Genomic DNA, 144179 nt, shown 5'->3' with positions numbered 1-144179 from the left:
TAAGTGCTTTACCATTATCTCATTTGATCATCACCAATAACCCTGGAGATAGGTGCTATTATTATCTCCACTTTACAAATGAGGAAACTGAGGCAAACAGAGGTTAAGTGATTTGTCTAGGGTCACACAGTCAAAGGTCAAAGGCTGGATTTGAACTCAGGTCTTCCTGACTCCAGGTCTAATGTTCTATCCACTGGAGAACGGTTGTGAGCAATGTGGCAGCCCTGGGAGTCCTTTAGCAAGAGAAGTAGGGAAACAGACCCCAGGAAGATAAGTGGGCAGCCTACATCTCCTCCGCAAGATAGGGGAAGAAAGACGGGCAGAACTCAGTTGGGGCAGCTCCTATGCAGCAGAAGGAAAAAAGACCCAGAAACCTGGTAGTCCTGGAGCATTTGCCACTAGAGAAGAACAGCTCTGAGTAGCATGCAGGCAGCTCTGGCCCAATCCAGCCTGAAGTACAGTGGGTGGAGGACGGAGAGGGGGAGGGAAGGGAATAAATATTGATAAAGCACCTAATACCTGCCAGGAACTGCTAAGCACTTTACAAATGTTATGCCACTTGATCCTTACAACTCTGTGAGCATTTACAGTGGCAGAGGTCCAGGGACTTCCCCAGTGTCTAGTAAGCGTCTGAGGCTGCATCTGAACTCAGGTCTTCCTGACTCTAGGCCCAGAACTCTATCTACTGTACTCTATTTACTGTACTACTTAGCAGGAGACAAAGTGAAATAATAATAAGGCCTTTGCCATTTTATTAGACTTTTAGTCACTATATTCAGGACCAAGGAGGGTATAAGAGCAGAGTTTAAACCAAGCACAAGCTCCAACCCAATCAATGATCTTTTATTAAGCATTAACTATGTGTCAGGCACTGTGAATTGAAGCTGCTGACATAAGCAAACTAAAGAAAACACTAAATAATATGAAGAAATGCCTTGGACTGAGAAATGCCCAATAGGTAAACCCAAAAGAAGAGGGTATTCCACTACAAGAACAAGTAGAACCTCAGAGAAAAAACAATGTCCTGACCACAAGGATTATAAGAGTCAATGAAAGAAATAAAACAAAATTGAAAATGAAATAACTATGGAGGAAAGAATGGCAAGGAGAATTGGTACCTTAGAAGATAACAATGGGAAACCTAACCCCAAAACTGAGTGATATGAAAATTAGAATGGGACAAACAGAAAATGACTCAAAGAAACAACAAGAAATATTAAAATAAAATCAAAAGACTGAAAAGAAGGAAATGCAAATAAATTAATATTCAAAATGACAAATCTAGAAAACAGGTCAAGGAAATCTTTGGATTAGGAATGTTTGGACTATCTGAAAATCATGATAAAAAAAAACATTTTGAGAAATCACAAATGAAAACTGCCCAGATCTTTTATGTGAGAATAGGCTCTGGACTCCTCTCAAAAAGGAATAGGTTTGGGGCCGCTAAGTGGTGCAGTAGATGGAGCACCGGCCCTGGATTCAGGAGTACCTGAGTTCAAATCAGGCCTCAGACACTTAACACTTATTAGCTGTGTGACCCTGGGCAAGTCACTTAACCCCAATTGCCTTACTAAAAAAAAAAAAAGGAAAGGAAAGGAAGAAACATTAAGATGAGGCAAGTAGAAGAGAAGAGAAGCAACAGAATGAAAACAGGTCACAAATACTAGGCACCCCTCCCCCCTTTTTAACACCTTGTAAAAGGGGGTGGGAGCAAAAAGAAGAAAAGGTTCAAGAGAACAAAGTAGAGGGAAAAATATAATCAACAATCCTAACTGTGAACATGAATGGGATAAACTCAGTAATAGAAGAGGATTGTAGAATAGATTAGTTAGCAGAACCCAATAATATGTTGTTTATAAGGAATGCACTTGAAATATAAAGACTGATATGAAGTTAAAATTAGAGGCTAAAGTAAAATCTATTATGCTTCAGTTGAACTAAAAAAAAAAGCAAGGATGGCAGTCATGATTCAAATAAAGTTACAGTAAATAAAGAGCTGATAAGGGGATAAACATATTTAAAGACACCATTAGCTAATGAGTTAATATCACTACTTAACATAATAATAATGATAATAATAATGGCTAACATTTATATAGCACTTACTATGTGCCAGGCACTATGCTAAGTGTTTACAATTATTATCTCATTTGATCCTCATAACAACCCTTGAAGGTAACTGCTATCATTATTCCTATTTTACAGATAAGGAAACTGAGACAGAAGTTAAATGACCTTCCCAAGGTTCCACAGCTAGGAAGTGTCTGAAGCTGGGTTTGAACTCAGATCTTCCTAATTCCAGGATTGGTTCTCTGATCCACTAGGCTACTTAGCTATTTAAATCTGTACCAAATAGCAAAGAATCAAAATACATGAAAGAAATCTTTTTTTTTTTTTTGGAAAAGTTTGCTTAAATTCTTGTTTGTTTGTTTGTTTTTGGCGGGACAATGAGGGTTAAGTGACTTGCCCAGGGTCACACAGCTAATAAGTGTCAAGTGTTTGAGGCTGGATTTGAACTCAGGTCCTCCTGAATCCAGGGCTTGTACTTTATCCACTGTGCCACCTAGCTGTCCCTATGAAAGAAATCTTAATCAAATTTTAGGAGAAACAGACAGTAAAAGTATAATAGTGGTCACCTTGATGTGTGCCTTTCAGACCTAGACAAATTTCACCGAAGGACACACAAGAAAAAAAAAAGTTAAGGACCTGAATAAAATTTTAGAAAAACTAGAATTGATAGTTGTCTGAGAATTACTGAATGGAAACAGAAAGGAATTTATATACTTCTCAACCATTTATAGCACCTTTACAAAAAATGATCATGTATTGGTTCATAAAGATGTCAATAAAAATACTAAAAATTAGAAATACCAAAACCACAATTGACTAATCACACTTCAGTAAAAAAAAATATGCACTATATTATATATATTATTGATTTTAATCCTAATTCAATAAAGGTCATTTGAAGAATTAAAAATTAGTTGCAGATGAAGTAATTTAATTCTAAAGAACTGATGAGTAAAAGAACAAACAGAAACAATAAACAATTATATTAAAGAAAAAGAACAATTATACAATGTAACAATTGGAATGATGCCACCTGCTGGAGACCTACTGTAGGAAAGCTCTGCCATGAGGAGAAGGCCTCTGAGGGCAAGCCATGTTGCTTTTCTTTGGCGTCAGGAAGTGACGTTTGCTTGTGGGAGGAAGAGGGGGTGAGGCTGGCTCTCTCACTCTTTTTCACCAGGACTTTCTTGGAGAGCAGCAGGAGAACTGTAGCTCCCTGAGATAGATAGCTGAATCTAGGCCTCTTTCTCTCTCCACCACATTCTTATTCTTCTTAATAAATGTTTAAAAATCTAACTCTTGCTAAAGCTTATAATTTATTGGTGACCACTCATTAGATATTTTAGACAGACTAGCTAGAATTTTAGTCCCTTACAACAATATACTAAACCTTATGGAATCCAGTGAAAGCAGTCCTTAGGGGAACGTTGATGCCGCTAAACATCCTCAGCAAAAGAAAGAATAAATCAGTGATACCCATTATCAACCCTATTATTTAATATTGTACTAGAAATATTAGCTATAGCAATAAGAGAAGAAAAAGAAATTAAAGAAATTAGAATAGGTAATGAGGAAACAAAACTATCACTCTTTGCAGATGATATGATGTCATACTTAGAAGACCCTAGAGAATCAGCTAAAAAACTATTTGAAATTATTAACAACTTTAGCAAAGTTGTAGGATACAGAATAAACCCACATAAATCATCAGCATTTCTATATATTAGCAACAAAGTCCAGCAACAGCAGATGGAAAGAGAAATTCCATTTAAAATTACTGTGGACAATATAAAATGCTTGGGAGTCTACCTGCCAAGACAAACCCAGGAACTATATGACCAGAACTATAAAATACTTTTCACACAAATAAAGTCAAATCTAAATAACTGGAAAAATGTTAATTGCTCATGGGTAAGCCAAGCCAATATGATAAAAATGACAATCCTACCTAAGTTAATATATTTAGTGCAATACCAAACTATCAAAAAATATTTTATAGATCTAGAAAAAATAATAACAAAATTTGTCTGGAAAAACAAAAGCTCAAGGATATTGAGGGAATCAATGAAAACAAAAATAAAAAAGAAAGTAGTCTAGCAGTACCAGATCTCAAACTATATTATAAACCGGTAATTATCAAAACAATTTGGTACTGCCTCAGAAATAGAGAGTTGGATCAGTGGAAAAGAATAGGTAGAAATTACAATATAGTAAGTGATTATATCTAGTATATGATAAACCCAAAGATCCAAGCTTTTGGCACAAAAACTCATTATTTGACAAAAACTTCTGGGAAAACTGGAAGAGTGTGGCAGAGACTAGGTATAAACCAACATCTCACAAAACATAACTAAATGTAAAATAGTTAATTTTAATTATAAAAATTAAAACATTTTTGCACAAACACATCTAATGTAACCAATATTACAAGGGAAGCAGAAAACTGGGAAAGAATCTTTGAAACAAATATCTCTGACAAAGGCCTGATTTCTCAATTATGTATAGAACTGAGTCCAATTTATAGGAATACAAGTCATTTCTTCAATTGATAAATGGTCAAAGGATATGAACGGGCAGTTTTCAGACAAAGAAATCAAAGCTATCTATCATCATATGAAAATATGCTCTAGATCACTATTGATCAGAGAAATGCAAATTAAAACAATTCTGAGGTATCACCTCACACCTATCAGAGTGAAGTGTGCTATTTTTCACTTTCTTTCATTTTTTTCTTTTATTCAAGTTTTCTTATACAAAATAACTAATATGGATTACCATATACAAAACATTAGTTTTACATAATTGCACATGTATAACCCACATCCAATTACCACATCAGTGAGGGGGGAAGGGATGGAGGGAAGGAGAGATAAAATTTGGAACTCAAAATGATAAATAAAAATATTTATTATTTTAAAAAAGAATAAATCAATTAATTAGGCAAAAAACCCCACAAAAACAACAAGCCTACACAACTAGAAGAACAAATGAAGCCTCCCCCAACCAAAATAAAATCTGAAAATCAAAGAAGAGATTAATAAAACTGGAAGAAAAGAAAAAAAGGGAATTGATAAATAAAACTTAAAGTCTTAAAAAACACTAGTAAAATAGATAGTTAAGCTGATTTAAAAAAAAGAAGAAAACCAAATTGTTCAAATAAAAAGTGAAAAAGTACAATCTACAATTGTAGAAGAAATAAACCTTGTGGAAATTATTTTGCCCAAGTATATGCTAACAAAAATTTTAACATGGAGGAAAATGTACGCATACTTACAAAAATATAAACTATCCAGACTAACACAAGTTGAAATAATTATTTAAATAACCCAATATCAGCAAAAGAAATGGAGCAAGCAATACATGAACTTCCAAAGTAAAAAACTCCAGGACCAGAAAGATTTGCAAGTGCATTTTATCAAACATTCAAAGAATGTTAATTATAGTATTACACAAACTTTTTAAAAATAGAAAGAGATCTTTTCAGTTTCATTCTATGATACAGATATGATCTCGATACCTGGAAGAAACAAAAGAGAGGGAAAAACAAAGCAAAACTATAGACCAATACCTAATGAACATTGTTACAAAAATTTATATAAAATATTAGCAAATAGACTATAAGAATATAATTAAAAGATTAGATAATATGGCTAGGTTGGATTTATATGAGGAATATATCAGGATGGTTCAAGATAAACAAAATTAGAAACTTAATAAACCGTATTAAAAACAAATAATATAATAACAACCAGCTTTTATATACTGCTTTAAGGTTTGTAAAACACTGTACAAATATTAACTCATTCTATTTATCCTTACAACAACACTGGGAGGTAGATGCCTTCATAATTTCCACAGTCACTGAGAGATTAAGTGACTTTCTCAGGGTCACAAATCTAGTAAGTGTCTGATACAGGATTCAAATTCAGTTCTTCCTGACTCCAAGTCCTGTGGCACCACATAACTGCCCTAATAAAAAGTGTATGATTATATCAATTGATGCTGCAAAGGCTTTGGCTGAAATAAAATTCTAAAACCAATAGCAAATGTGCATGTGTATATATATTCCATATATATATATATTCCATAAATATAAATTTCACATGCACATATATGTGTGTGTATGTGTGCATATATATATATATATGAAAATTTAAAGGCTTTTCCATTGAAATTAATGGTAAAGTGAGAATGTCCATTATCATTAATATTTAACATAGTGCTAGAAATGTTCACTATAGCAATAAAATAAGAAAGAGGAATTGAGGTAAGAAAAATAGGCTTTTTTTTCTATTTTGGGGGGGCGGGGCAATGAGGGTTAAGTGACTTGCCCAGGGTCACACAGCTAGTGTTAAGTGTCTGAGGCCAGATTTGAACTCTGGTCCTCCTGAATCCAGGGCCAGTGCTTTATTCACTGTACCACCTAGCTGCCCCCCAAAACAGGCTTTTAAAAAGAAACAAAATTATCATTTTTGCCAATTGTTTTGCCATCATAGTTTAACGAGAAGAGCCTAGAAATTCAACTAAAATTAATTGAAACAATAAATTCATCAAAGTTGCAGGATATAAAATAAATCCACACCAATTCTTAGTATTCCTCCTGTATGTTATCAACAATGCCTATCAGGAAGAGATAGAAAAAGAAATTTCATTCAAAATAACTACAGAATGCATAAAATATTTGGGAGTCTCTCTACTCAAATGAATCCAAATCCAAAATACTTTTTACAGAAATATAAACCTAAATAATTGGGAAAAAATCCCATTATTTTCTCATGGGTAGATTGAGCCAATATAATTTTTAAAAATGATAACACCCCCTAAATTAACTTTCTTATTAAGGGCTGAGAAAATGATTTTATAGAGCAAAAAGGCATAAAGAAATTTCCTTTGAGGAATAAAAGGGTAAGAGTCTCTAGAGACACAATGAAAAAAAATGATTATAGGAAGGGACCTAACGGTTAGATAGATGTTAAAACGATACTACAAAGTAATAATCATCAAAATGACTTGGTACCAGTTAAAAAATAGGGAACTCAATCAGTGGAAGAGATTAGGTCGCAAGCATACAGAAGAAAAATGTAGTAACATAGGGTTCTATAAACCCAAAGACATTTGGGGGCAAGGACTTGCTATTTGACAAAAACTGCTGGGGAAACTGGAGAGCTGCCTGGCAGAAATTAGTTGTATAAATCAACATCTAATACGTACATGCCAAAGTCAACTCCAAATGGATAGAATTACTTCAACATAAAAGGTGATGTCATAAGCAAATTAGATTTAATTTTAATTTAATTTTACTGTTTTCCCCCTCTTCTGGTCACTTCAGGCATTTCTGGCTACTAGCTTTGAGAGAAGATGGAAGACATGGACCCTACATCAGGTTGCTGAAGGAGAAGACCCTAGGAAGACATGCAAAGAGCTGGCAGTCTCTATCATGGGTCTATCCCAAGTTTGCTACGCTAGAGACTGTGGGGAGTTTCCCCTTTAGTGAAATCTGGTACACTTTCTTAGTTGAGCTATTTCACTTTCAGTGGAAGAGCTCCTTCACTCTGGTAAATATTCCCATACACATGCCTTCTCTGATTTCTGTTTTGCTGTGATTTTTACTGTGGAACAGGCATTTGGTGGGAAAGGGGTTAAACCTTGGATCCTCCTTCCTCTAAAAAATGACAAAACTATCAGAAGTTAACTCAGACCTGATCATATCCCCTAGACCACAATATTTAAAGAAACAAATAAAATTCTAACCAGGTACCCCCTCTCTGTGAGGAAAACAGAGTGGTGGCGTCTGGTTCCAGTTTCTGCTTCCCCTCCTGGCAAGAGTTCTTGTTTGTCCTTCTTTCTCAAAGAGGACCATGACAGCAGGAGATGATGTCATGACTGGCACTGAATTAGATTTAAGGGCCATACAAGGTCACCAACCTCACTTTTCTCTCCAGAGCCATCAAGGTCCAGTGGCAAGATGTACATCAGGATATTTGGAGATGGCCCCAGATGTTTGAGGCAATGGAGTTAAGTGACTTATTTGCTCACGGTCACACAGCTAGTAAATGTCTGAGACTGGATTTGAACTCAGGTCCTCCCAACTTTAGGGCCAGTGTTCTATCCACTGTGCCACCTAGCTGCCCTTTGTGTTAGGAATTAATTTCTCCTTTGAAGAAGGGTCAGGGGAGAAGATGCTAGTGATGTTTATTCTGCTTCCCTTTGAGCCACAAAGAAAGACAACCCTTGCCATATGCGGGACTCTTCTTTATATCTGAGGCTCACCCTCACTACTTTGCTACAGATGTTTTTACCCAGGGTTCTAAAATACCCAAGATGACTTACCAAAATATAGAGCCATTGGGATGGTGAGATAGAGAAAAGAGGCACAACAGCTAAACTTTTTGTCTAACCACAGCCTGTATCTTGGACCTTCCCGGCAAGAAGCTGAGTTAATAAATAGGATTTTATGCATTTTAAAACATTAGAGTGGGACAGCTAGGTGGCGCTGTGGATAAAGCACGGACCCTGGATTCAGGAGGACCTGAGTTCAAATGTGACTGCAGACACTTGACACTTACTAGCTATGTGACCCTGGGCAAGTCACTTAACCCTCATTGCCCCCAAACAACAACAACAACAACAACAACAACAACAACAAAACCATTAGGCTAAGATGGGGTCCATCGATTTCACCAGACTGCCAAAGGAGTCCATGACACGAAAAAGATCAAGAACCCCTGTCCTAGACACAAAATTAGAGAGAACCCTAAGGAAAAAGCAAGCCTAGGAATGGGGTAGGGAACTGGTACCAAGGCTTCCTGGATTTTATATTGTGGAAGCTAGCCAACTAGGTTGGGTCTGGTAACTGATTTAAAAGACAACAACATTTTATTTTCTTTTTGTTGCGTTTGAATTCCAAGCTATTTCCCTCTCTCCCTCACAAGTTCACACTAGAGAATGCCAACATTTGACACACATATACATATGAAACTATATAATACATGGTTCCATATACCAGTTCTTTCTTTGGAGGTAGATAGCATCTTTCTTTATAGGTCCTTTGTAGTTGATTTGAATATTCATATAACTCTGAATAGCTTAGTCATTCACATTTACTCTTCCAACAATATTGCAAATATTGTGTACAATGTTCTCTTGGTTCTGCTCATTTCATCTTCATTTTCTCATGCAAGTCTTTCCATGTTTTCCTAAAATTAACCTGCTCATTATTTCTTTTTCTTTTTTTTGTGTAAAATAAAAAGAGGTTTATTAGGAGGGAGAAATATGGCCCAGGAACAGATCACCTTGGTGACTGTCCTGCAGGAGTAAGAGAAGACTGGTCTTTTGTATTTTTACCAGACAAAAGGAGGTGTAAGGGGGGAAAATTCTAGCTAAACTATCTAAAATCTAATGAGTGGTCGCCAATAAATTTTAAGCTTTAGCAAGAGTATTAAAATGTTTAAGTATTTATTAAAGAGCATTAGGATTAGAGAGAAAGGTAAAAATATAACTATTTCTAAGAGATCCTATCATCTGACCCACCATAGCAAGGTCAGGAACCAAAAAGAGAGAGAACCCCTCCACCAGTGTCCGCTTCCTACTTCGTATCCTCCTCCCAGAAATGGGAGGTTCCTCAAGTTGATTGGCTGGTAGCCTTGATAGACAGTACCCACGAGCAAACGCCACTTCCTGATGCTAAGGACCTTGACCACATGGCTTGCCCTCAGAGGCCTTCTCCTCATGGCGGAGCTTTGCTACAGTAAGTCTCCAGTGGGTGGCATCATTCCAATCCTTACAGAGGGAAGGGCGTTACAAAGAATTGCAAGCAAGAAGAAACATAAACTGGGGCTGGATAACTAAGAGGGGGTCTTTGATAATGGGGTATCAGTAGAATATGCAGCATCTATCTAGATCTTGCATATCATCTTGCACACCATAGTATTCCTTATCAGCATACTGGGGCCATGACCTATCACACCTCATTCCTGAGATGGGAGAGAGCTGTTTTCCCCTTGGCCTAGGGGATTTGAATCTTTTGGATTTCCTGGAGTCCCACTACATTTCCCCTCTCTCTTATTTCTGGGGAGAAAGGGGTGAAGGTCCATCTTCTGTAGCTTCTTCAAGGCTGAAAAATGGGGCATAGAGATGACCCTGTCAATTAAGAAGAGAGGGAATGAGAGTCCAAGGGTCACAGGGACACCACTGTGGTTTCAGCGAAAGCTTTAATCCTAGAATCGACTAAAGTGACAGTATTACAAATACAAAGTCCATACCTGCTCATTCTTTCTTCTTCTTCTTTTTAAGTGAGGCAATTGGGGTTAAGTGACTTGCCCAGGGTCACACATCTAGTAAGTGTTAAGTGTCTGAGGCCAGATTTGAACTCAGGTACTCCTGACTCCAGGGCCAGTGCTCTATCCATTGCGCCACCTAGCTGTTCCCCTCATTATTTCTTACAGTACAGTAGTATTCCATCACAACAGTATACCAAAATTTATTCAGCCATTTCCCAATTGATGGGCATGCCCTCACTTTCTAGTTTTTTGCCATAAATATTTTAGAACTATAGATTCTTTTTCTTTTTCCCTGCTCACCTTAGGAAACAGACCTAATTGTAATATTACTGGATGAAAGGGTATATAAAGTTTTATAATTCTTTGGGCATAATTCCAGATTGTTCTCTAAAATGGTTGGATCATTTCATAGTTCCACCAACAGTGAATTAGTAACCCGATTTTTCCATATCCTCTCCAAAACTTGTCATTTTCCTTTCTATCATTTTAGTCAATCTGATAAGTTTGAGATTGTATCTCAAAGTTGTTTTAATATGCATTTATCCAATCAGTAATGATTTAGAGCATTTATCATATGACTATATGTAGTTTTGATTTCTTCCTCTAAAAACTGCTTGTTCATACTCATTTATCAATTGGGGATTGACTCATATTCCTCTAAATTTGACAAAGTTATCTATGTATTTGAGATATAATGTCTTTATCTAACAAACTTTATGAAAAAATTTTCTGAATTTCCTGCTTCATTTTTTTTAAAATTGTTTGTCTTTTGGGGTTTTTTTTGGCAGTGCAATGGGGGTTAAGTGACTTGCCCAGGGTCACACAGCTAGTAAGTTTCAAGTGTCTGAGGCCGGATTTGAACTCAGGTACTCCTGAATCCAGGGCCAGCACTTTAACCATTGTGCCATCTAGCTGGCCCCTCTGCTTCATTTCTAATTTTGGATGCCTTTGGTTTTATTTGTACAAAACCTTTTTAATCATCCATTTTACATCTCACAATGATCTCTATCTCTTGTTTATTTGTAAATTCTTCTCCTATGCATAAATCTAAAAGGCAATATGTTCCATGGTATGAACTGAACCAATTGGGAGGAAGGGGTCTTTGGTTTGAGAGAGAGTCATAAAACTCATTTTATTAATAACACACTGGCCATATTAATAAAATGTTTAAATTACCCAGATACCATGTCTTTTGTGTTTTTAATCATCACAGTAAATGGTATAAAATATTGGTCTATACCTAGTTTCTACCAGACTGCTTTTCAATTTTCCCAGCAATTTTTACCAAACAATGAATTCTTATCCTGAAAGCTTAAAATCTTTACATTTGTACAACACAAGGTTACTATAATAATTTACTACTGTGTATTATATATCTACTTTTATTACCCTGATCCACCATTCTATTTCTTAGTACAAGATAGTTTTGATAATTACCTCCTTATAATACAATTTAAGAGCTGACACTGCTAGACCACCTTCCTTTACATTAAAAAAAAAGAATTTCCTTGATACGCTTTACTTTTTGTTCTTCACAATGAATTTTATTATTTTTTTCTAGCCCAACAAAATAATTTTTTGGTAATTTAATTGCAATGGCATTGAATAAGTAGATTGAAGTAGAATTGTCATTTTTATTATATTGGCTTTGGCCATGCATGAACACTTAATATTTTTCTAATTATTTAGATCTAACTTTATTTGTATAAAAAGTGTTTCATAATTATGTTCATATAATTCATGGATTTGTCTCAGCAGTTGTACTCCAAGGTATTTTATTTTGTCTGGTTATTTTAAATGAACTATTTCTTACTATCTCTTGCAGGGTTTTGTTGGTGATATATAGAAATGCAGATGATTTATTTGGCTTTATTTTATATTCTGCTACTTTGCTAAAATTATTAATTTTTAAGCAAATTTTTAACCAATCAACTAGATTTTTTGTTGAATCTTTAGGATTTTTGAAGCATATCATCATATCACTTGCAAAAAGAGAGTTTTTTAACCTTGTTGCTCATTCTGATTCCTCCAATTTCTTTTTCTTCTCATCACTATTATTAGCATATTGAATAATATTGGGATAATGGACATCCTTGTTTCAGTTCTGATTTATTGGGAAGGTTCTATCCTATCTCCATTACAAATAATGCTTGGTAATGGCTTTAAGTAGATGCTTCTTATCATTTTAAGGAAAAATCCATTTGTACCTATGCTTTCAAGTGTTTTAAATAACAAGGATTTTTTGGGTCAAAAGCTTTTTCTTCATCTATTGATATAATCATATGATTTTTGTTACTGTTGTTATTGATATAATCAATTATGTTAATAGTTTTCCTCATATTGAACCAGTCCTGTATTACTGGTATAAATTCCACCTGCTCATAGTGTATAATCTTTGCAACTTATTGCTGTAGTCTCCTAGCTAGTATTTCATTTAGAATTTTTTCATCAATATTCATTAATGAAATTGATCTATATTTTTCTTTATCTGTTTTTACTCTTTATGGTTTAGGTATTGAAATCATATTTATTTCATAAAAGGAGTTTGGTAGGAATTCTTTTTTGCCTATTTTTCCAAATAATTTAATACTGAAATTAGTTATCTTTAAATATTTGGTAGAATTCACTTGTAAATCCATCTGGTCCTGATGTTTTTTTCTTAGGAAGCTCATTTATGGCTGGTTCAATTTCTTTTTCTAAAATAGGTTTATTTATTCTATTTCCTCTTCTGTTTCTGGGCAGTTTATGTCTTTGTAAGTATTTTTCCATTTCATTTAAATTATTAAATTTATTGGCATATAATTGGACAAAATAACTCCTAACAATTGCTTTAATTTCTTCTTCATTAGTAGTATATTTACCCTTTGCATTTTTGATATAGTGATTTGGTTTTCTTCTTTTTTATAAAAAAAAATCACATTAACCAATGATTTATCTATTTTATTAGTTTTTTTCATAACCCCAACTCCTAATTTGTTTTATTAATTCAATGGTTTTGTTACATTTAATTTTATTAATCTCAATTTTCAGGATTTCCAATTTGGTATTTAATTGGGAAATTTAAAATTTGTTCTTTTTCTAGTTTTTTTAAAAATTACATACCCAATTCATTGATTAGCTCCTTATTTTATTGATGCAAGCATTCAGAGATGCAAATTTTCTTCTGATTACTGCTTTTGGTGCATCCCATGAGTTTTGTTATGCTGTGTCATTATTATAATTCTCTTTAAAAAAATTATTTATTTTCTCTATGACTTGTTCTTTAGCCCACTCATTCTTTAAGATTAGGTTATGCAGTCTCCAATTAATTTTTAATTTATTTTTTTGGTGAGGCAATTGGTATTAAGTGACTTGCCCAGGGTCACATAGCTGGTATGTGTCAAGTGTCTGAGGCCGGAATTGAACTCAGGTCCTCCTGACTCCAGGGCCGTGCTCTATCCACTCTACTACCTAGCTGCCCCTCCAATTAATTTTTTTTTTTTTTAGCAACCAACATTTATTTTATTTTCCATTTACATGTAAGGGTACTTTTCAACATTCATTTTCATAAGATTTAGAGTTCCAAATTTTTCTCCCTCCCTCCCTCTCCTCCCCCCTCCACAAGATTGCAATTAGGTTATATATGTACAACCCACAAGTGTTCTTTTTATCAGTTCTTTCTATAGGGGTGCATAGTAAGTTCCTCATTAGTTCCTTGGGATTGTCTTGGATCATTGCACTGCTGAGAGTAGTTAAGTCTTTCACAATTGGTCATTGAACAATACTGCTTGTCACTATGCACAATGTTTTCTCAGCTCTACTCACTTCACTATACATTGATGTTCATTAGTCTTTCAAGGTTTTTAGGAGATCATCCTGTTTGTCATTTCCTGTAGCACAAGACCATTCCACTACAATCATATAACACAGCTTTTTCCATTATTCCTCAATTGATGGACATTCCCTTGATTCTCAATTCTTAGCCTCCACCAAGAGTTGCTATAAATATTTTTTGTACAGTTTTTTCCCCTTTTCTCTTTTTCATGATTACTATTGTTAACTGTTTCCCTTCCATCCTATTCCCTTCCCCATGATATTTATTCTATTATCCATCTTCTTTCATCCTATCCCTCTTCAAAAGGGATTTGTTTCTGTCTGTCCCCTCCCCCACTCTGCCCTTCCTTCTTTTGCCCCTCTCTCTTTATCCCCTTTCCCTCCTATTTTCCTCCAGGGTTAGAGAGATTACTCCACCCAATTGAGTATATACATTATTCCCTCCTTGAGCCAATTCTAATGAGATTGAGGTCTTTGAGCCAATTTTGATGAGTGTTAGGCTCATTTACTGCTCATATTAAATATATTACTCCACCCAGTTGGGTGTGTCTGTTAGTCCCTCCTTGAGGCAGCTCTGATGAGTTTAATGTCTTTGAGCCTTTTCTGATGAGTGTAAAATTCATTTACTGCCCTGCCCATCTCTTCCCCCACTCCATAAACCTTTTCCTGTAGGATTTCACTTCTGCCTTTCCCCCTCTCCCAGTGAATTCCCTTCACCCCTCAATGTAACCCTAAAGATGTTATCATCTAGCTAAGTGACACAGTGGACAAATCATCACCCCTGGACCCAGGGGGATCACAGTCAAAACCCGGCCTCAGACACAAGATAGTCGCCCACTGTATGACCTCAGGTATGTCCCCCAGCTCCAATTTTTTTTTTTAATGGTTCTCCAGGGTCTTGTATTTGAAAGTCAAATTTGCCATTCAGTTCAGGTCTTTTCATCACAAATAACTGAAAGTCTTCTTTTTCATTAAAGTCCCATTTTTTCTGCTGAATGATTATGCTGAGTTTTGCTGGGTAGGTGATTCTTGGTTGTAATCCCATTTCCTTTGCCCTTTGGAATATCATATTCCATGCCCTCCAGTCCTTTAATGTAGAAGCTGCTAGATCTTGTGCTATCCTGACTGGGGCTCCACAGTACTTGAATTCTTTGTTTTTGGCAGCTTGCAATATTTTCTCCTTTACCTGAGGGCTCTGGAATTTGGCTGTAATATTCCTAGGAGTTTTCTTTTTGGGATCTCTTTCTGGAGGTGATCAGTGGATTCTTTCAATTTCTATTTTAGCTTCTTCTTCTAGAATTTCAGGGCAATTTTCCCTGAGAATATCTTGGGAAATGGTGTCTAAGCTCTTTCCTTGATCATGGTTTTCAGGTAGACCAATAATTTTCAAATTATCTCTCCTGGACTTATTTTCCAGGTCAGCAGTTTTTCCCAGAAGATATTTCACATTGCCCTCTATTTTTTTTATTAATTTGGATTTGCTTTATTGTGTCTTGGTGTCTCATAAAGTCACTGGCTTCCATTTGTTCAATCCTCATTCTTAGGCAATTATTTTCATCAGAGAGCTTTTGTACCTTCTTTTCCATTTGACTTTTCAAGCTGTTGACTTTTTTCTCATGTCTTTCCTGTATCCCCCTCATTTGTCTTTCCATTTTTTCCTCTACCTCTCTAATTTTATCTTCAAAGTCATTTTTGAGCACCTCTATGGCCCGAGACCAATTCCTATTTTTCTTGGAAGCTTTAGATATAGGGGCCCTGATGTTGACATCTTCCTCTGAGGGTGCCCCTTGGTCTTCCTTGTTACTGAAGAAACTTTCTATGGTCCTCACCTTTCTCTGTCTGCTCATCTTGCCTTTCTTTTACTAGACTTTTAGCTCCTTAAAGTGGGGCACTGTTTCCAGGCTACAGTATCCCAAGTTTAAGAAGTCCCAGGTGGTATGATTTAAGGAGAATCAGGTTCTTTCCTCCCCTGGCCTGTTTCCTGGTCCTAGATGACCCCAGACTGACTTGCCAATCAACCAGCTTAGTGTGTTGTGGTTGTTAGCTTGGACAAGCCTGTGCCCCTCCCCTACCTGGGCCCCTGCTACTCGAGTCTACCTCCTGGTTTTCAGCAGGCGTGTAAAATCTGAGTTCTGTCTTAGCACCAGCATAGATCCCTGTAGTCTCTCCCCTGCCCAGGGCTCAGCCCACTCACCAGACTGTGAGCTTAGTTCCAGACAACAATGGTGCTTCAGCTGATTCAGAGGCTTTGGGGGTCTCCTTCTCTGGTGAGGACTTCCTGAGACTGGGTCTGTGTCAGGGTGACTGTGGTGTTGGGCCTGACTCCTGTATCAGCACAGTAGCTCCCTCCTTCTGACCTTCCAAGCCGTTCTTGGTTAGAAGATGATTTCAGCACAATCTTCTGTGAGTTTTGCTGCTCCGGGCATTTTCCTTCCTAAACCTCCCACTTCTGAAGTCCTCTGCCACCAAGCCGATGTCTCACAACAAAAGAGGAAGAACTCTCTGGCCAGTGTCCACTGCCCTCCAATTAATTTTTAATCTGTTTCCATAGTCCTTTATTACAAGTAATTTTTATTGGGGCAGCTAGGTGAGCACTGGCCCTGGATTCAGGAGGACCTGAGTTCAAATCCAGCCTCAGACACTTGTCACTTACTAGCTGTGTGACCCTGGGCAAGTCACTTAACCCCAACTGCCTCACCAAAACACCACCATTACCAAAAAAAGAAAAAGAAAAAAAAAAAGAAAAGAAAAAAGAAAAAAATCTTCTAGTATTTGGTACATATATATTAATGATATTATTTCATTGTCTATGGTACCTTTTTAACTTAATGTAGTTTTCCTGCTTAACACTTTTTTTTCCTCATCACTTTTTTTTTTTTTTTTTTGCTGAGGCAATTGGGGTTAAGTGACTTGCTCAGGGTCACACAGCTAGAAAGTGTCAAGTGTCTGAGGCCGGATTTGAACTCAGGTCCTCCTGAATCCAGGGTCAGTGCTCTATCTACTGCACCCACCTAGCTGCCCTTTTTATCACTTTTAATTAAATTTATTTTAGCTTCAACTTTGTCTGAGGTCATGATTGCTACTGCTGCTTTTTTTTTTTTACATCAACTGAAGCATAATAAAATTCTCCAGCCCTTTATTTTTAGTTTATGAGTTTCTCTCATTTTGAAATGTTTCTTGTAAATAATATTGTTAAGTTCTGGTTTTTGATCCATTCTGCTGTTTCCATTTTATGGGTGAGTTTATCCTAATCACATTCAAAGTGTATACTGTGAGGGTCAAAATTCGATATACAGAGTGTTATTTGGGTGACTAGCCTTAATATTGGGGTCCCAGAAATATGAGGGACTCTTTTAGGTTTAATTTCCCCTTTGAACTTTCCTCTTTATATATTCCTCCCAGGCCAATAAGAAAAGGAGCCCCTGAGCTTTAGTTCATAAAGGATCAGGTTTTATTACTTGGGAATTAATTAAACCACAAAGGTGAAACCAATTAAGGAAATAAGGAAGTAGAGATACAGATAGTCTTAACTCTAAGCTTAGCCTATGCAATCCCAGAGCATTCCCAATTAAGCTAGTTCAAAGGAATTTAGGGTTAAACTCACCAACCTCGGTCAGTCTCCAGATACTCATTAGAAATGCAGTTGCCCGAAACAGAGCAAAACACGTGCCTCCGCCAGGTCCAGGATGCCTCCAGGATGATCTGCCAGGCCACAAAAGTGAGAACCCTTAAACACACCCTGCCTCCCGGAAGTTGCCTCCCTTCTGGTGGTGTTCAGTTTTTTCCTCCCCTAAAAGGGGAGGTCTGGCATTCCATTTTTCCTCCCCCAAAAGGGGAGGTCCTTCTCAGTAACATACATAATCTCAGGGTGGGCCAGGTGTGGCCCCTCCCAAATAATTCAGCTAAAACTTTTGATATTAATCTTTACCACAATACACTAGCTGTGTATTTCTCTCCATCCTATTTTTCCTCTCTGTTTATCCTTCTCTCTCTGTCTCTCTCTCTTTTTTGCAGGGCAATGAGGGTTAAGTGACTTGCCCAGGGTCACACAGCTAGTAAGTGTCAAGTGTCTTTTTTTGGTCATAACTTTCAGGTAGTCCAATAATTCTTATATTTTCTCTCTTAGATCTGTTTCCAGGTTATATTAGCTTCCATTTGCTCCATTCTAATTCTTAAGCAATTTTTTTTCTCCAAAGAGCTTTTGTATCTCCTTTTCCATTTGGTTTTGCAAACTGTTGGCTTTTTTCCCATGACTTTCCTGTATCATTCTTATTTCTCTTTCTATTTTTCCCTCTACCTCTCTTACCTTATCTTCAAAGTCCTTTTTGAGCACTTCTATGGCCTGAGACCAATTCCTATTTTTCTTGGAAGCTTTGGATGTAGGAGCTTTGACTTTGTTGTCTTCTTCTGAAGGTGTATTTTGATATTCCTTGTCACCAAAGAAACTTTCTATGGGCAGCATCTTTTTATGTCTGCTCATTTTGTCAGCCTATTTCTTGACTTTTAACTCCTTCTTAAAGTGGGGTCCCAAGCTTCAGGGGGTCCCATGTGGTACAATTTAAGGGGAAGAACGTTCTGTACTCCCCTGGCCTGTGCTCTGGTCTGTAAGTAACCACAGGTCTGCTTTCTCTTTAAACAGAAACTTGTTTCACTTTGGTTGCAAGCTTGGGCATGCTTGTGCCTCTCCCCCACCTGGACCAGCACTGAAGACTGCTTCCTGGTTCTGAGAATGGGCAACACAATCGAGTTCTGCCTCAGAGTCAGCAGAGACCACTGTGATCTCCCTCCAGTCAACTGCTTGACCCTCTCACCAGACCGTGAGCTGAGTTCCAGAAGTAGACACCACTGAGGCTGATTCAGAGGCTCTGGAGGTCCATTCCTCTGCCTCGGCCAGCCTGGGGCTGGATCTGTGTTGGTGAAGCCCGGGTCTAGGCTCCACTCTTACCCCAGTACAACAGACCTTTCCTGCTGACTTTCTAAACTGTCTTTGGCTGGAAAATTATCTCACCCCTCCTTTTGTGGGTTTTGCTGCTCCAGGAATTGTTTTATGACATAATTTGGAGTAGGCTTCAGGTTTTTCATTCTGTTGTTTTCTAAGATCTATCTGGGAGTCTTTGACTTCTTGGTTTTTCCAAGTTCTTTAATCCAAGGTGTAGTGTGGTCATTGCTCCTCCAGTTTACATCTTGGTCTATAAGTGACCTCAGGTAATCCTCTCTGGAACCAGGCCCCTCACACCCCTAACTAAACAAATGGTCTTGCTCCTGTGGTCCCTCCAGTGACTACAAGTGTCTGTTCACTCATTTTCCCTGGAACCCAAACCAAGGACTCTGCTCTCCTTTGACCACAACCAGTGGTCAAAGTGCAAACACACTCACTTGCATTTCTCCTTGCCTGAAGCCACAGTCTGGTCAGTGTGCCAGGACCCTCCTCCTGAAATCTTGCCCTGATCAGTCAAACAACCCTCACTTCACCTATGGGGTGAAAGTTTCAGAAGCTAAGGCTGTCTACTACACAGCTGCCCAAAGGCCTGCTGTTTGTTGATTCAGCAGTATCTGCCTGGAGGTATCTGCATCTCAATCAGGCCAGACCACCACCCCAGAAGGTCAGATCTGTCCTAGTCCTCCCAAGTTGTCTTAGGCTAGAGAACTGCTTTATCCTCACTTTTAATTATTTCTGCCTCTCTAAAATTTACTTTGAGGCATTATTTTAAGTTATTTGTGGGGGGATTTGGGGAAGTCAGGTAGTTTCCTGTCTTATCACACTATTTCCCCACAATTTCTCTAGAAGGAAAACTGGTAACTGAATTTAGAGGGGATTTCCAGTAATAATCCAGATTCGTCAAACTCTGCAAGAGAGTTTCACATTACATGTGCATCACATCACATTCAAGTATTCATCATATGCGGGATTTCTATTACATGCAATAGCTTTTTCAATCCAATAAACATTTATTAGGTATTTACTACATTCTAGGCACTGTGCTAAGTCCTTGGAGACACAAAGACAAAAACAAGATGTCCCTGACCTCCAGAAACTTACATTCCAATGAGAGGATATGTTAATTTACATATGTATAAGACACATACCAAATAGATACCAGGTAACTTTAGGGGACGAGGTTCTCATACTGGAGAGGGGGATGGTGATGGCAGTAGTAAGAAAGGCCTCCTGATGACAGTGGTGATTAAGCTGAATAAGATATTGCCTTTTGAGCTTTCTGGCATGGGGGATAGCTAGTACAAAGGCACTGAGAGGAGAGATAAAAATGACAAGATTTTACTGTCTTTCAACCTCCAGAGCCAGGTATAAGGTCTTTAATCATGCCTTATGTAGGAGGTCTTTTTTTTTGTTTGTTTTGTTTTTTGTGGTTTGTTGTTGTTGTTGTTGTTGTTGCTGGGAAATGAGGGTTAAGTGACTTGCCCAGGGTCACAAAGTTAGTAAGTGTCAAGTGTCTGAGGATGGATTTGAATTCAGGTCCTCCTGAATCCAGGGCTGGTGCTTTATCCACTGAGCCACTTCGCTGCCCCCATGTAGTAGGTCTTTACTAAATGTTTGTTAGGTTGAATGGCCCATGTTCAGAACAGTAAACTCGGGGTCAAATCTAATATTTGCAGATCACTATGGAGAATACAAATAGCCCTTGCCAGATTGGAAATTCTGCAATGTTCTTCTGTCGAGCCCCTCTGACTGGAGAACGGACTCTCCCCACATTCCTAAGGGAGAGGGAGGAGAAATGGACATGAACCAGCAGAGGATTACCATACCTTGGCTGTTGGTGGCATGAGTGAAATCAGAGACACCAAGTGGTGGCTGGGATCACTTAGAAGTGGAAGCATGCATTAGGGTCCCAGCAGCAGCCTTGCTAGAAAAAAGGAATAGAGAAGCAAAAGACTGGGGACTGTAGAAGCCAAGAAAACAGCAATAGAACTTCAAGGATGATGTCACCAACTTTGGACTCTGGAGCCTGGGCAGATCTTGTTTTTGCTGAAATTACCCAGAGAAGCAGATCCAAGATGATTCTATTTCCCCTCTCCCCATCCAGGGCTTAACTGTTTAACAGTTATCTCCATTTCTTCGTCAATATTAAGCTAAAACTGTGTGGTTAGCCATTGCTTTGCTGATCTCTATATGTTGTAATGCTAAAAGGCAACTGAGGGAGAAGTGATGGGTGGTGAAGTAAAGAGGGAGAGAGATCTAATTAATTTGCTGGCACAATGGAAACCTGGAGTTATACAAAATAGAAACTTTATTGATTCCTATTTTGATAGCTTCCCCAAAGCAAGGGAAACGATTGTCTTAGACACAAAATGAGCTTAGCGTTTCTTTTGTAGGGAGAAGACTGAAAAAGTTGGGAGTTGGTATCAGTGAGGGAGCTGCCTTGGGAAGCTTTTCTTCTCATTGTCTCTTTCCAACTGTTGGACTGAAAGGAAAGTTCGACCATGCCTGAGGGGTGGAACCAAATGAGTTGGGCTAGAAAGTGATGACCAAAGAGGAGCTAGGAAAGAATGGCACTCAGATACCCCCTGCCATACCACTGCGATATTTAGAAATAATTTTGTGTGTGTGTGAAGAAATTGGGGTTAAGTGACTTGCCCAGGGTTACACAGCCAGTAAGTGTCAAGTGTCTGAGGCTGGATTTGAACTCAGGTCCTCCTGACTCCAGGGCCAGTGCTCTATCTACTGCACCACCTAGCTGCCCCTATTTAGAAAATAAATTAACCAACCTCCTTTGACTCAACAGTATCAACCCATTTCACCCTGTGCTTTGCCTCCATAGATGAGTAATGTGGTATTCTGGAAAGAGCATTGGACTTAAGTCAGTAGAGGCCTGGGTTCACTTACTAGTTCTGGGACCAATCATTCGTTCTTTTAAGAAGTTTTTAGTGGTCTTTTATGTCACCATAGTCTCCCTCAGTATCCTTCTCTCTCTCCCCTCCCAGAGAGCCATCCCACATAATAATATTTTTAAAGCCCAAAGAGGGGGGAAAAATCAGTATAATCAATATACTGAGAAAATATGAAAATCTATGCAATATGCAACACTTAGAGACCTCCTACCTCTGCAAACAGGTAGACTGAGGATGTCTCATCTCTTTCTTTTGTGCTATACTTGTTCTTTTTTTTTTTTTTTTTTGGAGGGCAATGGGGGTTAAGTGATTTGCCCAGGGTCACACAGCTAGTAAGTGTTAAGTGTTTGAGGCCGGATTTGAACTCAGGTACTCCTGAATCCAGGGCCAGTGCTTTATCCACTGCGCCACCTAGCTGCCCTATACTTGTTCTTTATAATTTTGATTTTTGATTTTTTTGTAGTTGCTCTTTCATTTACATTGCTATAGTCATTGTGCATAGGGCAGCTAGGTGGCACAGTGGAGCCAGCAAGATTCATCTTCCTAAATTCACTTCCAGCCTCAGACACTTACTAGCTGTGTGACCCTGGGCAAGTCACTTCACCCTGTTTGCCTTAGTTACTTCATTTGTAAAATGAGCTGGAGAAGGAAATGGCAAACTACTACAGCATCTTTGCCAAGTAAACCCCAAATGAGGTCATGAAGACTTAGACGCAACTAAACAACAAAAATTATTGTACATATTGTTTTCTTGGCCCTGATTATTTCATTCTTCAGTACATGTAGATCTTTCCATGCTTCTCTGCATTTATCACATTACTCATTTCTTTTTTTTTGGTGGGGCAATGAGGGTTTAAGTGACTTGCCCAGGGTCACACAGCTATTAAGTGTCAAGTGTCTGAGGCTGGATTTGAACTCAGGTCCTCCTGAATCCAGGGCCAGTGCTTTATCCACTGTGCCACCTAGCTGCCCCTCACATTTCTTACAGCACAGTAATATTCTGTTACATTCATGTGCCTCAAATTTGCTTAGCTATTTCTCAACTGATGGACATCTACTTGGTCTCCAATTCTTTATTTGAAAGCACAAAGTTGTGGTATAAATATTTTGATGTATATGGGGACTTTCTTTTTTTTTTTTTTAAGTGAGGCAATTGGAGTTAAGTGACTTGCCCAGGGTCACACAGCTAGTAAGTGTTAAGTGTCTGAAGCCGGATTTGAACTCAGGTACTCCTGACTCCAGGGCCGGTGCTCTATCCACTGCACCACCTAGCTGCCCCCTAGGACTTTCTTATCAATGGCTTCCTTGGTATATAATCCTAGTAATGGAATCTCTGAGTCAAAGGATGACATTTTAATTACTTTATTTCCATAATTCCAAACTGCTTTCCAAGTGGTTGTACTGAGCCACAACTCCATCAACAATGCACTAGTGTGCCTATCTTCCCACAACCCCTCCAAAATTGACTATTACCATCTTTTGTCATTTTTTCCCAACTTGTAGGCTGTGAGCCTCAGTGTTCACAGCCTCAGGGCTGTTTTGATTTGCATGCATAATTATAATTAGTGATTTAGATCATTCTTTCATGTGATTGTTATTAGTTTCCACTTTTTCCAGAGAACTTTTGTTCAGGTCCTTTGATCACTAATCAACTGGAGAATGGCTTTTTAGAGAAAACACTGTTACATGTGGTTACTTTAACTGCAAACATCATTAAACCTAACAAATTGAAATGGCATCTTGAAAATAAGTCAAAATAGGGCTAATACTATCAGTTGCTCTGAGGATCAAATGAAAATGAGCTTTTTGCAAATCTTAAAGAATTACAGAAATGTCAGCTATCATCATTATACTATCTGGTAGAACTCAGTACTATTCACAGTATAGACAACAGGGGTAAGCAAGGGATTTAGGGGCCCAGATCTAAGGCACTGGTCTCCCTAATAAGTCAGGTAAAATAACTTACCTTAGGTCAGAGTTTTGCAAACTGTGGGATGTATCACTCCAAGGGACCAAAGACCTCCTTGGGAGGATATGAAACAAAGGCTAAAAATTATTGGATATTTTCAAGTGCAATGAACTCCCACAGCTGTACATGAAAAGAAAGTTCAAACCAAAGTCAAGAAAGCAATGCTAACACAGTGAATCTGCTCCAACTAACAATGAATGCAGCATAGGGATTATTTAACATGGTATGCACAAATAAGGTCAAATTTGAGTCAGTACATGTTGAATCTTGACATGAGAATGATATACTACGGTCAACTCGGTGTAGGTTCAAGATGGATGAGTTATGTTGTCCCACCGTTTGCTACATTTTAACGTGATGTTATATAAACTAAGTACCACACAAACAGTAACTATTAAAACTGTTATGTTTCTCCTCCACTTTGGTAAGAATAATTTAAAGTTTCCCCAAACCCTCATAATTTCTTTTTTTTTTTTGTGAGGCAATTGGGGTTAAGTGACTTGCCAAGGGTCACACAGCTAGCAAGTGTCAGGTGTCTGAGGCCAGATTTGAACTCAGGTCCTCCTGAATCCAGGGCCCGTGCTCTATCCACTGAACCACCTAGCTGCCCCAAGCCTCATAACTTCTAAAGAAAATTGAAATGACTTAAGGATATGATGAATACAGCAAACAATCATAACTTCAGAAGTCTCTTGGTGAAGCATACCTTCTATCTCAGTAGAGAAGTGGCAAGTATATGTAGTCCAAGGCATACATTTTTAGATATGGGCAGTGTTGATTCATTTTGCTTAACTCCATACTTACTTATCATAAGGGGAAAGGGGAAGGGGGAGCCTCTGTTGTGGGATGGGAAAGGAGTCAGTGGAAAGTGATGTTAAAAAAGGGCACCAATAAAACATTAAAAGAGTGGTTATCATAATTTGAAAATTTTCAACAATTACCTTTAAATTTAATTTTCAAATGTTTATTGTCTCTAAATTTTAGAAGTGAAATGATATCCTTTTGTGATAAATACATAGCTAATTTGAAGAGAAAATCCACTGCAGCAGCTAAAACTAATACAATCAAAGACAAAAGAGTGAATGCAAATGGCAAAAAACAGAAACACAAAATATTGGTCCAAATCCAGAAATGATGATCCTTTGTATTTATGACTAGGATACATAAATAGTAATAATGGAGAGAAAACACTGTTTGTTACATGTGGTTACTTTAACTGCAAACATCATTAAACCTAATAAATTAAAATGCCATCTTGAAAATGTACTTGTGGGGGGCAGCTAGGTGGCACAGTGGATAAAGCACTGGCCCTGGATTCAGGAGGACCTGAGTTCAAATCTGGCCTCAGACACTTGACACTAGCTGTGTGACCCTGGGCAAGTCACTTAACTCTCATTGCCCTGCCAAAGAAAAAAAAAAAAAAAGAAAATGTACTTGTGATGTGGGCAAGGCAGGTACATTTTTCCAGTGAAAAATTTAACACTTTTAATGAGCAGAAACAGATTTTTAAAAAACTCATAAAAGTCTGTGACATTAAAAGGACTGTTTGTGTCTTATAAGGTTGTTTACACAACTGTTCAGTGTCAAAAGCCTCACTGAGAAGAAATGGTGCTACTTGCACAGGTATTGGTATGGTCAGAATTATGGTTGGTGAATCATACGCAAAGCAGCTTCAAACATCTCGACTTGCAGAGAGCATGGTGGGAAGGAGAATTGCCTATATTTCTGAAGACCTTTATGATAATTACCTAATATCTTTCTATCTTTGCAAGTGTATGAAGCAATCAATGAAGTGAAAGATGCTTGATCACATATGGTATGCTGTTGAAACTAATGTGAGAGAAGACTCCTTACTTTATAAACCTATTAATGGCAACACCATATTGAGAAATTTTAAATATTAATTGGCAGATCTTTTCATGAAAAATGGTATGTGGGAGAACTGTATTGTACTCTGCATTGACAGAGCTCAATTGATTTTAGGAAGAAATGTAGGTATTCAAGAAGGTGCTAAAAATATGGCACCTTATGCAATTTGGATATTGCATATTTCATAAAGTTACTTGTATTGAAAAATATCAGAGTGGTTGGATAAAGTTTCTCAGTTGTTATAAGGATTAATCAATTTGATGCCTCCCCCCCCACAGGTTGTATGTAAATGTACATACAAAAATTACATGTATGTACAAATTGTTTCCTCTTTAAAATATAAACTAGAGGGTGGTGACTTTCATTTATGTGCTTAGCACAGTATCTAGAACATAGCAGACAGTAAATGTTTACTGACAGTGAATACTTAATCAAATTATGTGATAATATCGGGACAGAGCATAAGGCATTTCTATATTACTGTGAAATGATCATTTTTTCTTATCAAAAGTATTTGGAAAAATGTTTCAAAACAAATTCATTTTGTAACAATAATTTCCTCTTTAAATTTGCATAGTCAGGAGATATTTCTTTCTTTTTTTTTTAATTTAAATTTTATTTATTTATTTTTTTTAGTGAGGCAGTTGGGGTTAAGTGACTTGCCCAGAGTCACACAGCTAGTAAGTGTTAAGTGTCTGAGGCCAGACTTGAACTCAGGCACTCCTGACTCCAGGGCTGGTGCTCTATCCACTGCGCCACCTAGCTGCCCCAGGAGATATTTCTGAAAAGCTGAGTACTTGAAAAAAACAACAGTGCAACGGCCTAAAGTTCATCATCTCATTCAGAAGGATAAAATAATTGCGTTAATGAAAAGTTAGAGCTATGGATAATAAGTATATAAAATAATATACTTAAAATATTTTGCAACTAAAAATACTTGCTATGAAAGCTAAATGGAAGAAAGAAAGCAAAGACCTTATTAATCACTCAATGGGACTACAGAAGCATTTCTCATTTTAAAGACCAAGGTATTTCTGACTATGAATTCATAAAGAAATTATTTGCCAAGGATAAATATCATGTTTGGTCTTAGGCCATTTGAATAAAAACAATTAATAGAGTTGTCTAGTATTAGTACCCCTAGGAGGCAGCTGCTAAGTGTATAGAGAACTGGGCCTCGAGTCAGGAAGACCTGAATTCAAGCCCATCCTCAAACACTAAGTGTGTGACCCTGGGCAAGGCACATAACCTTTGTTTGCCTTAATCCACTGGAGAAGGAAATGGCAAACCATTCCATGGAGTCACGAATAGACAAAATTGAATAAGTACCCTGAAACAATTGTCTAGTTTTGAAAAATCTTATGTTTTGGCTACAGGTGAATAAAGAACTCTCTGATTTATCAAACAAAGTGGTAACAAATTTTACTACCATTTGTAAACATCTGCTGAAGGCGAAACTTGTAAGCAGCAATGACATCAATGAAAGGACATTTTGAAAAACTTTATGCTGAAAACCAAGGCCATTGGTCACATTAATATTACTTTTGTGATTATTTTCATAAATTATAAATAAAATCTCTATTATATTTTATTATGTATTTAAGATTTGTTATAAAATTAAAATACATCCTTAATTTATTTGAATAACATACAAGCTAAGAAACTTATTTGCATAGGTTGTTTTATGAAGTGTTGGGGGGTAACACTTTGGGGAAAAACTATTTCTACAAAAAAAAAATTAGAAACCACTGCTTTAGGTTGGATGCTCACTACTGTTGCTTGCAGTGGATGTTATTTATATCTAGAACAATCTAGATATTACATCCCTAGCCTGCTACTTTGGAAACTGAAAGATGCTTTAAGAAAGAAAAAAAACCTAAGCCAGATAATCAAAAGGACAGGCAAAAGTGTGTATCACCTACTGTCAATTCCCCTAGGGAACTGACCTTTCAAACAACGGTCATACAAAGCAAGAAAACAAAATAGAATTCACATTCCCCTCTGAAACTTTATTATAACACATGGATCCAGCAGGCAAGGAACACAATCACTGTGTTTACTTACAGTAGTAAAGAGAGAGGGAAGGAAAAAAAAAAGGCAGAACAATTTAAAGATACTGGCAAATCACCGACCATGTTATAAATGCTGAATCCACTAATGCCAAGCCTGGGAGTCAAAAGTCATTCTTATTGACCTCAAAACACTTTAAAAGGTCCTCCTCATGCCTGACTTTAAAACTGGCATAAAATATTCCAAACTAATGATTCTCTTAAATTTTCCATGTCCTCCCACAACCTCTTTGCTTTTTAATTGTGCAGTCCGCACACAGCTGACATTTGCCAAACAGAAGAAAGAGGAGAGGAGACGATACAGACAGCCTAGTTCGGGGCACATGTGTATACCAGTTGGAGGTGAATTAGTGCCTATAAGTTCTAGGTAAATGAGGATTATTCAATAACTTAAATTTACTCCCCTCCCCCTTTGTTTACAGCATAAAGAAACAGAGACCTTCAGAACAAGAAAGGTCATAGCTGGATTCCCTCTAAGAAACTGTATCAAAGTTTCAAGTTGTGAAAAAGTTGTCATTGATTAAACCAGGAAGGAAGATCCTCTCATTTTGCTCACCCATCCTTAATACCCATCAATTGGACAGTTTTTCTTATAGGGAAAACAAAATAAGAAAATGAGGTAGTTATTTTAGGGAGGAACACTGCACACTGAGAGAAACTTCCCTTCTTCGTCTTCTTCCTAGTTATTCTCTCTCTCCACGCTACCTTGCCTGTACCAAGGAGTGTTGAGAGAAGACATCAGGAAAACAAGAGGCAGCCTGAGGATCAAGGTGAGATGATAGAAGGGTGTAGGATGATGAATGCCCCACTAAAATTATTTCAGGGAAATTTGGAGCTTGGGCATCAACTCCAAACACTAAGTTCCAAGGAATAAAGAAGTCCAGGGAACATAAATTTATGTCTGAAACCATCATTCCACTTAAAAGGGAAGAAAGTGAAAAATCAAGGCCTCTGGGAAAGCTTTTGGTGATATGAGTGTTTCCAATTTGTTCCTGAAGAAGCTTAAAGTTTCTTTTTCTGTTAACTTCCTATCTGCTGCCCCAGGGCTCAAGACCATTTTAAAAGTTGCTTTACTAACTAGAACTATCTAATTACAACATTCTTTCACTGTATGGATATATTTTTTAGTCTTGACCCAGAACAGACTGTCCCAATGGCCACTTATATCTGATGGGTGAATGACTTAAGTATAGGGCTTCCTGTTGTGTGATTAAATTTGGTGATTCAATTTTATAATAAAGGACATTATTGTTTCTTAAAATAAGTTAGACTTAAAAGTGCCATGCTGCTATAATGTAGCTTGCCCCAAAAAGGTAAAATGAGGTCAGCTGCCACTGAGAGGGAGATTATCTTATATAAAACTTGGAAAAAGAAAAGTGTTGGCCTTCTTTCTCGGGGCACTTATTAGCTCCTGGTACCTTAGTATTAGTATTCACAGACTCAGATTCCCTAATCAAGGCCATCTTTCCCCCCAATCTCTACTGGCTCTTGAATATTTTCCTCAAGAAAATGGAAGTGGTGGAAATTAGGTGCTGGAACTGCTCACAAGTCCTGCAGCAGGAAGTGAACTGCACAGCATGGGCAGAATTGAAGATAATGACTGTCTTTTACCACCAGGTGCCAATGTGGGAACACACCATGGCACAACCACCACTAACACAAGCCACTGGTCAATTACTGAAGATGTGGCCATTTCAGCAACTGCAAGGAAACCTTGGAACTGATATCCCCTCAACTGATCTCCTTCCTCTGGCAACCACCCAATCAGGGCACACATCTCTCACTGCAGCAAAAAAAGAAAGAAATCATAAAAATAAAAATCTAAAGTCCTCTCATTTGTATAAAACCAGCTTACATATTCTAGCCACTTGACTCTGTTCCATAAAAAAGTCTTTTCTCTCTCTTCTGTTTTAAATAAATTCTATTCCTTCATATTTTACACCCCCAATCCTGGTCTCTGGGAGGAGGAAGTGTCCATCTAGAGTGAAGGCCATGATGTAGGTAGCAATTTTGCCATTATCCTCCTCTGATTTCAGGGCCACGATGATTTGGTCATCTGTGTTAGGAATGAATTTGAAGGAAGAGAAGCCATGTGTTGGGGTTACTTCCCCAATGTGGCTCACGGAGATGTCTCCAAAGTCTTGAGCAGAATGGAGGAGAAGATTGGTACCCCTGTGCTCATCTTCCTTCTCATTGTAACGTTCATGACTGGCTCGACGGGGCAAGAAAAACCATCGCTGCAATGTGTCGCTCCAACAAGCTGACTCATGAATTAGGTAACCTGGGGAGAGACAGAGAGGTACATGGATTTAATAGTCTGTGAAAAAGAATTCTGCTCTCTACCTGTATTACTTAGCAACTGAATACTGTCACTCAACATCTCCCCCTTTCTACAATCAGAGACACATGCACTCAAATCAACTGCCCAGTTCCCTGAATGTAGAAGAAAAGCCTGAATATGGAATTCAAACTTTCTTTGGACACAAGGATAGGTCTTTTCAGAGGCTCAAAGACCATTTTGATGCTGTATTAATTGAGTATTTTTTCCACAAGTCCCAGCTTTATTATCCATCTTCACTTAAGAATTCCATATTTTTCAGGAAGATTTTATACTCTGGTTTTGTTCTTAATTACCCAGGGCAACAAAGAGCAGGGGAAAGAGGATAAATGAAATTTCACAGCCATATTATTTTAGTCATTAGTTTAAATTATCTCCTCTCTTTCCCCAGAGCAGCTAACCCCACAACTTTGAGTTTTCATTTTGTTCTTTCCCCCATATTTTAACGGAGGGGTGGAAGAGCAATGAAAGAGTTAAGGGGAGGGAAGTAGGGCTAGCAGAGATTCTAATTTGTGAGGTGGGGGAGCGGGCTGTAGGAAGAAGCTGGAAGAGTTGTCCTAGAGAAGGTGGTGATCATGGAAGAGTACTAGCCTAGGAAGAAGTTCACAAAAGAGGATCATATCCCTCATTTTTACAGATAGAAAAAAGAGAGTCAAGTAATGTGCCTAAAGAAACAAAAGGGATTAATAGCAGCTGACCAGAACTCAAACGTATCTTTTAAAAAAATTTTTTTTTTTTAGTGAGGCAATTGGGGTTAAGTGACTTGCCCAGGGTCACACAGCTAGTAAGTGTTAAGAGTCTGAGGCTGCATTTGAACTCAGGTACTCCTGACTCCAGGGCCGGTGCTCTATCCACTGCACCACCTAGCTGCCCCTCAAATGTATCTTAAATCCCATCCCAGAGGCTACAAAATATGAGTAAATGAAACATTTATTAAGTGCTAACCTCCTGCAAAGCATTGTTCTAAGCACTTGGGATACAAATAGAAAAGAGAGTCCCAGCCCTCAAGGAGCTCAATGCATATGAAAGGTTTCAGCCACAACTCAGATGAAAAGGTCCCATGGTCTTTAGGGTGCAGAGACAAAGTGGACGTTAATGCCTCTTCATTTTCCACTGATAAAACCCTATCAGTTTCTGATATTGAATCATGACTCTGGGTTGGAAGTACTGCTATTCCAAAAGCTCTGGGGTTTAGGGTCCTGGGCTGTCTCCATCGGGGTCTAAGGCGAGATAGTGGTCGTGGTGGTAGTGCCTGCCTGGTACTCGGTTCCTCCTGTCTCTATCTTAGAAAAATTAGCTTCAGCTAGGCTGGCCCACCTTTGCCATGCAGGGTAGTTGTGTGTGTGGGGGGGAACAGGCTGGTCCCTTGTCCACAGGGGGTCGCTTCCCTGGACAGCAGCTGTGAAAGCTATGCTGGAAGCAAGAGCAGAGGTTGGGGGAGAGGGAGTTTTCTACCCCCAGAGCTCCTGCACTTCTCTAAGGATTGGTGGCAGTTGGCTAGCTGAATGTATCAACGTAAGGATGGTGAGCCCCTTCTCTACGATGGCCAGGGAGTTTGTTCTGGAAGTAGGTCCAGGGGCCTAGGGGACACCACTATTCCCAAGACTCTTGGGTTCAGGGTTCTGGGTTGTCTCCACTAAGGTCTAAGGGGAGATGGTGCTGCCTCCAGGTGGTGGCTGTGTTCAGACTTGCCCATTTCACCTTACTTTCTGTCTCCCTCAGAGTGCCTGGCTGCTTCAGTTAGGCTGCTTAGCTTTCCCTCATCCACAGGGGCTGTCTCCTCAGACAGTGGCTGTAAGGGCTAGGCCAGAAGCAGAATGAGTGGGCTTGGGGGGCTACCATGGGCCAACACTGTTACTGGTGGCAATAAGGAAGGTAGGTCCTTTCTTCAGAGTGATTTCTCCCTTCAATAACGGCTTTGGTAGCCGGGCTGGAAACGGGTTCGGTGATCTGGGGGCCACTGCTATTCCCAAGGTTTAGGGTCCTGGGCTGTCTCCACCATGAGGAAAAACGGCTTCAGGAATTATATTAAATATATTCCAATGTCTATTGAAAACCAGATACATCTCAGGAGGAAGTTGCTGAGTTCTGTCAGTTTACAAAGGACCACAGTAGACTTAAAAGGAAGTCAGCTTCATAGAAGGGATAGGGAAATAGAATGAAAGGATCTGTAATTGAGAAAAAATGGTTATATGGGGAAACAGATTTTCAAACGTTCCCCACCAACCCTCACTGACATAGAATGGAACGACGGTCCTGGGTACCTACCTACATGCTTACATTTTAAGGCAAGGAGATCAAATGACCATTTTGGCTGAGATCATAGAAAGAAGCCACAGCTTTCTTGCTGGCTTTCTGGCAGTACAATCCAATCCAATCCTGAAGGGAATTCCTAGAATATCTTACCTGGGGGGCGAATCCCAGCTGCCTCTCTCAAAGCATTGTAGTTAGACACCCAATTTTCATGATATACATTTCCTTTGTAGCCAATCACCTTTACCCACTCTGGGTTTTCATTCATCACTTCACCAGTAGTAGTGGTCCACTCCTTGCCCAGGCCTCCAACATACAGATGCTCATCTTTCACAGCCAGCCATTCGGCTTTAAAACCTAGAGATGAAGATGCTCAGAGTTAGAGTGTCTCCACTGAGCCAAGATAAGATGCCTTTGCTCAGAGCGTGTCCCTTTAAAAAATTCACTTTTTGCCCCGAGGAGCCCCTAGCACTAACTGGTCCACAGAAATAAAAGGAAGACTAGGAAAGAGAGGCTAGAAGCTGCCACAGTCCTTTAGTGTTCTAGCATATACTCAGTACCTTTCTTCCCTTCTGAATGCCTCCCAATATGTGACTGTTAAATGGACAGAAGCACTTTCTGAAATGGTCCACTGCAATCTGTTCTTTTTTTTCTTTCTTTTTTTTTTGGTGAGGTTAAGTGACTCGCCCAGGGTCACACAGCTAGTGTCAAACGTCTGAGGCTGGATTTGAACTCAGGTCCTCCTGACTCCAGGGCCGGTGCTCTATCCACTGCGCCACCTAGCTGCCCCTCAATCTGTTCTTGGAAGATCAATTCTACCCCCGTACTCCACCTCCCCATATTAACTATATATAAAAAACTATATACACACAACTATCTGACTGCGCACACACACACACACATATATCCTTATTGCCTGAATTCAGTGTTTTGGCTGCTAGGTAGGTAGCACAGTGAATACAGTGAATTGGAGTCAGGAAGACCTGAGTTCAAATCGTGTCTCAGACACAGCTGTGTGACCCTAGGCAAAACATCTGATTTCTCTTAACTTCAGTTTCTTTATCTACAAAATGGGGATAGTAATGAGTGCCTGCCTCACAGGCTTGTTCTGTAAATCAAAAGGGGTAACAGGTAGAGTCCTTTGCAAACCTTAAATTGCTACATAAAGGCCAACCCTACTGCTGATTTTGGGGCAGCTAGGTGTATGGAGTCAGGAATACTTATCTTCCTGACTTCAAATCTGGCCTCCGACACTTACTAGCTCTGTGACTCTGGGAAAGTCTCTTATCCCTGTTTGCCTCAGTTTCCTTATCAATAAAATGGGCTGGAGAGAGAAACTGCAAACCACTTAAGTATCTTTGTCAAGAAACCCCAAATGGAGTCACAAAGAGTCAGACATGACTGAAAAATGACTGAACAACAATAACAATGATGATGTTACTATCCCCTGTAAAAAGTCACTGATAGGCACTGTATTACCTACCATAGTTGTTAGAAGAAAACCATCACAATTTGTAGGCAAACTTATTTGTCCCAATCTCAAACAAAGCTGTCCTAAATGATGATTTAATCTTGTGGGTTTTCTTTATATAACTGGCTATCCAAGGAAATGGGCCACAACTCAAATCTTCAGTCTGACTCCTGACAATTTCCTAGCCAGAAAAAAGGTGGCAGTCATCTGCCACGCTATTCACACTGAATCTTGGGTAAACACAGAGGAGATTTTATGTCCTAGACAGAGTACTTGGTGGCATCACTCACCATAGTCTTTTTTTTTTTTAACAATCCATTAAATATGTAAAGGCTGCTACTGAGTTGAAGACACACAGAATGAACAGAGTATTAGAGCCAAGCTGAGTCTGCACTGTGAAACATCCATGTTCTCATACCCCTCTGTTAAGGCATTCCTTCCTATTCCATGTTAAAGAACCTTTTCCTATCGTCATATCTTTTTTTTCCTATTATGAAGCAGCGTGCCTCGCTCCAGTATTTCTGTCTAGTTTCCTGAATTGAATCTCTTTTTTAGGGAAGATATAGATGCATAGGGAAACATAGAGCCATAAAGCTGTCAATCGTTTCATGGAAGTTCAATTTTAATTAAATGGGGTTATAGATCATTGATTAAGAGCAGAAGTGACCTTAAGGTCATCTAGTCCAACCCTCTCATTTTTTGGTAAAGAAAATGAGGCCCAGGGTGTATAAGAAATTGATTTTTTCAAGGCCACACTGATAGTAAGTATCAAAGAGGATTTGAATCCCGACCCTCTGATTCCAAAGGCAGTGTATCATAATGTCTCCCTATATAACAGGATCTTAGCTTTAATTTTACATAACCACATACACACACACACACACACTCTTTAGTGGGCATAAAAAGAAGACAATGATACAAGCTTCTTATTATCACAAGGAGAGGACAGGGGAAAAGATTTTGCCACATATCTAAGAATAAACATTAAAGCCCTAACCTGAGAACCAATTTTTTTTGGGGGGGGGGGGGCGCGGTGCAATGAGGATTAAGTGACTTGCCCAAGGTCACACAGCTAGTAAGTGTCAAGTGTCTGAGGCCAGATTTGAACTCAGGTCTTCCTGAATCCAGAGCTGGTGCTTTGTCTACTGCGCCACCTAGCTGCCCCATAGAACCAATTTAAAACTTTATCTTTAAAAGAAAATTATTTTACAGCAATAATGCCAATGACACAACTTCCTTTTAGAAAGATAAATAGGGGATTGGGAGTACTCATTTATTTAGAAATGAAACTTATTACTAGAAAGATTTAAATAACACTGAATTTAGCCCCGAATACTTTCCTTGTAGAATTCTTTAATCCTGAGGAGTAGGACACCATTCTAGCTTTGTTACTTTGGACAGAAGTAGCAAAGATAGGTTCTTAATCATGTCCCAACTTAGTTTTTTACTACAGATGGGCAAAACTCTTCATCTACCACCACCGGTTGCCCTCAGGAAATAAACTCTGTTCCAATTTACCTTTTCCTACTGTACCATCTCCATCTGATAGGATCACCCAAGGCACTGTCTTGGAGCCTTCAATCTGGTAGACCACCCCAGTTCGATCATCTACTGCGTAGAGCTTTCCATTGAAAACAATCAGTTCTGAGAGTTCCATGCCCCTTCCTTTTTCAGCCAGGTGGGATTCCAGGATTCCATCTTCTTTATCCCACTCTATAGTCACTTTGTCTCCACTCTCTGACAAGGTGAGGTAGCCCTTTTTCAGGTAACTGAACCAGGTATTTTCTTTTTTGGCCCTAGATTCAGTGTCCAAGTCAGCGATAACTGCAATTCGGTATCGAACTCCATTGGGAGTCTTCTGGGGTGGTGAAAGAGGATAGGTATCATTGTAACGGTCACCAGAAAACTGACTGAGCCTCCGGTTGTGGACGTTGGGCGGGACTGTCCTTGCTGTGGATGAACGGTGGAAGCACAGTAGCAATAATACAATACCAAAGCACAGTGAGGATACTACGATTGCCTTCCAGCGGAGACGAAAGCGGGGGTCAGCAGCTTTGGTCATGGACGCAAGGACAGGAAGTCCACCTACAGTTATCCGAAGGGAGTGCATAGAATCATTCCATTCCAAGTGGTCATAAGGTTGGACGGGCATCAGACTGAAAGTCAGCAGGGACCTATATATCCAGAAAGGGAAGGGAGATGTCAATAACCTCAAAAATATAGTCAACTTCCAATTATTTCCGATTAGATTCTTTCAATGATAACTTGTCCATCTGCAGTCTTATTTTTAATACTTAGCTAACATTATGACTCTCCTTAATTAAATCCTGTGAAGCTATTAGCATGTTCCCTCTTTGCTTTTATCTAGCAAGAAGAGATATTCTTCTTTTTTTCTTTTTTTTTTTGTGAGGCAATCGGGGTTAAGTGACTTGCCCAGAGTCACACAGCTAGTAAGTGTCAAGTGTCTGAGGCCGGATTTGAACTCAGGTCTTCCTGAATCCAGGGCCGGTGCTCTACCCACTGCGCCACCTAGCTGCCCCCGAGATATTGTTTTAAAGCAAAATAATTTTCTTTCCCCTGTCCCAGACAAGAGGACAGATAGTAAGGAGAGCTATTCTTACACTGGTGCTTTTGCATCATTGGTACAATGTGAGCAACAGTAAAAGAACTGAGTAAGGGGGCACAGGAAAGGTGAATAATCTTATTCCTGTCTCAAGTCTTCATTACGGTTTTATCTGAACAATAGCCACACCTATACACGGCCAAAAAACACATTGAAAAACCAATTATAGGGGGCAGCTAGGTGGCGCAGTGGATAAAGCATCGGCCCTGGATTCATGAGTACCTGAGTTCAAATCTGGACTCAGACACTTGACACTTACTAGCCGTGTGACCCTGGGCAAGTCACTTAACCCCCACTGCCCCGCAAAAACAAAACAAAAAAACCAAAACAAACAAAAAAAATTAAGAAAAACCAATTATAGTTTCTGTGTCATCTATCATATTGCTTCCCTGCAATAATACATATTGTTGTGAAGAGACTGCTTTGTAATTTTAAAAGTGCTATTCAGATACCAACTATTACTATTATTAATAAAATCAAGGGACAACCAAATTCAGATGATCTTCCACTGTCTAGAGCACCAGAAATTCTCTATGCAGGCTTTCATCACCTTTTGGCACAGACAAGGTCTTTGGCTCCTTCTGAGCAATAAAACCAACACCCAAATGTTGAATTTTGTGTTATAAGAAATACAGGCCTTCTGGCCAAAATGGCTGCCTGAAGGGAGCAGCTCTCACAGGGGCAAGTACCACAAGTGACTTTCTTCACTCCAGAATTGCATAAAAAGTCATTCAAGAGAAGCAAGCCTAGCAATCAGCACCTGTGGTAGTTGCACAATGGACTGGAGACTGGCCAGATACAGCTAACTGTATGTAGGTTGTAAGATTTTCTATCTAGAAGCAGTAAGAGAGGAAGGTTCCCTAGCTAGAAAGACCCAGGGCAGTCATGATGGAGACTTTCAAAGCAACCAGGAGTGACATTATTCAAACTAGGATGCCCGTGTCCTTGGGTTCCCAGGTCCATAGCATTCTGTCCTGAGATGCCATAGAGAGCTCTGAAGATCCAGCACTATGAATCTAAGACCAAGCAAGACCAACCATAACACTCAAAAGTGAAAGAGAGGGCAGAATCTGGCTTTCGCATAAGGACTCAAGCTAGAGAGAGAGGTAAAGCTAAGAAGATACCGAAAAGTATAAAGAATTATTGTAGATACCAAGATATCCTAAAATCTAAGCTAGAAAGAGACTAAGTCTGTTAAAACTTCAAGCAGAAAAGAATTAGAGCGAATGCCCATCAATTGGGGAATGGCTGAACAAGTTGTGGTATATGAATGTAATGGAATACTATTATGTTATAAGAAATGATAAGCAGATGGATTTCAGAAAAACCTGGAAAGACTTACATGAATTGATGCTGAGTAAAATGAGCAGAACCAAGAGAACATTGTACACAGTATCAACAACATTTTGTAATGATCAACTGAGATGGACTTGGCTCTTCCCAGCAATACGATACAAGACAATGCCAAGAGACTTATGGTGGAAAATGCTCTCCACATTCAGAAAAGGAACTATGGAGTTTGAATGCAGACTGAAGCATACTGACTTCACTTTTGTTGTTGCTTTTTAAATTATTTTTCTTTATTTTTTCTTGCATTTCTTCTTTCCTTTTGTTCTGATTAATGTGGAAATATGTTTAACATGATTGTAATGTATAACCTATATCAAATTGCTTATTGCCTTTGGGAGCGGGGGATAGAAGGGAGGGTGGAAGAAAAATTTGGAACTCAGAAAATATCTTTATGTGTAATTGAGAAAAATTAAAATACATAAATAAAAAAACAAACAGACCAAACAACAACAACAACAACAAAAACTTCAAGCAGAGATGCAAAGGAAAAAATGCATTTTCTACAGAGACCTAGAAGAATGAAATAAATTAAAAAATGAAATAAAAACTTTGGAGAAAAGAATTGGAAGAAGAATAAATAGCTTAGAAAATAAAATGGCAAGTCTTCCCTAATTAACAGACTCTGTGAAAATCAGAATAGACCAAATAGAAACCAATGATTTCATGAGACAGCAAGAAATACTGGAATAACTTTTAGGTCTTTTTCCCAAAGAAATCATGGAAAGAGGAAAGGGACCCATATGTACAAAAATATTTATAGCTGCTCTTTACGTGGTAGCAAGGAATTGGAAGTTGAGGGGGTGCCCATCAATTGGGGAATGGCTGGACAAGTTGTGGTATATGAATACAATGGAATACTATTGTGCTGTAAGAAATGATGAGCAGGAGGAGTTCAGAGAAACCTGGAGGGTCTTGCGCGAGCTGATGATGAGTGAGATGAGCAGAACCAGAAGAACATTGTACACAGTATCATCAACATTGAGTGTTGACCTACTGTGATGGACTATATTCTTCTCACCAATGCAATGGTACAGAAGAGTTCCAGGGAACTCATGATAGAAGAGGATCTCCAAATCCAAGAAAAAAAAAAAAGAACTGTGGAGTATAGATGCTGATTGAACCATACTATTTCTTTTGTTTTGGGTGCTGTTGGTTTTTTTTTTTTTTCTATTTTGAGGTTTTGCATCACTGCTCTGATTTTTTCTCTTATAACAGGATTAATGCAGAAATAGGATTAATGTTATTATGTGTATATATATGTATATGTATATAGATATATAGATATAACCTATATCAGATTACCTGCTGTCTAGGGGAGGGGGGAGGGAGGGAGAAAAATCTGAAATTGTAAAGCTTGTATAAACAAAAGTTGAGAACTATCTTTACATGTAACGGAAAAAATAAAATACCTTATATGTAAAAAAAAATTAAAAAAAAAGAAATACTGGAATAAAATCAAGACAAAAGAAGGAAGGAAGGAAGGAAGGGAATGAGGGAGGCAGGAAGGAAGGCAGGAGGAAAAAAGGTATGTTATTTACCATAAACAATTGACCTGGAAAACGGCTCCAGAAGAAATAATTTAAGAATTAGTGGACTCCCTGAAAACCATGATTTAAAAATTGTAAAAGGCCTGTATGTTATATTTTAAGAAATCATTGGAAAGACTCCACCAATCACCAAAAAGAAACTTGAAAAGATCCTACCAATGATAGTCAAAATCCAGAGCTTACATGTCAAAGAAAAAAAAATTGCAAGCAGGCAGAAAGAGTTTAAACACCAAAAGAACTACACAGTAACACAAGACCTGGCAAGAAAATCTTGGAATACAATATTCCAAAAGACAAAAGATAAAGGTTTAAAATCAGGAATAACTTGTTTTGAAAAGATAAATATCTTCTGGGGGGGGGGGACTGACCTTTAATGAATAGAGGGACTTTTAAGCATTTCTGATGAAAAGATCAGAGCTGAGTAGGAACTTTGAAATGCAAAATACCAGACTCTAGAGAAATCAATGGAGGCACATTTATTAGAGCAATTAGAAGGGGCTGTATTATGATGAAGGGCTAACATTCTAATAATGGGAAAGGAAAAAAGGGCCCCTTCAGAACTCGGAAGTCTTCAAAGAGTATTAAGAGAACTAATTGAGAAAACAGAGGACCTGGGGGTGGACTGTGCGTTTAAAAAGAGGAAAGAGAATGGTAGTTTAAAAGGAGGAATACACTAATGGAGAAGGGAAGAAGGAAGGAGACTTGCTATTTCTCCTAACTGAAGGTTTCATGAGAAAAGTATACAGAGATGGAATAAGGGGTTGGGGAAGTGGGCAACTGGGAACCTCATTCTTATCTGAACCAGACAAAGGAGGGTTGAATACACATGCACACCCACAAATAAAGTTAGGTGTTAAAAATACACTAAACTCAACAGGAAAACAGGTGGGGAGTGATGGATAATTCTAGAGAGGAAATAGTCACAATAAAAACAAAATTCCTGATCCTGAAGTGAGAATTAAAAGAAAAAAGAAAAGAAAAAGATCTGGGAACTAAGGAAGTATCCATCGATTGTAGAATGACCAAACAAATTGTGTTGTATGAACATGATGAAATATCATTAACCTGTAAGATATGACAAAAGAGATGATTTTAGAGAATCTTGGAAAGTATGAACTGATATGTGATGAAAGAACATGAGAAAAACGTATGCAATTACAGCAACACCATAAAGAAAAAACAACACTGGAAGACTTAAAAAAACTCTGACCAAAGCAGTGCCCAACCACATCTCAAGAAGTTCTATGTTACCCACCTCTCTAACAGTACCACTGTGGACTGCTGTAGCTTTATCATGTTTACTTGTTCCAAGGGGTTTTCCCCCTTCTGTTTTAATGAGGGAGATGGAGTGGAGAAGGGATTATTGACAATGATACTTAAAAAAAAAAGAATAAAAAGGCAGAGGGCCATTGAAACATTTTTAAAAGTGCATAAAAGAGAACAGAAGGAAGCAAAGATAAGCAGGGTAGTTTTGAAAGTAACATGTTGGATTTAGTACACACTTGATGAAAAGCAAGGAAAGGAAGAGAGGCATGTTGGCAACTTCCAGGCAGGAGGGCTGTTCCCAATTCCTCATTCCTCTGCTATTTTTGCTATAGTCAATACCTGCCTCTCCCTCTCCCTCACCCTCTCCCACCTTCCCCCTCCCTCCCTCCCTCTCTCTCTTGCCCATACTTCCCCAAGTAACGGCTCTTTAATTCTTAAGTCCCTAAGAAAGTTATTCCTGTTAAACAATTTTTCCTCCTTTCTCCCCAGTTCTTCCCCTCTCCCATCCATTGTTTTCATGGGACTTTATGGCAAAAAGAAAGAACTAATTGCAAAGTATCTAGAGACCAGTAGAATGGGAACTCTTCCCTGATTCTCATTTACCGCAGTGGCTGATTCCAATTTTCTCTCTTCTTGGGCCTCACACAGAGCCCCCTTTTCCCTCAGCCTCTGAGCTAAGGCTCTCACCTCATGCTCTAAGAAGAGAGCTTCAGCCATTGGGAAAGAGCTCCTTTGCTCTTCTATTTCACTTCTTGCCTTCATATTGGATAATTTCCTGCTTTATTCCAGTCTCTGATGATGATGCAGCCCTTCTCACCGTGGCCAACTCCTCTACATATCTACTTGATGCCAGTCCCTTCTATCTCCTCCAACACTGACCCCTGACCCCTCCCTCCCTCCCTCTCCCTCTCCCTTTTCCTTTCCCTCTCTCTCTCTCTCTCTCTCTCTCATCTTCAGTCTCTCCTGATTCATCCATTCCTTCACTATGGCCTATAAAGCAAGCTTAATTTTCCTCCATTTAAAACAAACAAACCAAATAATAAAGAAAAAAACACCTCACCAGGTCCTACCATTCTTGCTAGCTACTGGTCTATATCTTTCCTTCCTTTTTCAGCCAAACTCCTTGAGAAACCTATCCCGGCTCAGTGCCTCCATTTACTCTCTTCTTATCACTCAACTGAAACTGCTCTCTCTGAAGTTCAAGATCCTAGCTTCTTAAGCTGTGGGCGGTGACCCCATATGGGATCATGTAACTGAATGTGGGAATCATGAAAAATTTGGCAACAGTAAATGGTTATGTATACCCATTTTATATACCTATATACCTGGGGTCACATAAAAACTTCTTGGGCAAAAAGGGATTGCATGTGCAAAAAGTTTAAGATGCCCTGATCTAGACACTTGTGTACTTCTCCTGTGTACATGGTATCTTTCCCATAAGAATGTTGGCTCCTAGTGATCAGGGATTATTTTGTTTTTGTCTTTGTATAACCAGCACAATTGATTACACACAGCAGGTGCTTAATATGTGCAGACTGATTTAAATGGTGTTGTACAGTGGGACTGCTGCCTAGCATTCCAACAGTTCAAAACAGGAGCTAGATTCTTCTTTCCCCCTTCCCCCCAGATTATTCAGTCTGGAATTCACAGCTTCAGTTTGAGAAATCAAGCTGTAAGACTCTCCCTTTCTGGCCAGATAAGGATCAGAGAGGCTGCATGGGACCTTGGAAAAAGAACTGACCAGCTTTGGAATCAGAGGAATTGGGTCCACATTCAGCCTCTGTCATGTATCATGCCTGCTTCTTCTTGGATAATAATAGCTGGCATTTACACAGCTCTTTAAGATTTGCAAAGTGCTTTACAAATACTATCTCATTTTATCTTCACAACAATTCTGGGAGATAAGTGCTATCCAGTTTGCAGATCAGGACAGTAGGGTCAAACAATTTGCCCAGAGGTCACAACAGTAGTAAGTTTCTGAGGCTGGATCTAAATTCAGGCCTCCCTGACTCCAGGTGCAGAACTCTAAACAACAAAGAAATAAACTTGTCAGTTTCCCCTTCTATAAAACAAAAGGGTTTGATGAGATGGCCCATCAGGGCCTTTCCAGATATAAAGCTAAGATTCTTTAGTGAGGCAGGGCGCAGATAATGCAAAGGGCACAGATCTCTATGATGGAGTCAAACATGTCAATTAATGGCTCCTGGAAGCCTCTGCAGAGTGGGATCTACAACTATGCCAAATCTTAGCAGGAAGATGCATTCAAAGTTACCAAGCTTAGGGCAGTACAGTTACCCTGCTGAGGGATTCCCAGACTATTCAGAAATATGTTCCTCATTTTTATGACTAAGGTTTGTCACTAAGACCTGCTTGGGTGGGGAACCCAGTAAAAAAAATTGCACAGGGCAGCTAGGTGGCGCAGTGGATAGAGCACCGGCCCTGGAGTCAGGAGTACCTGAGTTCAAATCCGGCCTCAGACACTTAACACTTACTAGCTGTGTGACCCTGGGCAAGTCACTTAACCCCAATTGCCTCACTAAAAAAAAAAAAAAATTTTAAATTGCACACAAGGTACATAGAGGTAAGATGTTTGAATTGCATGTCTCAGTTTTACAGACTTGCTTGTTTTTTCAATGGTGCTGGTGGAGAGGCATTTATACATACATTTTGCCCTAAAAAGGAGACCTGTCATACCATGCAGGACCTATTCGTCCTTTAGCAGGCTTCTGTCTTTTCCTTAGTGTCCTAAGAAAATACTTTCCTATAATAGATCATAATGAAAAAAATCCCTTTTAAAAACCTATTTATAACTACTCCAAAAAGCTTCTGACTGTATTCCATTTCTTTTGTTCTCTATAGGCACATCTTGGGAGGTTACTTATGTGTAAAGGGCTGGAACAGGTGGAACTGCTTGTGTTTTTATTCAAGAAAGAGCTTTAATTCCCTTTTATAAACAACAAAAGAGACCACTGGAGGCCAGGGCTGAGACCTGCAAAGTAGCTAGAGAAGAAAAGAGACTCATCTTGAATTGTCCAATCTTGCCCACCTCCTTTGAACTACCAAATCATTTGTTAATGTGTGATAACTACCACAAGAAATGTTTGCCAATATCATTGCTCATTCTGATGCTTGTTTTCCCTTTATCCAACAACCCAACGTTGAACAAGATGTTAACAAGGTATGACAGAGTAAAGTCCCGTTGGCATAGGGTGTCAAGTCCACCTCTCCAGGTGGGTCTGAATGAGATCTTTTGCTATCTAGGAAACCCTAAAGGAACGAAAGTTCCACTGATGTTCTCTTTATATCGTGCAAGCCTAAATACCAGGTAACAACAAACATGGCAATAATAACTACAAGCAATACAAACTATCTGAGCTGTTCTGCAGCCCAATTCCCTCTCCACCACTTCATCAGGGAGCTGTATAAGGAGCTCTACCTCTCATACATCTGTTGGTTTCAGTTAAACTAGTATTTTCCTGTAAAAAGAGGTCTAAAGAAACAACATATGATTATGGTCAGCTTGTAAAAACAGCTATTCTGAACAAATGTGCAGGCCCAGTCATATCGGGTCAGTTTATGACATCCAAAGCAGGTTCCTGTATTGTGAGGCACAGGGGCAAGCAAGGGAGCAGCTTATATTCCTCCTAATGCCCAATGCTGGTGACTACACAAAGATGCCATAGCCCAGCTCTCCCCAAAGTACACTCAAGAGCCACTTACCTTCATGGATCCATTAGGCTGTCACCCAACTCTAAAAACACGGCAGATTAAAGTTACTAGACCACTTGGCAAGTCCTACCCCTTCTTCCCTCCCCACAGCTAGAGTTCTCAGCGTTATGTGACAGGTGGCAGAACACTAGCTAAATAGAAGCTCCTCCCCTTCCAGGATCTAGGCAGTGCTAGTGAAAGACATATATCCTGAGATAACAAGTGATAACACCCCCAACTTCCTGCTTCCTCAAAAAGACTGGTATAGTCCTTCCATTCCTAGGCAGCCAGTAAGTAGCTCCTAGAAGCATTGCCCCCTCCTTAGTCTTAAAGGGCAGACAGCTTTCCTCCATGGCCCCACTATTCTTGCTGATGAGTATGAAACACTTAGAAGCGTCCAAATTTACAGAGCAGGACAGTCTAAGCTTTTTTACTCAGCTGTCTGCCAAAGGAATACTTCCCTGTTGGATGGTAAAAGCAGATTCTGTTGTCTTTCTGAAAGCTGATGGCAAATACCAAGAGCCTCAAATCAAACAACGTGGCAAAAGCCCTGTTGACCAATCACCATCAAATACATTTTCTGCTTTGGATTTGCCATAGCAGGCTATTACATTTAGACACCCAAATCCAGATTTGTACTGGGGATGAGATGGGAGGGTGAAGTTTAGGAAATAAGAATTACTGGCAAGTAAAGGTTGATAATGGAATGAATTTTTCCCTCTAAATATGTCCAACACTAGCCAAATGAGGAGGATCCTTGGATAGTAACATAAGGGGTGATTTAGTTTTGTTCTGCCACAGCTGATTTAGTTACTGATGATAAGGCCATTAATGTATTAGCAAGGTGTTAACAATCAGTGATCTCTATAATAATGTGAACACCTTTTCCTGAGTGAATCAGAAAATGCAATTTCTACTGGCTGATGATGGATCATTTCTGGTGATCTTTAAAGACAGACTGGAATTTAAGAATACCTGTAAAGACCATGGACAGACAGCTAGGTGGCACAGTGGATAGAGTCCTGTCAGGAAGACTCATCTTCCAGAGTTCAAATCTGCCCTCAGACACTATCTAGCTGTGTAACCTTGTGCAAATCACTTAACCCTGTTTGCCTTAGTTCCTCATCTGTAAAATGAACTGGAGAAAGACATAGCAAACCACTCCAGTATCTTTACCAAGAAAACCCCAATTAGAGTCATGAAGAGTTGAACACAACCGAACAATAACTGAAGGAAGGACCATTTACATTATTGATGTACTTTGTTCTTCTGGTATTAAAAGACAGATAGTTCAAGGGAGTATCAGGAGGAACAGTGAAGGACACTCATATGGAAGAAGGGATTTCTTTCTCTTCACCCCCATTAGTCACAGAATCTAGAAGGGGATATATTCACCCAGAAGGAGACATCCCATCCAACAGTTGGGGAGACAGGGAAAGGCAGTTCAAGGCACAGTTTAGGGAGCAGACACACTTCAGACAAACACAGATATAGAGAGAAGGTGTTTTAAGAACCAAGACCTTTGACAATGGAAAAGGGAGCAAATTAAGGACTAGAGAGAGCTAACTCTGGCAACTGAGAGTCAAGACAAATAAAGGAACAGATTATGGAAGCCCAGCTTAGTTAGCTACATGGCTAACAGAGATATTATACCTGAGGGAGGCGGGAGCTCTGTGAAGACTTTATAGGAGAAAAAGCACTTTGAGGCCTGGTAGCACCAGTTACCTTGGCCACACATTCTCTATACTTGTGCATTTCTTTTGTCATTCAGCCATGTCTGATTCTTTATGGCCCTGTGGACCATACTGTCCATGGGGTTTTCTTGGGAAAGATACTAGAGTGGTTTGCTATTTCCTTCTTCATGGATTAAGGCAAACAGAGGTTAAGTGACTTGTCCAGGGCCACACAGCTACTAAGTGTCTGAGGCTGCATTTGAACTCAAGTCTTCATGACTCCAGGCCCAGAGTTCTACCCACTGAGGCATCTAACTGCCCTTATGGATTCCTACTTTATGCCTACTCTTTCTATAGAAGCTGTGTGATTTATAGGAGAATGTATTCCACTTTTGTTTTGTTTTGGGGGGATGGGCAAGGGGAAATGGAAGTGGAATGTTTTGTAATTAATATTTTTAACACACCATTTGGTAAATGTCTTTGCTAAGAGCTCTCTATTAGCTGGCTGTTAATGGGAATTGCAATGGTAGGGGCTCACTCTAGGAGTAAGTATCCATAGGATACTCCAGAATGAGAAAGTAGCAACTATCCTCTAGGTACTGAACCCGCAAGTACAAATTGGGGGAATTATCACAGAGGGGGGTACTCCAACTCATTTTCTAGGCCTTTTTTTGGGGTGGGGAGGAGCCAGGCCAATTGCTCAGAAAGGACAGAGAGAAAGAATTTCCATCTCTTTCCAAAACTTTGAGCTTATAATGATTCATATAAATCATTACCCATATGACTTGTTAATCTAATGACAAAGTGGCCATCTTTCTCAAGTCTGTGACCAGTGGTTGACAGCTTCACAATTAACATTTATATGTATTATAAATAATAAATAGCAGACCTGTGGTCTGGCCAAAATGGATGGCCAAGTTTGTAATATCTTCTTCCTTACTCTAAGAAGAATTTTAGCAATCAGGCAATCTTATAAGTTACAAGTGGCTCCACAAAGAACACCACCACATTTTGCCAAATGAAATTGTTTTACACACAGGGATTGAAAATGAGGAAATAAGAACCTCCCACTCTGGAGAGCAATTTGGAACCATGTTTAAAAGGCTATAAAATTGTGCGTACCCTTTGACCCAGCAATACCATTATTATGTCTATATGCCAAAGAGATCATAAAAAAGGGAAAAGGACTCACATATACAAAAATATTTATAGCAGCTTTTTTTGTGGTGGCAGAGAATTGGAAATTGAGGGGATGCCCATCAATTGGGGAATGGCTAGACAAGTTGTGGTATATGAATGTCATAGAATGCTATTGTATTGTAAGAAATGATGAGCAGGCAGATTTCAGAAGAACCTGAAAAGACTTACATGAACTGAAGCTCAGTGAAGTGAGCAGAACCTGGAGAACTTTGTATACAGTAACTTCAACATTGTGATGATCAACTGGGATGCAATTAGCTCTTCTCAGCCATACACTAATCCACGACATTGCCAAAAGACTCATGATGGAAAATGTTCTCCACATCCAGAAAAAGAACTATGGAGTCTGAATGTAGACTGAAACATACTATTTTCACTTTTGTTGTTGCTTTGTTGTTGTTGTTTTTTCTTTCTTGTGGTTTTTTTCTTTTTGCTCTTATTCTTCTCTCACATGACTAATGTGGAAATACATTTAATATGACTGTAGTGTATAACCTATATCTGATTGCTTGCTGGCTTTGGGAGGGGAGAGAAGAGAAGGAGGGAGAAAAATTTTGAATTCACAATCTTACAAAAATGAATACCAAAACTCTTTATATGTATTTGGGAAAAAACAAAATAAAATACTATAAAAAAATAAAATGGAGCTAACATTTTGCCTTGTACCCCACTCAGGGTCAGATGACAGATTTTAGCTTCTTTGAGATGTCAAGAGCAATATTAATAAAATTTATAATTTACAATTTATAACAATCCATCCAACATGCAAATGGCTGTGGGAAAATTATGAACAAATTTACTGGTCTCTTCTAGTTTGGTAATTTAAAAAATCTATCACACACACAAAAAAGAACCTCCCACTCCGAATGAAGTAATCATATCCATAGTGGAAATCAGATGGGAGTTTAACAAGGCATGGACATGGTTTATCTTTGCTTCCTTCCCTGTTAGAGAATCATAATCATGATAGAATTATAAATGAAGGGAGCAATCTCCAAGGTCATGTAGTCTTACCCTTAGACAGTACATGAATCTTGTTTACATTTAACCAGTTTTGTACTTGGTTTCTCCGTTCTAGTGGGCAATGTTACCATAGCACTCACCTAACTAAACAAGAAACTCTTGCCTACTCTTCATTCTCAAATCCAGCCTCACATTATCTTACTAAGCATTGTCATTATGGTGAATTTCATCCAGCCTTTTATTTTCCTTCCTCTCTCCCAAACCCACATAATCTCATTTCTAAATAAGTATCTAAATCATCTCATTCTTCAATCAACTACTTTACAAAATGCAATTACCCCCAATTGCTAGTACACTCGTTTATTTATTTGTTGAGTTTATTCATTGCAAACCTTAAAGTGCTATGTAAATGGTATCCATTATAATTTTCTCTGTATTTCTGCTATTGTCTTAGACTTTAAGCGCCACCTTCTGATATGCCATAAGAATCTACATTCATAAAACCCAAACCCAAACCAAACCAAACCAAAAAACTACCCAGTGGTAAGAGGAATGGAATGCAAATCAGGAGACATTAGATCTATTTAAATTGATCGATTTATAAGGGGTGTACATTAAAAAAAAATACTTGATCTGCCTTCTCATCCTCTCACACCCCACACCCCCAAATGGAGAACACAAAAAAACCAAAACTCATTACAAAGTCCATTTAAAGAAAATTTCCACACTGGCCATGTTTAAAAAAAAAAATTGTCTCAATCAACATTCTGAGTCTTTTACTTATCTATCAGGATGTGGGTAGCATGCTTCATCAATATTCCTTAGGAATCCTGGTTGGATAAGAGTTTAGCATAATCCTATTCCATCATATTTACCTATCATAACTTGTTTATTCCCCAATTTATGGACACTCCCTCATATTCCCATTCTTTTCTAACTTGAAAGGCACTATAAATATTTTTGTACATTTTTAGAGTGTGTTTTGCTCCCTGCTTCTCCCCTTTCCCTTTGCTTTCCCTGGTTAGTGGGGCAGCTAGATGGTGCAGTGGATAGAGCACTGGCCCTGGAGTCAGGAAGATCTGAATTTAAATCTCATGTCAGACACTTGACATTAGCTGTGTGACCCTGGGCAAGTCACAACCCCGACTGCCTCAAACATTCAGGGCCATCTCCTGAGGTTTATCTTGCCATTGGACTCAGATGGCTTTACACAGCCCTCCCTCACTTAAATCCAATTCACTGCAAGTCATGACATCACCTCCTGATGTCATACTCCTGATGATAATTTTTTCCTCTAATTTCCAAGTTAGTTATTTTTGCTATGATATCTTAAGTTTTCTTCTATTTTTTCCAGGCTTAAAATTTCATTATTTCTTGTTGCCTCATGAAGTGATCAGCTTTTATTTGGTCCATTTTAAAGAGTTTGTTGTTTGGGCAAGGTTTTATACCTTTAAATAAGCTGTTAATTCCTTTTCCAATTCTTTCTTCCATAGCTCTTAATTTCTTTCTCATTTTCTTCCTCGAGCTCTCTCATTCCATTTATAAAAACATTTTAAACACTTTTTAAAAAGTCTTGCTTCATCTCTCCCAGGAATTCTAGTTGAGTTTGTGCCCAAGCTGTGTTTTTCTCTGAGGCATTGCTTGTAGATGTTTTGGAATCATTCTTTTGTGTTTGTGTCTTCAATGCCCTTGCCACCCTAATTACTCCTTATAGTGGGGTTCTTTTTTATTGCTTCTTCTTCCAGCCTACTTCCTGACTTTGAACTTGTTGTTAGAGTCAGGCTCTGCCATACTTCTAGAGGGAAGGTCTAGGCTGGTTCTGTTGTGTTATTTCAGGCTCTCAGGGACAGTCTGGGAATCTGTAAGCTTTCAGTGCTCGCCAAATGGTCTGATCCAGGGCAATGTCTGCTTGCTCTCTTCACTCTGGTCTGAGTTCTGAACTTCAGACTCAGTTCTTAACAAGGGTAGACTGCTGCTGGACTATGCCCTCAATAGCCAGGCTGGAAAGCTCTGTTGGCTCAGAGTGGCAGGACTGTAGGCCCTCTTTAAATCTGGGATTCTTGCCTTATTTCTCTTCAAGCTGAGGTAGAAGTTGGAAGCAAGACCCTGTTCTGAGGTTTGGATCTGAATCACGCCACTGCTTCTGCTGGGTTCAGAACTTCCTCTTTTCTCCACACATGGTCCAAGGTCTCCCTACTTGGAATGACATTCCCCTGCACAAGTTCCTTTCTCACTCTGTGACCTGGAAGTAGGTAGGGGTCACAAAGCTGTCAGTTTGCACCTGTCCCTGTCACAATGCCCTGTAAGGGTCTAAAAGTGCCTCCGTATAAGTCCTCTTACCCTCAGGCACAGCCTCTTCCAGGGCACTGCAATGACCAGGCTTGGTGTACTCCTGGCTCAATCCTGTCCTCAGTGTACCCAGACTTCTCTATCTGTCTTTCCAAGCCAAGCTGCACTGGACAACTCACTGTGGCCTTTTCTGGATTTTCCCATAAGGATTTGGTCTGTTGCATTTTCTAGATCTGTTCAGAAGATTTTGGGGGGGAGCTTGTGGCACTGCCTCTTACCACTCTGCCATATTGGTTCCACCTAAGGTCATACATTTAATATTAAAATAAACACAGTGAAAAGGGGAAGGCTGTGAATTCTTCTGATAAACAGAATTCTTTAGTAATTGGTCAATATTTTTCTTTTTTTTTTCTTTTCCCTTTTTGGGTGAGGCAATTGGGGTTAAGTGACTTGCCCAAGGTCACACAGCTAGTACGTGTCAAGTGTCTGAGGCCGGATTTGAACTCAGCTCCTCCTGAATCCAGGGCCGGTGCTTTATCCACTGAGCCATCTAGCTGCCCCAATATTTTTTCTACCAAACTAAAAAGCATTTGAAGGTCCATAAACTGATCTAACCAAAGAGAAAAGCATTTTGAAAGTTGAAAGCTCATCCACAGAAAGTGGTCATTAACTATTCACTTAAATATAACCATTAGAGCTTTCCAGCAGATTCCCAATTGTTCTAGGAGTCATAGAAATGGAATCACATAGCATTTAAGAGCTATGAAAAAAATCTGGGAAAAACCCCTCCACACCTAATTCTTTTTTTGTGTGTGTGAGGCAATTGGGGTTAAGTGACTTGCCCAGGGTCACACAGCTAGTAATTATTAAGTGTCTGAGGCCAGATTTGAACTCAGGTCCTTCTGAATCCAGGGCCAGTTCTCTATCCACTGCACCACCTAGCTGCCCCCACACCTAATTCAATCCTCTCATTTTAAATAAGGGGAAACCAGGGCCCAAGGAGCTTAAGTCACTGGCCCTAGTGAGTTAGCAAAAAACCTAGTTCTCTAAAAAAAAACCCTCACGCTCTCTAGACTCCCAGTCAATGACTCCTGAGTATAACATAGATTTCTGAAAAGGTGATCTTATATTCCTGCCTATATCACTGACTTATTTCAGGGTTAAGGGCTATTCTTAATCTTCGTAGGTCTTGGTTATCTTGGTTTTTGAGAGGAAGAGAATATTAACATTCATTACACCTATCTTAAAGTACACCTGTGACTTCTGCTCAAGTTAATAACTACAAAGTACTTTGAAGTTCAAATGAAAGGAAGACCTAAAATAAAAATACAAGTTGCAGGCCAAGTAAGAATTTTAATAATAATAGCTAATATTTATATAGCACTTGAGGGTTTGCAAAGTGCTTTACTTATTTATTTGTTTTGTTTTTTTGTGGGGCAATGGAGGTTAAGTGACTTGCCCAGGGTCACACAGCTAATAAATATCAAGTGTCTGAGGCCGAATTTGAACTCAGGTCCTCCTGAATCCTAGGGCCAGTGCTTTATCCACTGTGCTACCTAGGTGCCCTGGCAAAGTGCTTTACAAATATCTCATTTTATCCTTACAACAATGCTGACAGGTACTTCTATTTGCAAATGAGGAAACTGAGACAGGATAAGTACATAGACCAGGGTCACCCAGTAATTCTAATAATAAATAATAAACACTGAAAATATTGCCCATAGCAAGTGGTATCATTTTTATTCCTCATTATTACTCTCCTGTATCAACCTGATGATGTTGGTTAAGTATGGTAAGAAGGAATCATAGAATGGACAGGTGCAAAATTTGGAGGATAGTGAATGCTTTCAATCTATTTGAAAAACAGTTACATACTCTGAACATATGGCTGAATTATGTCTAGGTTTGGAAATTTTGGGAAGGAAAGACAGCCAAATGGTATAAATTCATGGGCATTTCCCTTCAGATTAACTCCAGCTAAATGAATAAATACAAAGAGGCATGTATATGTTTAACAACATTAGGCTATGACAGGCGATTTTTAAACAAAAGGGAATATGGCTTTGCACTTATTTTACTAACAGGAAGGTCCCCAGAACACAGTGGTAGCTTCCTGGAATTCTTTCACCTGAATGCTCTCTCTGCAGATGGCCTGTGTTGCATGGGGTAGGAGGTTATTGCTAAGGCTGGACACTGGTGGAGAGTGAAATGATGGTGGCTCCTTCAATGTGCCTTTCAGCAGGGAACCCAAGGCATGAATAGAAGGCTCATTCACTGGGGCAGTACACTGGGGAGAGACACTGCTTGCTCTCTCAGGAGATCTACACTGAGCAAGGTCTTAGGACACATTGTTCAGCTGAAGGCTCCTGGTGTGAAACAGGGGCAGGGGCTGACCTCAGTCCCTGCAGCCCAGCTATGGATGATCTTTTTGGGCAAAGGTGTGTGTGTGTGTCTATGTTTGGGGGTGGGGGGGGGGAGTGTATGGCTTCAAGAGGGAGAGAGATGAAGGAGAGGCTGTGCGTGTAGACTATCACTTGTGAAATTGAAGGACTGATTCAAGTTACCTAGTTATACCTCATAAATACACACAAGTTCCTTACATTGAATAACCAGCACACTTCACTATGCATCAACAGCCTCACCTATCTGAAGTCACACCTGGTTCTCTCCATACTCTTGGGCTAGCTGGGAAAGGAGTCATTTATCTAAGTTGGTAGAGGTAGGAAGAAACACAGAGTTGGGGGTGGGGGTTTAAAAGAGCAATGAGTTTCCTATAGCGATTTGGGAGGGAAACAGGCTTGATAAGCGATGTGTCAAGCAGGAAGAAAGGAGTGGTTTTTAGAGGGGGATATAGATGGTGCTAGGCACCGAGAAGCCAGGGTGCCAATCCAGTGATAGAGAGGGCAAAAGAAAGTGTCAGTCTGGGAAGAGAAAAAGTGTCAGCTGGAAGTTTGAAAGGGGAGACAAGGTCCTAGTGAAGGAAAAGGAGATTCTTGGTGGGTTCGGTGCAAAGAAAGTTAGTGGGTCGAGGAGGAGGAAGGAGTGAAAATGCCGGACAAGTAGGAGGGGGATGGGGAGCCAGAGCAGATATCACGGGGAGTGAGGAGCGAGGTGGGCGGGAGAAACGGAGGCGCCAGCCCGAGGTCGGAGAGGTGTCACAATCCAGGAGAGACACAGGTAGGGACGGAAAGATACCAGCCTGGGGAGTGGGGTAAGGGAAGAAAGGGCGGGGGTGGGGGGAGGTGGGAAGCGTCCAGAGCGGGGTTGGGCGGGGGGAGGAGCCGGCAGGGAGCATGGCGGCGTCGGCCGCACTACCGCCACTCACCCTTCTTGGTGCCGGGCTCGGGCAGGGTAGCCTGAGCTGGGAGCACGGCCGGTGGCGGCGGACCGGCGGCTGCAGCGACCGGAGGAGCCTCGATCCTATCCAGTGAGGGCAGGAGGACGGAGCCGGGAAGTCCGCACTTCCGCCCCGCGCATGCCTCGCCCCCTTTCCTGAAGAAACTACAACTCCCGAAAGTCTCTATTCCAAGACTCCATTTGGAGAGAAGGGAGCGTTGCTGGGAATTGTAGTTCTTTGGACATTAAAGGGCAAGAAGTGAGAGGAAGGTGTACTCACGCTGAGCAAGAGAATTATTAAGTTATTGAGCCCTACTTACCATTTTACTTGTAGTTAAGGTTGAGGGGGTAGTTAGGCCGCACCTGTTCAATTTATTGCCCTCCCTCCACTTTTCTAGGCCAACTGATGGCAGGTACAGAGAAGTTATACAATGTTACCTCTTCAGGAAACAGAAACTTTCTTCTCAAAACTGGTGGCATCAGAGGACCCTAGCCATTGGCAAGCTGGTCAAGGAACAACCCACTCTTTGTGGCCCTTTCACCCCCAATGGAGGTAGAATGTGACCACGTCCTAACAGAGAACAAAGTCAGCTAGGGATTAGGATCCCAGTCCTAGAGAGGGTATATAGTTAGTTCCTCACCTCTGGAATAGGAGATTTCTTTCTCTTCCTCTGCCTTCCCATCCTCCGCCCTCCCCGTACTCTAGCTATGGCGTTTTGCCTTGAAACCAGTCTCCTTGTAGGGAACATTGCACTCAACCAGGTGAATTCAGAGTTGGGGATTCAGCTTTGAGTTGAGAAGAGAGTCAGCCCTGGCCATGGGGAATTGAAATGTGCTGAAGACTTGCTGGTGAGTGACCAGGAAGAGCAGGGCGAAACTTTCTGGAGAAAGGAATGGACTCTGAAGTTCCTGAAGTGTGAGTTGCTTTGGCCACATGTGTTTCTTATGTGAGCCTCTCTACTATGCCTGTGCCTGTTCTTCAAATAGACACTACTAAGCAGCTCAGTAGATAGAGCACTGGGCTTGGAATCAAGAAGACCCATCTTCCTGAGTTTAAATCTGTCCTGAGACACTTACTTACTAGCTGTATGACCCTGGCTAAGTCACTTAATCTTGTTTGCCTCTATTTCCTCATCTGTAAAATGAGCTGGAGAAGGAAATGGCAAACCACTCCAACAAATTTGCCAAGAAAACCCCAAATGGGGTCAGAAAGAGTTGGGCGGGACTCAACAACAACAACAACAACATTATTATGGAAGGGCACACACTGGGTTTATGGAAAATATTTGATTACTTTTGTTCTCATTGGTGCTGTCTCAGTAAATGCTTGTTACTTAAGCCGATTGTATTTACTAATCTGACTATTAAAGGTGAGCTCATAGGTAGGAGCTTGAAATCTATAATTTTAGAAGGCTACCTTGAACCCGGAGGTGGTCACCCTTCCCTAGAGAATCAGTCTTCAAGTCCAAACTGGGGGATGGCCCAGAATGGGTGCAACATACAAATGAGGAAAATGACTCCAGGAGTGACTAATCAAAGTCCATACACTAGGCTTCCTACTTTACATGAAAAACTGTTACCATGCTGGAATGATTATAGTAGTTCTCTTCTGCTCTCATCCTACCCTTCCACCATGTTGTTTCACTACACATCAATGAACTTTGATTCCTTTCGAAGGAGATCACAACCTATCTATAACTTCTTGTTTTAAAGAGTTTCCTGAACCTCAAGAAAGGTGAAGTCACTTAACTATGGTTACACATGTCGGTAAGACTTGAACATACATCTTCTTGATTCCCAGGGCCTGCCCTTTATCAACTACCCCATGCTTCTCCATAAAGTGGTCTAAGACACTTGGCTCCACAAAAGATCACAGGATTAGGAACCTGTGGACCTAGGATGAAATCCCAATATGTTACCAGAATCAGATCACTCTCAATTTCTTTGTTTTCAGTGGCCCCATAGAAATTGTGTTTTTCCACTCCATCTTCAATTTTTCACAACTCAGTCTTCAACTCCACAACTTTTTTTTTTGAGGGACCATGAGGGTTAAGTGACTTGCCCAGGGTCACACAGCTAGTAAGTGTCAAGTGTCTGAGGCTGGATTTGAACTCAGGTCCTCCTGAATCCAGGGCTGGTGCTTTATCCACTGTACCACCTAGCTTCCTCCAACTCCACAACTTTTAAAATTGTACCCTGTGGGATGGGGGAGCTTCCTGTTGGCTGGGTAACTTTTTTCCCCCCCAGGGCAGTGATCATTAAGTGACTTGCCCAGGGTCACACAGCTAGTAAGTGTCTAGTGTCTGAGGCTTGGACCTGAACTCAGGTCCTTCTGAATCCAGGGCCAGTGCTTTATCCACTGTGCCACCTAGCTGCCCCAATAGAGTACCATGGCCAGAGAGAAGACATAGGAGAGAAATTCCCTCTTCCTCACCAAGCAGTAAAGAACAATTCACAATTAAGAGAAGGATCCTTCCTTAACTGCTTGCTCCTTCCTGGAATAATTACAGATTTAGCTTTTTAAGGAGGACAAGGGGCATGGTCATTACACTTCATTAGGGATTTAGGGTCTTCATACTTTTACACCTAGTTTAAACATCTCCTTATCCACCTTTTACTTTCTGTGATTAGTACTGGGCTGGTCCCTGACCAATTCCCCTCTCCCCCCAGCACATAATTGAGTTCATGGGAGCAGATGTTATAAAAAAGAGGAAGAGGGAAGAAGAGGAGGGAGGGAAAAGAGAGAGAGACACACACAGACAGAGACAGGGAGGGAGGGAGGGAGAAAGAGAGAGAGACGGACAGAGAGACAGAGAGAGACCAGACCCAGAATAGAGTTTTGGAGGACACTTACCCTTAGAAAGCAGGAGATGCATGATGATCCAGCAAAGGAATCTAAGACAGGTAAGAGAAGAATCAGGAAAGACACATTCCACAGAAGTCAAGGGAGGAAAAAGTATATGGAAAGAAATGGGGATAATGGTGATGGTAAATAGTGTTAAAGGTCAAGGTGGATGGATTGAAAAAAGGCCATTGGGGCAGCTAATGTATAGATCATAGGCCCTGGAGTCAGGAGGATCTGAGTTCAAATCTGGCCTCAGATAACTTACTAGCTGTGTGACCTTGGGCAAGTCACTTAACCCTGTTTGCCTCCAAAAAAGAAAAGAAAAAAGGAAATCAAGGGAATGCCCATCAATTGGGGACTGGCTAAACAAGTTGTGGCATATGAATGTAATGGAATACTATTGTGCTGTAAGAAACAATGAGCAGGAGGAGTTCAGAGAAACCTGGAAGGACTTACATGAACTGATGCTGACTGAGAGGAGCAGAACCAGGAGAACATTGTACACAGTAAAAGCAACATTGTGTGATGAACAATGGTGATAGACTTGGCTCTTTTCAGCAGTGCAATGATCTAAAACAGTTTCAAAGAACTCATGATAGAAAATGTTCTCAACATCCAGAAGAAAGAACTGTGGATTATGAATACAGATTTAACCATACTGTTTCTACTTTTGGGCTGTTTTTTTTTTTTCCTTTTTGACGTTTTTCCCTTGTGCTCTGATTCTTCTTTCACAAAATAACAAATACAGAAATATGTTTAATGTGATTATACATAGATCAGACTGCTTTCCATCTTGGGGAGGAGGGAGGGAAGGGAGGGTGGGAGAAAAATTTGGAACTAAAAATCCTATGAGGGGCAGCTAGGTGGCACAGTAGATAGAGCACTGGCCCTGGATTCAGGAGGACCTGAGTTCAAATTTGACCTCAAACACTTGACACTAGCTGTGTGACCCTGGGCAAGTCACTTAACCCCAATTGCCTCAAAAAAAAAAATCCTATGAAAACAAATGTTGAAAAGTATCCTTATATGTAACTGGAAAATAATAAAATACTTTTATTTATTAAATTTTTTTTTAAAAAGAAAAAAGGCCTTAGGACTTAGCAGTTAATAGATGGCAGAATCATAGATCTAAAGCTGAAAGAGACCTCCAAGATTATCTTGGCTAACCCCCGATTTTACTGATGAGAAAACAGACCCAAAGAGGTTGTATGGTTTGACCAACATCAAATGCCTGGAATACAGGGATTATGTAGATAATCTTCTTTTCCAAAAGAAATGATTTCTCCAGCATCAGAAAATCCTAGGTCTTATCCCAGAGCTCTTGAACTAGGGAACTCCTGAAGGTGAGCCTTAGCTGGGATTTGAACTTAGGCCTCATGATTTGGTGCTCTTTACCATGCTGCCTCTAAATCACTGATAACATTTGAGAACTGTTTGAGTAAACTGTCTATCAGGATCAGAAGCCAGATTATAAGGGAGTGAGTGGGTGGTTGGTGAGGCAGAGGAAGGAGAGAACGCATGCCATATTTTAGAGGCATTGGGACCAACATCATTAAATCCCTTCCTGGGGATTTTAGGACCAACCCCAGCCCCACAAATATATTCTTTATTTTCTCCATGGTAAAGTGAGTTCTGTCTTCTGTGAAATTATCCCTGGATAGGATCTCAGAGAAGAGCAGTAGTACATTTTTTTTAAATCCTAAAAAAGTTGTTTGTAAATATAAGAGGATGTTCACTTTCAGGTTAGTCTGGTTAATTTGAGCAAAATTATAGGACATGGAGCTTTGACGACAACTAAAGACCCCTCTGAAGATGGGGATATGCAATGGTGCCTTAATAATAGGACACAGGAAATTCAAGATGTTTGTCTAACAGCCTCAGGGGACACACTCTCAACTGAAGTGCCAACCTGACCCTGTGGGATAAAAAACCAAGCTTTTAGACCCCATGACTCTTCTTCCTTGGACATCCAGACCAGTACACAGCGGTCAAACTTGCATTTGAACATTTGGCAGGGAAGATGGAGGGAATCCATGTTCTATCAGTTTTCTCTCACAAGGAATATGTGATTGTGACTTGTGGCAGAGGCAGATGTACTTATGTGTATGTGGTCTGAGAAGATATTTCATGGATGGTGTCCCTGAACCCCAGCCTTCTGTACAGGAGTTGTCCCTTGCAGTTTGCTCCCAGAATCCAGCCTTCTAGCTAGAAAAGACAAATTTCCTGAGAAGTGCCTGTTTCATAGATGAAAGGAGTCAAGGCACTGAGAGATTTCCTACAGAAGCACATGGCTAAATTAGACATGTACCTGCCTATTTGGCCCACCTAAGAGAAATGATTATTAATAACCAATGATTTGGGGAGATCTAGAATTCTCCCCCTTTTTCTAAAGTCCTCATTTTAAGGTTCAGCCTCAGATAAGATTAACATTCTCCTTAATTTAGATATTGGTATCCCACCCAGCCTTACAAGGAATTTAATCTAAGATGAAACTCTCAGCCTATTGTTCAGAGGTGGATGGGCAATCTCGACCCTTTGTCTAGATTTCCCAAGGTTGGGGTGATTTAGAAGTAAATAACACAATCACAATTACATTCCCCAGCCCTTCATTAGAATATTATTGTAATATTAATTCTCTTATTAATTGTTAATCAATCAGAGTTGATTGCCACCCTCAGGAATACCCACTCTTCCAAGGGCATATAAACTGTGAACCCAACACCATGATTTGCATTTGGCATTTGGGGGTATCACTGACCCATTTTGTTGGTAATATGCTAGCATTATTGATAAAATTATTAATTACCCAGAAATTATGTCTCATGAACTTTTAAATGTCAGGTACCTTCAAAAGTTCCCTACTTCAAGAGTTCTGGGATCAGACCTTCTAGGGAGAGAGGCATTTCCTGATGCTTTTTTTTTTTTTTAGAAAGAAGAGGATTATCTACATAATTCCTATACTCCAGGCATTTTTACTGGTTGTTCCCATGTATGAAATACTCTCCCTCTTCATCTCCACTTCCTGGCTTCCCTGGCTTTTTTCAAGTCCCAGCTAAAATTCTACTTCTAGAAAATTCCACTTTCTAAAGAAAAACTTCTTAAATTGTGGGTTGAGAGCCCGTATGGGGCTGTGTAACTGAATGTATGGATCACAAAAAAATTTGGTGGCAGTAAGAGGTATATTTTATATATCTATATATCTGGGGTCACATAAAAATTCCTCTGGCATAGACAGTTTTCAGATGATGAAATTAAAGCTATCTACAGCCATATGAAAAAATGTTCTCAGTCACTACTGATTAGAGAAATGCAAATTAAAACTACTATGAAGTACTGCCTCACATCTATTCAATTGGCTAATATGACAAAAAAAAGAAAATTATAAGTGTTGGAGAAGATGTGGGAAAATTGGAACATTAATGCATTGTTGGTGGAGTTGTGAACTGACCTAACCATTCCGGAGAGCAATTTGGAACCATGCCCAAAAGGCTATAAAACTGTATATACCCTTTGACACCGCACTACCACTACTAGGTCTATATCCCAAAGAGATCATAAAAAAGGGAAAAGGACCCACATGGACAAAAAAATGTATAACTGCTCTTTTTGTGGTGGCAAAGAATTGGAAATGGAGGGGATGCCCATCAATTGGGGAATGGCTAAACAAGTCATGGTATATTAATGTAATGGGATACTATCGTGCTGTAAGAAATGATAAGAAGATAGATTTCAGAAAAAAACCTGGAAAGACTTACATGAATTGATGCTGAGTGAAATGAGCAGAACTAAGAGAACATTGTACACAGTATCAACAACATTGTGTGATGATTGACTGTGATAGACTTGACTCTTCTCAGCAATATAATGATTCAAGACAATATCAAAAGACTTATGATGGAAAATACTCTCCACATTCAGAAAAAGAACTATGGGGTTTGAATTGTGAAAATTTCTAAGTCTGATGAAGGAAAAGAAACAGCAAAGTCATCAAGCCATAGAAAATTGGTTTATTGAGAGAGGGTACCTGTAAAGTATTTATACCATACTATTTTTAGGCAGACCCCTCCCAGAAACACCATTTACACTACACAATTCAAGTGATATATGTACAACCAATCCTCATTGAATATTGGAAACCTCAGTCTTATGCAAAATTATATAATCCAACTAGTGGATCCACCATAGTAGATCTTACATGCAGTGCTGGAAACCAGTTGAAAGAATGTGATGGTGAAATCCATCCTTCTTTTTTTTTTTTTTAAAGTGAGGCAATTGGGGTTAAGTGACTTGCCCAGGGTCACACAGCTAGTCAGTGTTAAGTGTCTGAGGCCGGATTTGAACTCAGGTACTCCCGACTCCAGGGCCGGTGCTCTATCCACTGCGCCACCTAGCTGCCCCCTGATGAAATCCATCAACGACATCCACCTCCAAAGGTAACTTTTCTCAAGTTCTGATTGGTTCAGAGTAACTATTTTTAGTATTTGACCTTTAAGCTGATCGGTGGATACCTAACCACAGTAGATTAAACTAATGGTTTTAATTTATGTGGTTTCTGCATCAATCTAACATATAGCATATACATAAACTCTACAAATATCTATCTTACTTATTCTATTGTTATCTGCATAAGCTACTAAAGAATACCTAAACATGTTGAATCACAATGTGTAGTCTAAATACTGATTATTACCATAGTTAAATCACTTATATCTAAGGGGTGGGGAAAATCTCACTCACAGAATGAAGACTGAAGCATTCTATTTTCACTTTTGTTGTTGCTTTTTTGTTCTTGTTTGTTCTTCCTTGTGGTTTTTCCCTTTTGTTCTGATTAATGTGGAAATATGTTTAACACAATAGTGATGTATAACCTATATAAAATTGCTTGGTGGCCTCAGGAGGCAGGAAGGGAATGGAAGTGGGGAGAAAACTTTGGAACTCAAAAATATCTTTACATATCATTTAGAAAAAATTTTAAAAATAGCAGTGGATAAAGCACAGTCCCTGGATTCAGGGGGACCTGAGTTCAAATCTGACCTCAGACACTTGATACTAGCAGTGTGACCATGGGCAACTCACTTAACCCTCATTGCCCCACCAAAAACAAACAAACAAACAAACAAACAAACAAACAAATAAATAAATAAATTTCCAAAAAATATAAATAATTAAATAAATAAACTTAATGGCTTCCTGAAAAAAAATTTCTCTAATGAAAAAGGGTTGTGAGTGGAAAAAATTTAAGAAGCCCTGTTCTAGAGGAAGCTATTTCTGAACCTCTTGATTCTAGTGCCTTTCCTCTGTTTATTATTTCCAATTTATCCTGTATGGGACTTTTTTCCCATCATTTTTCTCATCATTTCCTTTATTTTTACAAAATAGTGAATTGTCATACTCTGAGAAAAAAAGAAAAAGCAATGGTTTAGGATCTAACCAAGTCCTTCTGTCTTGAAACATCTATTTTGAACATTTGGGACTAGTAGCCTTAGGCCTAGAATCCTTGGGTTTGGCAGCCTTAGGGTTGGTGGACTCCCCAACCTCAGCCAGCTTAATATCCTTGGAATCACTGGACTTGTGAGCCTTGGAATCCCTGGGCTTCATGATCTTAGAATCAAACTTGGTGGCTTTGGGATAAGACTTGGCAACTTTGGCTTCAGACCTGAAAGCCTTGGCTCAAGACTTGGCAGCATGTGGCCTTGGGGGGTTAGACTTCATGATGTTGGGGTCAGTGGTTCTGGCAACCTTAGAGTTGGGCTTTGTAATCTTGGAGCCTGTGTTTTTGGTGCTGACTCTAGGGCCTGGACACTTGGTGGCCATCTTGGGGACAGTGCCTTGGAGGCCTTGATGCTCAGGACGTTGATGGTCTCTCTACTTGGTCCTTGATGGCATTGGCATCATTGGCCTGCATCTTCTTCAGTCATTTCTTATTGTATTTCTTGGCAAAATGCATATTTCTCAGAAAATTGGGGTCAACTCCTTTCAGAGACTCATCTCTGTGACCTAGGTTTCTTGATGCCATTTCTGTGTCATTTCCAGAATTGGTTGTGGATTCTGTGGTTTTCAGACCACCATCTTTACACCACGACCTGCACTAATAGGCAGTCTTTGGACCAGAAGAAGCTGAGAGTGAGGGAGAGAAAAGCTATATGACTTATTTGTACATGTTGTCTCCCCCATTAGATTGTGAGCTCCTTGAGAACAAGGACTGTCTTTTACCTTTTCTCGTATCCCCAGTGCTTAGCACGATGCTTGGTCCGTAGTAGTTAATTAACAAATATTTACTGACTATTGACTTTGGTGTCCTACTTGGAAACCAAAGTCAGTGAGTGTTTGGATCAAAGGGTCCAATGGGGAGGGGATTTACATGTTCAGCTGTGTGCATGGGGATAAACTACAGGGTGATACCCCAAAGTCTTATAGGGTTTGTGAGAAAGATTTCACAGAATTCATCAGGGCTAATAGGATGCTTCTTCTTCTTCCTTTTTTTTTTTGGGGGGGGCAATGAGGGTCAAGTGACTTGTCCAGGTTCATACAGCCAGTAAGTGTCAAGTGTTTGAGGCTGGATTTGCGCTCAGGTCTTCCTAAATCCAGGGCCAGTGGTTTATCCACTGTGCCACCTAGCTGCCCAGAATTCTTCTTGATATGGGAGAAGTATACAATTGAGGAAAACTTTTTCTGGGGAGCTGTTTAACTCTGGAACTCAGAAGCCCTCAAACTCAGAAATACTTGTCAAGAAAGCCCAAGACTAGGAACATCTATTTTTTGGGGAGGGGGGTGCGGCAATGAGGGTTAAGTGACTTTCCCAGGGTCACACAGCTAGTGTCAGGTGTCTGAGACTGGATTTGAACTCAGGTCCTCCTGAATCCAGGGCCAGCACTTTATCCACTGCGCCACCTAGCTGCCCCAGAAACATCCATTTCTAAGGATCATTTTCCACTGATTCCTGTTCAGGGAAAGAAGCAGAAAGTCAGAAGAATGTGCCAGCAGATGAATTCTAGGAACTACCAGTAAGACTTCAGGTCAAGGGCGGCTAGGTGGCACAGTGGATAAAGCACCGGCCCTGGATTCAGGAGTTCCTGAGTTCAAATCCGGCCTCAGACACTTCACATTTACTGGCTGTGTGACCCTGGGCAAGTCACTTAACCCCCATTGCCCCGCAAAAAAAAAAAATTAAATAAAAAAATAAAAAATTAAAAAAAAAAAGAAAAAAGATTGCAGGTCAGCACATATCTCCCATACACACATACACATATACATATATGTATCACTATATACACTGCCCCCTACAATACAGTCATATACATGTATGTATATATGTGTGTAGATATGTATAGATATATACATACAAACACATATGTATGTGCATACACACACATATATGATGTTTTTGGGGGGCAGGGCAATGCGGGTTAAGTGACTTGTCCAGGGCCACATAGCTAGTAAGTGTCAAGTGTCTGAGGCCGGATTTGAACTCAGGTCTTCCTGAATCCAGGGCTGGTGCTTTATCCCCTGTGCCACTTAGCTGCCCCCACATATATACTTTTGCCACACATCACCATTTGTTGTTGGAGGTGAGAGAAGATTCGCAACCACCTATCCCCACTCCCTTGGTATACTCCATCTGGGAGAAAAATGTCTGAGAAGTGTCCAGAAGAGATTGATGAAGACTCCTCCTGAGATCTTATAAGCCACAGAGGAGAAGGTCCCTTTGACAAGAATCTATCTTCCTGAGCTTCAGGAAACAGTTTCAGTTACTAGGACTAATCAGAGGAGCTTGTCATATCATCCTGTTGAGTGAATGGCCCTTAACAACAACCACTACTCTTTTTTTAAAAAAATTTTTGTTTGTTTTTTACTGAGGCAATTGGGGTTAAGTGACTTGCCCAGGGTCACACAGCTAGTAAGTGTTAAGTGTCTGAGGCTGGATTTGAACTCAGGTCCTCCTAAATTCAAGGCTGGTGTTCTATCCACTGCGCCACCTAGCTGCCCCTAAGGCTCAAAGTCTTTAGCTTCTGAGAACAATACCTTTTTTTTTTTTTTTTTTTTTTTTTTTGCGGGGCAATGGGGGTTAAGTGACTTGCCCAGGGTCACACAGCTAGTAAGTGTCAAGTGTCTGAGGCCAGATTTGAACTCAAGAACTCCTGAATTCAGGGCCGGTGCTTTATCCACTGTGCCACCTAGCTGCCCCAACAACCACTACTCTTGCCAAGCTCCATGGGAGGTACTTCAGTCTAACAAAAGTCCACACCCTATAATTTCAGGTGGATCCAGGGACTGACACAATTAGTCGGAGGTTCCTTTGATCATCCTCACTAAAGTATATATATGGGAGCTGGGGGCACTATTACTGACTTCTGGAGATACCTAGATGCAAGCTAGGTCATGAATGTACTAGGCAAGAGCAATGAGCAAGAGAAAACAAGGTCATCCTGTCCAGTTAGTGTCCAAGATTAAATATATTCCCATATTAGTTTAGAGTCCTTAGAGGGGTCCTCAGTCATGAGTTTACATAACTATATTTGTGAAATAAGGGAAAACCACAGAGCCTTTATGACAGGGAAACATCTAAAGAAGTATTTTATGTATACGGGGAAATCAGATAATGGACCCTGTGAACTCTTTCTTTATTGTATTTGTTGTTGTTGAGGCATTTCAGTCATATCTGACTCTTTGGGGCCACATTTAGGGTTTTCTTAGCAAAGGTATTGGAATGACTTGTCATTTTCTTCTCCAGTTCACTTTAATTTTTTTTTTTTTTTTAGTGAGGCAATTGGGGTTAAGTGACTTGCCCAGGGTCACACAGCTAGTAAGTATCAAGTGTCTGAGGCCAGATTTGAACTCAGGTACTCCTGACTCCAGGGCCAGTGCTCTATCCACTGCGCCATCTAGCTGCCCTCCAGTTCACTTTAGATGAGGAAACTGAGGGAAACAGGGTTAAATGACTTGTCCAGGGTCACACAACTATTAAGTGTATAAGGCAGGACTTGAACTCAGATCCCCCTGACTGTAGGCCCAGTGCTCTATCCACTGCACCAACTAGCTTCCTGAACTCCCTTTCCTTACCATATACTTATCTACTAAAGGAAAAGAATAGGGTGGTATTGCAAACTGTGGGTAAGAATTGTACTATTTAGCATTTTTTATTCCATGGAGTTCCAAGTGGGTCTTAAGTGTACATAACAAAGAAATGAAACCAACCTATGAACAGACTATCAGGTTAGGGTTGATGGTAAAGCAGCATTTTTTTCAGCCATACCTTCAGTGACATTTTATTTTTATGTAAAACAATAATATAAACTTAGAATAAAACAATAGTTATTGCTTCAGAATACCTTACTTATGGCTTTGAAGGATGGAACCTGCTACTGTCTACTTTCATTGTATTCATTGAATAAAATAAATATATAATTAATATGTTAAGACACCGTCTTTTAACATTTCCATGTTTTTTATCCTTTGTTCTCAAAGAGCACTACTGACTTCATGGGGGAGATTTCTTGACTTGTGAGTGAATTGGGTTTAAGTGAAGCAGAGCTACCCAAAGTCCATTAGTCTCACTCTCCCCCAGAGTCATCAGAGTTCTGTGGCAAAACAAGAGTAAAGATGACTGGCAATGTCTCAGCTAACATATCTAAGTGGCCAAACTGTGAGAGTAAAATTGGATATTAGATCATAAATCTACCCTACTTAACCTTTCCCTTAATTTATCTCCCAGACTAGTAAATGGAAGAAGCTTCTGGTTTTCTAGATAGACCTTTTATTGTTATGGTAGTCACAAGGTGATGTTGATTAGAAGGATAGGAAAGTAGAAATACAATACAAATCATCTTAAGTCTAGGCTTAGTCTATATTCTGTATAAAACTCACCAAAACCCCACGCCACCTTTGGGGAGAGAGACCGAGGTTAAACTTGACATTAAGAAGATTTGAATTCAAATCCTGCCTCAGATACTTATTTGCTATGTGATCATGGGTAAGTCACTTAACCATTCTCTGCCTCAATTTCCTTAGCTATAAAATAGGGATAATAATATCAGCTGACCCTCAGGGTTGTTGTGAGGATCATATGAAGTCAGATATATAAAGCATATTTAAATGATAGCTATTATTATTTCTTAGAGTTGTTTTACTGATATAAAACAGTCACCCCAACAAAAAGGCTGGAAAAGGCCAGAAACTGATTCAACCACCATGTTTTAATCTCTTTGCCAAACAGAGAACCATGGGCAAAGGAAAAGTTTCTTAAATTGTGAGTCATGACCCCTTATGGGGGTCTTGTAACTGAATGGGGGGGTGTCACAAAAATTTTGCAGTAAATGTTTGATTTGTATACCTATTTTATATACCCCAAAACTGGGGTTACATAACAATTTCTTGGGCAAAAAGGGGTCTGGAGTGGAAAAAAGTTTAAGAAGCTCTGGTTTAAAGTACAACTTCATTTTCAAAACATTACAGGGAAAGATATCAGGAAGTACATGTAAGCAGTATTATCTTAAAGAGTAGTGAAAAGCAGCTGAGGAAAAATATGCATGAGGGTCAGCTAAGCCGTATGATCTTGAGAACATCATTCGATAAAACCAGGACAACAAACAGATACAAGACAATATAAAACACCTTAGAATTTTTATAGACATCTATTTTAATTGGCAGCAGCAATGGAACTATTCTGCATTGGATTATGTGAGTATAGTACATGCAGAGCTTGAGTTTGAATTGTAGGAGCATCAAGACAATGAGAACCACTATGCAGTATCAAAAAAGAACTTTTATTAAAGGTGGTAAAAAAAAAAAATTTTCTTTTTTGAATGGGGAAGTTCATGTCTCCAGCAGTAGAGGAAAAACCCTGCAGAATCCCTTCAAACAGCAGCCTCTACAGGACTATTCTGGCATTGCAGGCTCCAAATCGCTTAATTCAAAAAGCCTAATTAGAGAAATCCAGAAACCTATAGGTCTTCAGGCAATTATCATAGATAAGGGGATTCCATTGACCAGTTGGATTCAAACTGTAGCCACTAGCTGGCTTGAACTGGGTGATGCAATTCTAAAGGGTCCCATATCCCAGGGAAGCACCTCTTGTCTGAGTAATTAGATGCCTCATGGTTTGGGGTATTTTGGAGGGACTTTGGCACAGTAATCACCCTGTGGGAGGTACAGGCTCTCAGGGGACTCGGGATGTCATCTTCGGGAACATTGCTCCCAAGAGAGGTACTTTGTGGAGGGAAATATGTAGTATCCCCAATGTTTGCCTTGGCCACAGACCTATTATAGAGCTGATAAGCACAAAATGCAAGAAGGAATAAACAACAACAACAACAACAAAAATGAAAATAGTATGCTTCAATCTGCATTCAGACTCCATGGTTCTTTTTCTGAATGTGGAGAGCATTTTCTGCCATAAGTCTTTCAGCATTGTCTTAGATCATTGTATTGCTAAGAAGAGTTAAATCTATCACAGTTGATCACACAATGTTGTTGATACTGTGTACAGTGTTCTCTTGATTCTGTTCAGTGGTTACCACTGTAAATTGAAATTAAGAGTACCTTTGTTCATCCTGTGTTTCTGTATAGTCTTCTGGGAATTTCTTGTCTCTAGAATCCAACTCTCAAACAATAGGGTCTAATAGGTTTTTAGTTTCCTGGCATGAGGGTATGGGTAGACATTTACATCTGCAGAAACTTTTTGACAAATTGAAGAGTTTTCCATCCATTCTTCAGATGTTATAAATCCAATTGAGCTCATACTCTTTGTATTGATGCAAATGGGTTTCAGGTCAACCAGCCATAACATGTTTTGTGCCAACAGATAGGACAGAGAAGTTAGTGCACTAGAATCAAGTCTCACTGAGCTATAAGGTTGATGATGTATTGTTCCTCCCAATAGAAGATTAATTCTGATGTGATCTAAGGGGTAGGATGTAGTCATCATTCATAGGAAAAGATACACACCATGTTGTGGAAAGTTGGGGAAAGGTATACCCATGTTGTGTTTTTTTGCATTTTATTAACCCCACCTCTCTGTTGGCCACTGCTACCTACAACAGTGTTCCTTGAGGATGACACAGCAAACGGAGTGTGCTCACTGGCAAATTGTTTTGCCCATATTTACAATACTGCAATTTGTATGCCTTTGCCATCCAGGTACCTTTTCCTTCTTAAGGTATGGTCATCATCTGTCTACTCTTGCAGAAGCATCCTAAGATATAGTGTGTAAGTATCACTAGGATAACTGTGAGTGAGATTTTCCCCATGCCTTAAATATAAGAGATTTAATTGTGATAGCAATCAGTATAATAGACTACAAATGGTGATTTACTCTAAATTAAGTATTTTTGATTACTTAAGTTAATAATACTATAGCATAGAGCATAAATATTATATAAAGTGGTTTCATGTATTAATGAATTGTGAACTTGCTCTTGTTCTGAATAACTAAATCTCTTTTACTGTATTCATGGTGGTACCTTGTGGTTAACTACAACTTCTAAAGATGGTAATTCCTCAAGCTGAAGAGGACCAATCAGCACATTTGAGATCATGACTGACCAGGACACATTGTCATATATGAACATTCATTCCTTAAGCTGAAGTCCTAGATGTTCAATCAATCAGCTGAAAGGATATGACCTTTGTGTCCAGAATCGAGGATCTCCCTGTCCATTAATAGTTAAAGGAAAACAAACAAACAACAACAACAACAAAACCAGTTAAAGGAATATCTGCAAGAATTTCAGAATCTCAATTGAATGTATGAACTTGTGATGTAGATAAAATGGGAGGTGTTACTGTTTTGTTTGGGGTTTTTTTTGGTGTTAATGTCTTAAAATAGTAAGGTATATAAGCATTTAAGCCACCTAGGGGTATAAAAGTCAGAGACCTGAAAGACCGGTTTTATCGTGAGACTGGTACCCTCTCTCAACAAATAAATAAAAATATAGAAATAAATATATAGAAAATAATTCTATGGTTTGGAGACTTTGCTGTTTCTTTCCTTGGTTAGACTTAGAAATTTTTGCAACATAACCCAGTAAGAGGGAAGTCTTTTTTCCCAGATAAATAATGCAGAAGTTATCTCCTCTCCCTGTTCCATCAAGTCTTCTGTCTGTGGGAGTGTCTTAAGCATGTGTGTGCAAACCTAATGTGCTGGGTCTCTGGGAGCACACCACTACTTTTAGGGAGAATTAATTGTGTAGGACCAATTGGTATCCCTTACCTCTCCCAAGAAGGAGAAATATTGGAATGGAAATAGAGGGTATCAATCTATTCTCCTATGGTCCTCACTTACCATCACCATAACTTTCCAAAGTGCCTCTTTCTTTCTTCCTTCCCTCCTTTCCTCCCTCCCTCCCTCCCTCCCTCCCTCCTCCCTTCTTCCCTCCCTCCCTTTCTTCTTTCCTTCCTTCCTTTTTTCCCCTTTTCCTTAAATTGTTGGTTGATTGATCAGGTAGATGAGATTAGCTGGTTTTCATTCAGGGCTTTTATGTTTGCAAAGCATTTTGCATACATTGTCTAATTTTATTCTCACAACAGCCCCATGAAGTAGGTGCTACAGATGTTATTATCACCATAAAACATATGAGGAAATAGGTTCAGAGAGAGTAAAATACTTACCTATTTCCACACATCCAGTAAGTGTCCACTGCTCTTTCCATTATACCATTGTCTCTCCACCAATAATTGGTAAAAATAATGAATACCTGTGAGAAGGTAAAATCTTTCAACTCATTTTGTTTCAGTTTTTTAATCTTTCAAGCATCATGATCTTTGGACCATGTAGAATAGGACACCCCCCCCCCCCCCAATTAGTTGTAAGTAAAAACCAATAATAAGTAAGGATAAAGAAGATATCAAAAAAGTGCCATAGAGAAAAAAATAAATTAAAAATAAATTAATTAAGAAGATATCTATGAGGTGAAACCCCCAGGCCTGGGTAAACTGTGTCCCAGGGTCCTGAAAAGCCCTGATTCTTGTGATTGTTCAACCTCTGGCAGTAACTGCTAAAAGATCGTGGAGACTTTTAGAAGTGCTGGGTTTTCATGCTGCCACTGCTCTCTCCCACTTCTCCTCCTACTTGTGTGACTACTACTTAGTCTTTGCTGTGTCATCATTGGTCTCATGCCTGCTATGCTGTGGCCTCTGTTATACCATCGCATCTGTGGGGTGAGGGAGTGGGAAAAGGAAGAGAGTTGAGGTAGATGGTGCTTGATAGCTTTTCTCCGGCTCCAGTGTTGCCATATAAATGCCTTTCTGTTGTGGGTTTCTTTAGTCAAGTGCTTAAGGCCACTGAAAAATGGACTGCTGAAGAGTGGTGAGCTTCCTACTACTGAGAGACCTCAAGGGAGGCTGGATGACCCTTTTAAGGGCTATTAGACAGGGGATTAATTATTTAGGTATCAGCTGGACTAGATGACTTTTGAGATCCTTTTCTAGCTTTTAGCTCCTTTCATTCTCATGGGGCTTTACTAGGTATGACTAAAGCAATACAACAAAATAGCCTATTCAGTTAGCACAGCTGCCAGTTGTGAGATTCACCTGCCCTGAGTCTCCCAGAACTCTGGCTTTACCATCCCAGGATCAGTGAGCATGGGCAGGCATCCAGGGTGGCTGGAACGCAACTGCCAAGTTTCCACTTTTCCATCTTAGCTCTTGAAATTCAAAGTAAGAATCTCCCCACCCCCAGCCCCTTGGCAGAGGGACAGTACAGTTTCAGTCTGATGGTTGCTACCCTTCAGACTGGAATTCAAAATTTTGCAATACAGCCCTCTGCCCTCACAAGGATGATTGGACAGTCTAGCCTAGCCCAGCCCAGAATAGCTGGGAAAGACAAACTGTTGGAGTCACAATGGAAAATATCGCACTGCAGATAATAGTATGTTGCCCTTATCAAGAACCAGATTACAAAGCATTTTAAGGAATTTAACTGTGCCAACTATTTTTTCTCCACTCATCAGTGGGAAGCAGACATATTGACTGGCAGTGATGTGTCTGGAGTTATAAAGAAAAATAGAGTTCAAAATACAAAGGGAACTACTGTCTTCTGAGCCCAGGGGTGGTTCCTTTTTACCCCTGCAATTCTAAAGGGTCTCATATCCCAGGAAATCACCTCTTGTTTGAGCATTTAGATGCCTCATGGTTTGGGGGATTTTGGAGGGACTTTGGCACAGTAATCATTGTGTGGGAGGTACAGGCTCTCAGGGGACACTAGGGATGTTATCTTCAGGAACATTGCTCCCAAGAGAGGTACTTTGTGGAGGGAAATATGTAGCATCTCCAATGTTTGCCTTGGCCACAGTGCCATCATATTGCTGATGAACACAATTTGAGCAAGAGGGCACTGCTGCCACTATTTCTGCAGTCGCATTAACAGAGATAAGTAGGATATGATGTAGCAGGGGAAAAAAATTTTCCCAACAGAGAATAGCATTCATGTCTTCAGTTGTTTAGAGTAGTCTGCAAGTAATGATTAAAATAAGCTTTGTCTGCAAATATTTCCCCTTCCATATTTATCACTGTGAAAAAAAAATACCACATTGTACAATAGCTCTAAGATAAAATAAAAATTCATATTGGCATTTAAAGCCTTTTACACAGGATGGATCTCATTTACCTTGGTGGCATGGTGGCTAGAGAGCTAGGCTTAAAAGTGAAAAAGACCGGGAGCAGCTAGGTGGCACAGTGGATAAAGTACCAGCTCTGGATTCAGAAGGACTTGAGTTCAAATCCAGCCTCAGACACTTGACACTTACTAGCTGTTTGACCCTGGGCAAGTCACTTAATGATCATTGCCCCACCCAAAAAACAAACAAAAAACTCAGAAAACAAAAGTGAAAAAGACCCAAGTCCAGATCCTGCCTCAGACACTTAATGGCTATGTGATTCTGAGAGAAGTCACTTAACCTTTCTCAGCTTCAGTTTCATCATTTGTAAATGAAGGTAATAATAATACTTATGGGATTGTCGTGAGGAGTAAATCAAATAATATCTGCAAAGTGCCATGTAGATGTTAGCTAACATTATTATTAACTTTTTGATTCATTTCACATTCAGGACCTTCATGCACTCAACATTCCAGTCAAACTGGCCAGCTTGTTGTTCCCTAAAATAGGTATTTATTTCTTACTTTTTTGCATTTTTGTAGACTGTCCCAAATGCCTGGAATTCATTCCCCGTTGATCTCCTCTTAGAAACTTTAGCTTCTTTCCAGGTTCAACTCAGGTGACTCCTTTTAAGCAAAACCTTTTCTGAGTCCCTTAATTATTTTGTTTTTGGTTTTAGGTTGTACATTACAATCATGTTAAACACATTTCCACATTAGTCATGTTGTAAGAGAAGAATCAGAACAAAAGGAAAAAATGCAACAAAGAATAAACAGCAATAACAACTACAAAAGCAACAACAAAAGTGAAAATAGTGTGCTTCAATCTGCATTCAGACTCCAGAGTTCTTTTTCTGAATGTGGAGAGCATTTTCCACATAAGTCTTTTGGCATTGTCTTGGATCATTGTATTCCTGAGAAGAGCTTATTCTATCACAGTTGATTATCATACAATGCTGTTGATACTGTGTACAATGTTCTCTTAGTTTTGCTCATTTCACTCAGCATCAATTCATGTAAGTCTTTCCAGGTTTTTCTGAAATCCATCTGTTTATCATTTCTTACAGCACGATAGTATCCCATTACATTCATATACCATGACTTGTTTAGCCATTCCCCAATTGATGGGCATCCCCTCCATTTCCAATTCTTTGCCACCACAAAAAGAGCAGCTATACATTTTTTTGTCCATGTGGGTCCTTTTCCCTTTTTTATGATCTCTTTGGGATATAGACCTAGTAGTGGTAGTGCTGTGTCAAAGGATATATACAGTTTTATAGCCTTTTGGGCATGGTTCCAAATTGCTCTCCAGAATGGTTAGGTCAGTTCACAGCTCCACTAACAGTGCATTAGTGTTCCAATTTTCCCACATCTTCTCCAACATTCATTATTTTCCTTTTGGATGAGTCCCTTAATTGTTAATATATCCTCCCACCTCAAATTATCATGTACTTATTTGTGTGCATGTTATATAGAGTATATAAAAACCTGGGAGGCTTGTTGCTGATCACACATCCATATAAAGAAAGGCAGAAAAATGATATGGACACAGGATGTGAAATGTCATACGTAAGAAACAGCAAGAAGACCATTTTGATTGGACTGCAGACTGTGTGAAGTCATAATAATAATAAACCTTGAAAGGTAGGTTGGAGGCAGATTAGCAAGAACTTGGTACAGTGGACCATTGGATTTAGAATAAGAGGACCTAGGTTCAAATCCCAATTCAGCTCTCTACTGTTTGTATGACCTGTCTGACTTAACTTTCGGTTCATTTATTTGATAAATGAAATAATTGAATTAGGTCATCTCTGAGGTCCTTTCCAGCTCTGAATCTATGATCCTATGATGTTAAATCTGGCCTCAGATACTTAGTAGCTGGTGACTTTGGGCATGATAGTTAAGCTTTGTTTGCCTCAGGTCTCTCAAATATAAAATGGGGATAATAATAGTACTTGCTTCCCAGGATCACTGAGAGAATCAAATGACATATTTGCAAATTGCTTAGTGTGGTGCCTGGTGCATAATAGGCACTCTTTATAAATGCTAGCTATTATTATTATGTTGGGATCAAGTGTCAAACAAAATAGTTTGTTCTCATCCTAAAGGTTTTGATCCAGAGGCTTCAGGAGGAGCCACCAGAGTTTATTGAATAGAGAAATGGCATGAAACCTGTGCTTTAGAAATATCAGTTTGACACCTGTGTGGAGGGTGGACTTGATGCCTTGAGGCAAGGAAAATGATTAAGAGACCACAGTAGCAGTCAAGGTGAAGAGGGTCTAAATTAGAATGGTAACCATGAAAGCAGAGATAAAGGGGATGAATTTGAAAGATGCTGTGGGGGTAGCTAGGTGGCTCAGTGGATAAAGTACCGGACCTGGAGTCAGAAGGACCTGATTTCAAATCCACCCTCAGACACTTGACACTTAACTACCTGTGCGACCCTGGGCAAGTCACTTAACCCCAATTGCCTCACAAAAAAAAAAAAAAAGCTGCTGTGAAAGAAGAATGGACAAAATTTGGCAACTGATTAAATATGGAGGAGGAGGCAGAGCGAACAATTGAAGTTGGCTCCAAGATGGTTAACCTAAGTTTACTGCTGCCCTTAACAGGAACAGGAAAGTTTAGAAGAGGAATGAGTTTGGGGGAAAAGAGAATGAATGACTTCTGTTTTGGACATGCTTGGTTGAATCTGCCTATAGGATATCTACTACAAAATGTCTAGTACGTGGTTGGTGATGCAGAATTGGATACTAGGATTCCAAGTGGTTGAAGTAGTTTGACTGGCACTGTGATGGGGGCTGTGGGATGAGATTAGGATGGAACACTATTGTGCTGTAAGAAATGATGAGCAGGGGGCAGCTAGGTGGCACAGTGGATAGAGCAGCAGCCCTAGAATCAGGAGTACCTGAGTTCAAATCCGGTCTCAGGCACTTAACACTTACTAGCTGTATGATGCTGGGCAAGTCACTTAACCCCCAGTTGCCTCACAAAAGAAAAAAAAAAAAGAAAACCATAGGTTTGGTGAGAAGAGATATAGAGGAATAGAAACATCCAGAAACAACAGCAGAACTGAATTGATCAGTGTTTATAGTTCTAGAACTTGGGGGTGGGTAGCTAGGTGGCACAGTGCATAGAACACTGGCCCTGAAGTTTAGAGGACCTGAGTTCAAATCTCACCTCAGACATATACTAGTCACATGACCCTGGCCAAGTAACTTAACCCCAGTTGCCTTAAACATCTGGGGCCATCTCCAATTGTCCTGATAATATATCTTGCCACTGGACCCAGATGGCTCTAGAGGAGAGATGCTTCACTTAAATCCAATTCACTGCAAGTCATGACATCACCTTCCCATGTCATGGTCCTCTTTGAGAATGAAGGACAGGACCTGAGTTCAAATCCAGCTTGAGACACCTGACACTAGCTGTGTGACCCTGGGCAAGTCATGTAACCCTCATTGCCCTGCAAAAAGAGAGAGAGAGAGAAAGAGAGAGAGAGAGAGAGAGAGAGAGAGAGAGAGAGAGAGAGAGAGAGAGAGAGAGAGAGAATGAAGGACAAGGGGGCAGCTAGGTGGTGCAGTGGATAAAGCACCAGCCCTCCTTGATTCAGGAAGACCTGAATTTAAATCCAGCCTCAGACACTTGACACTTACTATCTGTGTGACCCTGGGCAAGTCACTTAACCCTCATTACCTCACAAAAAACAAACAAGAATGCAGGACAAGCAACACTAACAATTTTGGGGTAGAGAGAGTGGAAAGGTGCTTGTTTGGTGAGGTTGTGGAAAAGACAACTAGAGAACTGGGAGTTAAGTCAAACATGACTAGGGCTTTTTTATAAAGTAATGGTCTCAGAGAGGCAGTAACCAATTAGAGGAGCAGGTACCAGGGCAGAGGTTTCCCCAGAGCAAGAAGATAGCTAACAATAATATGGAAGAGATGGCTATAGAGTCTAGCATGCTGGGGCATTTTCTGAAGTAGTGCAGAGAAGCCCATCTGTCTCACCATTACTTCAGCAAGGATAAAAAAAAAAGTGAGCGCCATATTGGGTAATGATCAAGAAATCCAAGAAGAAACTATACTAAGTACATTTTCCCAGAACAAATCCACATAAAGAGATAACCAGAAGTCTGTGGGAATTTAGTAAGAGGTTCAGCTAGAAAATCTTGGCCTGGGAGTATCACACATGGACGCCATCCAGCATGCAGACCGGGACAAGGGAGGGAAATTTGGAGCCTAAAGCTGTGTTGCTCTGACTCTAGATTGAGGGTCAAGAGCCTGAGGGGCCCACACCAGGAGGAGAATGATTAGTCTCTACCCTGAATCAGACCCTGCTGGTACAATCTACTGAACAGGGGAAGAAGTGGCAGAAGCCCAGATCAAGTGATCAAGACAAGGCCTTATCATTCCTTCCAGAATGACCCAGTCTGAACTTGATGCAAAGGCCCAATTTAGTAAGTAAGCCTGGAAAAATGAGTAAAATAAATGAAACATAGATATTATCATTTTTTTGAGGCTTGGTCTCTCTCTCTCATCCAGATTAGAAATACAGTGTCTACTTGTGGGCCTGATCCCAATACTGATCAGGATAGAAGCTTTATAACTTCCTTCGTTTTACAACTTTGGCCCTTCTTAGTTAGCCTGGTATTCCTTAACTCCTAGGAACTCGCTATATTTGTCCTGGACTTAATAGGGACACTAGATCCTACTGCAGCTCAGAACTTCCAACTCTAGTGATCCACCACCCTTAGTCTACCCAGTAGCAGGTGTTATGGGCATATACAGCCATATCTAGCTAAAACAAAGGTGGTAAAAAAATATTATGGAGTTAGGTACACCTAAGCCATAAACTTGGAAGAAGAGAATAGTTCCATATAATCTACAAGTGAAACAAACAAAATCAAAATATTTGCCACAATCTATTAGAATTCTTGGAATAAAAAGTTTAAAAAAAGTAGAGTAAGAAGAGCAAGAGTGAAAAAAAATGGAGGAAATAAAAGGTATCTTTTAGAAATCATGTTTCAAGAAATCACAAATGAAAACTTCCCAGATCTATTAGATCTAGAGGGTAACTTGAAACTACAAAGGATTTTTGGCCAACTTCTGAAAGAAACTTCAAAATCAAAACTCCCAGAAAAAGTACTGAGTTTCTGGGTCAAAGAAAAAAAAATTACACAGTCAGAAAGAAAGAATTAAAATATCAAGAAGTCATAGTCAAGCTAACACAAGACCTAAAAGCTACCATTAAAAAAAAAACTAGAAAGCCTGGAATATAGTATTCCAGGAAACAAAAGATAAAAGCTTAGGATGAATAACAGGGGAATGGAATAAGGATTTATGTAGTGCCTACTATGTACTATGTACTAAGTACTTTACTAATATCTCATTTGATCCCCACAACAACCCTATTAGCTATTATTATCTCCGTTTTACCATTGAGAAAACTGAGACAAACAGCGAGGTCAATTGTCTTGCCCAGAGCCACCCAGCTTTTAGTTTCTGAGGCTACATTTCTTTTTTTTCTTTTTTTTTTTTTTTTGCAGGGCAATGGGGGTTAAGTGACTTGCCCAGGGTCACACAGCTAGTACATACATGTCAAGTATCTGAGGCCGGATTCGAACTCAGGTACTCCTGAATCCAGGGCTGGTGCTTTATCCACTGCGCCATCTAGCTGCCCCGGCTACATTTCTTTTTTGGAAAAAAACCAAACAAAAACATTTTAATTTAAAGTTTTGAGTTCCAAGTTTTATCCCTTTCTTTCCTCTCTCCCCTCCTTGAGGCAGTAAGCAATCAGATATAGGTTATACATGTGCAATTATGTAAAACATTACCTTATTAGTAATTTTGTATAAGAAAACTTGAATAAGAGAAAAAAATGAAAGAAAGTGAAAAATAGCGCACCAGTCTGTGTTCAATCAAAATGAGTTCTTTTTTTTTTAGTGAGGCAATTGGGATTAAGTGACTTGCCCAGGGTCACACATCTAGTAAGTGTTAAGTGTCTGAGGCCGGATTTGAACTCAGGTACTCCTGACTCCAGGGCCAGTGCTCTATCCACTGTGCCACCTAACTGCCCCAAAATCAGTTCTTTCTTTAGAAGTGGGTAGTATGCTTTATCATTAGTCCTTTGGGACTGTCTTGGATCATTGTATTGCTGAAAATAGTTGTCATTCATAGTTCTTCGTCAAATACTATCGCTGTCACTGTGTACAATGTCCTACTGGTTCTGTTCACTTTACATTAGTTCATATAAGTCTTTCCAGGCATTTCTGAAATCATCCTGTTATTTTTTTTTTTTTTTGCAGGGTAATGAGGGTTAAGTGACTTGCCCAAGGTCACATAGCTAATTAGTGTCAAGTGTGTGAGGTCAGATTTGAACTCAGGTCCTCCTGAATCCAGGGCTTGTGCTTTATCCACTGCGCCATCTAGCTGCCCCGACTGTTTGTTATTTCTTATAGCACAATAATATTCCATTACAATCATATACCACAGCTTTTTCAGCCATCGCCCTATTGATAGGCATTCCTCTGATTTCCAATTCTTAGCCACCACAAAAAGAGCTGCTATAAATATTTTTGTACAAAAAGGATTTTTCTCTTTTTTTTGGAATGTCTTTGGGATAGAAACCTGGCAGTGATATTGCTGTATCAAAGGTATGTTCAGTTCTATAGCCCTTTGAGTATAATTCCAAATTGCTCTCCAGAATGGTTGAATCAGTTCACAACTCCAGTGGATTAGTGGCCTAGCTTTCCCACATCCTCTCCAACATCCAATATTTTCCTTTTTTGTTATATTTGCCACTCTGGTAGGTGTGAGGTGATAACTGAGAGTTGTTTTAATTTGCATTTCTTTGATCAATAGTGATTTAGAGCATTTTTTCATATGACTATAGATATCTTTGATTTCTTTGTCTGAAAACTGCCTGTTCATATCCTTTGACCTTTTATCAATTGGGGAATGACTTGTATTTTTATAAATTTGACTCAGTTCTCTATATATTGGAGAAATGAGGCCTTTATCAGAGATACTTGTTTCAAAAATTCTTTCCCAGTTTATTGCTTTCCTTATAATCTTGGTTACATTAGTTTTATTTGTGCAAAAGCCTTTTCATTTTATATACTCAAAATGATCTGTTTTACATTTTGCATTGCTTTCTATATCTCCTTTGGTCCTAAATTCTTCCCCTGTCCATAAATCTGGCAAATAAATTATTCCATGTTCTTTTATGGTTTGACCTTATTTTAGTATATGGTGTAAGATGTTGGTCTATACCTATTTTCCAGTTTTCTCAGCAGATATTGTCAAATCATGAGATTTTGTTCCAAAAGCTTGGATCTTTGGATTTATCATATACTAGATTACTATAGTCATTTACTATCATGTAATTTGTACTTATGCTATTCCACTGATTCGCCTCTCTGTTTCCTAGACAGTACCTGATTGTTTTGATAATTACTGTTTTTACCAGTTTGTGATCTGATACTGCTAGACTGAGGCTCCATTTGAACTCAGGTCTTTCTAACTCCAGGTCTAGCACTCTGACTACTGTGCCAACTAAATGCCCAGCAAAGCTGAGTATAAATATGCAGAGGGGGAACCAGGATGGCATGGCAACAGGAGCAAGTGCAGCCTGGTTTCTCTAATGTAACCCTTCCATATAAATCTAGAAAACATATTAGACTGAATCCTGACTGGGAAATCTAAGGGAGAAAATACAGAATACACAGTGAGTTATTTTTCCACCTCAGATTGGCATTAGGGGATGGGCTGAGAGATGCTGACATGAGGGATGGGGTCTATCTAGGAAGGGCTGCCTGGAACATTCCAACACAGACCCTGAAAAAGGACAAAGGCTACGTATCAGAGCAAGAAGAGGTCCCAGACCCACACAGAAGGACCTGACCTTGTGAAGGATGTAGGACCCAACTGATCATTCTGTTACTCACTGCCCAGTTTCAGATCACGAATTCAAGGTGAACTGAGGAAAAGTCATCCACCTAGGGGTAGTATTTATTTACAGGGTGAAGACAAGTTATGGACACTGGGCTGTATACAGAGCATGGTATAAATTCAGAAAAAAACTATCTCTGTGACTCTGATTTTTTTGGGGGGGCGTGGGGTACAGTGTCTTAGTTCTAGCCTCCAGATTAGTCCAAACTTTACATCAAATAATGAGGGTAGAAATCCTAGCTTGAAAAGGAGCCTTCAGTTCATTCACTTTGAACCAGTAGAACTTTCCAGCTGGCTGATAATGGCTGAATCTAGCAGCAGTGTACTGAAGCTCCAAATGGGGCAAGACTTTGGTGTGTTTTTCAGAACCAAATCTAGGTCAGGAACCTGCAGAGCTTAGACTAGGAGAGTAGCTATCAGACTGGATCAAACCACTTTGAGAGAACTGAAAGCTTTCAGGTTTCTTACCTAAAATGTCCCTGAGATCCTAGAATAGCATAATACTCAATACCTCAAGAAAGCAGAAGGATCCAAGAGGATACAAGCTCAATTCAAACCTTTCTTTCAGAAAGTCCCAGAGCCCTGCCATAATGTCAAGTCCAGAGTCAGGAAATAGGCTGTAAGAATAAGATAACAAAGAATAATGCCACCATTATGAGCTATCATAGTGACAGGGACACTCAAGACATGAACCCAGAAAAAGAGAATGACTCCAATATATTTACAAGCAGAGCCTGGGCACAAGTTGAACTAGAATTCCTGGAAGAGATGAAGCAAGAGTTTAAGAAAAAGAGTTAAAAATGTTTTTTATAAATGAAATGAGTGTACTAGAGGAAAAAATTAGAAATGGGTGCTGCGCAAGATTGGAAAGGCATTTAACAACGTGGCACAAGAGGGCCAAAACCTCCTAAAATAACATACTCCTTGAAAATTAGAATGGACTAAATAAAAGTTAATCATTCTGTGAGACAGTGAGAAATATTAAAAGCAAAAAAAGGGACTAAAAATATAAAAGAAAATGTGAGTTATGTCATAGGAAAAACAATTGACCAGGAACTCAGAGGAAATACAATTTCAATACAATTTAAGAGTTAATAGACTACCTCAAATCCATGATAAAAAAAAAAAGAGCCTAGACATCATGTTACCATTAATATTATGAGAATACTGAAAGAAAACCATTCAAATCTCTTAGAATTGGGGGCAAAGTAAAAATAGAAAGAATTTACCTCCTGAAAAAAAAATAAAAACCTACAATGAAAACTTCTAGGAGAATTATAGCGAAAATCCACGGCTTCCAAGTCAAAGAAAAAAATACTACAAGTAACCAGAAAGAAAAATTCAACTACCAAGGAGTCACTGTCAAGTTCACATATGATTTAGAGACCACCACTCCAAAGAAGTGAAAAACTTGGAATGCAAAAAGGCAAAGGATATTGGTTTGTAACTGAGAATAACTTTCTGAGAAAAATCTGAATATAAACCCTCCAGAGGAAAAAAAAATTACCTATAATGAAATATGTTTCCAAGCATTCCTGATAAAAGACAAGAGCTATATAATAGAAACTTTGAAATGCAAACACAGGGATCCAGAGAAATATAAGAAGGTAAACATGAGTAAACAATCATAAAGAACTATACAAAGATAAACTGAATTCTAATATGGGAAAATGATACATATGTCTCCTTTGAACCCTGTCACCATTAGGGCTAATAGAGTCTATTAAGATAGAGCACATGGGATTAGTTTTATGTTTTGATGATATGAAAAGAAGAATGGAAAGAGAAGGGAAAAGGAACACACTGTGGGGGAAAGAGAGGAAAATAGGAGAAAATGATCTCAAAATCAGAGTGCACAAGTAGACCGTACAAACAAGGAGGAAGGGGTTGGGAGAGCAGGTGACATTTGATCCTCACTTTTATATGAAGTAGTCAAAGGAAGGAAGAAAACAGTGGGATACAGAAATACATTTCACTCAACAATGAAATTAGGAGGAAAAGGAGAAAAGGGCTATAGTTTAAGGAAGGGATTAGGCCTAAGCAAAACAAACTCCAACTAAGGAGAGTAGATCTTTAAGAGGGGTTTAGAAGAAAAGAAAGAAACTATGATTAGGCTGTGATTAAGGGAAAAAAGTAAAAAGGTGGGAGAACAGAAGCAGATCGCAACAAACCTAGAGGAAGGTTGTGAGCACACTTTTCTATTACTCTCTGCTTTACAAAAAGAGTTTGAGAAACAAAGAGGGGCAGCTAGGTGGCGCAGTGGATAGAGCACCGGCCCTGAAGTCAGGAGTACCTGAGTTCAAATCAGGCCTCAGACACTTAACACTTACTAGCTGTGTGACCCTGGGCAAGTCACTTAACTCCAATCGCCTCACTTAAAACAAACAAAAACAAAACAAAACAAACAAAAAAAGAGGTTGAGAAACAAAGAGAAGGAAAAGTATAAGAAAATAAGATGAAAAGAAATACACAATTAATAATCATAACTACAAATGCAGAAACAAAACCAATGCAATTTGAATTAGAAGAGATGCAAGTAAATGGGAAAAAATCTTTGCAACAAGGTTCTCTTATATATATGGAACTGATTGAAATTTATCAAAATAAGATCCATTCCTTAACTGATAAACTGTCAAAGGATAAAAATTGGCAGTTCTAAGAGGAAGAAATCCAAGATTGGCATATAAAAAAAACCGCTCTAAATCAGTAGTAGAGAAATGCAAATTGAAATAATTGAGTTTCTTCTCATACCTATCAGCTTGGCAAAGTTGTTGACAAAGGAAAATGACAAATGCAGGAGGGGCTATGGGAAAAAAAGATACATTAGTGAACTGGTAGTGGAATTGTGAACTGGCTAGACATTTAGGAAAGCAATTTGGAACTATTCCCCTCAAAATGTATTAAACTGCATATATCCTTTGACCCAGTGATACTACTGCTAGGTTTATTGCCCCAAAGAGATCAGAGAAATGGGAAAAGGGATTTATACATACAAAAATATTTATAGCAGCTATTTTTGCAGTGGCAAAGAATTTCATACTGAGGGAGTGCCCATGAGTTGGAAAATGATTGAACAAGTTAATGCCATGTGAATACGAAGGATTACTATTGTGCTTTAGGAAATGATGCAAAAGTTTCAGAGAAACTTGAGAAGTTTTTTATGAATTGATACAAAGTAAAGTGAATACAACTAGGAAAACAATTTATACAATTGCAAAATATTGAAAAGAGAAGCAACTTGGAAAGACTTAGGAATTCTGATCAATGCAATGACCAACCATGATTCCAGAGGACTCATGAAGAAACATGCTACCTACCTCTTATTTGAGAGGTGATGGACTTAGAGTGCAGATTGAGGTAATTTGGGGGGAAAGGGAGAGAAATGACCAATGTGGGAATTTGTTTTGCTTGATTACAAATATTTGTAACAGGGATTTTGTTTTTTTTTCTCAATGGAGATTGGGATGTGGGAGGAAGAGGAAGTAGATTTTCACTGATTTAAAATTTTATTTAAAAAATTAAGCTACAGGGATGGACATTTGAAATATAGTATTTCCAAGCATCCCTGATAAAAATACTAGAGTTGAATAGAAAATTTGAAATTTATGTAGTAGAGATTTATGGTTTCACATGTTTTTCTTATTTCCTTTTTTCTGTTCTATTTTTTCTGTATGTGGTAATATTCATTTTGTAGGGGGTATTTCTTAAGTTCAGACTAAAAAAAAATTAAAGCATCATACTCCTTGAGAACCATGATGAAACAAAAACCATATTTATCATATTTCAAGAAATCATAAAAGAAAACTTCCCAGATATGTTAGAACCAGAAAGCAAAAAGAAAATGGAAAGAATCCATTATCTTCTATAAGGAGCCCCCAAATGAAAACATCTAGAAATATCACAGTCAAAATCTAGAGTTTCCAGATCAAAGGAAAAAAAAATACTAGAAGCAATTAGAAAGAGTTAAAACACATGACTACTGTACACCAAAATTAGCATAATGTAGAGAGAATCTTTGAATAATTTATTCCAAAAGATAAAGGCTTAAAACCAAAAATAACTTACTGTGCAAAAATAAATTTAATCTCACAGGGAGGGAAATGGAATTTGAAAGACCTAGAAAACTTTCAAACATTCTTGTTGAAAAGAGCAGACTTGAATAGAAACTTTGAAATGCAAATGTAGTAATCATGAGAAGCATAGGAAGGTAAATGCATTTGAGCAATTGGAAAGGAATAGGTGTTGGTTAATTGCTTACATTCTAAGGAGAGAGAGAAGACTGGTGTATCTTCAGAATCTCAATCTGCAAGGGTCACAGAAGGAGGTAAGAAAGAGACACATAGCCTGGGTATAGTTTTGTTCTGTTTTGTTGATCTATTTATTCATTCATTCATTCATTCATTCATTCATTCATTCATTCATTCATTTATTTATTTTTTTTTTGGTGGGGCAATGAGGGTTAAGTGACTTGCCCAGGGTCACACAGCTAGTAAGTGTCAAGCATCTAAGGCCAGATTTGAACTCAGGTCCTCCTGAGTTGATTTTTGTTTTGTTGATTTTTAAGAGAGGAAAAAGGAGTAGTACATTAGGGAAGAAAAGAAGAAAATCAAGAAGGCATATGCTATTTCAAATAATTATAGTGCATCAGAAGAAAAGTATATAAATAGGGAAGTATTGCAAGAGCAGGCATTTTGTGAACCTCATTCTTATCAGAACCAGATCAAGCAAGATTGAACACACACAGACTTTTTCTTCTCTTACTATCCACCCCCCTCCCAACCACACAATGACATTACTGGTATAGGGGATTTTACCTCTGCCAATTGGCACCTTGTCTATAATTTCACAGGGTCATAAACATACCAAAGTTTTTGGAATGCAGGAAATACAGCTCTTGGGAAAAAATTTAAACACTTTTATTAACAAAAGAGAGAAAAATTGATTGATGAATTGGATATAAAACATTTTTAAAACCCAGAAAAGTAACAAGTAAAACAACCAAACCAAACACAAAAATAGAAATTCTGAAAATCAAAAAAGAGATAAAAAGTTTTAAAAACAATTGAAGAGATAAATAAAACTAGAAACTATTAAAAAATATGAATAAAAAGGAGAAATTTGGCTAATTTGATAAAAAGAGAATAACCAAATTGCCAATATTTGAAAAAATGAAAAGAATAATTCACAACAAATTAAGAGAAAATAAAACAAATTATTCAAAACTATTCTGGCCAATTATATGCCAACAAAACCAATATCAAATGAAATGAATAGATGTTTATAAAATATAAAATGCCCAGATTAACAGAAAAATAGAGATTATGCATAACCCAATCTTACAAAAAGAAATTAAGCAAGTCATAAAAGAACTAACTCCTTCCAAAAGAAAACCCACAGAACCAGATGTATTTAGAAGTTTATTCTATCAAATATTCAAAAAAACATTCTTACATTACACAAACATCATGAGGAAGCATAGCATAGCAGATAAAGAATAAATCTTTAAGTTAGGAGAACCCTTGTTCAAGTTTCACATCTGATACATATTGGCTGTGTGACATTGGGCAATTCACTTAACCTTTCAGTGCTCTAGGTCAGTGGTTTCAAACTCAAAATAGACATCCATTTTTTCTTTCTTTTTCTTTTTTTTCTCCCATTTTTTTTTTCAGGGCAATGAGGGTTAAGTGACTTGCCCAGGGTCAAGTGTCTGAGGTCATATTTGAACTCAGGTCCTCCTGAATCCAGGGCGGGTGCTTTATCCACTGTGCCACCTAGCTAGCTGCCCCTCAAACTCAAAATAGAAACAGATCCTTTCACACTGTATACAGAAAACCACAAAATAACATTATCTATGTTTTATTGTATTTTTATTTATTCTGTTAAATATTTCTCATTAACATTTTAATCTGTCTGAAGACATACTCTGGAGTCTTGAGGACCTTGTGTGTTTCCATAGGCCACAAATTAGATACCTTTGCTGCAAGCCACTCTCTAAAACTACAAATTATAGAGAAGGTACCAACCTACATTGGTCAAGGCATTTCCACATTTAGGAATTTCCTATGTCAGTAAAATCACCATTTAATTCCTATGCAATATATTAAAGAAAGGAACCTAAAAAATTATGGCAAGATATTGTACTGACATTAAAACTAGTCAGAGATAAAGCAGAAAAGCAAAACTATTGGAACCAAATATTCTTAATGATATTTATTAAAAAATAAAATAAAACTAAGCAAAGAGGTTACAGAAACAAGATTACACACTATGATTGGGTTGTATTTATACCAAAATTTGAAAGATTGGTTCAGTATTAGGAAACCTATAAATAAAGTAGACCAGATTAATTACAAAAGCAAGAAAAATCATGATCATATCATTAGATGCAAAAATAACTTAACAAAATTCAATACTTAGTTATGTTAAAGATACTAAAAAGTATAGGAATAAATGGAACTTTTCTTAATATGATTAATAGACTATCTAAAACCAAGAGTTAGAATTACTGGTTATGAAGAAATCCAAGTAGCCTTTCTAATGAGGTCAGTGGTAAAGCAAGTGCATCCATTGTTAATCATAATTATTTGATATAGTTCTGGAAATACTAGCAATAACAATAAGATAAAAAAAAGAGATTGAGGAGAAAATCATAGGCAAAGAGGAAACAAGATTATTGCTTTTTGTGCATAATGTGATGTTTACTTAAAGAATCCTAGAAGTTCAACTAAAAATTAACTGAAATAGTTAATAACCAGCAAAACTCACACAAATTATCAGTCTTTCTATATATTACTAACAAAAACCTAAAGGAAGAGAGAATCCATTCATAAATATAGAATATATAAAATATCTGGGAGTTAACCTATATGAATACAGCTATAAAATACTCTTTATAGAAATAAATATATAAGTAATAGGAGAGACATTAATTTCATTTTTGGACTGGATCATTATAATGCAAATGACAATACTAACTAAATTAATTTACAAATACAAGAAACTACAGGAAAAAGAACAATCCCCCTTTGTTGTAGATGCATATTCTGTAAAGTAGGATCAACTTTGGTAATCAGGGGCACTACCACTTAAGAAAGTATTCCACTTCTCTTGGTGGTCTACTCTTAGGAATTTCTTGTAGAAAATTGGGGTGCCACAACTAACCTGTTGTAGGGGAGTGGGCCCTGGTATGATACTAATTTGGTTACTGGTTTTCAGACTCTTTTCTTATATTTGGTGATCCTTCCTTTCTCTTTCCAGGCCTCCGTGACTCCTACAAATGGCCTTTAGTCCCTTTCAAGGTCTTAGAGTTAGAAAGGTCCAAGTTTCAAAGAAACTTTATCTAGTTTTTTATCTAGATAGACATCCCAGAAGCCACTCAATTGTGGATCTAATGACTTGTGTAGCTCATGACTTCCAAGTAGGTCAAGGGATTTAGGGGATGACAATATTGGGTAGAACAAAATAGTCCTTATTGCTCTAAGATATTCAACTGCTTTACTAGCAATCCCACAAGTTGGCCATAGATCTTATCAGTCTTGTTTCAGGAGCCATATACCAAACTCTTAACAGGGGAGGGTATCATTATCTTCCACTCTTTGAGAATGGTAGCAAGTGCTATGCCTTATTCTGCCACTTCCTGAGTGTTCCAGGTCACAACTGGCAAAACCAACATTTTGTCTCAATTTTCACCAGTTTTTCTGTCCATATAAGGATGGTTTCGTAGCAGAGGAAGGCCATTGCCTAAGCCTATTGCCACTTCAGCTTTACAAACATAAATTGTGTCAGTGATTCAATAACTTTTATTTTTTTACTTAACGTTTATTAAGCACCTACTATATGCTAGGCACTGCGCTAAGCTCTGGGGATACAAAAAAAAAAAAAGAGGCAAAAGACAATCCCTGCCCTCCAGGACTTGAGGAGACAATAAGCAAACAAATATATACAAACAGACTAGATATAGGATAAATAGGAAGTAAATAAGAGAGGGGAGGCTCAAGAATTAAGATGGGATTTTAGTTGGGACTTAATGGAAGCCAGGGAAGCCAGTAGACAGAGATAAGGAAGGAAAGCATTCTAGGCATAGGTGACAGCCAGAGAAAATGCCTGCAGCTGAGAAAAAGTGTCTTGTTCATGGAACAGCAAGAACGGCAATGTCATTGGATTGAAAAGTATGTGTCAGGGGCAGCTAGGTGGTGCAGTGGATAGAGTATTGGCCCTGGAGTCAGAAGGACCTGAGTTCAAATCCAGCCTCAGACACTTAACACTTACTAACTGTGTGACCCTGGGCAAGTCACTTAACCCCAATTGCCTCACCAAAAAAAAAGAAAGAAAGAAAGAAAAGAAAAGTATGTGTCAGGGAGTAAGATATAAGAAGACTGGAAGGGTTGTTGTTGTTGTTCAGTCATTTCAATCATGTCCAAATGGCAGGAGGGGATTAAAATTATGAAAGGCTTTGAACACCAGAGGATTTTTGTATTTGGTCCTGGGGGCAGCTGTTGGCACAGTGGCTGGAGCACTGGGCCTGGACTCGGGAAGACCTGAGTCTGAATTTAGATCCAGACACTTATTTGCTGTGTGATCCTGGGTAAATCACTTAACCTCTTTTTGTCTCAGGTTCCCCAACTGTAAAATGGGAATGTTAACAATACCTACCTCAGGGGCAGCTAGGTGGCGCAGTGGATAGAGCACCGGTCCTGAAGTCAGGAGGACCTGAGTTCAAATCCGGCCTCAGACACTTAACACTTATTAGCTGTGTGACCCTGGGCAAGTCACTTAACCCCAATTGCCTCACTAAAAAAAACAAAACAAAACAAAACAAAAAACAAAAAACCCCCAATACCTACCTCACAGGTTTTTGTGAAGATCAAATGAGATATTTGTAAACGTGTTTACCACAGTGCTGGACACTTAGTAAATACTATATAAATATTTCCTCCCACTAGAGTTTATTGAATAGGGAGGTGACATAGTCACACCTGTGCTCTGGGAAAATCACTTTGGCAGTTGGAGGATTGAGTGGAGTGGTAAAAGACTTGAAATAGGCAGACCCACCACCAGCCGGCTATTGCAATAATCTAGGCATGAGGTTATGAGGGCCTACACTAGAGTAGTAACAATGTCAGAGCAAGGAAGGGGAGATGTTGCAAAGGTGACATTGAGAGTCCTTGGCAACAGCTTGGATGTGGGTGGTGAGAGATAGTGAGGACTCTAGGATGACTCCTAGGTTGTGAGCCTGAAAGACTGGGAGGATGGTGTTACCCTCTAAAATAGTGGTGGAAAGTAGGGAGGAAGGGAGAGGGTTTAGGGGGAAAGATAATGATAATGTAGGCAGCATAGTTTTTTTTAGGGCCATCAGCAATAGCCAAGTAATACTAGCACTGGTGCACTGGTGATATCTTTATTCTACTTGTCAACTTTCTTAAGCACCCATTGGATTAATCTCACTGAATCAGTGGAGGTACCCTCTCCATCCCATTGAGAGGATCTGTAATATACTTATGACTTTAGAGTGCCAGACTCCCTTATCAGAGACTTCCCTTATCAAAGACTTCCCCTATCCCTTATCAAAGACTTCCCCTCCTTCCTCTGACTTCAACCATGTTAATCAGCCACAAAATTATTTTAAACCATTCTTTTTTTGTTTTGTTTTTGTTTTTAGTGAGGCCTGCCCAGGGTCACACAGCTAGTAAGTGTTAAGTGTCTGAGGCCAGATTTGAACTCAGGTACTCCTGACTCCAGGGCTGGTGCTCTATCCACTGCGCCACCTACCTGCCCCATTTTAAACCATTCTTACAGCTACATCAACTATTGTGAGTCATTTCTGGATGAGATATGTCTGATGGTGCAGGGTTAGGATTCAAATGAAATGAGATATGTATAGTCCATATAACATCTCAACAGAAGAAGTTTACTTAACAATAGCCTTGAAAAGACAAGGAAGCAAGGGTGTTTGAAGTAACATACATTGGTATATATTGTCCCCTTTAGAACAAGGGTTGAACCTGAGACTCAACCCTTGGATCTGTCTTTTGATCAACTTTTGGAATAAAAACCACCAACCACCTTGGATTTGTCTTATGATGAACTTTTTGAATGAAAACTAAATGCTGAACTCATTGAGAAAGGAGAGAGAATGATCTGGGGTCTAGTAGCTAGTTTCACCAGATTCTAGACTGGGTTCCATTGGAATCTAGAACTGGTTCCACCAGATTCTAGAATGAACCTCAAAGGAAGAGAGGCTACTTGAGTGATAGCAGCAAAGGAAGATTCTCAAAGCAGCAATGGGGAGCAAGGAATATGTTAATGTCTCCTCTGTTACCAGTATATCAGGAGGGATGAGGGAAGGTATGACCAGTACTGGAAAATATGACTAGGGATACAGTGTCTTCTGGGAGGAGTCAGGTCTCTATGAATGCCAGACAATGGAAGGAGCTCAAGAGGAAGAGTCTAAAATGAAAGGAAATTTGTTGATAATAAAATGGGGATTCTAGAGACCAATGGAAAGCAGTACAACAAGATCACCAGGAGACACTAGTAGTCTTGCAATATTGGACACATGAGTTTCTTCTTTAAACATGTTCTGGCTGTACTCTCCTTGAACGATTTTTTTTGTCCCAAATTTTGAAAAAACCTTCTAGTTTTAGCTTTTTCTTATAATACTTTGGTAACCAAACCACCTCATATCTGTCTTATGATGAATTTTTCACTATAACAAATAGTATTATATGAAGTTCCACTGTATTATTTTTATTTTTTTTCACTTTCTTTTATTTTTTTCTTTTATTCAAATTTTCTTATACAAAATGACTAACATAGTAATGTTTTACATAATAATACATGCATAACCTAAACCTGGTTGCTTACCACCTTTGGGAGGGGTAAGAAGAGGGAGAGAAGGAAGGATAAAAATTGGAAACAAGAACTATAAATAAAAATGTTTATTATTTTAAAAAATTTGAGACCTGGGAAATGCAAGTAAACAAGTTTTGTGACATAGAATGAGTATAATCTTCTCTAGGTGACAATTTTCTAATCTCTATGATGAAGGAATTTTAATAAAGATTCTCTAAGGCCCCTTCCAATTCTAAAATATTATCAGTAAGCTATTATTGAGATTAGTATATAAAATATTTAAGTAGCTTCTAAACCTATGTCATTCAAGTAATATGCAATATTACTGCACACACATATAAATGTATGTATGTATATATGTACACACATATGTATGTGTATGTGTATGTGTATGTGTATATGTATATGTATATGTATATGTATATGTATATGTATATGTATATGTATATGTATATGTATATGTATATGTATATGTATATGTATATGCACACAAATTCCTTGGAATAATTTTTTTTGGGCAACAAAGATTTATTTTATTTTTTCCAGTTACACATAAGGGTAGTTTTCAACATTCATTTTCACAAGATTTGGAGTTCCAAATTTTTCTCCCTCCCTACCTCCCTTTCCTCCTCCCTCCACAAGACAGCAACCAGGTTTTATATATATATACAATCCACAAATGCTCTTTTTTTTCAGTTATTTCTATGGGGGTGGACAGTAAGCTTTGTCATTAGTCCCTTGGGATTGTCTTGGATCATTGCATTGCTGAGAGTAATCATTCACAATTGTTCATTGAACAATACTGCTGTCACTATGCACAATGTCCTCCCAGCTCTGCTCACTTCACTATGCATCAGTTCATGAGTCTTTCCAGGTTTTTCTGGGATCATCCTGTTTGTCATTTCCTATAGCAAAATACCATTCCACTACAATCATATACCACCACAACTTCTTCAGTCATTCCTCAATTGATGGACATTCCCTTGATTCTCAATTCTTAGCCACCACAAAGAGTTGCTATAAATATTTTTTGTACAATTTCCCCCCTTTTCTCTTTTTCATAATTACTATTGTTTTTTTTTTCTTTAGCATCTGCTTTATTTTAGAGTTCCAAATTTTTCTCCCTCCCTACCTCCTTTTCTTCCTCCCTCCACAAGACAGCAACCAGGTTATATATGTACAATCCACAAGTGCTCTTTTTATCAGTTCTTTCTTTGGGGGTGGATAGTAAGCTTCCTCATTAGTCCTTTGGGATTGTCTTGGATCATTGCATTGCTGAGAGTAGTTAAGTCATTCACAATTGCTCATTGAACAATTCTGCTGTCACTATGCACAATGTCCTCCCAGCTCTGCTCACTTCATTATACATCAGTTCATGAGTCTTTCCGGGTTTTTCTGGGATCATCCTGTTTGTCATTTCCTATAGCACAAGACCATTCCACCACAACATGATTACCATTGTTAACTGTTTCCCTTCCATCCTATTCCCTTCCCCAGGATATTTATTCTATTATCCATCTTCTTTCATCCTATCCCTCTTCAAAAGGGATTTGCTTCTGTCTGTCCCCTCCCCCACTCTTCCCTTCCTTCCTTTGCCCCTCTCTCTTTATCCTCTTCCCTTCCTATTTTCCTGCAGGGTTAAAGAGATTACTCCACCCAATTGAGTGTGTATGTTATTCCCTCCTTGAGCCAATTCTGATGAGTTTAAGGTCTTTGAGCCTTTTCTGTTGAGTGTAAACTTCATTTACTGCCCTGCTCCTCCCCCATCTCTTCTCCCACTCCTCCTCCCCCATCTCTTCTCCCACTCCATAAGCCTTTTCCGGTTTCTTTCATGTAGGATTTCACCTCTGCCCTTCCCCCTCCCCCAGTGCATTCCCCTTACCCCTCAATTTAACCCTAAAGATGTCATTATGGGGCAGCTAGGTGACACAGTGGACAGAGCATCACCCCTGGACCCAGGGGGATCCCAGCCAAAACTCGGCCTCAGACACAAGACAGTCACCCACTGCACATCCCTAGGTATGTCCCCCAATTCCAATTTTTTATGATTCTCTAGGGTCTTGTACTTGAAAGTCAAATTTGCCATTCAGTTCAGGTCTTTTCATCACAAATACCTGAAAGTCCTCTTTTTCATTAAAGTCTCATTTTTCCTCTGAAAGATTATGCTGAGTTTTGCTGGGTAGGTGATTCTTGGTTGTAATCCCAATTCCTTTGCCCTCTGGAATATCATATTCCATGCCCTCCAGTCCTTTAATGTAGAAGCTGCTAGATCTTGTGCTATCTTGACTGGGGCTCCACAGTACTTGAGTTCTTTCTTTTTGGCAGCTTGCAATATTTTCTCCTTGACCTGAGAGCTCTGGAATTTGGTTATAATATTCCTAGGAGTTTTCCTTTTGGGATCTCTTTCTGGAGGTGATCAGTGGTTTCTTTCAATTTCTATTTTAGCTTCTTCTTCTAGAATTTCAGGGCAATTTTCCCTGAGAATATCTTGGGAAATGGTGTCTAAGATCTTTCCTTGATCATGTTTTTCAGGTAGACCAATAATTTTCAAATTATCTCTCCTGGACCTATTTTCCAGGTCAGCAGTTTTTCCCAGAAGATATTTCACATTGCCCTCTATTTTTTTTATTCATTTGGATTTGCTTTATTGTGTCTTGGTGTCTCATAAAGTCACTGGCTTCCATTTGTTCAATCCTCATTCTTAGGCAATTATTTTCATCAGAGAGCTTTTGTACCTCCTTTTCCATTTGGCCAATTTGACTTTTCAAGCTGTTGATTTTTTTCTCATGTCTTTCCTGCATCCCCCTCATTTCTCTTTCCATTTTTTCCTCTACCTCTCTAACTTTATCTTCAAAGTCCTTTTTGAGCACCTCTATGGCCTGAGACCAATTCATATTTTTCTTGGAAGCTTTAGATATAGGGGCCCTGATGTTGACATCTTCCTCTGAGGGTGCACCTTGATCTTCCTTGTTACTGAAGAAACTTTCTATGTTCCTCACCTTTCTCTGTCTGCTCATTTTGACTTTTAGCTCCTTAAAGTGGGGCACTGTTTCCAGGCAGCAGTATCCCAAGCTTAAGAAGTCCCAGGTGGTATGATTTAAGGAGGATCAGGTTCTTTACTCGCCTGGTCTGTTCCCTAGTCTATAGATGACCCCAAACCAACTTGCTAATCAACCAGCTTTGTGTGTTGTGGTTGTCAGCTCCCAGGAGCCTGTGCCCCTCCCCCACCTAGGCTACTGCTACTCAAGCCTACCACCTGGTTCCCAGAAGGGGTGAAAAACCCAAGTTCTGCCTCAGCACTGGCATAGACCCCTATAGCCTCCCCTCTGCCAAGGGCTCAGCTCTCTCAGCAGACTGTGAGCTTACTTCCAGACAACACTGGCACTTCAGTTGATTCAGAGGCTCTGGGGGTCTCCTTCTCTGGTGAGGCCTTCCTGGGCCTGGATCTGTGTCAGGGTGACTGTAGGGTTGGGCTCCACTCCTGTCTCAGCACAGTAGCTCCCTTCTTCTGATGTTCCAAGCCATTCTTTGTTAGAAGGTAATTTCAGCACATCCTTCTGTGGGTTTTGCTGCTCCAGGAATTGTCCTTTGGTATTATTTCAATGTTTTTTGGAGAGATTGTGTCATGAGTTTGAGAGCTCACTGCCTTTTCTCCACCATCTTGGCTCCACCACTGTAGTATTATTATTATTATTAAAGGAGAAAAAATAAAGCATTTGAAAATTTTAATTTTCCCAATGCTTTACTCTTTTTGTCTGAATGCTTAAATTGTTTGTTTGAACAAAATCATCATATTAAGATGATAAGATATGGGAATTCCATCACTTTTGGAGAAACTGAAGGAAGACAGGCATGTTAATACACTGTTCATGGAGCCATGTAGTGTTCTGAACATTTGGGGGCAACGAGGGTTAAGTGACTTGCCCAGGGTCACACAGCTAGTAAGTGTCAAGTGTCTGAGGCTGGATTTGAACTCAGGTCCTCCTGAATCCAGGACTGGTGATTTATCCACTGAGCCACCTAACTGCCCACTGTTCTGAACATTTTGGAAGATAATTTAGAATTGTAGCAAGATTTTAAAATTTGGGATTGACTATATAAACTTTTAGGACTGCTATTTGATTTGCTCTCATATTTCATTTATCATCCTGAACTCTATGATAATCCAGAGATATGTTTGTGTATTTCTGCTTTAATTAATACAATTTCTATATATCTTTCAATTAATCAACTAATCTCAAAGCTTCCACCAGTTTGTCAAATATTACTTATTTAGTAAACTGGAAAAACCAGCTTTTTCCAATAACAGTTAATCATGCCTCTCTATATTAAATTCCTTAATCTACTAAGAATAAATAAATATTAAGGTTACTGAATACTCAACTTATCAACAATGAGATCTAATAAAAATATAATTATTTACAGTATTTTAGCTGTGAGAATGATTACAACCAGAGAAACCTCAAATCCTCATTATTAATGGCAGATGACTTCACTTTGGAGGACACATTTCCACACCATTTAGTTCATTCAGGATAACAAAAAATTTCTGAGTCAGAATTCTCTTCATCTTCTTCATAAGCTATATAGGTTAAAATAGTTCCATTAAGCAAGAATTCCTCTCCACCTCTTTTTTTTTTCTTGGTTTCTCCAGCTTCTGTCCAGCCATGACAAGAAAATAGTATCTTCAGGTTTTCTCAAGCCATTACTCTTAATAACCTCCTCAAAGTGATCGTTAAGACTGCCACTTATACAACATTTCATTGGCCTTTTAAAAGTTCAGTAACAGTATTTGTAGCAAAAGAGATGTTACACTAAGAAAAAAAAAATGATGAAAATGTCCACTTTGACCTACTGCTATGTATATACTTTGAGGTTAAAGAGAGAAGAAATTGTTCCACATATATCAGAATATTAATATAGCAGCATTTCTGTGGTCACAAGGAACTGTAAACAAAAAGTAGATGCTCGTTTCAGCCAATGAGCATTTATTAAGATCCTAATATTATGTCAGGTACTGTTCCAAGAGCTGTGAATACAAAGAAGAGGAGTTCACAATCTCATGGGAAGATAATATGTGAAATAAATACATACAAACAAGCAACATACAAGATAAATAGGAAATGGTTAACCAAGGGAAGGCACTAGAATAAAGAGGGATTGGAAAAAGCTTTTTATTATAAAAGGTGGAATTTTAGCTGGGACTTGAAGGAAGCTGGGAGACAGAGATGAGGAGGGAGTGCATCCTAGGCACAGAGGACAGCCAGAGAAAATTCCCAGAGCCAAGAGATGGAGTATCTTGTCTAGGAAATAGCAAGGAGGCCATTATCATGGATCAAAGAATATGTGTTGGGGTGTATGGTATAAGAAGACTAGAAAGTTTAGGGATGGGTCAGGTTATGAAAGACCTTGAACACCAAACAGAGGATTTTGTATTTGATACTGGAGGTGATGGGGAAATACTGGAGTTTACTGGACAGACTTGTGCTTTAGGAAAAATCATGCCATCTGAATGGAGGATATGGAGCAGAGAACAGAAAAAAACATGAACAGAAAAAGAATGGCAATAATAATAATATTTACATAGCACTTTAAAGTTTGCCCAGAATCCTACTGCTAGGTATATGCTTCAAGGAGATCAAAGATAGAAGTAAAGGTTCCACATACAACAAAATATTCATATAGTCATGCTTATGTGGTAGCCAAGAACTGTAAACAAAAAGTAGATGCCCATTTAAGTTACTTAAGTTGTATTTTAAAAGTGCTATCTCGACTTGTCTCTTCTCAGCAATGCAATGATCCAAAACAATTTCAAAGAACTTCATGATAGAAAATGTTCTAAACATCCAGAAAAAAACCTGTGGATTATGAATGCAGATTGAGCCATACTGTTTCTACTTTTGGACTGTTTTTTTCCTTCTCTTTTGAGGGTTTTCCCTTGTGCTCTGATTCTTCTTTCACAATATGACTAATGCAGAAATATGTTTCATGTGATTGCACATATATAACCTATATCAGATTACTTTCCGTCTTGGGGAGGGTGGGAGAAAAATGTGGAACTAAAAATCCTATGAAAACAAATGTTGAAAACTATATGTAACTGGAAAATAATAAAATACTTTAATTATGCTGTTGTGGGAAAGCGTTCCCACACCAATGGAGATCACACACAAAAAAGTGCTATCTCATTCAATTCTCACAAAATACTGTGAGATAGGTGCTGTTATTATTCTCCCTTTACGGATGAGGAAACCAAGGTTAACATGTTAGGAAGATTTATACAAATTGATACAGAATGAAGTAGGCACAACCAGGAAAACAACATACACAAAAGTGGAAAGTTTCACCCAAGGAAAGGATGAACTTCCTTTTTGGAGGTGGATAACTTTTGATGTGGAATATTGCATATACTTGTCAGACTTGGTTGATGTGCTCGTTATTTTTGCTGAATTGATTTTTCTTCCTTTTTTTTCTTTGTTTCATCTTTATCATCCTGAGCTCTATGATAATCCAGAGATATGTTTGTATATTTCTGCTTTAATTAATACAATTTCTATATATCTTTTAATTAATCAACTAATCTCAAAGCTTTGTTGGATAGGAGAATGGGAGGGGGTATATTCATAAATTAAGATGATAAGAACTATTAATATAAATTCAACATCTAAAAAAAAGGTTACATTAATCTATTGCTGCAATATGTCTGAACTACCAGGGTAGGAAAATGGGGAAATTTCAAGGCATATTAACCAGGACCTAATCCAGGAAATTTCTGTAATGATCAGAATGATGCCACCTGCTGGAGATTTACTGTAGGAAAGCTCCACCATGAGGAGAAGGCCTCTGAGGGCAAGGCCAGGCGGCTTTTCTTTGGCATCAGGAAGTGATGTTTGTTGGTGGGAGGAAGAGGGGGAGAGGCTGACGCTCTGGTTCTTTTCATCAGGACTCTGGTGGAAAGTGGAGCGAGAAATGCACTCTCCCTTTAATAGATAGATGAATCTAGGCCTTTCTCTTTCTCTTCACCAAATTCTTATTAGCCTTAAAAAATGCTTAAAAGTCTAACTCTTGCTATAGCTTATAATTTATTGTCAACCACTCATTAGATATTTTAGCCAGACTAGCTAGAATTTTAGCCCTTTACATTTCCTAATTGTAGAAAGACTATAGACAGGTCCTGGAATCTCTTAATTAACAGCAGTTTCAAAAATATCTTTTGTCTTTGTCCCTTTTCAACTGCTCCTTACAAGGTTATGGTGGAGTTTTCCTGTGATATCAGTGTTGGGAAGGCCATCTGAGGACAAAGTAGCTAAGGGAAAATTAATCAGTTTGTTGGGCCCATGCCCTTATTCATTCCCAAACTTCCTTAAGTTACTTACGGGAATGAAGATGAACTTATCTCTGAATTTTCCTGAATTGATAAGTTATAAGGGATGTGAGTTTGCCAGGCCTTAGACATGAATCCTACGGAATGTTAGACTTCTGACTTTATTCATATCATTAGCTAGAACTATATCTGGTATAGCAGCCTCATGAAACCAAAGCACTTAATCTCCTAATAATGTCTCTTAAAAATAAACTGCCATTCTTCACTGAATTCAAAATTTCTTGAAATTAAGTTTTGCTCTATCACAGATTGGTTTTAAATACTATAAAGAAGGACTGGGGGGCAGCTAGGTGGTGTAGTGGATAAAGCACTGGCCCTGGATTCAGGAGGACCTGAGTTCAAATCCAGCCTCAGACACTTAACACCAGCTGTGTGACCTGGGGCAAGTCACTTAAACCCCATTGCCTCTCAAAAAACAACAACAACAACAACAACAACAACAACAACAACAACAACAACAACAAAGAAGGACTGAAAGGTAATTGACAATTTTTTAAAAGCCCTATAAGGATTTGGTAGTAGTGGCTCCTTCTACTCCTACACTAGGGTGTTTAGCACTGTCAGCTCACTTTGCTCATAGACTGCAGGACATGGGGGTGTCTGCCATGTGATGTCATTGCTCACCTGACATCAGTCTCCTCTTGTTCTTCCATCCTGAGGTGTACTTGGCTTCCTGCCTGACCCCCAGCCCTAGGGCAACATTACCTGTGCCAGATGTGCATCAAGTATGGTGGCTTCGCCTTCCTTCATTAAAAAAAAATTCCCTCCCCCGCTCCCCCCAGATGTTTGTACTTGGCATTCCAAGGAGAAATATGTGGAGAGATCCAGGAAGGAAATACCAAAGCAAGGGAAAGCATCTTTCCCCTGGGGACCCAATGCCAGTATACCATATTGCCTTATCTCCTGCCCAGATATAGCCAGAGGGAGTGCACAAAGGAGTGACTCCCTAAAGTAAAGATACTTTGCCCATACTGGGGACGCCTGACATAGGCTTGGAGAGAAGAGGAGAGGTGAGGAGAAGAGGAAGAAGAGTCTCATTGCCATAGCAGAAAACTTGGTTTCTCTTGTCAGATGACTCCTCTTCTTGCTTGCTATTAGGGGTGAGGAATGGAGATAGGGCACGGAATCCTCTCCTCACTCAGCTGTCCTAAACGTCCAATTCAGTTTTGTCATAGAATGAAAGTTTAAAACTCACAGGTTTGGTCACAGGTATTTCCCACGTATCTCATAACTTGATATCTCTGGTGTCTCATAATCCTCAACCTGGTCCTGAACATCCTTGGTCTGGGTTCCTGATGCCACTGCCTTGTAGCTCTCACAGTCACAAATAGGCTAACAACATCTGGATTGACTTTCGGATACTCTAATGTTGCAAGTCTGATTCTCCAGTCTGGGCTGGCTCCCAAGGGGTGGCGGGGAACAGCAGAGGTTGATTTCCCCTGCCAACCCGGGCACACACAGAGTTAATACTTAACTGCTGCTGTTTGTATAAAAAGCACTGGGAGCCATTCAAGGCTCCACTGCGCCTCACATCTGGCCGGGGTTTTCTCTTTACGTGTTTGTCCTGGTTTCTTCCTCTCTTTCTTGACTTTCGAGAAACCGCATTTCCGCTTCTGGCCAAAGAAATCGTGGAGCGGTGGAGATAAAGGTGCTGAGAGGGGACTGGCTGTTGCTTACACTGCGCCCCCCCCCCCACTCCACCCCCTTTTTGCTTTTTTTTCTTTCTTCGGGACTTCCCGCCGCCCCCCCCCCGCCCCCCCTCCCCTGCTGTCTCTCCTTCAAACAAGTCTGTGCTTTCCCTCAGACCTGGCTGGGGAGAAGGTTCCAGCCCCCAGGAGATGCTCTAAAAGATCGAGCCTCTGCTGAGGCAAAAAGACAGTTGCTGGTGAAAAGGCAGACAAGATAAAAAAGACGATCCTGAACCAGGGAAGTTAAGAAACAGCAAGGTAGGCTGGACGGGGCCGGGGCTAGGTTGGGGGGGGAGCCTCAAAGGGGCTGAAGACAGGGGGAGGGTCGAGAGGGGGCAGCCAGGCACTGGCCGGACTTGTTGCTTCCTTGACCCCAGAGCGCTACTTTCTCAGAGTCCCCACGGCCAAAGTGACAGGAGAACTTTGCAGCAGGCACACTCTCAGGATGGGGACTGAGAGGGATTCGGCGCTGCAGAAAGAAAAGGAAGGGGTCTGTTCTGTGGTCCTGTTTTGTACCTTGCTGTCATTCACTCCATACACACACACACACACACACACACACACACACACACACACACAGAGGCTGTAACTTAGGGCCTTACTCTGGATATGGAAAGGGAATGAGTGCTTGGCAACTTTTCGAAGACTTTTCTCGGGACTGCACATACCTCCTTTTGTTCTTCTTGTATTTTTTTTTTCATCTTCAGGATTTTTTTCCCTTTTCTTTGCTGAGGGAGTTAAAAGAGAAGGAAGATGGGACCCACTGCCTGAATATGCTTGGTAGGGAGCGGCTACCCACCATGGGCAGCTTCTTTTTATGACTGGGGTGTCAAGATTTATCCCAACTGTCTCCACAAATATTACCGGAAGCATTGACTTTCAAGTGTTTGCATTTAAATAACCGAGATGTTCCTGGAGAGAGTCCAGCTTGGACAGGAAAAAACAATGTCACTTCACCAGGCTCCCTTGAAGGGCTTTAGGGCTGCTGCTCATGCCTTGGAGGGTATGAGTCTTTGCGTGCTACATTTGTGATTCTGGAGATACAACGTACTGTTCAAACTCACTTATCTTTGACTGCTATGTAACACACTACATAACACACAACCTGTGCATAGAAGTCGACCCAGGGGCAGACAACCTGTAGAGATGAGTTTATCTCTATGTAGTGTGTGTCTGAGGGGGAGGATCCAGTCACCTAAAAGCTTTTATGTGCACACTTGTGATTTTCTGTTTTTAGACAGAAATACCAGTTAGCTGGGGGGGGTGGGGGGGGTGGGGAGCATCAGTATCCTTGCCATTTGTGCACTTCTTTTTCCAAAGGCAGCTCCTATCTTGGTTCCTGGTTTCTATGTAGATCATCTTAATCCCTAACCATGTGTCTTCATCTGCCGGTGACCCTGTGTGACTCTAGTAGTTTCTAATTCCTCCACTCCACCTTGGAGGAATTAGAAAGTCTCTCTCTCTCTCTCTCCCTCTCTCTCTCTCTCTCTCTCTCTCTCTCTCTCTCTGTCTTTCTCTGTCTCTCTTCTCTCTCTTAGTCTCTGTCTCTGTCCTTTTGTCTATCTCTTTGTGTTTTATGTCACTGTCTCTGTCTTGCTGTTGTTACTCTCCTCTCTTTCCTTCTCTCTCTCTTCCTCTTCCAGGTTTTAGAAACTGAGGAATTTTGTGTACATGGGAGTGTTCTGCTTGAGTAACCTAAACTAAAATGTAAAATTCCCTGAGAAAATAAAATTTCCCAAAGGCTTGATGTACCACAGGTCCCAGTGGGAAGTGTGTGACGTTCTTGGAAGTTGCTTTGCTCAGACTTTTTTTTTTTTAACAGAGCAAAGAAACATAAGCTTTTCCAATGGTCTGCCAAGGCACACATGGCATCCTTACAAATGAATGTGTTAATTCCTATGCGTGCATTTCTGTCTATATTTGTACAATTGCAGCTACTGACAGTGAGCTGGTGACATATTCTAGCCTTGACACCATCAACAACTGGATCTGGGGACAGAAAGTTTAGGAAATTCTTCAGCAGATCTGCTCAGTGTCCCAGGGAGAAGGAGGCCAAAGGATATCATCTTTTCCCACTTTCATTCCCCTATGGAAATACAGAGCTTTAGAGAGAACTTAGAAATCATTTAATCTCTTCATTTTTAAAGATGGAGAAATCGAGGTTCAAAGAGATTAAACGATTGTCTAAGATGACTCAGTAAGTTACTGGCAGAGCTGGGACTTTTGTTTTTGGATCTCAAGTGTTTAGCTGTGATACCTGGCACATGGAAACCACTTTATGGATTCTCGTGAGATTTTATTTAATTTTTCTAATTCCTAGAAAATTATACCTCTCTGCTTGTGGAGAATTCCATGTTGCATAGAAGGAAATTATGCTTTCTCTTACCCATGGACCTTATCTTCTCTCTCTCTCTCTCTCTCTCTCTCTCTCTCTCTCTCTCTCTCTCTCTCTTTAATGACACTACCACCACCCCCACCTTCCAAAAGGTTAGAAGACGTGCATCTCTGAAAGGTGACTTGTGCAGCTTAAACGGAGGGAGCTCTGAGTGAGAGGCAGAACCACTGGACACTTGGCCATATGGATTTTAGACTTGAGTTCCCTCTTCTTGCCAGTGTGAAAGTTCTCTGTCCTGGTGATGTAGTTAGCATGCCAGGTACCTACAGCTGCTGAAGGCCACTGATGCCCACTGGGGTTGACACAATTCAGTACTCTCATGGGAAGGACATCTGGGCCTCTTCATTCCTAGGTTGCTGCTTCCCTATCCAATCTAATAAGTATGGAACTTTTTTTTTCTGAACATGCTTCGTTTTTGTTCTTGGTTCCCTCCTCTCTCCCTCAGCTGTAATTAGTATGACTCATAAACCAAATATTCTGGCATTGAACTTTGTCCATCAAAACAAAGATGAAAAGAATTTTGTAGGCACAGTCATGTTTCCAAGTGTCTATACTATACACTCGCTCCTATTTCTCTTGTCCTCTATTGCCAGTACCTGGTGTGTCTCTCTCTTCCTTGGGTTGATGGTAGCTGTGGCTTCAGGGACCAGCTGGGCCATGTGCTGGGCCTGTACCAAAGGGGTGAGTGTAACAATGGGAAGAACTGGGAGGGTGGAAGGGTCAAAGAAATGTTTCTCCACAGCTGTTTTATTTTGTAATTTGCATGAAGGAGAAACCACTCTGACAACCTCACATGTCTGTCCACCTGTCTGATCCCGAAATCATCCCTTCTGTAGTGCTCAGCCTTGGTGGTCTGAAGAATTCCATGGAAATTTAAGAGGGAAAAGCCTGTACCAAAGACTCATCTTTTTAGTAACAAAGTATGGGAATAACCATTTCATAGTCTTGGCTCTGGGTTTCTTACTTCTTAAACCTGTAGACTTCCCCTTATGCCGGGTCTGAAATGAGAAAGCTAGTTACTCTGGGAAACCCAGTTCTTCTCCCAATGCAAGAAATCATTTGTCCTCTTTGGATGATAACTTTTGAAAGACCTTTTCAAATCTCAGGGACCCTGTTCTGTTCCTATTGTCTGTGACCAAGACAGCTAGATTATATGGGACATAAAATGCTGGGCCTGGAGTTAGGAAGACCCAAGTTCAATTCTGACCTCAGATGCTTAGCTGTGTCACCCTGGGAGAGTCAATTAACCTCTATTTGCCTCAGTTTCCTCATCTGTAATATGGGGATGATAATAATAGCACCTATCTCCCAGAGTTTTTATGAGGATGAAATTAGATGTTTGTAAAGTGCTTAGCACAGCACCTAGAACATAGTACATGTTTAATAAATAATTGTCCCTTCCTCCTTCTCTATTTCTGCAGGCTACTCAGTGCTGGACCACAAAATTTGTTGTTTTATGGTATAACTCACTTCTATCTTCCTTAGTTCTCACCTCATGTTTAAGTGTCTGCACTCTTGGTGTGGAAGAGAAGGTTTGACCATAAATATGGAAGTGAAAATTGAATGGTTTGGGCTTTCCCTTTTCTCTAATCACCACAGTGAAATGTTGAGACTTTCAATGCTTGAATACATCTCTTTGATCTTGCCTCTTCCTGTTCCTTCTTGCTTTTCTGGGGTGAGGGTATTCTGTGTGTGTGTGTGTGTGTGTGTGTGTGTGTGTGTGTGTGATGGAAAGAGAGAGAAAACATTAATATCCTCACAGAGAAAAAACATTTCTCAGACTCCCCTTTACAACAGTAACTAAATTATGCTCATTAACCTGGCAAGATAAGTAGTCCTCTCAAGTATTCTATAATATGGTTAAATTTCTGTATTCTTGTTCATGCTTGCTTTTCCTAACTGAGCCTGCCATTCCTGCCTGTACAGTCTGGCTTTAAAGAGTGGGGTTGAGGTGTGTACAGATTTGTCCATAGCAGCAGAAAGGCTTTGGGGTCAGGTACAGTGCCCCTGAAATACTTTTGAGAGGCTTTGGAGCAATCTTAACCCCACAACTACTCTGTATGGTAAGCTGGAAGCAGAAGAATTATCTCTGTTTCCAGGCCCTGCTTTTTCTTTCTGCAGAACTGGTGTTGAAGACTCTAAACTGCATTACAGCAGAACAGCTGCAGAACAGGATGTGCTCAAAGTGTGTGCCCATCTCTCTGGCTCCTGCAGGAATTTTCCTTGAAATGAAATGCAACAGAACAAGAGGCAGGCAGGGAGACAGATGGAAAAAAGAGAAAAGAAGGAGAGAGAGAGAGAGAGAGAGAGAGAGAGAGAGAGAGAGAGAGAGAGAGAGAGAGAGAGAGAGAGACAGGGAGGAGGGAAGGATAGTTCAAATATTGTTGTTGGCCAAGGGCAAAGTTCTAACTTTTGCATCCTTCCAGTAACCCCTTTTTGCTTTGGTTGCTAGCCCCCATATGAAATATTTGGCTGGTAGACACAAGAGGAAAAGCCTTGGGAAAACATATTGTATTTCCCAATAATCCAGATTTATGAAAGCCACCCAGGACTGACTTCTTTCTGAGGTGTTCGGGCAAGAGGCATGTAGGCTCTTGGTCATAAGATGCTCAAGTTATGGATTCTGTCCCAAAGGTTTCTGGGTCTGTTCTCCAGATTTAGTGCCTTGCAACACACAGCACTTTTCTTCTTGGTCTATGTATAATGATGATGATGATGATAGCTATTGCTGATTATTTCAAAGCCTTGGATTCAGTGCCACACTCATGGCTTATTTATGTAATACAATACTGTACATAAAAGAGAAACAAGTAGAGCATAGTGAAAATGCTAGAATATTTTATATTTTGCCCACATGGAAAACTGTTCTCTAAAACGTTACCATCATAATCATGTCAAGAACAATTTATAGAAAACATGGCATTTTTCAGGGAGACCATTTAAGTTCATTATGGGTTGCTTAACCTAATATCTACTTTCCTCAAAAAATCTAAATATGACTTTCAAATTAAAGAGGAAGTCAAATCAAAACATCTTATTAATTACCTGATGTACATGACTGACATCAAAGTATATGTCCCCCTTCCCCCAAAGAAGATATTAAACAACTCCTTCATTGCATGGAATCTTTCTCCAATGATATAAAATGTTATTTGGACTTGGCTTAATGTATGCTTAGGAAAGGTTTCCAGCTTGAATATGGAAGTCAAATTGTATTGGATGAAGGTATACTTACAAATACCTTGGTCTCCTCTAGGCAAGATACATTGATCAAAAAATATCAAGAAGGCTAAAGTTGAATATTAAGAGACTTATTGGTACTCTCTTAGATTCATAACCTCAGTGTCATCCTCAGTGCCTCATTTTCCCTCACCCCACATATCCACCTGCCAGATCTTGCCATTTCTACCTCTGTAACATATCACACATTCTACCTTTTCACTTACTATCACCTCTTACCTACATAATTATAGCAGCATCCTCATTAGTCTCCATTTCAAGTCACTTATCACTCCAGTCTGTCCTCCACATTGTGGTTAAAGTGATTTCCTTAAGCACAATTCCCCTATTCAACAAACTCAAATGGCTCTCTATGGCTTCTTTTTTTTTTTTTGGTTGTTTTTGGTGAGGCGTTTGGGGTTAAGTGACTTGTCCAAGGTCACACAGCCAGTAAGTGTTAAGTGTCTGATTTGAACTCAAGTCCTTCTGACTCCAGGGCTGATGCTCTATTCACTGCACCACCTAGCTGCCCCCTCCCCCCAGAGAGGTTTATGATGATAATTTAGGAACCACGAGAAATTACAGAAAGGTTATACTTAAGGAGACTTATTGATCAATATAGATTATATAAGGAAATGCCAGAAACTATGTAATATATCCTTGTTGGATGCAAAAACGGACATCTATCAAAAAGACATTTTCTGGTGGCTAGAATTATACAATGCAAGCTTGGTATCTTTCATGGACTAATAAACAACACATTCCCATACTACAGACCCAGACCTCAAAAAAAAAAATTCTAGAGAAATCAATCAATAAACTGGACCATTATCAGAAACTACTCCATGGCTCACAATTACTCACCATAACATTGATCTGCAAAAACTTAAGAATAATGTTTCTAAAAGATATCATCATGCCACATACCCATAATTTCTAAACTTTCTAGAACAAAAAGGTTTCAAAATATAGAAAGCTAGCAGAGGAGATCAAAATCATGTGGTAATTAGGATGAGGTCAATCATTCCTGAATGCTTTTGGAGCTGTACTGAGGATGCTTTCATTTTCTAGGTGAGGAAACTGAGAGTTAAAATGACCTTGCCATAATCATACAGCTGAGGCAGAGCTTTAACTCAGATTTTCTTGCCTCCAAATCATTTTGTTCACTATGCCATACTGGGTCTTGCATCTGAAAAAGTCTAATGTTGGTTCTGACAAAAAAAATACATTATACGGACCCAGGTATGCTTAGGAATAATAGCTAGATTGCCATATCTTCTTTATTTTGGTGTTATTCTTTTAGAAGATGACCTCTATAAGACTAAGGGCCATATCTCTTTGAATAATTTTGCTACAGAGCTTAATTGACTTGCCCAAGATCACACGGCTAATAAACATCTGAGAGGCTGCAGCTTCATATACATTTGGTGTTTAGCAAAAGTAGCCATACTCTTATATTTTATTTTACTCTATTCTATTTTATTTATTTTTGGTGGGACAATGAGGGTTAAGTGACTTGTCCAGGGTCACACAGCTAGTAAGTGTCAAGTGTCTGAGGTCGGATTTGAACTCAGGCCCTCCTGAATCCAGGGCCAGTGCTTTATCCACTGCACCACCTAGCTGCCCCAGGAGCCATACTTTAGAGAGCTTTATCGTTCTTTTTAAAGTGAACTGGCCCTATCAAAATCATGAAGTTTATCTTCTGGCACCTCTCTGCTTCCTCTTTGCTTTCTACCCTTTCATCATCTTCTTCACTTCCTTAAAGTCACTGTCTCAAGGACTATAGTGCTTTATAGTATTTTAGGTTTTCTAAAATGTTTTCTATGCCAACTATTTGCAATATATTAGGAACTGGGGATATTAAGGAAAAAATTGAAAAGTCTTTGCCTTCAATGAGCTTCTATTTTTACAGAGCCTTCTCTGGCAGTACCCCATGTTCTCCTTTAAAAATATTTTTTATTTCGAAATTAATGAGCATTTCTTTTCTCTTCTATTCCACTCCCAATTCCATCAAGCCATTTCCTTAAAACATGATCTCAAAGGCCCTCCACCATCCTGGTTAGTTATCCCTGGGTGCTCTCCAGCAAGTTCAGTAGGACTCAGTACTTACAATGCATCCCATATACTTAATTTGGGGATCTGTCCTTATATGCACACAGTACCTCCATCTAGGAAGGAAGGAGAGTGATCCTAGAAGCCATAGGGGCATTTGGAAGGATGGATATTTATGAAAATATAGGGAATGTTGCTTGAGTTCCAGGTTGGTTTATATTTGTGTTCCTGTGTCATCTTTAGATAATGATTTGACCTGAGGACAACACCAGCTCCCAAGCAGAAACAAGAGCAGCAGAGGATTGTTATGACCAAAGGATTGAAATATTCTGTTTATTTCATAAGGGATCTGACCTATGCATGGGGGGAAATAAAAGCAAAAACTGTAATGACAAACAAAGGGGCATTATGGTCCCAAACTGAAGAGGTCAGGTAGAAGGAAGATGGCACTATGTGCCAGACACTGCTAAATTTATAATTTTTAATTATAAATATGATGTCCTTTGATCCCCACAACCAGTTGTGCTATTATTATCTTTATTTTACAGATGAGAAACTGAGGCAAGCAGAGATTGACTTGCCCAGTGTCACAAACTAGTAGGTGTCTGAGGGTAAATTTGAACTCAGTATTCCTGAGTCCAGCTTCCTATCCACTGTGCCAGCTAGTTGCCCCCATGAGCTAACTTAGTCATGTTTCATATATCCTCAATAGGAACAAGATCAGACCTACTGCCACGCCCTCAAAAGTGAAGAAGTTGGGGGGGGGGTCTAGGACATAGCCTGGTGGCTCTTAATTGAATCTATGTTATTGATTATTCTGCTGCATTGACAGTGATACATTACTGGATCCATGGCTTTTAATAGTACATAGTTGGAAGATAAGAAATAAGTCCTATTAATTGTTTTGGTTGTGTGGTTAGGATGGGTATTCAGTCTGTGTCATCTGCAGTTAGAAGTAGAATAAAATTCTGTTTTCTGGGTAATGTTGCTTGGTGGTTGGAGGATTGGGAGCTAATAAAGATTTGGGGGGAAGGTCCAAGTCTTAGAAGAGCTGGTCACAGCTATTTTTGTTCTTAGTATCAATCAATCAATCAATCAATCAATAATCCTAGTAGAGTTCTGGAGATATAAAGTTATATAAATAACCAAACCCTTTAGTACCCTTCACTTTTGGAGTTGTTCCGTCTCAGAAGTGTCATCAACTACCGATGGGGGCAGTAAATCATAGACATGACAGAAGTCTACCTTGACTCTGACAAAGAATCTCATCAGAAATCTTTTCCCCAAGCCATCCCTAACACATGGGCTTCTCTGATAGAAAGTAAGGCTGCTGCTTGAGAGCTTAAAGCTAGGAGGTCATGTGAGGACATCTTTTTTACCAGAGAAAATTGGTGTTTCTACTGGGATGGAATAATAGGGTAAGAAGCCAAACTGGTATGCAGAGCTGGCGGAGCTCACTCGAACAGTGAGATCAGTCTTGGTCCTTAGACTACCAGGCTGTCCAGATTCTCTTCAGTGCTTCGAGAGTGAAGACTCATCATCTACCATGGAGGTTTTTGATTCCAAGAACATGAAATTCCAATAGGAAAAAGTGGTGACTTTATAAGATAGGGGGAATTTTTGCTTCAGCCTTTTTGGGGTCATTGAGTATCTATCTACAAAGCCACCTTTTCTCCTCCCTCTTTCATGTTTGCTACAGACCAGACCAGAAGGGAGGAAACCACTGGTTGACAAACTAGCAATCAGCTTAAGAGTATCCTTTCCCTATCCTTAGTCTTCTAATGAATAGTTCTAACAAAAGAAACTCTTGTCCCCCCTCCTCATCTCAACTAATCATTCCTTTTCTAAAGATAGAGAACTTTTTGGAAACAGAGAAAGAGATCTCAAAACCTCAAAGCTTTCTTGGTGAGACCAGGTAATTATTTGTTTATACAGTACACACACACATACACACAGATGTATGCACATATATGTAGGAATGTGTTGTTTGTATGTATATATATATATATATATGTATACATATGTATGTATAAGTCATCAGGTGGCAGTGGTAAGCAAGGCAGATTGAGCTGTCAATCATCTCCTGAGCCAAAGGACCAATCTGGGTATGCTCAGGCAAATCACTCCCTTCCTTTCTTATGGGTGGAGCTTTCCTTCTGCTTATTTTTCCTTCCAGGTCTAGCTTTCTCCTCCTAAGTAATTTGTGGGATCATGATTTATTTTTCAAACTCCATGTGCCAAATATCTTCTGCCAGAAAAAGAAAAAAAGTGAAAAGAAGGAAAATGCCTGTATTTTGCTCACTCGCAGTTAAGGGTTTGTATCAGAATATATTTTAAAACTATCAGACTTTTGAGTTTGGGGATTCTTTGCCAGTTTGCAACAGTCCAGTTCTAGGTCCCCGTCAGACGTGTGCTAGAGCCAACTATTGTTAAGATTTCAGTGTGAGCATCTACGCTTCAGAAATCAAAATGCTACTAATCTGGGCTTCAGTTATTGTTTGGTTGATTGTCTGGACTTAAGAAAGTGATGAGGGGGCAGCTAGGTGGCACAGTAGATAAAGCACCAGCCCTGGATTCAGGAGGATCTGAGTTCAAATCCGGCCTCAGACATTTGATATTTATTAGTTGTGTGACCCTGGGCAAGTCACTTAACTCCCATTGCCCTGCAAAAAAAAAAGTGATGGAGAAAATGTTAAAGTTTAGCAAGTCACTTAACTCCCATTGCCCCACAAAAAGGGGGGGGGCAAAAAAAGGAGAATGATGGAGAAAATGTTAAACTTTAAAATGTCTCCTATGTATACCTTCCCAGAGAGCTACTTGTTAAAAACCACTGGTCCTCATGCTTTACCTTAATGGTTCTCTCCCCATGTCTAGCCATTTGCATGTTTGGATCAAATATTTGAGGGATTTTAAATGAGGGAATACTTTCCCTTCTCTTCTCTTTTGTAATCATTAAATAAAACACATAGTGAGCTTAGCATTTCTGCTGTTCAACATGGTTTTATGGTAAGTGAATAAAATCTGAACTGGGGATAATAGATACAGAACAAACAAGAATGCACTTGGACTGGCAAAAAAAGGAGAGGCAACTTGAGTACAAAGATAAAAGGGATGCTTCTGACCCACCAACAAGCTCTCATCACTCTATCACTCTAAGGTTTCAAGTCCCTGGGGATGCTCCTGTTACTGGTGCCTGGTCATAGCATGGGATCAATATTGCTCTTCAACAGGTCCTCACTCAACTGCTTCAGATTGTGGGTGAAGTGCATCTCTCCCATTGTGACACCTTCCTTCTTCATTCCTTCTATTTGCTCTGGCTTCCCTTTTCATCTATATGCAAGTCCCTTCCAGGAAGGTCAGAGTTAGTGGTACTCTGGGTAGTTTTCCCCTAGGTTAAATCCAAAGCTCTTCAGAGTTTAGGAAACCCTAATGATCAAAACAAAACAACAACGACAATAACAAAAACCAACAACCCTCCTGTCTGTCCCTGTTCTCCTAGTTCCATGACCAAACCCTTTGGAAAAATTCAAAATTTGAGTTACTATATAGCAGCAGAATTAAATATTAAATGATTTTCTGGAGAGGTGAGCAAACATCATCCATCAACTAGAAGCTGTTCTCTCCCTCTTCACCTCCTTCAGTTTGGTAAATGAACAATTAGTGTGATTAATGAACTCTCTGGGGGAGAAAGAAAGAACTACTAAAAGGTTTCCCTGCCTTATGTTAGAGAATACCAATGTACTTGTGTCCTTACCCACTGAGGGCATGGTTATATTCCTTTCCTCTTGCCCTCAAATCAGAATTCAAGAGACCTCTTGAAGCAACAGGAAAGGTAAGATTTTTAGTGTGGGAATTTTTACTAATGTTCAAGGCAGGTAAGTTGGTAGACTTGGGGGTTGAGTCCTGCTGGATTAGCCACAGTTTCATTAGTGCAGAATCTACTGGATAGTTAGAGGTAGGTACCCTTAGCCTATTGCTCATATGCTAATCCTATTATTCTTTTAGTGACATCAGCTAAATTTTGAATGGGCAGGAGATTGCCATTGAAAGGAGAAAATCACTAGTGACCATGTAAGGAAATCTCTCACTAGAGAAGGACCATATTCTTGGGAATAATGACATGTTCTTTACTTCCTAGATATTCATATATCCAGAGGCATGTTGTTACTCTGGAAGGATGGGCATGTCTCCAGTGAATTGGCATGGCTCCTAACACCATGGGGACTTTCCTTTTGAAAAAATCTTGAGAGTCTGTGGAACATTTTTTTCAATATTTCCCTAATGACAAACCTACATCGTTTGAAGTTTGATTTAGAGTAGCCATAATGAATAGCACAAAGAGCATTCAGAAGCTTCACTTTATACACAGCAAATGGGCAACAATAACAATATATGGAGGGGCAGCTAGGTGGCGCAGTGGATAGAGCACTGGCCCTGGAGTCAGGAGTACCTGAGTTCAAATCCGGCCTCAGACACTTAACACTTACTAGCTGTGTGACCCTGGGCAAGTCACTTAACCCCAATTGCTTCACTAAAAACAAAAACAAAACAAAAAACAAAACAATATTTGGAAACAGTCAGTGATGAAAGGGCTATGGGAAGACAGGCACATGAATAAGCAGTTGGTGAAGCTATTGGGAATTGGGAAAGTTATCCCAGAAAACAATCTGGAATCCTGTGAGAAACACGACAAAACTATTTGTACCCTTTGGTCCAGCTATTGGGTATATAGTTCCCTAAGGTTAAGAGAAAAAACAACAACAAAATAAAAACTTCAGAAAAAAGTCCCAAATAAACAAAAATATCCATAGCAACAATTTTTGTGGTAGCAAAAAGCTGGAAACAAAGTAGATACTCAGCAATTGGAAGATGGCTAAACGAATAGTGGTGTGTAAATTTTTTTGGGGGGGGGAGCTGGGCAATGGGGGTTAAGTGACTTGCCCAGGGTCACACAGCTAGTAAGTGTCAAGTGTCTGAGGCCAGATTTGAACTCAGGTCCTCCTGAATCCAGGGCTGGTGCTCTATCCACTGCGCCACCTAGCTGCCCCAGTGTGTAAACTTAATAGAATATGATTACTCAATAAGAAATGACAAATATGAGGAATTCAAAGAAACCTGGAAAGATTCAGATCAACTTATGCAGAGTGAAGGAAGTAGAACCAAGAGAATAATAAATATAATGATCCCAGTAATATAAAGGATAACAGCTTTAAAAGATGTCAGATTTCAGCTCAATTCATTGATCACACAACTCCAGAGGGCTTGTAACACCCCTTCTCTAGCTCACTCTGCCACCTCCCACTCAAACTTGCATTTTGGAAGCCCTAGAAAAGTGATTTCTATGACTTTCCAAGGATTTTAGGGATAATCCTGAAGGACTGTGCTGTTAGCATGGCTGTTATTGTCTCAACCCCAACTTCACTCCTATATTTCCCAATGACAACTAGTCAACAAAACTTAGTTATTAGAAAATATCTTTACTAAGAAGTTAGAACAACAATAGTTGGTACAAAATATTTCCCCCAAACATTGAGACACACTTTCCCATAAATGCACTTAATGTCCATGGGGAGAGTTGACTCAGTCTTAAAGCATAATGGAAATAAGGCACACATGTGGAGAACACATGTGACAAAGGGGTTCCTCCCAGCTGCTGGTCCTGGAAGTCCTTTTCTCCCCTTGTTGAGTCCTCATGAAGTTTCCCTTAAGTGCAACTCTCTAATAGGATCCTAGGGTTTGTGACTTTCTGGAGGCCATCGCTAGAACTTCTCTCAGCAATGATGTGGCATACTCCCTGAAGCTGCTGTTATCCTTGGGTGACTGTCTTTACACATCTGTTGTAAGTACTTCCATTGCTGTTAGTCACCAGTGGACAATGCTACTGGCACCATATATCTCTGACCACCAGGAGGACCCCTGGATTCCCCAAATGCACAAGATCTCCTGACGTTTTGCATAATGCTCTTTTACCTAAGATGAGGAAAGAACAAACAAAAAGAGACACAGGTGGCTGTGAGCTCGCTTCTGCCATAGCCAGGTGGGAGACAGGGCAACCACTTTTCCCCTAACCTGATTCTCAGGGCAATTCAAAGTAGTCCCACCCCATCAAAGGAAAGTCCTTTGAAGTCACAATTGGTCACTATATTGATCAGTATTATGATGTTTTTTTCTTTCAGGACAATGAGGGTTAAGTGACTCGCCCAGGGTCATACAGCTAGTAAGTGTCAAGTGTCTGAGGTCAAATTTGAACTCAGGTCCTCCTGAATCCAGGGCCAGTGCTTTATCTACTGCACCACCTAGCTGCCCCAATGGTGTCTTTAATGTAGCACTGTGGTGAAGAATAAGGAGTTTTCCCTTTGGACTTGGGTTGGAATCTGACTCTGCAAGTCACTTCATAAACCAATCAATAAACATTTGTTAAGTGCCTATTATGTGTCAGGCACTCTGCTAAGTGCTGTGGATACAAAAAGAGGCAAAAAACAGTACCTTCCCTCAAGTAGGTTACAGTCTAATGGGGGAGACAACATGCAAATAAATATATACAAAGCAAGCCACATACAGGAGAAATAGGAAATAATTAACAGAGGGAAGGCATAAGAATTAAGAGGAGTTGGGGAAGGCTTCTTGTAAAAGGTAGGATTTTAGCTGAAACTTAAAGGAATCCAGAGATGTCAATAGTTGGAATGGAGTGGGGAGAACATTCCAGGCATAGAGAGAATGCCCCAACCCAAGAGATGGGAGTGTCTTGTTCCTGGAATAGCCATGAGTCCAGGGTCACTAAATCTAAGATCATATTCTGGAGAATAAGTTGTAAGAAAACTGGAAAGGGAGGTGGGAGCTAGGTTTTGAAGGGCTTTGAATTCCCCAAAGAGCATTTTATATTTGTGCCTTGAGGCAACTGGAAACCACTGGAGTTTATTGAGTAGGGGTGTGTGTGTGTGGTGTGTGTTAGACATGATTGGACCTGGAATTTAGGAAAATCACTTTCTTTATTGGCTGAATAGAGGGTCTATTGGAGTGGGGAAGAGAGTATCCAAGGTGGAATTTGAACTTGTCTTGCTGATTCCAAGCTTATCACTCTTTCCAACACACTGTGCTTCTTTTCTCTGATATATAAATGATTAATACATAAAATGCATAAGAAAATGATAAATGTGTAAGAAAATACAATATTATCTCTACTAAGTTCTTGTTTCTTGTCTGAGGGACAATTTTTCATTTGTAAAACAAAATTAAAAACTCATTGTGAACTCAGTGAAGGATCAATTCTTCCCAAATACCTTTTACTTAATGCTTTAGGTTGCCTTTGTCTCATCCATCACTCAGGTATCCCCAAGGAAGTGATCCCCTGGAATCTTATCAATTACTTTACATATACAATGAAAAGAATTTGCGACAATCAAAGAAGAGAGTTCTTCCTGCACAAATTTCTAAAATGTCAGAACTAATGTCAGAATTATTGGAAAAGGTATTTATCATAATGTAATGCAAACTGTGGAAAATACAACTCATTTGGATAAACTGATGAAAGCAATCTTGTTGCTGTATAGTGACACCAATAAACTGATTTTTTTAAAAAGATAGAAGGGGCAGCTAGGTGGCGCAGTGGATAAAGCACCAGCCCTGGATTCAGGAGGACCTGAGCTCAAATCCAGCCTCAGACACTTGACACTGACTGGCTGTGTGACCCTGGGCAAGTCACTTAACCCTCATTGCCCCACAAAAAAAAAAAAAAGAGATAGACCTTTACAAATTTTCCCTCTTCATTTCCTCTTGATAAAGCTTAATTTTTCCTCAGTTTTGGACTGGGAGTACAAGAGATCTGCATTCCATTGCTAATACAAAGGTACAATAGTGTACAAATTACTTAAGAGAACAATAATTTTGATATGATTTCCTTATGTAACCCCAATAGTCATATGTGTCTGTGACTCAAAACATTGACCAGATCCAACTGGATTGAGCTGGTTTCCCCATTTTTAGTGATTTCTCTGCCAGTTCATTGCTGGACTTAGTTCCATACAGATGCATTTCATTTGTTGTGTTTTTAGTTCTGTGGTTTTAAAGGATGGATATTATTCAATGGAAATGTGCAAAAGTTAAAGAGCACATTTCAATGACTGTTAGAGGTATTGCTGTGGCTAATGGTGTTTCAAGGATCAATCAAGCCCACGATGAAATAAAATCAGTTACATCAAAGCACAAACAGGGCAGCTGACAATAAAAAATAGCGCCAGGAACCCAACAAGCTATTGTTAGGTGAAACAGCCTAATTCATTTTCAGGAAAGAATTAAAGACCTTTAGAGGAACTTAGAACCTTCAGGAATTGTTATAGATTCCTCTACAGTGAGGCATAGGTTTCTTGAAGTTGGAAAAACAGCGAGAATGCCAGAAAATGTAAAGAACAATTTGTTCTGATGACCATGAAGGAGGCTGAAAGGAGGCTCACTGTGGAGCACTTAGACCTTGGTCAGACATTAAAGACACCAAGGGACACCAGTGCATCTCAGGCCATCGACACTCATCCTGATTTTTGTCCTGGCACTGGACTTTGATGAATCTGGAAGAGAGAGTGAGGCTAACAACTTTGCATAATTCTGCTGCACTGAACTTGAATTCCCTTGTGAGTCAAGACATCACCTGTGATGTCATTAGTCCTCTTTGAAAACAAAGGACAAACAAAAACTGTTGCTAGGAAGAAAAAAGCAAGATAATACCAAAAATAATGGAGTACTGATGCTTCTCAAAGGTAATTTTTACTGATGGGATTCGTTTTTTCATTGAAGATCATATGAAAACTGGAAGTCATCTAGATGATCTTGTAAAGTTTGAGTGTTTTTGCTAAACATCTACCCCAAAAGTTTGGGTGACTTTTTATTTTCAGTGGACCTATAATTCTTGTCATCATTGAAGGAATGATGAACTGATAAACATATTGATATGTTGAGGAGAATAATTGTAGAATGGCAGAAATTACCCCCAAAAGATAAAATATGACAAAACACATCTTTGCACCATGCCACAAAAGGTTCACACACACACACACACACACACACACAGACAAAGAGACAGAGAGAGACAGAGAGACAGAAATGCTTCAGTGATCTGGGAATCTACCTGATTTAAACCCCATTGAAAACTGTTTGGGGAGGGTCTAATTCAACAATTTCTTGGTATCTTAAATCTGATATCAGAATGGAATGAGAAATCCCAATGTTATTCAACAGTTGACAATAGGAGATTTACTTAGCCACAGCAAGATGTGGTTATTCAATGAGGATGTGCATTGAAGACACTGCAAGTTGATTCATCTATCTGAGTGAAGCTGGGAGCCTCTGAATTGCTGAAGGTTGTCCACCAGCCAAGCATCTGAAAGCACCTGGAATTCCTTGTGGCTAAAAGTGGTGTTAACAGCCCAAAGCTTTAGTTCCCTGAAAATTTTGTCTCAAGGATAGTTTCAATACCTTTTGAGAAAAAACTAACTTAATTCTCATGGAGGTAAGGTGTTGGGACCAAAGTCCTACCACAAAACCTTTGACCTATAATTAAAGCTAAACTTGGGAAAATAGACTGTTTATCAAAGGTACGCTTAATATCCAAAGGAATATGTTGTTTTGTGACAAAGAATGTGTGTCATAATCTTGTGAACTCAATGCCAAATGGTGTAAAACAAACGATTGCAACAAAGCAGGATATATTGCATATTAAAGGGTTTTTTTTAAATGTAAAAAAATTATAAGGTTATTGTAGAAGTAAATAAATTTAATTATTTCACTTTGTCCCAGTTAACTTGCATTCCATAGCAACTAGCTTTGTGACCTTGGGCAAATCACTTACCTTCTAGACCTCAGTTTCTATACCTCTAAAACAATGAGGTAAGCTACTAATCTCCCATCCTGCTCTAGAACTCTAGGAATCTATAAGTAAAGCCAGATCTGATAGATTGGACTTCATTAGAGATTGACAGGCCATCTGACCCCTGTGAGATTATCATTCCCAAGGCTTAGTGCAAAGCATCAGGGCTAGGCTTCATATTGTAGAATCCTATATTACTTGACATTGTCCAAGTAATTGAGCCTTGAAGTGCCCAGTTTTGAACAGTGAAAGTATGTATGAAATTTTGCTTATTTCAAATTCAAGAATTGCCCTACCACAGATAATTGATCAAATACTGTACAGATTCTTTAAAGAACGAACATTTTGAGACTTTGTTAAGGATTTCAAGGTCTAAAGCTTCTTAAGAAAGCAAATATGAGAAGAGAAATGAAGGTTGGATTAGAGTAATATCATTTGAAAGGGGAAGGAATACTCTTTCTAAATTAGATGTTTCAGGAGGCATATTAAATAATTCCCTAGAGGACTATTGTAGTTAATGTACCTACTTTCCTAACCACCTAATTTACCAGGGAGGGAAAATGGGAGAAAATAATCCAGTATCACATAGAGTGCAATCTAGGGAAGATTTATACACTTCAGTGACTCCAAATTCACTTGAGATTTTTCTCCTTTTCTAAGTGGGTCCAGGAATAACAGTTCACATTTATATAGTCCTGAATAGCTCACATAACACTTTCTTTGTGTTATCTATGGCCCAGGAAGAGCCCTTCTTTCCATAAGCATCTTGGCTTTGGACTCACAAGGACTAGATTTCAGTCCTTGGGGAGAAGGCTTTTCTCACATTCTTTGGCTCCTTGCACTCACCCCAGAGTTCCACAGAAAATCGCTTAAATAAAACTTAGGGATGTATGGCTCATGCCTTGGGTCTCCCTTAAATTAAATAAACTAATTGAGCCCCTTCTAGAAGAGATACTCAATATATAAAGTAGATATCAGGTATAGGATAGCATTTATTTCCTTCACCACAAATTAAATGCTTAAAATCCCAGAGCCTCATCAGTACACATTAATGAATACTTAAAACATGAAAGAGTAGCCCATCACCTATTATATTCTCCTGGGAGTTAAAACAACTTTGTAGAACTGCTCAAAAGGTATTTTACATTCACCTTAGAGCTGAGTCAGAGTAACTCAGAAGTCCACATCTCTTGGCAAGACCTGGCATAGCTTCCATGTTTTTAGTCCCTTTAGCTAAAGAATCCTCTTGGTTGCTATTATTTTCTCCTCTGAGAAAGTGTAGGAGAGGGGGCAGCTAGGTGGCACAGTGGATAGAGCACCAGCCCTGGAGTCAGGAGTACCTGAGTTCAAATCCGGCCTCAGGCACTTAACACTTACTAGGTGTGTGACCCTGGGCAAGTCAATTGCCTCACACACACAAAAAAAAGTGTAGGAGAAATCTACTCCACAGCCAGGTTGCAAACTCTCAGTCACAAGGTTACCAATGGGACTGGAAATGATCCTTTCTCAGGATGGCTCTTCAGTGACCTGGGCTCTGGGAAAGAGATACAAAAAGGACTAGGGAGCTAGAAACCTCAGATCCAATCTCGGACTCATGAAAGCAAACCCACACTCTTGCTACCTCTCCCTGATGGAAATCCAAGGGATAGCCAAAAAGAGCAGAAGGCAGAATTTGTTTTTGTTTTTGTTTTTTTTAAATCTCTCTCATAGCCCATCGAGGGCAATTCTTCCTGGCTCAGTTGTCAATCATCTTCACTCAATCACAGGGACACAAAAAGACTAACAGGAGGTGCTTGCTAACCGTATCCTTTAGCACTGAGCCAGAGCACATTTCTGTCCGTGGAATCATACATGCCCAGCCCAATTTGTCAGATTGGGGCTTTCCTCAGTACCCCTTTTAATATTCCCAATAGTGCTGTGAGTTGGTGATGTAAGAATTATCTCCATTTTATAGACAAGGAAACTGGCTCACAAGGTTGAGGTAGCTTGCTCTTCATTCAACTAGTGACTCATGACACAATGTTTCAAAGCCACATCATCTGGCTCCTGGTCTAGTGCTCATTCCATCATATCTAATTTCCTTTGAATAACCAGGTGTTTAATAACTTGAACAGCAATGGTTAATGGCATTCTAAATGTGAGTTTCCATTTGTGTCACTCTTCAAGGTTTTGGAGAGGTCTCTGCTCTTGCGCTGGGGCAGCGACTGTTACTCAAAGCAATTAGCCAATCAGTTCCCAATTCTTCAGTCTCAAACAGATGGGCTCAGGTCCCAGGTTGTGGTTCGTATCATTATAGTTTATAAGGTCAAAAGGAGCCCTGGCCCAGGCATTTTCCCCATAGCTGTAGATAAGGGGTAGGCAAATTACTTACTATTTCATCTGCTATGGTTTTGACTCTCTAATCTTCCTGGTGTGTCTCTTTCTATCCTAGAGCAAGGAAAAATGATCGGCTCCTGCAAATTGGGATTCATTTTTGGATCCTGCCTTCTGCTGACTCTCATCTTGTGTGACACAGCATTGGGCAGGGCACCACAAAAGCAGCAACCTCAGAAGGACCAGGAGGAGACTCAGGAAGAGGTTAAGGTGGAGGACCTACCACCACCATTGCTGGATCAAACTGAAAAGTAAGACATTTGGAGCATTGGAGGCCTGGGAGTTGGGACCACATGAGCTATTTGTCCTGGTGATGTGGTATAATGAAAAGAGTCCTGTATTTGGAGTCAATGGACCTGGGTTCAAATCCTAACTCTTTTACTGACTGCCTTATAACCTTGGGATTTATTTATTCTCTAGAAATTTCACTTTATTCCTCTGTAAAATAAGAGAAATTGGAGTACATTGATTTATATGAGCTCTCATAATTCTAAATCCTATGATTTTTATGACTATGAGCCCTTAATCATTGGTTAATGAGGTTGATGCTGGGTGTCCCATCTTCACAAGCTTATCATTTAACCACTAGGTCTAAAGCCCTTAGCTAACAAGACTGGATTCTTGGATCCTAAGCCTGGCTTTTCTGCTAAATTACGATCCTCAGAACATTCTGCTTAGTGACTCAATTTCCTTATCTTGAGAGTGAATAAATCTTTTAGTCTGCCTGCACATAGCTAACTCCCAAGGCAGAAATTTCCTTTGATGAAGATCAGCAACGTCTATAACATATTTTCTTAGTTGCCTGGGATACTACAAAGTCAAGTGACTTGCCCAGATTTTCTGTGTCAGATTTCAACACAGGACCTCCTGACTTCAATACAAATACCCTTTCCTCTATATCATGCTACTTGTTGTACTACAGTTAGCTATATAAGGGCACATCTTTCTATATTCTTAGACTGTGAACTTATTTAGAGTGTCCTATTTATCTTCCTGTTTTCAGTATCTATCTAGCATAGGTGCTTAATAAATGGCTGAGTTAATTAAAAAAAATGAATAGGGGGCAGCTAGGTGGCACAGTAGATAAAGCACCAACCCTAGATTCAGGAGGACCTGAGTTCAAATCCGACCTCAGACTCTTGACGCTTACTAGCTATGTGACCTTGTGCAAGTTACTTAACCCTTATTGCCCTGCAAAAAAAAAAAAAAAAAGGTAAATAGTCCTATCCTTTTTCCACGTGTAGAAGAATATGGGGATGCACAAGATGAGGCAATATCACAGCAAATACCACCCTGATGGCTCCCTGTTTTGTCAGATCTCCAAAGCTAAGTAAGCAGGTTGGGGACTGGTTAGCATTTGGATGGGAGACCACCTGGGAATACCAGGTGCTATGGAGTTAATGTGAGCACCTGAGTGGCACAGTGGATAGAGTGCTGGGCTTGAAGACAGGAAAACTCATCTTCCTGAGTTCAAATATGCCCTCAGACACTGGCTCTATGACCTTGGGCAAGTCACTTAATTCTGTTTGCCTCAGTTTCCTCATCTGTCAATTGAGCTAGGAGAAGGGATGGCAAACCACTCCAGTATATTTGCCAAGAAAACCCTAAATGGGTCATGAAAAGTCAGACACAACTGAACAAGAGCACACACAAGAGCAAATAAGAATTTTAAATTCAAGGGGCAGCTAGGTGGTACGGTGGATAAAGCATCGGCCCTGGATTCAGGAGGACCTGAGTTCAAATCCGGCCTCAGATACTTAACACTTAGTAGCTGTGTGACCCTGGGCAAGTCACTTAACCCCAATTGCCTCACCAAAAAAAAAAAAAGAATTTTAAATTCACAAATTGAACTTCTACCATCTTGAATCATGCCTTGGTTGCCTCTACTGACCCTTGAAATAGCCACTATAGCTCTAGGTGGGAGGAGGTAACCAAAGTTACCAATATGGAGATAAGACAACATAGCAAGGTGGCAGAGTAGAAAAGAATGCTAAATGTGGAGTCAGTTAATCTGGGTTTCAGGGCTGGTTCCACTACTAATTCATCTATGTGACTTTGGGCAAGTCATTTAACTTCTCGGTAACTCACTTTCCTCAACTGCAGAAAGAGAGTTAGTCGATCTCTATGGTCCCTTTTAGTCTTGAGTCCTATGATTCATGTGGGGAATGATCATCGAATCATACATTTAGGACTAGAAGTTCTGATCCAACCCCTTCATTTTACAGATGAGGAAATGAAGACCCCAAGAGCAACTTGTCTAACCTTGCGCTGGTAGTGTGGAGGTAGAGGGAGACTTAGGACCCAGCTCCTTTGACTCCAAATCTTTTATTTTTTCTACTCCACCACATTGTCTCCTCTTGTTCTCTTACAATATCTATCTTCTTATTGATGTAGCAAGATCAGAGAAGGCTGTTCCATGAAAAAAATTTGGAATCTATCTCCACTTGTCCTGAATGTGTAGACTCCAACATATCTGGGATGTTGTAATGATATGTATAAAGTACATCGAGTTCCATATAAAACAAAAACAAAAACAAAAACAAACAAAAAACCCAACCTATGTTGAAATTGTCACCTCATTTCTTTTACTTCTTAGTTGTCTTGAGAGCTGAGCTCACTTGTTCCTTAGCCATGTTTTGAGGACATAGGAAAGGGGACCTGAGCTGGGTTGAGAGTGAAGCCGGCAACCTCTGCACTTAATTTTCTGTCTAAAAAAGAAAAAAATCTAGAATTAAGAGAGTTAGGCTGTGTCTAGATGCGATGAATCTGAAAAGCTGGGTAGCCATGGGCAGGTCATTTCGTTTTCATAAGCCTTATGTAACTCTAGTCTAAAACTTTAAGCCTAATGAGAATGCTATTTCCCAGTCTGTGTAGGACCAGCTGTGATCCCGAGTTCCTAGTCAAAAATTGTCCTTGGCCCAAGATATCTCAGTGCAATTCAACAGGACACCACTAGGTGGTAGCACGAAACTGTTGCCTTATATGTGGTCCGAGTGATTTTTCTGGTCCGTGCATTTTCAATATGTAAACATTACGATAGAACATAGAAGGTTAGAACTGATTGGGATCTTGTAGATACTTTAAAAAATAACCTTCTTATGGAACAGATGAATAAACCATGTGTAAGGTGTTCTATGTAACTTAGATTCACTGTGTTAGTTAATCTAAGAGGCCATGTGTTATCACGGATAAATTTAGAATCAGGAAAACCAAGATTTAAGATCCAGCCTCAGAAACCGATTAGCTAGGTGACTATGGGCAGGATACTATGTAACTCTAGCCAGACTGTGGGCAGCTAGGTGGCACAGTGGATAGAGCACTGGGTCTGGAGTCATGAAGACCTGAGTTCAAATCCAACCTTAGACACTAACTCTCTGATCCTGGGCAAGTCACTTAACCCTGTTTGCCTCAGTTTCCTCATATGTAAAATGATCTGGAGAAGGAAATGACAAACCACTACAAGTATCTTTGCCAAGAAAACCCTACACAAAGAGTCAGATATGACTGAAAAATTCAGTATCAGTAGCAAGGCTCAGTCTAGATGCTATGAATCTGTCAAGCTTTAAATTATATTAGGGATGTGATCTGTGCTGGTATTAGGATTAAGATCATAAGTCCTTAACTTGTTGATGACCATGTTCATATGGATTATTGTTGTGCTGTTAGTAGCATGCTGTAGTCATAAGAGTACTAGATTTTGAGTCAAAAGCCCTGGCTTTAATATCCAAACTGCTACCGACTATCTGTGTGACCTTTGATCAGTCACCTTAACTTTCTGGGACTCAGTTTCCTCATCTTTAAAATAAGGGAGTTGTGGGGCAGCTAGATGGTGCAGTGGATAGAGCACCGGCCCTGGAGTCAAGAGTACCTGAGTTCAAATCCAGCCTCAGACACTTAACACTTACTAGCTGTGTGACCCTGGGCAAGTCACTTAACCCCAATTGCCTCACTAAAAAAAAACCAAAAAACAAAATAAGGGAGTTGTTATAGGTCATCCCTTAAGACTTTTTCTAGTCCTAAACTGATTCATTTTCATCTTTGTAGCTGTATCACCTAGCAGAGTTTCTGACATATAGTAGATACTTAATAAATGCTTGATGGTGGGCTGATTTTTTTAAATGTTGATCCATCGTTGGTGTAAGTAGCAGCCAAACAACTTTGCATCTTTCATTAATTATTTTTCTAATTAACAAAGATTAGCACAATACCTTGCATGGTAATAAGTAGATGCTTGATAAACATTTGTTCATCTGTTGGGTTAACAAAAAGCAAAAGACCCCTTCTAAGTATTAAAGGGGAAGGGTGCAGAGATGGGGAGCAGGGTGGAATTTAGACTTGCATTCATTCTTCTTTGAGAAAAGGCTAGATACTGCTTCGATGAACAGCTGCTGGAATCATATTTTAAGAACTCACAGAATCAAACATTTAGAGCCAGAAGGGACCTTAGAGTCATCTTGTCCAACTCTCTGTTTTTCAAAGCAGAGGAAACAAAGGTCCAGAGAGATTAAGTGATTTGTCCAAGGTTATACACTGGCAAAACTAGGATTTGATCCTGGGTTCTTGTACTTGAAATGTGGTTCTCTTTCCACATTCCTGTGGAAGTTATTCAGTGGAATGACTGAAAGAGGTTATTCCTTAGTTAGGAGGTCTCATTTTCTTTTTTATAATCCCTTTTCATTCAGGGTTGAAGATCATCATGAAAAGAACAACCCCAGCCTGGAAGAGCAGCCGTCTGACTCTAAATGTTTCCGCTGTTGTGACAACCCCATGTACCAGCCAATGTCAATGCCAATGCCAATGCCTCAGATCAACATCACTATCTTAAAAGGTCAGGGAGATGGTCTTGTTCTTTGAATGCTTAAAAAAACGAGTATAGGAGATTACACCCCAAACTTGAGCACAAATTCTCTAATTAGAAGGGAGAGAAATTTTCCAGGGCAGGTTGGGCGGCAAGGTCAATGTGACTCTTTGCCCAGAGGGGAGAAAAGGAAACTCTTTCCCCCTTTTGAGATTCTTGGCAAGGTTGTGATTACCTCTTGGAGATGAATCCCCAGGATAACACAGAGCAGAACAACAGGGCTTAGAGACAATTTAGGTCTCTTCTCCCCATACTTGCATTCTTGACTGCAAGTTTCTTTGTTCTTTGTTTTGAGGTTTGGTGCTCCCTAGCCTGTATTCTGAAATGCCACCTGAACGCCACAATACTTCGAGCATCAGATAACCTTGCACAACACTGCAAAATCTAACTGGGAACACATGTGACCTGGATTTTGTGGTGAGGAGGCTGGATCCTGGAGTTCCGACATCTGCAGTTAATTCGCTTAAAGTGAGCCATGGGCTTGGTCACTGAAACTGCTGCTTTTGGATAAACCCATATGTTCCCTTTTTCCTTGCCAGGGCTTTCAAGAAAAAAAAAATTGTTGGTTCTGGATCAAAATAGAAAGTTCCTTGGGGTTGATGCTGTTTGGATGGATTGTTTGGGAATCAAATCATCCCTATGCCTAGGATATGAAAAATAAAGTTGGGATAGCCAAAGTAGAAGTTAGGATTTTCAGGGTTGGCCCATGAATGAAGGATTAGTCTGGGAACCCTTGGTCAGGTGCTGAGAGTGTGAAGAAAGAGAGAGTGAAACCTCATTCCTGGGATAACAGAAGGGTGGACCATTTATTGCCATATTTTGTTTTTTAATATCCCTTTTAGGTGAAAAGGGTGACAGAGGAGAGCGAGGCCTCCAAGGGAAATATGGCAAAACAGGATCCATTGGTGCCAGGGGCCATATTGGACCAAAGGGACAGAAGGGTACAATGGGGGCTCCTGGGGACCGATGTAAGAACCACTATGCAGCCTTCTCAGTGGGACGGAAGAAGCCCTTGCACAGCAATGATTACTACCAGACACTGATTTTCGACATGGAATTTGTCAACCTCTATGGTCACTTCAACATGTTCACAGGTAAATTCTACTGCTACGTGCCGGGCATCTATTTCTTCAGTCTCAATGTGCACACTTGGAACCAAAAGGAGACTTATCTCCACATCATGAAGAATGATGCTGAGGTGGTGATACTCTATGCCCAGGTGAGCGACAGAAGCATCATGCAGAGCCAGAGCCTGATGCTGGAGCTTCAGGAGCAGGATGAGGTGTGGGTACGGCTCTTCAAGGGGGAGCGGGAGAATGCCATCTTCAGTGATGAGTTTGACACCTACATTACCTTCAATGGGTATCTGATCAAGCACAATGCTGAGCCATAAGCCAGCTCATCAGCCTCTTTCCTAGTCCCAGAGGTTAAATACAATTTTTGATCTTTCTGTGGCCTTCTCTCCGTGATAACCAAGCACCAGGCTGAATCCCTCCTGAAATGCCACTCTCCTCCTGGATTGCTGCTTCCACTCTACCTACATCCCACAGGATTCTTATTAAATGAAAAATGCTCTCTATTCCTAAATTTTGCAATGCCCTTTTGTGAATCCGTAGAAAACACATGAAATTATCAGGGAGGGGAGTATGGGAGAATGAAGTACTGGGGACAGCTTAACAGCTTAGTAATATAGCTGGGTTTCCCAGAAGACAATTTCCACTCCCATTACTGGAACTAATTAGCAAACATTCAAAGGGTTACTAAATAGAGCAAAGTAAATCATGGAAAATAAGAGATATAGTCTCTTTGTCTTCCCACTGAAAGAAATTTTCCCCCAGAGAAAGTTGGGTTTTTGCACATAGTTCCAGAAAATTCTTTATAGCTCCCAGTACCAGTGGTGGTTGGACCATAGGAAAGTTGGGGAAAGAGTTGTTATATGGTTAGGTCAATTCCTACCCGCTCCATTACCAAGCCTCCCCAGGAATCAACTGGATTGATTTCTTGTCCTCTCATGCCCTTTTGGGGCTCCTGACAGGATGAGGAGTGTCATTGTGAAAGTGAAAAGGCCATCCTCAAAGAGTACCTATTAACCCTGCCTGCTGTGAGGTATCTGAAGGTAGGAAAGTCCCTCAGGTGCTGCCTGCTCACCTGACACAATTGGTGTCCCCATGGTGTCAGCTATCCCTTTGCCTAACTCCAACATAGCATACCTTATTATTAAAAGAGCCAAGCAGAGTTTGACTTTGCTTCTCTTTACATTCATGGTTTCTTCTAACCTGATGTCTGATTTCTGTTCTGCTTTTACTTGGGTCAGATGAGTAGCTTAAAAAAACCCAGGTCATTTTTGCTGCCTTCTTGTTTGTTTAGTGATATGTGTAACCATTGCAGAGCTAAGCCTGCCATCCCTATGGTTTCCTGTTGGATTCCTCACTCTCCTTGTGGTATAAGTTGTGGCTATTTATGGTGATGGCACAGCACAAGACAGCCCAATACATTCTTATCATCCATGTCTCAGGACCCTAGTGACTAGTTGAGTGAACTACCAGTCAGGAACTAAGAAATTCCATCTTTAGATAAAAGAGATGCTCCCTGGGCCCCTCTTGTAACCTTATCATTGTTGTGAATACAAGACAAACATGGGTACAGGAAATATTGTGCCTAAAATTATGCTTTCCTCCCAGTTCAGAACTGGGCAGAAAGGGAAGTGAGATTTCTGTGTTCAGTGATTTCCCCAGTAAGCAGAGGGCAAGACAGAACATCACATGAGGTAGAAAGTAATGTGGGTAAATACCAGGGCTAGGTGTATTAGAGAGGGGAGGAGGTCTTTTTGCCTATCAGATCATCAGTTTTCCTTTCATACTGATTTCAATCCTATTACCGGTGGCAAGCAGAACTTTGTAAGGTACCAGGAAGAACATTGGACTGGTGTGTAAGGTTAGTGTAGCTAACTGATGAAAGCCATGTTGAAGTTTCACTTAATGGTAGAGTGTAGTGGGGTTACACACTCCATTTGTTTTGACCTACCAGAGCCCCTAGGACAATCTTTAGCCAATTCCCTGGAGGAAGGACATTCCTTCTCCTCACCCTATATTTCTGACTTTCGGCTCTAGCTATAGTTGATCTTCTGTGTTCTCCTGGGATCAGCTCTGGGTCCTGGAGGTTAGGGTCAGTAGTCCATTTTATCCCATTTGAAAGTCACATTTTAAAAAAAAGTCACACTTAAAATTATTTTTCATTTTTTTTAGACTTGTTTTTGTTTTTGTTTTTTGGTGAGGCGATTGGGGTTAAGTGACTTGCCCAGGGTCACACAGCTAGTAAGTGTCAAGTATCTGAAGCCAGGTTTGAACTCAGGTCCTCCTGAATCCAGGGCCAGTGCTCTATCCACTGCACCACCTAGCTGCCCCCAATTTTTTTTTCAAAACAACTAGTGAGCAGAGAACTCCCTACTTAGTTTCTTGGTGATCCCTAAATACTATTTTTAAAACACAATTTAACGTTGGGAAAATGTTTTTTTCTGGGTGTATAGAAGTTGTCAGCTGAATTATTTGTGTCTTCAGCCCTGGCTTTCTTGTCTTCCATCCTTTTGGATGGAGAGAGAAGGGCAGTAACTTAGGTCTCTCTTCATCCCTGGCTATAAGATCAATTTCCTAAACTTAGCCAGTACAGAACACTTCTGGACAGTTGACTGTTCTGATAAATTCAAAGTCCATGACAAGGTGCATATAATGTGAGCCTGCTGGCCGATTATGCAGTTTTCCTGGTTGCTTGTCTTTGGAAATAGCATCTACCATTAAAAGGGCGCCAGGCCTTCATCTGAAACAACCTGGAGGGAGATACTCTGGGCTCAATGTGTCCCTTGTCTGTACCCTGCTTTGTTGGATTAATGAGGGCGGCTTCTTGCCCATCAAAAGTCATCATTGTGCCAAATCCGAGCAGTGCAGCTGCTCTTTGTATTTTCCTTCTCCATGCCCTTTGCCAACGAGGATAAGTATCCAGCTGTCCTTTACCCCTACTGCCAGCAGTTTATGAAGAAGCTGCCTCACTCCCTCTGGCGCCAGCAGGTTGGCCAACAGCTGTTTTGTTTTTTTTTTTAAACTTTGTCTATCGCTAGTGGACAAGGAGGCTGCTATTACATACACCCCTGGAGCTGTGGCACAGGCAGGCAGCTGTGATTCTGCTCTCTGGTGCTGGTGGACACCTGTTCTTTTCCTCCCACAGTTAATAGCCACTGGATATAGGAGCATGTCATTTGTTTACACTTAGCTGGAATCAGGTCATGGGGAAACCTGCAGCTTGCTTTTTTTTTCCCACCCCAAAAAGTGAGTCAGACTTTATCTATGGGCCCGCCGTCCACCCTCTCTCTAGGGATGGAGGCCAACTCAAGAAGAAAATGCGAAATCCTAGACTGACCCTTGGCCAACATGTGAAATAGGCCAAGAAACCTCACTCTTACTTTCAAAGTCCCACTCATGTTTCGAAGCTTTGCTCCCTACCATTGCTCCCGGTGCTACTCACTGGCTACCTATGGCTCCTACCATGGTGCTCCAAACTCAGGATTCATCTCTTTCCCTTCTCCACTTCCAAATCAATTTTTCTATGACACATTCTATCCTATACAGCTCTCACCTTGTTGTCCCTAGAAAGGATCTTTCATTCATTGAATATTTGCTGAGTGGAACCCCAGAATAGTTCATTAAATATTCTTCCTTCTCCTCACTAAGCTTTTTGAAGGCAGGGACCATAGATCTTTATCCTTGTATCCTCAGTACCTTGTGTAGTGCCTTGCATATACTAGCTGCTCAACATGTGATTTAAAAAAAAATCAGACCAAATATTTGAGTGCCTCCTATGTGCAAGGCACAGCCAAGAGTACAAAGATGAATAAGGCGTTTCTTCTACTCAGGGTGAATTGCCCATAATAGTTCTATATATTAGCCCTCCCTATGGTGAAATCTACTTTTTTTTGACAGTGTCTATAGAGTCCTTCCACACCCTGCCTCTTACATGTCTTGGTAACCTGGCAAAAGTGAGATAGAATGTATGGTCAGTGTATTTTAACAAAGGACTCTTGAAGATTCTAATTTCTTAAACACAGAACTATGGATTTAGAGGTAGAATCTTGAGGTTCAACTCCCTTCCCTTCATTTTACAAATGAGGAATCTGGGGCCCAGAAAGATAAATTACTTGTCCAAGGTCACACGGGTATTAAGGGTACAGGGCCAAGACTTGAAGCCAGATGCCCTAAGTACAAATCCATTATTCTTTCCACTGTACTATCCTGTCTCCCCAAACAAAAGAACGAATCTCTTAGGTTAATAATAATTTACATAGCTAAAAGCACGTTATACTCATGATGTGCTAATTTGCTTTGTTATGACATTCCCAAGAGGTAAGCAGGGCAAGGATTATTATCCTCACCTTACAGATGAGGAAGTCTCAGAGAAGTTAAATGACTTCTCCAGGGTCACACAGCTTATAAGTGACAAATGTAGGTACTTAAACCAAGTTGTCCTAGTACAGATTTATTGAGTATTCCACACTGTCTCTCGATAGCATCGTAAACAGTAGCATGAGTTGGGATTGAGGAGTTTTCCTAGTGTCTCTGATCATTTCATATAGGTGTAGGGTGAGATCTATTCAAGGATGGCCCCAACTAAAGTTGTAGGGTGACAATAATAGAAATACACAATGATGCTTATGATGTTAGAGTTGCTAAAATATACTATTCCATACTAGTGAAAACTGGGACAAAATGGTCAATTCATGCCTACGTTGTTATGTTCCAATATTATTAATCTCTACCTGAAGATGATCTTACAATAAAACAGGACACACTGCATTTTACTACTAAAGTCTGAGTAAGTAACAAAGTACCAAAGAAGTAAAATTTATTGCATAATTTCAATTATTCTGTTAGGTTCAGGAGATTTCAATCATCCAGACATCTGCTGGAGCTTTTCCTCTGCTAAAAGCAAAGCAGCTAACACATTTTTGTTTTGTTTTGTTTTTTGGCAGGCAGTGGGGGTCAAGTGACTTGCCCAGGGTCACACAGCTAGTAAGTGTCAAGTGTTTGAGGCTTGATTTGAACTCAGGTACTCCTGACTCCAGGGCCGGTGCTTTAACCACTGTGCCATCTAGCTGCCCCTGCAGCTAACACATTTTGATTTGCCTTAATGATAAATCCCCACCCCACCCCACTCCATCCCTGCCCCCGGCCCAGCAACCAGTTCCTCTACTTGTTAGTAAAAATCACAGGAAGCCTACGGGAAGTATCCATTCCCTCCTAGAGTTGGTGATATAGAAGAAGAGGGAATTCAGACACAGGGTGACCTACACCCTAGATTTGGGGAAAACAGATTTCAAAAGGTTCAAAGGAAGGATAGAAATATAGAATCCCAATGGACTACAAGGGAATTCTACAAGGAGAAGTCAGCCCAGAAGAAGCTTTATTCAAGAATAAAATTATGAAGACACAAGGGGAAATAATTCCAATGAAGAGGAAAAGATGAGAAATAAATGGAGAGAAATGCAGAAAAACATGCACCAGGAACTCACAAACCAACTTAGAGTTTAAAGAGAAATGTACAGAAGATAGAAGCAAGGTCAGGGGAAAGAGGATGATCATAAGAATGTAGGATGGTCCTATAAAAAGTGTCAGGAGAGCTAAAATTCAGAATGAACTGAGGCTGGTGAGGGAATTTAAGAACAACAAATAAGGTGTTGTTGTTTTTTTTAATATATAGTGGAAGAAATAAAAGGATCGAAGAAAGGGTAAGATTTCTGCTTGGGATGAATGGGATGATGATAACTGAAAACAGTGCAAAAAGAGCTATTGAGTTAATTTTTTGCTACTGTTTTCTCTGCCAAGGTGATACAAGACATTTGTAGTGGAAGGACAGAACAAAAATAGCTAATAAGGCCCTCAAGATAAGTATGGAGATAGTAAGAAAGCACCTAGATACCTGTGAAGAATTCAAATCACCTGGCCCTATATTATTGGTTATTGAAAGATCCCATATATCTGAAAGATGATGGGAAATAGATGCTACACCCAGAAGGTTCAGGAAAAAAAGTTGGGGATTGTTTTACAATTGCAATATAATACATAATAATATAATATTGAAAACATCTTTTGTACCAAATGATCACCTAAAGTGTTTTAAATGCTTTAAAATCTTTTGCTTTGGTGCAACTAGTATTAGCCTATATTCATATTATACAAATCATGTAATTAATAATAATGTTTCAAAGCAAATATTCAAATTGATATTTGTAAAAAAAATAAAAGTGACTGTGAGATTTCACAAAGGAGTAATGGGGTGCTTACTCAAAACCAGAAAAGGATCTGTTAAGATTAGCAAAAATGTTTTGATAACTTTGAGACTGTCAGATCTGTATTTTTCCCCACTCTTCTCAGATAGGGAAAAGGTTAGCATAACAAGCACTCTCCTCTTATGTATTAATGTTAGCTTTTAGAGAGAACAGAATCCTTTAAGTGAGACTTGTGGATCCAAAGTGGATGATATTACCATCTAGTAGCATTTCTGGTAGTTTGAGGCACTTAATGAGGTCCTTTCCCAAAAAGCTTCAAAGTGGAGAGGTTTCTTTCCTCAATGTACTGGCATGGAGATTTTAAGCTTGGGAATGAAAGTCTTTACCACAATACCATTGTTTTACAGCGACCGAAAAACTTTTCATACGCAAAATTGTAAAGGTAACCTGCTATTTAATTTTTTTTTTTTTTTGCGGGGCAATGGGGGTTAAGTGACTTGCCCAGGGTCACACAGCTAGTAAGTGTCAAGTGTCTGAGGCCAGATTTGAACTCAGGTACTCCTGAATCCAAGGCCGGTGCTTTATCCACTGCATCATCTAGCCGCCCCGTGCTATTTATTTTTATTCTTTCTTAACATTATCCGACTAGCCAATGGGTCGAGAGATTTTGGAGAATGGCAGTCAGTTTATGCTTCGTGCTGTAGCAGAAGGAAAATAATTGTCTATGAGAAAAAATAGGTATTGAATAAGTATGCATTTTCAATAAAGATTTAATAATATGAATAATATTCAATAATGATTTCAAGAATAATTCAATAATGCAATTTCCAAAGATTTAATAATAATTCAAAATCAGTCATCGACATTTAATAATCAATAGCTTACAATCTATAATCAATAATCCTCTCTTTGGAGGACTCAAAAGTACATGTGAGCAAATAAGGGCTGAATTGAATGTCCTAGGCAGCCAGTGTGCTTCTAGATGAAAGTTTGATATTACAAATGTTATAAATATTATAGGAGCTAAAACCATGATGGTTTCTTTAAAACCTCAATATGTACTAAGTTTCTTATTTCTGTTTTCTCAAGTTTTTTGTATGAAACAACTGTAGCTTAATTGCTGTGTACTTCTTTCTTTCTTGTGGAGAAAAGGCAGACACTGGTACAATAGAGAAACCATACATACCAAATAAAACCAAATAACCCTAAAATAAAAATAAGCGAAGGTCTAAAATCCCTTTCCACATCTTTATAAAGTTAGGTTCCCTTTTTTTCCAATATGCTTTGTGAAATTATAGATACTTTCAGGTTGGTCAGGGATGGACTTAAGGGCAACACTTTATATATAATTGATGTAGAAGTGTATATGGATAGCTCTGAGATAAGGCTAAACTACTGTGTTCTTTCAGGTGGAGGTGGATGGATGGGGTTGGGGCAGACCAGTTTTGGCCTGAAAGGTTTTTTTTGTTTGTTTGTTTGTTTGTTTGTTTTGCTTTTTTTTAGTGAGGCAATTGGGGTTAAGTGACTTGCCCAGGATCACACAGCTAGTAAGTGTTAAGTGTCTGAGGCTGGATTTGAACTCAGGTCCTCCTGAATCCAGGGCCAGTGCTCTATCCACTGCGCCACCTAGCTGCCCCAGCCTGAGAATTTTGAAAAGAGTAGACTGCCTGAGACAGGCAGGTGAGAAAGTCTCCTTGAAGTCAATTGGAAGATGATTGGATAGACTCTGTGATAGAACTGAAAGAGAATCAAGGAGCTGGCAGCAAAGGGGTGGTAGTAATAGGTGATCAGGGAGAGAGTAGAGAGCTGAGCTGTGGCAGAGAGAGGAGCATATGGCAGCTGAAGAGGCAATTGTAAAGGACCTTTTGGGTCCATGCATGTATCTTGGAACAAAGTATTCAGACTGATGCTGCCTGCAGTTTACAATCACCACTTTAAGAACTGAGGAGGGGCAGCTAGGTGGCGCAGTGGATAAATCACCGGCCCTGGATTCAGGAGGACTTGAGTTCAAATCTGACCTCAGACACTTGATACTTACTAGCTGTGTGACCCTGGGCAAGTTACTTAACCCTCATTGCCCTGCAAAAAAAAAAAAAAAAAAGGAACTGAGGAAAGCTTGAAAAGGTTTTACTTTCCTTAAATTCCTCTCTCTGTGCCTGTTTACTAATAGATACTTATATATGCTCTTTTCTACTAATTGATTAAGCTGTTTATTTTATTTTAATTTTTTGTGAGGCAATTGGGGTTAAGTGACTTGCTCAGGGTCACACAGCTAGTAAGTGTTAAGTGTCTGAGGCTGGATTTGAACTCAGGTCCTCCTGAATCCAGGGCCGGTGCTCTATCCACTGCGCCATCTAGCTGGTTTTTTTCCCTCATTTTAATTTAATTTATTTTTTTTTTTTGCAGGGTAATGGGGGTTAAGTGACTTGCTCAGGGTCACACAGCTAGTAAGTGTCAAGTGTCTGAGGCTGGATTTGAACTCAGATCCTCCTGACTCCAGGGCCAGTGCTTTATCTACTGCACCACCTAGCTGCCCCCAAGCTGTTTATTTATCTTGATCTTTGTTTCATATAAAATTCCATGTTCAATAGCAAAATCTGTATATTCCCATAACTCTATACTTAGTGTACATTGAACAAAGGGCAATAGAGAAAATGAGAGGTTAGCTGGAAAAACATGAAATTTAAATAGGTCAGAGATCTAAATCTTTGCTTGAAATGAAACATTTTCCTAAATGGGGGCTCTGAGCTGTTATTTTATTTTATTTTTATTTTTTCAATCTTAATAGTATTTTATTTTTCCCATTTACATGTAAAGATAATTTTCAACATTTATTTTTATAAGATTTTGAGTTCAAAATTTTTCTCTCTCCCTCCTCCCTCCCCAAGACAAAGCAATTTGATATAGGTTATATATGTGCAATCACATTAAACATATTTCTGTATTAGTCATGTCGTGAAAGAAGAATCAGAACAAAAGGGGAAATGAGCTGTTATTTTATTAATAACTTTTTGTCTTATATTAACTCCCTAACCTAGCAGAGAAAAGGATCCAAGGAGAACAAGGGTCATTTGTTCCTGGACTAGAAAGTGAGCTCAATTTCTGTATGGGGTGTGACTGCTCAAACTGGAGGTCCATCAAGCAAAACTTTAGACTCACTGGAAGAGGACTGGGTGGGGAATAAAATGAAATCCAAAAGAAAGGTTATGCTTCTGGGCAGCCTAATGGAAGAGAAAGGTGTGGTTTGGAAAGAATCAGCTCCTCTCTCTCTTTTTTTGTTGGGAGAAGGAATAAAACAGTGAGTGTTTTCAAGCAACTTTGTTCTACAGTGACACCTTCTGGTTTCTTTAGAGTAAAAAACCAAACCCTGTCATTCCTCCCCCTAGCCCCCCCAAATCCCAAAACCTTTTAGTTTTTCTGCCTTTGCGTACTTATAAAGGACAATTTATTTCTGCAGGGTTACTTTCATGCTAAAATAGCAGATTGTAGTTCACATTTTGATAGCACAGTGGCATGCTAACTGGGGTTCAATATATTTATTACATTACACTTAAATCCATAAGTTTAAAACTAAACAAAGCAATAAATATAATCTAGTAGTTATGTAACTGAGTTTTGTATTAAATATTTCTGATGAGGTAAGTGTGTTATAGATAAATAAAACTAATTCAATGGGGCATAGAAAATGAGGTGGCTTTTTCACAGTTGTCCATGCTCATATGCACAGTTCCAAAAGTATAATAAATAGGCAATTCCATGATAAATTTATTGGAGGTAGAAATATAGATAGTTTGAACAGAAAAGACAATTAACTACATTATATATACAAAGTGACTCATCACCAAGTTTCTCACATACACTGTATTAATCAATCCCTTCACAATTTATTTATTTATTTTATATATATATATATATATAGTGTGTGTGTGTGTGTGTGTGTGTGTGTGTGTGTGTGTGTGGCAATTGGGGTTAAGTGACTTGCCCTGGTTCACATAGCTATTAAGTGTTAAGTGTCTGAGGCCGGATTTGAACTCAGGTGCTCCTGAATCCAGGGCCAGTACTCGATCCACTGCGCCACCTAGCTGCCCCCTTCACAATTTATGTTCTAATTAGTCCCAGTTCTTGTGAGCTACATTATTCTTTTTTTTTTTTTTTTTTTTTTTTTTTTTTTTTTTTTTAGTGAGGCAATTGGGGTTAAGTGACTTGCCCAGGGTCACACAGCTAGTAAGTGTTAAGTGTCTGAGGCCGGATTTGAACTCAGGTACTCCTGACTCCAGGGCCAGTGCTCTATCCACTGTGCCACCTAGCCGCCCCTTACATTATTCTTTTAAAAAATATTTTTACGTTTAGAATGTTATTTTCCCAAATTACATGTAAAATACAAATGTTGACATAAATTTTTTTTAAAACTTTGTGTTCCAAATTCTCTTCCTCCCTCCCTCCTCATCCCCCCCAAGAACTCAAGCAATTCAATATAAGCTATACATGAGCAGTCATGCAAAACATTTCCACATTAGCCAGACTGTGAAAGAAAACAGACAAAAAAACTTCAGATAAAGGAACTAACAAAAAATTATGCTTCAATCTGTATTCAGATACCATAAGTTCTCTCTCTGTAGATGGATTGCATTTTTCATAAGACCTTCAGAGTTGTCTTGGATCATTGCATTCCTGAAAATAACCAAGTCATTCACAGCAGATCATCTCACAATATTGCTGTTATTTTGTATACAATACATGTCACTTTCCATCAGTTCATTCAGGTCCTTCTGGGTCTTTCTGATAGCATTCTGCTCATCATTTTAAAAATAGTAAACTACATTTATATCGTACTTTAAAGAGAGATTTTCTTACAATAAATCCATGAGGTTGATTATTGAAACAACAGTAATAGACCTTATAACTGACAAAGAATTTTCTTCACAATAACCCAGCAAAGTACCATACATTTTGTCATCATCATCAATCATCATCCATCAATTCTCATATTCATCCTCAATCCTCCTGCTCCTCAATCTATCCTCAACAATTAATCCTCATCTTCCTCCAATCATCATCAATCCATCAGTCAGTCATCATCATCTTAAATTACTCTTGCTTCTGCTTTGAAATTTTTTCATTTACTGTTGTAACTCCATCTTATTCCCTCCCCATGATATTTACTCTATTTTCTATCTTCTTTTACCCTATCCCTCCTCAAAAGTGTTTTTTGTCTGACTGCCCCTCCCCCATTCTTCCCTCCCTTCTTTCATCCCTCCCTCCTTATCCCCTCCCCCTCCTACTTTCCTGCAGGGTTAGATAGATTACTCCTCCCAATTAAGTTTGTATGTTATTCCCTCCTTGAGCCAACTTTGATGAGAGTGAGGTCTTTGAGCCAATTCTGATGAATATAATGTTCATTCACTGCCCCACTCCTCCCCCATCTCTCCCCCCTCCCCCCTCCATAACCCTTTTCCTACTTCTTTCATGTGAGATTTCACCCCATTCTACTTTTTTACTTCCCCTCCCCCAGTGCAATCTTCTCACCCCTCAATTTTACCCTAAAAATGTCATCATGGGGCAGCTAGGTGGACAAAGCACCCACCCTGGACTCAGGAGGACCTGAACCCAAAATCCAGCCTCAGACACAAGACCCTCACCCACTGCTTGACTCTGGGTATGCTTCCCAACCCTGACCACCCCCCCCAAAAGAAAAGATAAACAAAAAATAAATGCTTTACAGCTATCATCCCTTCATAATCAATTCCCACCTGTGCCCTCTGTCTAAATTTATTTCTATCATCTGCCCTAATACTGAGAAAGTTCTTAGGAGTTAGATGTATCATCTTCCCATGTAGGAAGGTAAACAGTTTAACCTTTTAACATCCCTCATGATTTCTTTTTCCTGTTTACCTTTTTATGCTTCTCTAGGGTCTTGTATTTGAAAGCCAAATTTTCTATTCAGTTCAGGTCTTTTCATCAAGAATGCCTGAAAGTCCTCTTTTTCATTGAAATCCCACTTTTCCCCCTGAAAGATTATAATCAGTTTTGCTGGGTAAGTGATTCTTGGTTATAATCCCAATTCCTTTGCCCTCCTGATTATCATATTCCATACCCACCAATCCTTTAATGTAGAAGCTGCTAGATCTTGTGTTATCCTGTTATCTTGTGTTATCCTCCATAGTACTTGAATTGTTTCTTTTTGGTTGCTTGCAATATTTTCTCCTTGACATGGGAGCTCTGGAATTTGGCTGTAATATTCCTGGAAGTTTTCATTTTGGGATCTCTTTCAAGAGGTGATCAGTGGGGGCAGCTAGGTAGCGCAGTGGATAGAGCACCGGCCCTGGAGTCAGGAGTACCTGAGTTCAAATCCTACCTCAGACACTTAACACTTACTAGCTGTGTGACTCTGGGCAAGTCACTTAACCCCCATTGCCCTGCAAAAAAACAAAAACAAAAACAAAAACAAAAACAAAAACAAACAAAAGAGGTGATCAGTGGATTCTTTCAATTTCCATTTTACCTTCTGTTTCTAGAATATCAGGGCAATTTTCCCTGACAATCTCTTGGAAGATGATATATAAGCTCTTTTTTTGATCATAGTTTTCAGGTAGTCCAAGAATTTTCAAATTATCTCTCCTGGATCTATTTTCCAGGTCAGCTGTTTTTCCAAGAAGATATTTCACATTGCCTTCTATTTTTTTATTCATTTGGATTTGCTTTATTGTGCCTTGGTTTCTCATAATTCTTAGGCAATTTTCTTCAGAGAGCTTTTCCATTTGGCTTCTCAAGCTGTTGACTTTTTTCTCATGACTTTCCTGCATCATTCTCATTTTTTTCTCTACCTCTCTTACTTTATCTTCAAAGTCCTTTTTGAGCACTGAGACCAATTCATATTTTTCTTGGAAACTTTGTATGTAAGAGCCCTGACATTGCTATCCTCTTCTGAAGGTGTACCTTGATCTTCCTTGTCACCAAAGAAACTTTCTATGGTCCGCACTTTTTTCTGCCTGCTCATCTTGCCAGCCTATTTCTTGACTTTTGACTCCTTCTTAAAGTGGGTCACTGCTTCCTGGATGCACTGTCCTGAGCTTCAGGGGGTCCAAGGTGGTAAGATTTAAGGAGAGGCACATTCTCAGCTCACTTGACCTGTGTTCTGGTCTTTAACTGAGCTACATTATTCTTTTTTTTTTTTTTTGGTGTGGCAATTGGGCTTAAGTGACTTGCCCAGGGTCACACAGCTAGTAAGTGTTAAGTGTCCGAGGCTGGATTTGAACTCAGGTCCTCCTGAATCCAGGGCCAGTGCTCTATCCACTGCACCACCTAGCTGCCCCTACATTATTCTTAAAGATATACTCTAAATGACCCATAACCTTCTCTAGCCTGCCACTCTGACCCAGTCTGATGAAAAGAGGAATTTGTCTTAGTTTCTCTATCTGGTAGGGAATTGTTTGAATAGGCTCATATTTAAATATAAAAATTTTAAATCCACATATCATTTTATAATAGAGATATTAAATTGAAACTTCAAATTAAATTTCTACTGGTCATGGTCCATGTTCTCAGGTAAAAAATCCCCCCAAAGGTTTCTTGTCTCCATGCCCATTTCTACAGACACTGATATCTTTTCTCCCTTTTTTCAGGCTTCTTATCAGCAGTTCACCAAGGTTATGCATGTGTAAATATTAAATGATCATTTTCCAAAATGAAAGGGCACTTTGTTTATAGATAAATGGTTTTTAAAATAATGTCTTAAGGGCTTTGGGGAACTTTGCACATATGTTATTTGTGTAAATGTAATTCTCAAGGCTGAAAACCTATTTTCTTTGAAGAGCTGCAAAAGATGGAGTGGGCTTTTTTTTTTTTTTTTGGTGTTTTCTTATCTCCTGAAGCTTGGTTCTAGATAAACAACTTTTATGTACTACTAAGGTTATAAATTATTCCAGCTTATTGCTTGTCATGGCCTCCTTCCAATTTCAAAGTTATAGATGAAACATTTTCATTTAAAGCATTCAAAATTTTTCAAGTCACACATAGTTTACATTTTACAAGGCGTATCTTTAGGCATCAAAGTACAAAATTTTTCAAACGCAAAACATCTCAGTTACATTAGGAAAATGTTAGTTTGAAGAGAATCACATGATGAATAGGCTAAAGAGCAATAAACAAACATCAATAAAGAAATAACAGTAATCTTTCTTAGTAGGACTCAATCCGCTGGGACTGACAACAAACATTCAAATTCCTAATTTCCAACATAACCATCTATAGTAAGAGAACTATTGTTCCCATTTCTTTACCAATGATTTCAATTATTTTTTTGTTTAGTTTTTTTTATTTTAGTTTTAGTTTTTTTGTTTTGTTTTTTTTGCAGGGCAATGAGGATTAAGTGACTTGCCCAGGGTCACACAGCTAGTAAGTGTCAAGTGTCTGAGGCCGGATTTGAACTCAGGTACTCCTGAATCCAGGGCCAGTGCTTTACCACTGCGCCATCTAGCTGCCCCAATTTCAATTATTTAATTTGCTTGAGGCTATAGCATTTTCTCCTTCTCGTACAAACAAATACTATCATTTGAAATAATTCTTGGAAGAAGAAGGAAGCATTCCTTATTTAATTTTTATCCCTTCCACACCCACCCTAACTTTGTTCTGACTGGTCATCTCAAAGCAGAAAGAGAAAATCACGTAATTGCTCAAGATTGAGCTCAATATGTATTACTTTGCACTTTTCAAAACTGACCACACCTAAGCTAAAAGATCTGTAGCATTCTCACTAAACTGGTAACACAACACATACAAATACACATAAAAAGACAAGCCAAATATTTTTACTGGCAAACTTGCTAATCAAGCAAATATTCTTCTCCTGAGATCCATGCCAGCTTTTGAGACTTCCATTCTGAATTAAAATGTTATTCTGTCCAGGTTTGGTTTTATTTTCAGAGCTAGTTAAAAAAATCAAGCTTTCTCTCAAAAAGTTAAATCATTTACATTTGTTTGGAATTTATTTTCTTGTTCCAGTGAAGCTGCAGACCTTAGGTTTATCTACCTTTGGATGGTTAGAAAGATTAATTTGGAGGTGCAGCAGTCAATTTCTCCCTCTCCTGTCTCAGTTGCACTTTTAGTTTACTAAATACTCTGAATTTTATAGCTCTTGGTTAAGAAACCAGTTTTACATTTAGAAGATAACAGCCTGGGGGCAGCTAGGTGGTGAGGTGGATAAAGTACCAGCCCTGGATTCAGGGGGACCTGAGTTCAAATCTGGACTCAGACACTTGACACTTACTAGTTGTGTGACCCTGGGCAAGTCACTTAACCCTCATTGCCCTGCAAAAAACAAAAACAAAAAACCAGAAGATAATAATAGCCTGCCAATCCTACTTGTCCAGAAAACTTCTAATTGTGAGAGAAATTAATTATGCAGATACTGGAATTCTTCTTAGGGGAACTAGAACTTACTAAAAGCATATAAATATGAGAGTTTAGGAACTTACTTAAACATATATGTCCCTGGGGCAGCTAGGTGGTGCAGTGGATAAAGCACTGGCTCTGGATTTAGGAGGACCTGAGTTCAAATTTGGCCTCAGATATTTGACACTAGCTGTGTGACCCTGGGCAAGTCACTTAACCTTTACTGCCCTGCAAACCCCCCTCCCAAAGCCCCCAAACACAAAAAAAACCCCAAAACATACATGTCCCCATCACAAATGCATGAAGTAGGCAAAAGAGTACAACAGCACTCAAAAGAGTACAACAGTACGCTTTTGCAGTAACATTACTTACTTCCAGGGAGGCTCTACTGGACCTGGGGTCAATCTTTAATTGATTGAAGATCAGAAATGAGAAACATAAAAAGAGACATAGATTTTTCCCTTCACAGGTACCTGGGGAAGAAAAGGAGAAGCTATTCAGGGCATTGAGGCAGAAGAGCCACTTCTGCTTGCTGTCAGGCCCTGCTATGGCGGACTCTCAAGTCAAAGTCTTTTGATAGTTCACAGGTTACTTTGCTAAAGAGAGGTTCAACTTGTGGGAATTCAACTGGGGAGAAACTTTGGACAGTGGTAGGGCACTTTATAGGTGAGAGGGGCCAGAACAAAAAGTTCATAAATCAGTTACAGTGGGGAGACACAACACATATATACTCTCTTTGGGTATAGACACTGCTGATTTATAGAGATTAAAACATCCCAGAATAGTTCAATGGAGTTGAATAAACAGATTATTTCTTCTGGATTATCTTCTAGTAGTCTATGTGCAAATAGAAAAAAACCCCAACTCTTTAGATTTTGATGGGCCAACTTTGGCCTTATCTTGCTTTGTACTACTCAACCTTTACTCGTGAACATCTTTTGCCATGCTATCAGTACTCTACTCCCTCCCTCACCTTTTAAGCTCCCCTTTGTGTCTTGTCCATACCCATTAAAATGCAAGATGCTTGAAGGAAGGAATCATCTTGCTTGCTTTTATTTGTATTGCTCATACTTACTTCAGTTCCTGACACATGTAAGCACTTAATAAATGTGCTCACGCTCTCTCTCTTGCTCTCTCTCTTTCTCTCTCTCTCTCTCTGTGCCTGTGTGTGTGTGTGTGTGTGTGTGTGTGTGTGTGTCTGTCTGTCTGTCTGTCTCTCTGTTTGTTCCTCTCTCTCAAGGACCACAACTTGTGGCCATTAGAAACTTTATTGAAGGAACTTAGAAGACCCATACACAAACATAACCATGGAGAGATTCCTTTAAGATAGTAGTCCTGCTTCTCCTTTAAGGATGGGAGAAATATTATGTAACACCCTGTTATAATACTTAGATTGTTTTAAGTTCAGGGGCAACATACTGGTCCCTTATGGCTTTCCTTTTGGCTTTTGGAAATTTATTTTAGACAAATTTTAAGTTCAATCATAACTACTCCAAGCTGTCAACAATGTTAGGAAAATTTCTAACATTAAAGTAGAGGTTGGGATTGCTGCCTAAATGTATATTTATATTTATTTCTAGTTAACCTCTGTTCTCTTTGTGGTTGAATCAAAATTCAGTTTCCTGGAAATAGCAATAAAATAGCAGGTTATATTATGATGTCTATGAATAGATAGGCGCTGGGAGGAGTTGTGAAAAAAGAAGACCTTTTTGGGGACTTCTCTCAGAATGAGTCTTCATTCTGAGATATCTGTAGAACCAATGATCCTCCTGGACATCTTTCTTTTCTGACACAACTCTGTTCCACCTTTACTGAAGTACTTCTTCACTATTCATGGAACTTCTCAATTCCAGCAACCTCAGTGCTTTTATACAGGACTCAGAGGGTACAACGAGCCCTCAGAATACTGGAACAGACCTCCTGTCTGGTATTATTTCATTTGACCAAATTGTGTCAAAATTTTTTCACACTTAGTCTAAGGACTGTAAGTGATTGGGTATCTTTTCACTTATTTTAAGTAGCTTGGGACTGAGTAAATCAATCAACCCCATCCCCTTATATATTCTTAGGAATAGCAGGGGGTTTGGGGTTTGGGGTTTTTTTTTTTTAGCAGTAGTCTTGTTGGTTGGCTAATGCATTTCATTTTGTGATGATTAAAATATTGAGAGACATAGTTTCTGGGTAATTTAATAATTTTATTAATAAGACCAGCAGGTTATTAATAAAAGGATGGTCATCTGACCATCTCTCTCAGACCAAAGACAATCATAGTGGGGGAGGGGGGTTGGGGGCTCACAGATACTGTAGGTGGTCAATGGGTTTGAGTTGATCCCTGCACTGAGAGATTAACTGCATTCAGATCACTGCCAGCCTTAGGCTACCAATTCAAAGAATATATCCCCTCTTTAATGCCCCCCACCTCCCTATGGAGGAACTGTTAACATGCAAGCTTGAGAACACAGTGAGCTTCCCTACCCTAGATTAAATTCTTTGTATGTTTGGGTGGAGTCTGACCAAGATGAG

At 39.5% G+C, this 144179-nt stretch overlaps 2 protein-coding genes across 4 annotated transcripts; one reads left to right on the top strand and one right to left on the bottom strand.

Annotated features, from left to right (window-relative positions):
* Positions 1 to 27842: 27842 nt before the first annotated feature.
* On the bottom strand, positions 27843 to 54071 carry CANT1 (calcium activated nucleotidase 1). Its single transcript, XM_044002787.1, has 4 exons — positions 53924 to 54071; positions 35498 to 36153; positions 32662 to 32865; positions 27843 to 30198 (listed from the first exon to the last, which is right to left on the bottom strand). The coding sequence occupies exons 2-4, from the start codon at positions 36129 to 36131 to the stop codon at positions 29828 to 29830; spliced, it is 1209 nt and encodes a 402-aa protein (XP_043858722.1). The 5' UTR covers positions 36132 to 36153; positions 53924 to 54071; the 3' UTR covers positions 27843 to 29827.
* C1QTNF1 (C1q and TNF related 1) lies at positions 53710 to 126580 on the top strand. 3 transcript variants are annotated; one of them, XM_044002789.1, is made up of 4 exons: positions 53710 to 53775; positions 120194 to 120386; positions 124818 to 124963; positions 125836 to 126580. In XM_044002789.1, exons 2-4 carry the CDS (start codon positions 120205 to 120207, stop codon positions 126384 to 126386), a joined length of 879 nt encoding a protein of 292 aa, XP_043858724.1. In that variant the 5' UTR covers positions 53710 to 53775; positions 120194 to 120204; the 3' UTR covers positions 126387 to 126580. The 3 variants fall into 3 exon arrangements, with proteins under 3 accessions (XP_043858724.1, XP_043858723.1, XP_043858725.1); XM_044002788.1 differs by lacking the exon at positions 53710 to 53775 and adding an exon at positions 100331 to 100498; XM_044002790.1 differs by lacking the exon at positions 53710 to 53775 and adding an exon at positions 115261 to 115374.
* Positions 126581 to 144179: the final 17599 nt, after the last annotated feature.

This window comes from Dromiciops gliroides, chromosome 4 (assembly GCF_019393635.1).
Source record: "Dromiciops gliroides isolate mDroGli1 chromosome 4, mDroGli1.pri, whole genome shotgun sequence".
In the NCBI taxonomy this organism is placed as follows: domain Eukaryota; kingdom Metazoa; phylum Chordata; class Mammalia; order Microbiotheria; family Microbiotheriidae; genus Dromiciops; species Dromiciops gliroides.
Note: the sequence above shows the minus strand (reverse complement) of the source record. Positions and strands in the feature narration are given on the sequence as shown.

What these genes read in the sequence shown, in the direction of transcription:
- CANT1 (XM_044002787.1), bottom strand. Translation starts at nt 36,131, where the DNA reads ATGCCCGTCCAACCTTATGACCACTTGGAATGGAATGATTCTATGCAC. An exon ending in AGATGGTACAGTAGGAAAAG is followed by an intron (nt 32,866 to 35,497) that starts GTAAATTGGAAC and finishes CTTCATCTCTAG; the next exon opens with GTTTTAAAGCCGAATGGCTG. An exon ending in AGCTGGGATTCGCCCCCCAG is followed by an intron (nt 30,199 to 32,661) that starts GTAAGATATTCT and finishes GTCTCTCCCCAG; the next exon opens with GTTACCTAATTCATGAGTCA.
- C1QTNF1 (XM_044002789.1), top strand. Translation starts at nt 120,205, where the DNA reads ATGATCGGCTCCTGCAAATTGGGATTCATTTTTGGATCCTGCCTTCTG. An exon ending in TTGCTGGATCAAACTGAAAA is followed by an intron (nt 120,387 to 124,817) that starts GTAAGACATTTG and finishes CTTTTCATTCAG; the next exon opens with GGTTGAAGATCATCATGAAA. An exon ending in CAACATCACTATCTTAAAAG is followed by an intron (nt 124,964 to 125,835) that starts GTCAGGGAGATG and finishes TATCCCTTTTAG; the next exon opens with GTGAAAAGGGTGACAGAGGA.